A 139,286-nucleotide genomic window follows, 5' to 3' on the forward strand; every position below is an offset into this window, starting at 1 on the left:
TGGGGGCAGCTCTTAACCCAACGTCAACCTTCCTCTCCTTCCTGAAGCTGGCATGTGTTCACTCGAGTTCTGGATCTTATTTTCAATTTAATGGCTTAAGAAAAGAAAAGAAAAAAAAAAAAAAAAAAAAAAAAAAAAAAAAAAAGAATGAAAATAAACTCAACCCTACAAGCGAGGGTCACCTACTGGCTGTTCTTTGATATTCGAGGACTAAGCAACAGGGCTGATTGCAGAGGGGAGATTTGAAACCAGAATAATTAGGAGGAGAAAATGCAGCCAGCTGGTGACAGCACACACCTTTAATCCCAACACTTGGGAGGTAGAGGCAGGTGGCTCTCTCTGTGTGAGTTTGGGGCTAGCCTGATCTACAGAGTGAGTTTCAGGATAGCCAGGACGACATAGAGACCCTGTTTCAAACAAAACAAAACAAAACACGAAGGGGGAAAAATGCCCATTGTGGGCTGTTCTGAAAGTACAGCTGAGTCTACATTTGGAGGGGAAGGGGGAGGGAGAGGAAAGGGGTGGGGGACAGGGTCTAGGAAGCGGGGAGGGGTGGCACAGGGACTTGGGACAGCAGTTATGTGAGGCATCTGTCTGAAGCCCTGAAGCCTGCACTCCTGTGAGTACCCTCTCTCAGCAGACCCAAGGAGAAGAGAGTAGGGAAATGGCCAGTTCTCTGTGGCTGGAGGAACACCCTGTCGGGTTTGGAGTTGCAAAACGAGACACCAAGGACACCAAGCAAAAAGTTTATTTTTCCAGGCAAAAAGAACAACTGGCAGCCAGGGTCGTGGCTCCAATGACGGAATAGGGAACCGTGACAAAGGGCAAGCTCATTATAGTGTTTTTAAAGCAAAAATCCTTAGCAGAAAGGCATGTGCAGGAAGGGGGAGCGCAGTCTTACCTGGCCTCATTATTTTTAACAAGGCAGGAGTCGGCAGGCAGGTTGTGATAAGGACCGGGGAGTTAACAATGTGTGGAGTCAGCAAATATCTATGTTGCGACTGGGAACATTGTTTGTCCTTGACTAATGGGTGGTCTTTCTGCTTTCCCAGAACTGAAGGCTTGTGGGTATTAAGATGGGGGGCAGGGGGTGGCCCAAGACGGAGTCTGGGTTGTTAGTCTCTTCAATGCCATGTGGGACAGAGGCAGGTTAGAAAGACAGCTTAAGTAAAAGTAGAGAGTTGAGAGTGGCCATAAGAGACAATATGTTTTTTTGTTTTTTTTTTTTTTTTTTTTTTTTTTTTTTTTTTTGAGACAGGATTTCTTTCTGTGTAGCCGTGGAAGTCCTGGAATTAACTCAGGAGACCAGGCTGGCCTTGAACTTACAGAGATCTGCCTGCCTCTGCCTCCTGATCAAAGGCATGTTGCCACCACCACCTGGCTCATCTTGGGTTACCTTTAACCCATCTCTGTGTCTGATCTAACAGCTGTCCTAGGCTATTAGATAACAGCCCCGGGTCACAAAGAATCAGGTCAGGCTGTAGCCAGCAACAGGCCCTAGCCATAACAAATGGCTTAGCCTCAGCCTGCTGGATCTGCTCCACTTGTGGAAACAATAAGCCCAGGCATGGAAAACAACCCACCCTGCTTCCAGCCAACCCCCCCACTCCCCTCTCCCCACCAAAGAAAACAACCAAAAACCAACTGTAACTGCCAGGTCCCTATAGAACCTGCCCTCCAGCCTCTAGAGGTGTGCTTGGCCCTCATCCTGCAGAGAGACTGAGGCCCCTCAATGCTCCAGTCTGGCTGCCTCATTTCCAAGACTGTAAGCTGGCCAGAGAGCTGCCTGGAAAGCAGGGGGTGGGGGGATAGGGGGCGGGGAGGGAGGGAACACGAGTAATTTCCAAACACCTGAATGCTCCTACAGAGAAAGACATGTGCTTGGGAAGCCAAATATCCCAGTCTTTTCTCCAGGGCTCAGGGGCTTTAAAACCTATGAAGAGTGTCCCTCCCCGACTTAGGGTTGGTCAGTTTGCAGGAAGCCAGGATGGTTGATGATCCAGCCTTGAACTTGTTGAGCCAGCCCGTCTGCAGGGGCCCTGCTGGTGGGAGACAAAAGCCTATAGGGCCTTTGTTTTAAGCTGCCAGGCTTTCAGTCTCAAGTCGGAGGGTGAGGAAGATGGCGGCCATCATGGAATTATGTTTTCTGTGTGCCCTCTAGGGAGTCTGCCTAACTCCTAGTCTCTCATTTCTCTGTGTGTGCAGCATGTGTGCATTTCCTCACCTCTAATAGACACCTTTGTTCAACTGCTGATTCTGTCTGACCAAGACCCAAAGACTGCCTCATCAGGACCACATGCCCAGAGGTCTATATAAAGGCATTTTCTCCACTGAGATCCTGTCTTCCCAGATATGTCTCTAGCTTGTGTTAACATAAAATAGCCTTGGCATAGGCTATTCCTCCTCCTGCCCATCCTACCCAGAGGCCCAGACATTCCTGGAAAGTCTGGATCCAGTAACCAGGCCCAGAGGGACCAGGCCAGCCCTAAGGTCTAGGCCTTATGCAGCCTGCTCGGACTGTATGGGACCTTTTCATTCTGGTCTTGAGCGCAGCTGTTGTGCAGTTTCAGAATTCGGTGCTAAAAATACTCCATGGCCCAGAAGGTCGGGGCCAGCAAGAGAGCTAGCCATTTGTGGGTGGGGCTACTTAAAGCTGTGATGGAGGCTCACTTACCATGATGAAAGAAGGGGTGGGTCCTGCACACTCAAACCCCGAGAAAAGAAGGCCCTCTGATGAAGTGGGGACACTCCCACCACCTCCCTGTCTCTTCACAGGACCCCCAGGATAAGGGGCCCTGTGGTACCCATCTACCATCTCAGCTACTTGGAAGGCAGGTGAGGCCAGGGGCTGGTTTGAATCCAGGAGTTTGAGGGCAAACAGTGCTTGTGTCTCTAGGCCCCTAGAACTTGGGGTTTCTGGAGCATCTCCCCACCAATAGCTCTCCGGATAGAGAGTTATTGAATGGGCCAAAGGTGACTGCTTCGACCAGTCCAAAGAACAGGACAGGACAGGACAGGACAGGGATTTCTGTCCCCGGCCCTGCTATGCTTCCCACCTGACTTCAGTTTCCCTATCTGCAGACATCCCGAGTCTCTGAGCTAAGTCTCTAAGAAAGACAGACTTCCATGCCTCCCCAGTGACAACAACAGTCCCTCCCGTTGGCCCCAGCCTGACCCTGAGGATTGGGATGGCCAGTGCCTGCAGAGGGAATTCCTCACCCCCCTCCCTCCACAGGCTCTTTTACCGAATGCCCTGGTGGAGGCGGGGGAGGTTGGATACCCCACTACTGCACATCACTGCCATTGCCTGGGTGGGCTCCATTCTGCCTGGCCTGTGTAACTTAAGTAGATGCTGTGGGATGGGGTTCAGCAGCCTGCCCCCACCCACCTCTCAGAGCACTTTGGTCCAACCTCTGCTGTTTAGAGTATATGAGGAGCACCTTACACGCCACGCCCCATAGGAAGTCATGTTTACTTCAGTGCTTCCTGTTTTCCTTAATCAGGCACTAGTCCCTGTAGATGCTCTCGTCCCTATAGGACCCTCTTGGCATCCACCTGAGATGACCTGAACCAGTTGCTCTCTGGGCCAGATCATACCCTCGGGAGACCTCAGGGCTTAGTTCAGAACATGACTTATCGTCCACACTGGTGTCTAAAGCTAGGTCCCTCATGCTAGACAAAGGCATATCTGTTTGAGTATCTTCCTTTCCCTACTGCCTTGTCACCAAGGGCTTTGCCTAGAAGCATCCCACTGTCCCTTCCCAGGCCACCTCTCCCTGGGCTGCTTACTGCCTTTCTTTGTCTTAAAATCCTTTTCCGGCTTAGCTCCAGGACCTCTCTCCTCTTGGCCTCCAGTCTCTGACTGCTGCTACCCCAGGCCTCAGGCTGAAAACATCTGGAAGGAGGAAGCTGCAGTTGCTGGTCTTTACACACATTGATCACTCACACTCTTGGTCTCCTTGGGTGTTGGGGACAATAGGCCATATGGCCAATGTTCAGCCATCTTGTCAAGTCTGCACTTTTAAGTCTCTGTCTTTCACAAAGCTTGCCTTTCACCAGAAACTAGCTGACCCTGTTGTGAGTCAGCAGCTAAGGACAGATAGGGATGGAGCAACCCTGTTGTGAGTCAGCAGTTAGACTAAAGCTAGATGAAGACAAAGCAAGATGCCCTGTGTGGCAGGACATTACGACCCTGCCTGGAATTCCCTGTGTTTTGAGAAAAGCCTGCAGCTGGGTTGCTATAGCAATATGCTTCCTGACTTATAAAAGTTGCTGCCTAATAAAGTTTGAGAGTTTGATCAATCAGACTTGCTCTCCTTCTTTGTGTCTTGCATTCTCAATAGGTGACCTCCCTCCCAAGTTTTAGTCGAACCCCGCAGGCCAGGGCACTGGGGAAAGCTTTGTCAAATTGTCCCCTGGGTTAGAGGCCTTGGAATCCTCAATATGGCTGTGTCCATGTCAGCAATAGACACTAACTCAGGATTTCACTCACCCAGGGCTTCCTCCACTCCCAATAACCTCTCACAGGCCCAGGCTACAAATGCCACTGACCAGTTACTGATGCCTGCTATCCACAGGGGTACGTTTGGCCCATTCCCCTCTCCCAGTACCACACTCCAGATTTGTCCAAGCAGATGTCATACAGATGCCTCAGATTCAGTTAAGGCCAGAATGAGACTCTGTTTCCTGCCTGTTCTCTGCCATGCTCCATCTCTGCCACAGGTTACACCATCTACTCTCCACACCTGGCCTCTGCCTCACAGCTGTGTTCAGCTTATGGATAAACACTGCTCCACTTCCTGGACCTCCAGGCTCCACCTGCCCAGGCCACCACAGTCCCCTGGAGTTTCACTTTGCTCACTGACTACTCTGCCAATTTTTGCCCTTAGAGACATTTTAATTTTCTTTTTGAGAATGTCATACCTGATTATATGTTTTTATCAACTCTACCCTGCTATTTCCATCCCCTCCAAGTCCCTTCACCACTTTTCCTCCCAACTTCATGTATGCTCTCTCCCCCTGCCCCTCCTCTTCCCCCCCTCCCTCTCTCCCTCTCTCTCTCATCCTAAGCCCACAGAGTCCACTTTGTGTTGCCTGAATATGCATGGATGTAGGACCATCTACTATGGTGTGCTAGGTTTCTCAGGAGCTGCATCACTGAAGGAAACAATCTTTTTCCTCAGCAGTCACCAGCTGTTAATTAACTTCTCAGAGTCCAGGTGGGGCTTCACAAGCCCTTCCCCCCAGCTACATTTCTGTGAGTTCATGTGAGCAACGCATGGTCATGGGGTCCAGCAGATGCTGCTTCACCACAGTAGATGGCCATGACTCTCAGAAATTTCTTTTGAAGAAACACCATGGATAAGGGTGCAGCTCAGTGACAGGCTGTCTCCTTAGTGTGTGCCAGACTCTGGGTTCCGGCACCAGGATAATACAATAAGAAATGTATAGCCGGAATGCACACCTTTAATCCCAGTGCCCGGGAGGCAGAGGCAGGCAGATTGCTGTGAGTTCGAGGCCAGCCTGGTCTACAAAGTGAGTCCAAGACAGCCTAGGCTATACAGAGAAACCCTGCCTCGAAAAACCAAGACAAGAGAGACAGAGAGAGAGAGAAAGAGAGAGAGAGAGAGAGAGAGAGAGAGAGAGAGAGAGAGAGAGAGAGAGAGAGAGAGAGAGAAAGGTATAAAAGTAAAATTACCTCTGTTAGCTAGGCTTTGTAGCATATGCCTTCATCCCAGCACTTGAGAGTCTGAGGAAGGTTTATGACTTCAAGGCCATTCTCACTGAAATGAGTCCTTATATCAACAAACAAATAAAATAAAAACCAGTAATAAAATACATACATCACAAAATTGTCCCAACCATTTAAAAGCATACAGTTTATGCACTGTTCATATTTTGTGCAAGTATCACCATCCATCCATCCACAGAACTTTTCTATTTTCCAAACTAAAGCTCTGCAAGCCAGGTGTGGTGGCACACGCCTTTAATCCCAGGACTCGGGAGGCAGAGGCAGGCGGATCTCTGTGAGTTCGAGGCCAGCCTGGTCTACAAAGTGAGTCCAGGCCAGCCAAGGCTACACAGGGAAACTCTGTCTCAAAAAACCAAACCAACAACCAACCAATCAAAAAACTCTAAAGCTCTGCACCTATTGAACCCTAGTTCCCTGCTTCCCTTCTCAAGTAAGTGTATCGCTTACAGTCCTTGTCTTTTCACTTAACGGGATGCCATTAAGGGGCATCTGTGTTGGAGGCTGTGTCGGGCTGAATAAAATTCCACTGCATTTTGTATATCCATTAATCTATCAAAGGGCATTCATTGCTTCACCCTCTTGGCCGTTGTAAATAAAACTATGAATACAAGCACATAAATGAGAAAAAAAGCATAAGGACATATATACACGAAATCTCACAATGAAATTCATTACTTTGTTAATTAACTTAATCAATACAAATTTTTTTTTTCTAAGAAAGGGTTCCTCTTTGTAGTCCTGGATGTCCTGGAACTTGTTCCATAGACCAGGCTGGTCCTGAACTCAGAGACTGCCTGCCTTGGCCTCATGAGTGCTGAGATTAAAGGTCTGTAACACCATGCCTAGCAAAAGTATCTTTTTAAGTTCTTCTGGGTAGAATTTATAAGGGGTATGTAGTAAGTCTGTTTTAAGTTTTTTGTTTGTTTGGTTGGTTGGTTTTTTGGGATTTTTTTTTTTTTTTTGGACTCACTTTGTAGACCTGGCTGGCCTAGAACTCACAGAGATCTTCCTGTCTCTGCCTCCCTGAGTGCTGGGATGACAGACATGCACCACTGTGCCTGGCTTTAACTTTTATTTAAATAAAATGAAATCATTATTTTAGTTTTCTTTTTTAATTAATTTATTCAGATTACACCTAAATTGTTATCCCTTCACTTGCATCCTCCTGTTCCTCCCTCCCTCCCTCTTTCACCCTATTACCCTCCCCTAGGTCTGTGACAGAAGGGGACATCCCCCCCCCTATGGTCACAGCCTGTCAGGTCTCATCTTGGTAGCCTGCTTATCCTTTCTGAGTGCCACCAGGCCTCCCTACCAAGGAGAAGTGGTCAGATATGGAGCACCAGAGTTCATGTCAGAGTCAGTCCCTGCTCTCCACAGAACTGTGGAGCATGTCCTGTCTGTTGGCTAGATCAACGCTTACTGCATGTTTAGTTTTCTAAGGTAGAGTTTTATTATGTAGCTCGGGTGTCATGACCCAGAACTCATTAAGTCATTTCTTCATACTGGGATTTTAGGTCCATCTGATAATTTTATATTTGCTTATTCAGAAATAGGAGCCACTATATAACCTTGGCTGGCCTGGAACTCTCAATATTGATGAGACTGGCCTCAGAATCATAGAGATCTGCCTGCCTCTGCCATTGGAGTGGTTGGAATGAAGACGGGCACCACCACACCCAGTGGTAGTCTTACTTTAAATATTTGAGTACTACCTTTACTGTTCCCCTTAGTGGCTGAACAATTTCAATCCTCAGAAAAATGGCATGTAGATCTGTTCTTCCATATTCTGAACAGCATATGTTACTGTTTCGTTTGTATAACCTTCTAGTGAGTACAGGGATCTTTTAGAAGTGACAATTAAATGTCGCCTCCTCATATAGGCTGCCCAGGTCACCTTACTTACCGTGGAGGTCCATCCCGGGCATTATGTTCCAACAAAGCGCCGTTCTAGACAGAACTAGGTCACCGTAGCATTGAACTGGCTGAGCCACCACTGCTGTATCTTTTGTTGAGTACAGGATCCCCAACATTTATTAGAGTGTCCAACACACAGTACGTCCTCAATAAATGGTTGACTAACGGCGCTTTCCTCTTCTACCAAAATTTCAAGCCCCTCTCCAGTCTGCCAACCCACTTGCTCTAACATGGCTCTGAACCTTTAGCAGGGTCCTCCCCACAGTGCATGCCTAGGAAGATCGCAACAGGAGCTCGCACCTGTTAGCTGGACTCTGGACCTTTTAGGGGCTGTGGGTGAAATGGGGGCCTGGCTCTGAGTTCTCAGAAGCTAAAGGCATCACCAGCAAGCCAAGATCAGTCAGAGGCTAGTCCAGCATCTCAGCCCACCCCTTGGCCGTGTCTTTGCGCCTCTTTTCATAGCCCCGCCTCCGTGGCGACTTCGTGGGTCCTTGCTATTGGCCCTTTTCTAGATGCTGTCAAACGATAAATTCTGATTGGCCACAAGACCCCCCACGCCTCCACAGCAGCCACAACAACCGCCACGTGCTCTACCGTGGGGCTTTCTCATTGGCTAGCCGCCTGGATACACCTGGACTTCCCGCTTCCTCTTCCCATTGGCTTTCCAGGCCCAGGCTCGGCTCTTCCGACGCTGATTGGCCACCAGAGAGCGAGGCGGGGCTTGGGGGCGGGTTAATTGCGCGGCGCACCAAGCGCGCGCGCCCAGGATTTTCGATGGCGGGGCAGGGGCTGGCGGCGGGCTTCTTGCAGGTGCCCGCGGTGACACGGGCTTACACCACGGCCTGCGTCCTCACCACCGCCGCAGTGGTGAGCGGGCCGGGCGGGCGTGGCGGCGCCATGGTTACAGAACCTGGCTAGCAAGAGGGGGTTAGGGAGGTCGCAGGTTGCCGGCGTCTTATACGATCCCCGTCCCACAGCAGCTGGAGCTCCTCACCCCCTTCCAGCTCTACTTCAACCCGCACCTGGTGTTCCGGAAGTTCCAGGTGAGGCGGCCCCGACTCTGGCACCTGTCAGCCAGGCCGGTACCCTTGCCCCACGCCTCACCGCCGACCCCCACCCCACCTCTTCGCAGGTCTGGAGGCTCATCACTACCTTCCTCTTCTTCGGGCCCCTGGGATTCGGCTTCTTTTTCAACATGCTCTTCGTGTATCCTGAGCCACCTTGGGGGTTGGGGTGAGCCCGGGTTGGGGTTGTGTAGGGCTAGCAACGGGGAAACTGAGGCCCAGTCGCCGTGGCACTTCCTATACCAGTGTTACAGGTTCCGCTACTGCCGCATGCTGGAGGAGGGCTCCTTCCGCGGTCGCAAGGCTGACTTCGTTTTCATGTTTCTTTTCGGTGGTGTTCTTATGACTGTATCCTTCCTGTAGGCTCAGTATTATTAGGTCAAGAGACACATCCTTCTAGCCTGCCGTGACCCTGGGGTCAGACATGAAATGCCCAGACATGGAGGGGCAGGCGTTCAGAGCCCAGCAGCTGTCTAGCCTACCAAGTGCCCTAGCTAGAGCCCAGCTGGGAAGTCTGCGATAGGCTGATAGACCACTGAGGCTTTGAAACATGCATACAAGTGCTAGAAGGAACGAGGAGGCATGGGAATTGACGGGCCCACGAGACGGGTTCTTCTTGCTATGGAACAGACAGGGGAAGAAGGAACCCGGGGAAAGAGTCAGAGAGGAACTGTAGGCACCAGACCGCTCCAGTGAGCCTTGACTCTGGCCCAGCTGCTGGGATTTCTGGGCAGCCTTTTTTTCCTGGGACAGGCCCTCATGGCCATGCTGGTCTATGTATGGAGCCGGCGCAGCCCTCATGTGAGGGTCAACTTCTTTGGTTTACTCAACTTCCAAGCACCATTTCTGCCCTGGGCACTCATGGGCTTCTCTCTGCTGCTGGGGAACTCAGTCATCACAGACCTGCTAGGTGAGCATGCAACTGCCCCCCCCCCCTGCACCCGACCTCTTATGCACCTCCCAAACCTTTCTTCCTGTCTCAGCTCCTGTTCTGTGTTTAGTGCCCCCACCCCCACCCCCACTCCAAGCATTCCAGCTGGCCCATAGGATTTGCATCTGCAAAATTGACCTGCTCAAACCAGATTTGGTCCTGGGGGTGGTTACAGTGTCTGCTTCTTGGCTCCTACTCCCCCAGTGTTCCCAGGCCCCGAGTCCCTCCCTCTCCCCAGGTGCCATGCACTTTTGGGCCCCTTTAAGCTTGTCTTTCAAGGCCAGCTCTGATCTTCCCCTGATTGGTAGACAGCAGGGCACTTGTGCTCTGGACCCTGGGGTTACACTGAGCTTTGACAGACGGCCTCTGCCAGCCTTTGGCTCTCTCGCAGGGATTGTTGTGGGCCACATCTACTACTTCCTAGAAGATGTCTTTCCCAACCAGCCTGGAGGCAAGAGACTGCTGCTGACCCCCAGCTTCCTGTGAGTCTCAGACAACTGTTTTCCCTCCCTCAGGGAGTCTGCCTCCTCCATGGGGGAACTTGTGTTTACCACAGCTCAGGGTAGTTGTTCGTCTCCACAGGAAGCTGCTACTAGATGACCCTCAGGAGGACCCCAATTACCTGCCCCTTCCTGAAGAGCAACCAGAACCCTAAGGGCTGCTCCGGGAACAGTAAGCCCCCTTGGGTCAGCCTCTCCTTCCCCTACACCCCAGTTCCACCCCAGCCACCCATCCAGAAGGCTGGACCCACGCAGCCTTGACGCCTCAGCCAGCAGCACCCTACACCTCTCTGTGCCATCTCTCTTCTCAGCTGTAGGTGCTAGGACACGGGGCGGGCCCAGAGAGGGCGAAGACTGCCTAGTAGAGCTCTGCGCTCACTAGTTAGACCCACAGTTCTGGTCCTCATGCTGCCAGGGCCTCGGTGGAGCAGCAGCAACAGGCCCTACACACGCAGAGCCCAGCGGCTGGCTCAGGGCCATGGCCAGTCCCCAGGACTCCCATCCACCCGGCCTCTCTGCTTCATTTGAACCAACAAGTCTTCACCTTTGTCTCTGGCTGGTGACTCAAAAGGTCCCATGGGCCCAGGTGCAGAGGACAAGTTTGGTCCTTGTCACGCTAGTGAGCCCAGGACCTCAAGCTCTATTTTAGCAGCACCCTGTGTACAGCAGTAGTTCTGGGACTGTCTGTTTGTCTTCCAGCTGAGGCCTGTGTGGGTCTTTGCTACCTGCATCTCCTCTGAACCAAGGTGTTCAATGTGGCCAGTTTTCTTTGCTGCTTTACGACTGCTCCACTGGGGCTTACTCCTGGATGCCTAACAGCATGGGAATTCCCCAGACCACTGCCTGTTATTTCTATGGTAACAAAAATGTTTTCTACTGAGTCTGACTTGATTTTTATAGTGAAACCTGGTAAGGCCACAGCTATGCTGCTGTGTGGACCTGAGGGTTGTGTGTGGCCCCACCGAGAGTGAGGGTACCAGCAGTCTAGAGCTGGGGTGCTACCATCACTGGCTTCAGTCACAACCTGTATGCCCAATTTGCCTCAGTGTAGAGCCATATGTTACCTTTATGGGTCCTATGTCCATTCTATACCACAGGGCAAGGACAAAAGGAACGAGAAGCTTGGGGGTGGGCTAGACAGCTGTACCTTCCTTTCCACACAGTGCCAACTCAGAAGGACAGCGCACGGCTGGTGTCCTGTCCCCTATTGCTCACAACAGGCTGGGAGAGAAGCTGGCCCAGGGCAAATGGAGATCTTTTCGGAGGTGTTGCTAGAACCTTGACACAGAATACTTCCTGTTTGCTTACTAGTGGTATCATAGCCAGTGCTCTAAAAGGGACTCAAGAGCAAGGTTCCCCCAGCTGGCAGTAGCCTGTCTGAATGCAGCAGGCCCAAGCCCAGCAACGGAGCCTCTGACACACTCTTGTTACCCTCTGCAAGGACATGCTGAGCACAGAGAGCCACTGGGAAGCTGGAGGGCACAAGAACAATGCCTGGGCTCTGCTCTGGGGCCTTGTGGCTGCTGTGTAGGCCCAGTCATCACCTGAGAATTAGGTGGGAAGAGCAGGAAGGACCCACCTTGGCCATACGCCCCTCTTAGTCCACGCAGGATATATCTCAGCCCCCACTCCTGGCTCACTCTCTTTAAAATTTTATTTACTGGCTCTCATTTTTATGCTTTTACACCAGAGAAACCGAATATTACTTTTTATTTAAAAAGAGTTACTAGCCCTGCCTGGGGGCTCCTATACAAAAACAAAACATAACCCAAGTTAGGCTGCTTCCTGACTCTAGACTCTGGAGGACAGTGTTGGGGTTTAGCAAATGGAATGTGTGCTGAAGGAAGGCACCCAGGAGCTCCTACCCCATTCCTCAGGATGGCACCAGCTGTCCCTTTGCCTTTCTCTTCACCACAGAGGAAGGAAAAGCAGTCTTTTGAGATGCTCTGTGCAAGTTGAGCATGGATGGTGGCTTCATCACCAGGCTGGGGCAGTGTTGGCGAGACGCCTCATTCGCCTGAGGTAGGGGAACAGATAGTCAGCAGGGGCAGTCATAGCTCTGGGTGGCCACCCTCCTTCTGGGTATGCTGTTTTTCTAGAGTAGCTAGGTGTGACGCCCATGTAGCAGAAATACTCTCCGGCCTTTTCTTGACCTTGCTAGTCTGCTGCGCAGGCCCTACTACTTATCTATATAGAAACCCAGAAATCTGCTAGGGGATACTGTTCTCTCCAAGGAAATGTACCCTGGGGCCTGATTCCCCACAGAAACTGCCTCTTGAAACTAGGTTCCTAGGGAGAAGACACCCCTGCCTCTGCCAGGGAAGATGGGGGCTGGTGGTGTACCTTGTGTTCCTGTCTTGATCCCGGATCTTCTTCTCCATCTCAGCATCGGTCAGCGTCTCCAGCAGGGGGCACCACTGGTCAGCATCTCCAGTATTTCGGATGGCAATCTCCACCGTGGGAAGTGGGTTCTCACTGAGGGAAGGGGGAACAGGGAGAAGAGCAAGGGCTAGTTAACAGAATAGCAGCTAGGAAGCCCCCTAGAAACCACTGCCTTCCACACTGCCACCCTTTAGATGGCCAGGACACGAAAGGAGGACTCACATCCTTGTCCCAGCTCCTCCAGCAGTGATGCTGACTGGCAGCTGGGGGATGGCTCCTGTCAACGTCTCAAGTATGATGCCAGGACTGCTCTAGCAGGAAAAAGGACTACCTCTGGCCTAGAGCCTCCCTTCCAGGCCAATTCTTGCTAAGGATTGAGGGAGCTTCTGATAATGAAGTAGTTTCTTTGGGCACAATAGTGTTGTGGGTACGACTGTCCAGGGCCAGTGCCCACCAAGCCTCACTGATAGGGGAAACAGCATAAACAGCAGAGGGATGGGGCAGGGGTGTAAGACTTCCCCAGGAGGCTCCCCCTCCTCACAGAGGGCCACAGGGCTGGCCTGCTCTCAAGTGTCCTATATATCTATTCCTTGGCTCACCTCATGAGGTCCACACTGAGCCCTGGAGAAGCCAGACTGTGCTTTGAGACAGACAGCTGGTTGGCAGAGAACACCCTAGAAACACTACCTCAGACCTAGAGCCCTTCAGAGACCACCTGACTCCACCCTAAGGTAGGGGTGTCCATCTGTTCAAACCTTTGACACAATGGTGTGAACAAAGGGGGACAAAGGCTATGAGGGTACAAGTACTGGGGATGGGATGGCTGTGTCTCCCTGGACCTTGGTTTCCAAGTTGGTAAGAGGAAGCTAAGGAGGTACCCAAACCCCAGCCTGGCAGGAAGCCTCACAGCAAGGCTCCAACCAGGTCCTCTCCTCCCGTCCACTGCCAAACTTCCATAGTTTACGGTCAGGAGGGTAACATTAAAGCAGCCAATATTCACCAATATTCATCACTGCAGAAGACTCTTCACAGCCAGACAGGTCCTTACATGGCCTCCTTCAGGCTTGAGGAACAGTGGGCCCCACAAAAGCAAACTCCTACATTAGGTTTGACCGCAGAGTCGTGATTCCTCATCCCTCTATCGAAGGCCAAACCTTGCAGCTGAGAGCCAACCCAGCCCAACCCAGAAAGGCTGGGCTAGGGCCAATTCTTCGCATAAAAATTTCACGGACCTTGAGCCCAGATCAAGGTCAGAGTACGGCTGAAGGGCTGGAGAGATGGCTCTGAGGTTAAGAGCACTGTCTGCTCTTCCAGAGGTCCTGAGTTCCATTCCCAGCAACCACATGGTGGCTCACAACCATCTATAATGGGATCTGGTGCCCTCTTCTGGCACACAGACATACATGTAGACAAAAACACTGTACATAATAAATTTTAAAATCTTTTAAAAAAACAGTGCGGCTGAAGCTGGTCCCACAGACCAGGAGAGCCCTGGCTCCTTGGCAGACACAGGCCTCACTTGTTATTGAAGCTCAGCTTACAACACCCATACCCACAAGCCTCACAGAACCTGGAAGCCCAAACTCCTGCTAGTGACTCAAAGCCCAGGCACCAGTCAGCCCCGACCCCTGTGGTCTGTCCCTGGGGCCAGCCTCTTCTCGGCAGCTCGATTTAGAAATCCAGGAACAACCCAGCCAGACTCCTCTCAGTCTCCAGGTCATCTCCCTCGGGAGGGCAGCCTTGAAAGGCGCCAAGCCCAGGCTGAAAGAGGCAAAACATGTTTTCCTCTGAATTTAAATAAGAGCTGGCAAACACAGGCCCGGAGACCCCTTTGTTTACCTTCCTTTGATTCTGGGAAGATTTCACACCAGTGCGTTTGCTCAAAATTAGAATTGCTAGAGCTGACCATGGAAGAAGGATGGGCTTAGAGCCAAGACTAGCTCCCTCAGGTCTGTGGGGACATGCAAGCCGAGACACTGCTCCGTCCCATTCTGTGGGCCATTGGAGTCAGCCAGCATCTATTACTTCAAGGGAGTTCCTACCCATGCACTCCGAGAGCAGGGAGGAAGGCCCCTGGACGTTCTGCGACCACACAAATACCATGTAAGGACTGTTAGAAGACAACAGTGAGGGAGGACTGATGCCCATGGAGTGCACTGGAGTTTATTTTTGATGTAGGGGCTTTTATTGTCTTTTAAGACAGGGTCTCTGTGTAGTCCTGGCACTCAGTATGTACATCAGGCAGACCTGGAACTCACATGTTTGCAAGTCTCAGCTGCCATGCCCCTCAGGGGCAAGATGCAAGCTTCACCACACTCACTGGGAAAAGGTGACCCTGTGGGCAAGCTGCTGATACAATATGCCTGTGCATTAGGCAGTGCTTTTCAGATGCGACACGCACACAATATATATTTGATCTTATACATATATGTGTGTCTAAGACAGATGGAACTATCATCTGGACTTAAGGACTTCATCAAACTATCACTTTCTGTGCTGGAAAGGACACTATCAAAAAAGTGAAGAGGCAGCCCAGAGGATGGAAAATATATTTACAAATCCCATCTACTAGGGGATGTATATCCAGACTATATGGATATCTATCTATCTATCATCCATCTATCTATCTATCATCTATCATCCATCTATCTATCTATCTATCTATCTGTCTGTCTATCTATCTATCATCTATCATCCATCTATCTATCTATCCGTCTGTCTGTCTGTCTGTCTGTCTATCTATCTATCTATCGATGCTCACTAGGGATGCAACTCCAGCCTGTATCACTTCACATTCTCCTGCATAGTTACAGTCAGAAAGGTAAGAGCGAGCACCAAGCACTGACAAGGATGTAGAAGCCAAACCCCACAGCACAGTTGCAATGATACAGCCACTGTAACGAACGAAAACAGCCCAGCAGCCCCTCAAATGCCAAGTGTGACAGCTCAGATAGCCCAGGCTCTTAGGAGGTTGAGTCAGGAGGACTGCCATGAATTATTAGAAGCTAGCCTGGGCTACAACGTGAGATCTTGTCTCAATAAAACAAAGCAAAACAAAAGTTAACCAGAGTTAGCATATGATCCAGAAATACTACTACTGAGTAGACAGCCAAGAGAACTGACAAGAGTGTTTAAATACAAAAACAAATGCTTTAGCATTACTCATTATAGCCAAAAAGTAGGAACAACTCAATTGAATGGGTAAGTCAAATGTATTTATTTACCCATTGGAATATTATTCAGCTGTAAGAGTGGAGCTCTGATGTTACAACGTAAATGACCCCTGGAAACATTACACTAGGAAGCTAGTCTTCAGTGCCAGCCTAGGCTGTGTGGTATGATTTTCTCAACAGAATGAAAACCAACCAGGACAAACCAAGCGTGCATATAAAAGGCCAGGCATGGCGACTCACACCTGTGATTCCACCATCTGGAAGGAAAAGCATTATCAGAAGTTCAAGACCTGCCTGGACTACAGAATGAGTTAGTGAGACCCTACCTTAAAAAAGTAAAAGAAGGCCAGGCCTTTATCTCAGGTCTTGGAAGAAGCAGATCTCTGAATTTAAGGTCAGTCTAGTCTACAATCAAGTTCTAGGCCAGCCTTTGGTTCAATCTCTAGTAATGCAAAAATCAAATACATTTAAAAATAAAACCAATGGCTAAGTAATTAGGTATGTGAATTGTCTCTCATGTGTTGTTATAAAACCCTCACTGAGCAGTGGTGGCACACACCTATAATCCCACCACCTGGGAGGCAGAGGCAGGCGGAGCTCTGTGGTTCAAAGCCAACCTGGTTTACAGAGTGAATTTCAGGACAGCCAGGACTACACAGAGAAACCCCATCTTGAATAAACAAAGAAAGCAAAACACCACCACCACCTCTACCACAATGGCTGGCAAGTGGAGTTCTAGGATACCTATCCTTTATGGTGCTGGCCTAACCAGTCCGAAGGTGATCTAGCAGTTCCCCTAACTGCTGATGCTGCACCAGCTGAGGACCAGGCTTCTCCGAGCCTCCTTCAGGCCCTCTGACTGAGTACACCCTCACCTCTCTGCCCAGCACACCATCCTAGCAGGGCTGTGGTGTAAGCTGTCCCTGAGGACAGACACTAGTGACTGAGCTCCACAAGGTGCTTGGGTGGGCAGCATTACCTTCTCTCGCCCGTCGCTCTGCCCTGCCTGCCCTAGCCATCCCTGACCAGACAGCTTCCCCTTAGGCTCTGGGCCTACCCCAGCCACCTCTCCTCTGGTACACTAGGAGTCACAGCACACTGGTGGCCACATACAACACACCTGTCTTTCTCCTGTGCCAGACAGGATGCTGGTCCCTGGTCCCTGGTATGGAGCACAGGACTAGCTCAGAAGTTAATAATTTTTCTGTAGACAACTCTAAGAGCAACAAGCTTCCTGTTGCCTAACCTAGCTCCATTCCGCATCAGACCCATTCCATTTCCCCATATTTGTCATAGCCCTTCTTTTAAAAAATCTGCTTTATTATTTTACGTGCATAAATGCTTTGCCTCCATATATATATGTGTGCCATGTGCATACATATGAAGTGCACATGGAGGGTAGAAACGGGTGCCAGGTCCCCTGAAACGAGTTACAAATGGTTGTGAGCCACTAAGTGGGAACTGGGAGTCAACCTGGGTCCTCTTCAAGAGCAGCCAGTGCTCCTAACCACTGAACCACCCTCACAGTCCTTGTCATCGCCCTTTTGTCCTCATCTGGTTCTGGGATGCCTGACTGCTCTAATTCAGGTCTGCGCTAGCAGCCTGGGGCCTGTTACACGTCTGCCACACACCTACTTTCCCCTCCTCATGCTTCTTGTTCCTGCCCTGCCTTTGTCAGGCTGCCTGTCCTACCACTCAGACCCAGCCTTCTGACACATGGCATCATGGTCTTGCTCACGTATGTCCGTGACCAGCTGCTCTCTCCACTGCTCTGTGGACACAACCAAGGACCAGGGGCCGGCGAGTAGGTACGGAAGGGGATGGGACCTGGACACAGAGCCTGGCAGGCTGGCTGGACGGGCTTTAGTGTGTTTCCAATACAAAGTGACAGAGGCTTAGCACTTAAAACCCGTGTAGGTCATGGGACGCAGTGCTTGTCATATTCTGTGCATGGTGGAGACCAGGCTAGGCCTGCTCCTACCAGGGAGGAGCTATAAGGATGGCAGCGACAACAACAACTGTTTTCCTGAGGTAAGTAGTTAAGAAATCCCTAGGCCCACTTGTGTGTGGGGTGAAGTGCTGAGAACACAGGGAGAATCAGGAGTTCTGGCTGCTTCTGGCCTCCGGATTCTGATGTGTAGGAAGAGCTGGCTCTGATTCTCATTTGCCCTGACTGTCACTGATAGGTCCCACCTGGGTAGCATCCCAGATGCCCAAATGGTCCAACACACAGGACAGGTGCTGGGAGCTCACCAGGCTCGGTTGGCTGAGAAGATAAAATAGCCCTTTCTTATCCCGAGAACAACTGCTTGGGACATATTCCAGGAATCCAGGCAGGCCACAGTGGAAGGACGTTTATTGCTCAAATTTCTGCCAGGGTGTGCCTACACTTACTTCCGAGGATTGCTATCTGAATCCAGAACTAAGGGGCACAGCAGAGCCAGGCCTTTCCTGTCTACACCTAGGACTCATGCATGGGAAAACTGCAGGTGGACAGGAACTTATCAAGGACCTATAGCCTTCTGGGGTCTGATAATGTAAACACTGCCAAGTGTTGGCAACAGAAAATATACCAACAGGACCTGTCTAGAAGCTGTACCTCTCAAGCCTTGTGACAACAGCCCTTGAGGCTGCCAAACAGCAAGTGGCACCTGCATGTGCACATTCTGAAAGTGGGTTCCACCCAACTACTGGCTTGTGGATGGACCCTCTATTACCAGGACACCTTGGCTGCACCCACAAGTAGGCTTCCTTCAGGAATGGTGAGGCATGGGACAGACATCGAGGCTGGAAAACAGAGCTACTTGGCCAGTGGGCTGCTGGAGGAGTCACGGCAACTAATGCCTGCTCAGCCCTTTTGGATGTGCTCCCCCCCCCCCCCCCCCGTTATTTTGAGTGTTTAGGTATACTGCTGGCAAGCTTGTCTGCATACCCCTGCTCTCCTGCTCCTGAGTGCTGGATGCCCTGGGACTGAAGCTCCCTGTCCCCAGCCCTCTCCTCTTGCTCATGAGAAGTCCCTAAGAAAGCTGACTCTTGCGATGTCTTGTGAGCCTAGCTGAGCTCTGAATTGCTGTGTCTTTGCTTTTCCTAATCATTCCAGTTCCCAATGAAGTCTTTTCCCAATGCAGCAAGGAAGCGGAGAAAAGGATAAGGGGGGGGGGAGGGGCAGGGAGGGATGACCGCACTGGTTAGCCTACCTGAAGGCGTAGGTCTTCTGGTGCCAGCTCAGCTGTCCCCGGATGCTGTATGCAATGGTGGTGACAAACTCCCCGCCCAGACCCAGCTCCGAGCACAGCTTCAGGGCAAACTTCTCAGGGGAGTTCTCCTTCTCTGACATGTCCCATTCAAACTGATCCACCAGGGAAATGTTTCCCACATGGATGTTCAGCTGTGGCGGGACCCAAGAAGCACAAGTGAGAGGTGGAAGGGGTTATTCTCAGCCCAATGCTGAGGAGTGCTGAGGAATGCTGTGAGGAGGTAAGGACGAGCCGCTCTGAACTGCCAGGTCTGAGGAAGTTCTGCCTGTGATTCAGGAGCTAAGTACCCAGTTTGGCCCTTCCATGTCAAATTCCTTGTTGACAAAATAGGACCGAACTCACAAACCTCCCCATTGTCACTAGGTTCCAGGCACCTGATTCCACCTTAACCCTCTTCTCACCGCCCTGTCTCCCATGCTGACCAGTGTCGTGTTTGTCCTTTACACCTGTGGCAGCCAATCTTTATGTAGCTGTGCTGGCCCTGTACAGCTTACATGCCACTCTTCAGAGATTGTCCTTGAGCCTGTTTTACGCCACTGTCCAATCCCTAATGTCACTGCTGTACAACCATCCTGCTACCAGCTCACAGGAACACTTGCCCTGTCTACTCCTCACCCTTTAGAAAGATAAGCCTACTCCCTGGGGAAGGAAAACACTAACTCCTCGGCAAAACTATCCTCTTAACTCCCCACATCCATCACGGCACGTGTGCTACCATAGTTTAAAACATTTCAACCCAGTAAGACACATGCATCCTAGCACACACACTAATAATGATAAAGATTCAACACAGTAAGATAGTTTATACCCATCAGGATGGCTATTATCAAACAAGAAAAGAAGGAAAGGGGGGGGGAGGAAAGGGGGGGAAGGGAGGGAGGCGGGCAGACAAGAACAACTTTTGGTGACTATAGGGAGAAACTGGAACCCTAGTGAACTATTAGTGGGAACGTAAAATGGTATAACTGCTGTGCAACTTTGGTAGGTCCTCAAAATAGTACAGGATGGCCATGTGACCTGGCAAATTTTAACTTGTGAGTAGAAACCTCAAAGAACTGAAAACAGGGATACAAAGAGGTACTTCTGGTCTACCCACAAAGTATTTCATCCATGCCGCACATCTCATGGTATCTCACTTTGGGCTTTTACATTCTGCCTACCAGCTGCTTTCACCTTCTAAGGCTGGGAGTGGCTCAGCGCCTGCTGGAGATATAGCAGCACTGGCTGTCCTACCCACAGTGACACTTTTCTCGGAAATGCTAGCCCACCCATCTCTGAAAACAGTCAGGGTGTCACTCAAAGATGTCTTCCCAGAAACTGCATTCCCCCAGCAAGGAACCCTGGCAGACTTCCACCAAGGGCCAGTGTTCTCTTAGCACCTACCTTGATGATGACGCGCTGGTCAGACTGGTCCTCCAGGATGCTGTCTGTGGGATAGGACTCAATCTGCTGTCTTATGGCAGAGGCAATGGCAGGCACAAAAGTCAGTGGATTCAAATCCAGGTCATCACAAAGGATCTCTGAAAACATCTCAGGGGTCATTAGCTTCTCTGAAATCAGAAAACACAAACACCCCAACCTATTGTAGTGCCCTACTTCATGGTGCTCACACCTGTCTAGGCTTCTCCTATCCTATCCTCCTTTGTCAACCTTCTGCTCATGCAGATGTGGATGACTGGGCAACTGCACCTGGCCTTCCCAGACACTCACAGCAGCACAGGATGAAGCATCCTTTCCCTTGTAGCCCACAGCCTGCAAATATGGGCTCCTGCCCAAGGGAATCTTCTCATGGTTTGCCTCCTGTGACACTAGTGTGCTCTCAGAACCAAATGTGGGTAGTCAAGATGCCCACTAGTGTGACCTAGGCTTCTGCAGCCACACCTACTTGCCTGCTATCATTCATCTGTGGTACCCATTTCTGTTATTTGAGCATTTGAAGAACTGGAATCATACCTTATGCAACCTTGAGGGTAACTTTTTTCTAGTCTGGAAAATTCTTCAGAGAAGCTAGCCATGGTGGTGCACGCCTTTAATCCCAGCACTTGGGAGGCAAAGTCAGGTAATCTCTATGATTTTAAGGCTAGCTTAGTCTACACAGTGAGTTCCAAGCCAGCCAGGGCTACAAAGTGAGATTCTGTCTCAAATAACCAAACAACAAAAATTCCTCAGAGATTCATGGAGGTTGTTACTTCCTTTTTATTGCTAATTAGCATTCTGCAGAGGATTCACACTTTGTCTAACTGTTCAGCCACTGACAGGCATCTGGGCTTATTCTAATTTCTGGCTATTATGCACAAAGCTGCTATCAATAGCCACATGTAGGTTTCAGTGTAAACAGATGTCTTTAGAAGGTCTCTGGGGCGCATGCCCTCCACTGCTCACAGTAGTCACATTTAGTGGTTTTGGGTTTTTTTTTTTTTTTGGCTTCAAAGCAGCTTAGACATCTGTATTTCCACCAGTGTGAAGGCTCAGTTCTTCCACATCCTCATCAACATTAATTGGTGCTGTCACCAGTTTAATTTGCATTACCCAAAGAGCTAACAAAGCAGAGGACCTTTCCAATGTTTATTTCCAGCTACGGACCCTCAGTGAAATGAAACTTCATGTGTCCTGTCCTTATTCTGAGACATCTTACATCTATTTATGTGAGTGAGTGTTTTGTTTGCATACATGTCTGTGTAGCCCTCGCATGGCTGGTGCCTGTAGAGGCCAGAAGGCGTCAGATGCCCTTGACATGAAGTGACAGATCATTGCGAGCTCCTATGTGGCTGCTGGGAAGTGAACCTGAGTCCTCAGGAAGAACAGCCAGTGTTCTTAACCTCTGAGCCATTTCTGTAGCCTGTGTTTTTATTCTAATTAAACTCTTTGGGTTTTTTTGGGTTTTGTTGTTGTTGTTTGGTTTTGCGACACAGGGTTTCTCTGTGTAGCCTTGGCTGTCCGGGGCTCACTTTGTAGACCAGGCTGGTCTCGGACTCACATCGATCCACCTGCCTCTGCCTCCCCAGCATTGGGATAAAAGAGATGGGCCACCACACTCAGCTGAATTTTTTTGAGTTTTTACAATTTGTTCTTTCACAATTTCATACAAATATGTAAACTATCTTGATCCTATTCCATTTCCTGTTATCTTTTTCTTTTTTGAGACGGGGTCTCACTATGCAGCCTGCCTTTGGCTGACCTGTAACCTGCTATGTAGACCTTAGGCTCAGAGAGCAGCCTGCTTGTGCCCTCGGGGTGCTGGGATCTGAGGCAAGCACCTCCAAATCTGGCATCTTTTTACCCTTCTAGGGTCCTTTTCCAGAACAAAGCTGTGATGGCATCCAGGTTTCAGGATTTTCTACTCTGGACTCTGCTGCTGGTGTCTAGGGATTCTTTGTCTAGCCCTAAATACCCAAGATTTACTCCTATACTTTCTCTCAACAAGTTTCATGGTTTTGTGGAGTGTTTTGTTTTGTTTTGCTTATTCTGAGACAGGGTTTTTTTCTGTGTAGCCTTGGTTGTCCTGGACTTGCTTTGTAGACCAGGCTGGCCTTGAACTCATAGAGATCCACCTGCCTCTGCCTCCCGAGTGCTGGGATTACAGGCATGCGCCTCCCGATTTATTTTATTTATTTATTTATTTGTTTTTTGTTTTTCGAGACAGGGTTTCTCTATGTAGCCTTTGCTGTCCTGGACTAACTTTGTAGACCAGCCTGGCTTTGAACTCACAGAGATCCGCCTGCCTCTGCCTCCCAAATACTGGGATTAAAGGCGTGCGCCACCACTGCCTGGCATCCGATTTCTTTTTAAATAAACAAAATACTGTTTCCCCACAGCCTTTTCATATATTCTAAGTGTTTCGGGCCCCTCTGCCTGCCCGCTGTTTCTTCCATGCTGATATTGTTTTCATTTACATTGTTGATATTCACAAATTATTTTACTTTATCTTCTCTGTTGCTGACTGGATCAAGCTGGGCATTAGAGCCACAGACCACCACATGTTTCTTTCTTTATTGAGAGCTGGAAGCTTAAGGTAGTGCAGGCAGGGATAGCCTTCTCTGATGAGTGATTTCTCACTCTTGTTAGGTGGATTTCATTGCTGCAAGGGCAGCCTGTCATTAAATGTGCCCTTATTTTGCCTTTCAATCACTTCTACTTTCTGTCATGAGTTGAGGAGTGTGAGGCCTCAACAGAAGAAAGCTTTACTTTGCAGTTGAACCTTGAACTTCCCAGCCTTCATCGACTCCTTATTTATTTATGAATCACTCAGGTGCTGGTATCCTGTTTTAGCAAAAGAAAACTAAGTAGGAAACATAAGTCCACAAGAAACAGGGCACATGGCAGAACCAGGATGAACCTAGAGTTTACAACCTTAAGGATCATGCTACAAGGCTGCAAATGTCAAGTCTAGAATCTGCCTGACAGGCAGTGGGTGGGAAAGTGGGCATTCTCACATAAGGCCCAGGCAAAACTGACCATCACATACCATTCATGTTCCAGGTAAAAGCATCCCGCAGCTTCTGCCCATCTATCTCCATGTCTAGCCGGATGGGTACCAGCACCTCAGGCTGTGATGCATTCTCATGGATCACAGCTGGATCATGGTCATCAAAGCTGGAATTGAAACAGCAGCAGCAGTCAGTCAGGGCTACAGGGTTCCCTACGTCTAGGTCTCCAGAGACAGGAGTTTCCAGCTTCCCTCTGCTGCACCGTGGGTCACTGTAAACATGGCTAGAAGGGAAAGGCCATTTCTTACAGGCATTTGTCACCTAACAGTGAGGCACCTCAGAAGAGGTTGTCATGGGTCCCAGTCTAATGGGAGTGCAGAAGGGCAATAAACAAGCTCAAACACATCTTATGGTTAAGTCCTGCAATGGCGCGGAGCAGTACTCTTCACACATGCATCAGAAAGAAGCAGGAAACAGGTACCCTGGAAAGAAGAAAACCTATACATGCTAGCAGGGCCTGGAAGCTATAATCCCAACAGTGGGGAGGCTGAGGCAGGAGAGCTGCCAGGAGTCTGAGGTCACTGTGGGATACAAAGCAAGACCTTGTCTCAAAAAAACCAAAACCTACCCCTTCCCATTAAAGTTCAGTGACTATCTCAGAAGATGGGTGGAAAAATACTAAGAGCCATAGGTTGAAGTGTAAGTGGGGGAGGAGGGAAAGCTCAGATAGTAGACGAGGATGGGGGAGGGGACCTTGAAAGGGAAAGCGTCTTCTAGACTTGAAAGATCTGCTGCACTCAGGAACTCGCCGCAGTTGACTGCTTCCAAGCTGCACAAAATCAAGTCAGTATTCTAGCATGGACTAGGGGGCGCCCTAAGTGTTAGGTGTCCTAAGAAATCCAGAGGGAGCTTTCACACACAGAGGCCCATACAACCACAGGGGTGAACACCAGAGTGATATGGATAAGGGACACACAGCCACCAGAGCAGGAAGGGGTGAGTACCAGACCCCCCATCTGCACCCCCAGAGCCTCTGAAGGGAGTAACGGCCCACCCACACCTTGATTTTGCCTATGCACCTATGTCAGACTCCTGAATCCTAGGAGAGGATCTATCTGTTCTGATGTAAGTCACTACAGTAGTTTGTTTCAGCAGCCATAGAGAACTTACACAGTGGCAGTCATGAAACCCTCCAGACAGGCTGTGGGCATCAGGTGAAGCATACAGCAGGGAAAGCCTAGGGCCTGCACCTCAAGAATTACACTGAGGTGCTAGGAAAGTGGAAAAACGTGAGAAAACGCAGCAGGGGCGGGAGGACAGGGATGCCAAGGATATGTCCTGAAGTACGAGAAGAGCATCTGAGGCAGTGGCCAGGCGGCGTCTGCGGAGCACAGGGCACTGAGCGCTGCCTCTCTGGGAATGAGGCTAAAGAGCATTGGAGAAATGGGGCTCTGTGCCGAGGCCAAGCAAAGTGTGCTCACTCACCACAAGGGGAAGGTCCTCTTCTTGTCCCGGCCCATGCGGTTCCTGTTGATGGTGGTGGAACAGGGCACAGCGTCCAGATGGTGGGAGCTGTTGGGCAAGGTGGGGACCCACTGGCTGTTCCTCTTGGCCTTCTGTTCCCTGGAGAGACAGAGGAAGAAAGTAACCTCATCAGACCAGGGTCAGATTCTGCTCCCTGGGACTCTACCCATGCTCAGTGGGCACCACTATGTCCCTGGCAGGGGCCCAGCTCCTGTGGAGAACATCTGGGCTGTTTTACACTGGGGGACTCTTCCTGGCACCTAGAGGTACCTGTGTGAGAAGAGCACAGAAGTATTAGCTACAGGGAGGGGCATGGTGCAGCCTCCAATCCCGGTGCTCAGGAGGTAGAGGCAGGTGGATCTCTGAGTTCCAAACAAGTCAGGGTTGAGGCAGAGTGAACTCCTGCCTAAAAAAAAAAAAAAAAAGAAAGAACAAAAAAAGAAAGGAAAAAATAAAAACCAAATTAGCTAGTGCAAGCAGACAGGATGAGTACATGTTTCTGTTTGTCCCTGACTACTGATGTAGAGTGACTAGCCGTGTCCTGCCTTGACTGCCCCCCAATGGTGAACTATATAACCTAGAGCTGTAAACCAAATAAACTTGGTCTCCTTCTCCTAAGTTGCTTTTCTGTCAGGCTATTTTACCACAGCAGCAAAAATGAAACTAAAGTACTCTCCTTTCTATGCTGGCACGGCAGCCTCTGCTCCTGCAGTAACTGTCCATGGGAGGCCAAAGCGATGCCAACCACACCGTCTAAGAACAGCTGGGATCTCGTCTTTCTTAGCAGAGCCTTTAACTATAACTTTTATTTCTGAAGAAAAAGAAAATCTAGGCTACTTAACACCTTTAATGGAAAGGTCTGGGGCCACGCTCCGGGCAAGGGAAGGGGCAGGGGCACAGTGCCAAGCATGGTCTGAGGCACTGCAGGTCTGCCTCGGCTCTTATTATCTGAGCCCACCTTCGAGACCTGGGACATGACCCCAGAACGGGGACTAATTTCCACAGGGCTGAACAGCTGGGACACCAGTTTCCATCTCAGCCCAAGTGGACAAATGGTTCCTGAAGAGTCAAAGTTTAAGTAGCAAATTCCTAAGTCCCACCCACATCACAGGAGTGTCCATCTCTGGAGAGGCTGGCCTTCTCTGTACCTTCCAGACAGTTCCAATGCAGCTGGGCTTGTATTTGGAAACTGGGTATCTTTACTCACGTCTTCTGTGCTGACCCCCACCCCGTGGCCCTCAAGTCCTACCCTATCTCCGATCTTTCCCAAGAATCCCAAGGGGGACAAACTATCCAGTGACAGCACAGGTAGGCTTCCAGGCCCTTTGCTGAGCTGACTGAGCAGTTTGTAGCTGCTCGCTTCAAGCCACGACACCCGTCCCTGTTGTTTTGGCTTCCAAGGCAACAGGAATCTACTCCCTCAGCTGGGCCTCATATGACACAATCAAGAAATTGTTTACCACTGTAGAAAAGGTTTCCAGCTGACACGTGCAAACATGAAAGTGTCATCCATATGTACATAATAGCCTTCCCGGGTAGGTCCAGCTATCCCGTGTTCTTACCACATCCCTTGGAGAAAATGAGAATCTGCTGAGCGCATGTCTACAAAGCTCATCAGACTGGATGTGTGCCACCTTCTCTAGCGGCAGAGGGGGACCAGAAAAGCAATCCAACAATGAAAGGGAAGGAAAGTCGGAGTGAAAAGGATCCTTACAACCACCTCACCCTCAATAGTTTTCTCCCTCAGCACCCTCACGCTTTGTACATTAAAACTCCTTTCATGGCGGGCATGGTGGCGCATGCCTTTAATCCCAGCACTCGGGAGGCAGAGGCAGGCAGATCACTGTGAGTTCGAGGCCAGCCTGGTCACAGAGCGAGTCCAGGACAGCCAAGGCTACACGAGAAACTCTGTCTCAAAAAAAAACAAAAACCAAACCAAACCAAACCAAACCAAACCAACCAAACAACAAAAAACTCCTTTCTTTTCTCTCTGCTTCCCCTTCACCCCAGACAGGGTTTCTCTATGTAGCCCTGGCTGCCCTGGAACTCTCTTTGTAGACCAGGCTGGCCTCGATCCACCTGCCTCTGCCTCCCAAATGCTGGGATTAAAGGCGTGCGCCACCACGCCCGGCTTCTCTCTGCTTCATGCTAAGGCCTCACTATTAGCCCTCGCTGGCCTTTACATCTACACGCTCCTGCCTTCACTTCAAAGGTCTGTGATTATAGGTGTGGGCCACACTGACTAGCTTTTATTTTTTCAAGCTTTGAATTTTTAGAATGACATGGGTGGCTGAGGATGTAGCTCAACAGGAGAATGTGTACAGTAGCAAAGGGGCCTGGGCTCCCTTCGCAGCCCCAGCCCAGTAGAGCGAGATTACAGAAGAAGACAAGCATGTCTCCTATGTTTGCTCGCCTCTCCTAATGCCGGATATGGACTGTGTTCTTTATTTGTACTCTATGGTCGGGTGCAGCACAGCAGTGGAATACAAGCTGTGGAGTCCTTGGTTCATATGCTAGCATCACCACCCTCTCTCCAAATCTACCGGAGTTTCCAGTTTACTTTTAAAGCTAGATGTGTAGACGCTAGATACAACATAGTACATTTTTAATTATTTGCCATCTTGTTGCCACAAATATTTTCATAAAAATTATGTTCTAGGCTGGGAAGATGGCTCAGTGGGTAAATGCACTTGGTCTGCAAGTATGGTGATCTGAACATATGTAATTACGGGGGAACTGACTCTACAATGCTGTCCCCTGACCTCTCTACATGCTTGCTACGGCATATACGTACGATCTCTCCAAGCCTCAAAACACCTCTTTTTAAAAGTTATTTAAAAAAAATAAAAAAGATAGAAAAACTTGGGAGGCAAAGGCAGACGGATCTCTGAGTTCGAGGCCAGCTCTACAGAGTGAGTCCAGGACAGCCAGGGCTACACAGAGAAACCATGTCTCAAAAAACCAAAGCCAAATTCAAAACAAAACTTTCTGTTTGGACCTGCAGAGATAGATAATTGGTAGAGTGCTTGCCCAGCAGGCACAGTCCTGGGCACCTTCCCCAGCACTGTTATAGCAGCACACACCTGTATTCTGCGCACCCAGAGGGTGGAGGCAGGAGGATTGCAGTTTAACATCATACGTAACTACATAGCAAGTTTCAAGCCAGGGTGGGCTACATGAGACCCTGTCTCAAAAAGAAGGAAGAAACGAAGGAAGGAAAGAAAAAAAAAGAAGTTCTCTCAAAGTTCTACTGTATATATTCAAATCTATTGTTTCTTTTGGGAGTTGATATGAGCCACTAATTTTTTTTTGTAAATGAGTCCCGGTTTCCTAACATTCCAGAATTCAAGACTTGGTCTATGTTTCTTTTTTCTTTTTATTTGGTTTCAAGACAGGGTTTCTCTGTCGCCCTGGCTGTCCTGGACTTGCTTTGTAGACCAGGCTGGTCTCGAACTCACAGAGATCCACCTTTGGCCTATGTTTTAAGAATTCCAAAGATGCAGAAGAACTTAGAAACTTAGAGCAGGCAATTGTAACCACAGTGAGTAAAGTGTTGAAAGGCACTTCAGTCCAATTTCATGTTAACTGTCCTTCCACACGAGAAACTCCCCACCCACCACACGTCCTCAAGCACACACAGGTGAGGGAGGGGTACCTGAGGTAGGTGGGGGGCTCCGTGCTGATGGACACAGCCTTGTATTTCTCATCATTGCCATCCAAAATCTCTTCTACCTCTGAGGCTTTCAGCAGCGTCACACTGGTGGCAAGGGTGGTGTATCCGTGGTCTGTAAGCAGAGAGACCCCACTGTAGGCATCCTGCACAGTGTAAACATGCTGCTAACCAACTTGATAAGGCACACAAGGTCCTCACATGCAGGAGGTGGGAAAGCGAGGTGGCGATCACTACCGCTGAGTGCTAGCCTCTTCCAAAAGGGCCACGGACTGAGGCTTTCCTAGACATCTTGGTGGAGGAAGCCTCTGGGGATGGATTTGGACCAACTCGCCTCTTATGAGCACAAGCTCAGGGGCAGAGATGTTTGGGGTAGCAGCAGCCAGGGGCTACCGGAAGGCTCCCGAGTAACACCCCAGTGGGAAGAGGTCTGACACCACCACAATCTAAACACAGTAACACCCCAGTGGGAAGAGGTCTGACACCACCACAATCTAAACACAAAGCGAGGTAGGTGATAGGATGAAAGATGACTACTTTTCTTTTAAAACAAGAGCCCAGAGAGTTCGAAAGGACTGTTTCACACCCAGCAAAAGTTACCATCCCCGATCCAGTCCAGATGTGCTGTCTGGAAAACAAGACAGGCTCCGTACGACGTGACCCCCAGCTCTTCCAGGGAACCTTTGTCAAGAGCTGCTACTTATCTGCAGGACCTGCTTATTTTCACTGGAGGAATCTCTTGGTTACAGGGAAGGAAGGCACATGGCAGAAAGACCGCTAAGACTTCAGGGGTACTCAAGGAAGGGCAGGCAAAGCTGGGCAGCCACCATGCTAGTGACTGAACTCCACTTGTGGCAGAGGGGACACAAAGGAAACTGTTTTAGGCAACAGTGAAAATGTTTTAGTAGTGACTGAAAAGCAGCTCTGGCTCCTGCATTAAAAGAACCCCCGATTTACCATAATAGGCAAAACTACATTAGCACCTACGGACAAGACAGACTACAAAGTGCTAGCGAGCATGCATGCATGGACGCACGCATGCACGCATGCACACACGCACCCAGGCCCAGGGCAGCTCTCTACAGGGTGCCTCAGCTAAGTGCAAAGTAGTTTGCCACCTGCCAAATGGCATGTTGCACTCATACCCAAACGTTCCCGCTGCAGGTCCCAAAGAGAATGAAGAGCATCGTCACTCTGCACAGAGCTGCCACAGCCCAGAGCTTGCACTCGTGGCGCCAGCATCAAAGGGCTCACAGAGTAAGCCCCAGGCACAGGGCAGGCCACACAGAATGGGAGCATGCACGTGAGCGTAGCACACTGGGTGCTGAGATGAAGCAGTACAGGGGAAATGTGCTCTGGGAGGGAAGCGGTGAAGGCCCCAGAGCAAAGTGAGGGCTGGGGCCACTGTCTGCTACTAGGGCCGCAAGGATGACGACTACAGCAACGCACTCACAGCAAATGGCAGCGAATCACGGCATTCCTAAAACGTTTTGAGCCCAACATGTCTTCACAGCACCTGCTACCGCCCTGGCCCCAAGCCCCTACACCCCACCGGCCCAGCCAGGAACACACAACAGTGGAGCACCAAAGTCTCCCTGAGCCACTCTCACCTGAGTCTTGTGTGCACTGGCAGGGTGGCCCACCCCTGGGGTGTTCCCTACCGAACTAAGGTCAGGATGCAATGAAGACACTGGAGTGAAAACGTTTTATCTTCATGACATAAGCGAGTGGTTTTGAAACAGGTTTACAAACCCTCGTGAAGACGCACCCTTAGTGTTAGGTTTTGTTTTTTTACCATGTGACGATGCAACTATTTTCTTCCTCTCTTCCACAGTGGCTAGTCGCCTCCAGAGCGAGGGGTATCTCTTGTACAGAGAACCTCGGAACATACGGAGGTAGTTTCCCACCTATGAGTAAAGCAAGAAGGCTCATTATGAGGGTCAGGCTATCTACCACTACGCCAAAGGGTTCTGGCACAGAGGATTTGCTGGATCAAGGGTATGCGATACAAGGCCTCCAGACGCCAGCCTTTCAGTAGTCATAAAACACATTCTGCTGACAGCAAGGGTTCAACAGCAGTGCACATCTGGCTGGCATCTGTGTATCCTGACATCAGAACCAAGTTCCAAAGGCCTGACCAGATGTCTACAAGGGAGGATCCTGGAGCTTAGTAAGAAGCTTGTGATTCGGATCTGACTAGGGTTTGTTGGCACTTTTCTGAAATCTAAGACTCTTGTGACCTTCTTTTATCTTAAGAAGCAGACTTTGATATTTTTACAAGGCAATAAACAGCAAAGTCTTTAATTTTAGACAGATGCAAGTTAATCTGTCCCATTGCCTGTGTGGCTTTGTTTAGCAACAAAACTCAAACCAGAGATACTAAAGAATTTTCTAGAGTCTAAAAAAAGCACTATATTAGTAATCCCTGGACTATCATATAAATCACTACTTCCCCTAAGCAGTAGCTTCGGTTTGTTTGCAGCAATACTGGATGAACAGCCTTCAGGAGAAGCTGTCCTGCCACTGACTTTTCAGAGATGAAGTCTTCAGAGCCACACTGCTGGGACAACAGTGGAGGCAGTGCAAGGTGCTGGCTCTGGCAGTAAAGCTGGGCATCTTTACTTACCAGTCGAATGCTTTACAGCCCTGATTTTTTTTTCCCCTTTCCTAAAATAGATTCTCACTACATAGCTCTAGCTGACCTGGAACTCGCAGAGATGGGCCTGTCTCTGCTTACTGAGTGCCGGGGACTAAAGGCGCGCACCGCCAAGCCTGACCCTCAAGTCTGAATTCTGCTCTATTAAGGATCACTTCTATTACCTTTTCTTCTTATCTACCTATCATAGCATACAGTTATTAAGTGGAAGCCGTTTCTGCCCTTTGCTGCTGGAAGAGATTTACATGACCAATAGCCATCCATGGCTGCTGAGCACAAGAGCAGAACATCTACACACAGCAAAGCCTCCTGGGTGCTGTAGTTTGTGGGTCATTATCACCCAAAGGTAAAAGTAGGATTTCATTTAGTTTTAGAAAGAAGTTGGCAGTGTTGTCCCCCACAGCTACTGTGAGGGGCCTGCAGAGCGTCTGTACCGCATTCCCTAGGACACTAAGGCTGGATTGCTTGGCTCTTCCTAAGTCAGTCTTTGCCCTCTCTGGAAATAAAGATTCTGGAATTGGGCATTCCTTTCTTCAAAGCTCTGTTACTTGTGTGGCAAATGGTAGGATGTCAGTGACACAGTCACATCCACTGCAGATGCCAGAGACACGGTTAGTGCTGTGGTATCTGGCCCATCTATCTGAATACTGTATTCATCTTCTAAGATGAAGGGGCCCAGGTTCACCATCTGCACAACTCTGCCACAGGAACTGCAGATACAAACTACTGCACGAATGGTACTAAGCTCTTCCCAAAACCAAAGCTAGGCTCTGAAGAGCAAAAATACCCTGTCCTTTTTGGTTTCAAGATAATGATTCTCATTCAATGGAGAGGGAGGGCCAAGAAAGAAGGTTGTGGTTAGCTTTCTAAAACCTAAAACATGCTATGACGATGTCCTCAAAAAGCCATTTCCAGTTTAAGCATCTCTTAAGTATGAGCAAACTGGAGTCAGCCAAGAAGACAGCTCAGGAGAGGAGTATGTATTCAGCCTGCACAAGGCTCTAGGTTCAATTCCCAGCAGAGAGAAAGGAGAGCCAGGGAAGGCAGAGTGAGAAGAGAGAGAGGGTAAGGAGGCAGAGCAAGCTGTCACTCAGCCTCTGAGGCTCTTCCTACCTGAGCAGGGCTCCTGAGCAGGGCTATCTTTTAATTGTTGCACCAGATGAGAATTTTCTTTTCAAAACCACCAGCAAGCACTTAAAGAGTTGAGCTCAGATTTACCTTTCACACACTAGATCAGTTAAATGGTTCTTTCAACAAGTTCCTCTGCATAGTGTTTAAAGTCCTCAACTGCTTTACATACCTGGCATTTGAGAAAATGCTTATTGGCCAACAAGGACCGTTCTCAGCTGAGGGAGATGGACAGGAGCTGACTGCAGGTCCCCAGAACACCCACCATGGCACAGTAGCACTGAGGCGACGGTGTGAACCTACCATGACACCTCACACTTTTTGTTTAATGGAAAATGGTGAAAATGGATGTTTCTGACAACACTGGTCCCGTTACCTGATACAACCAACATACTAATGAAATGGAGTATATTACACAGCAAATGGCTGCCAGGGGGTAATTGTTAGCATTTTCAGATGGCTTTAGCTCTCCAGGGTGGGTACTTACCTCTTTTCATGTCTTACATGTCTACTGATTGATGTTCATACATCTGAGGTGTGTGGGGTTTTTTTTTGAGACAGGCTCTTACTATGTAGGCCAGGCTAGACTCAAACTCACCCTCTACCTCTACCTCCTGAGTGTGGTGCAGATTAAAAGTGTAGCCCACTGCCTTGCTGCCCTTATCTTTAAGAGAGAGAACCAAAAATGGGGCGTGGTAGCACTTGGAAAGCAGAGGTAGTTGGATTTCTGTGAGTTCAAGGCCAGCCAGGTCTGCAAAGTGGAGTTACAGGCCAACCAAGGCTACACAATGAGACGTTGTCGGAAAAGGGGGACACAAAGTGGCTGGTGGTTGCCCTTAGATGTAAGGAGGCTAGTGTGAGAAAGTCTGTAAAATACCTTCATACTCTTGGCTGGTCCACAGGGCTAATTATAGGGTTTTCCTAAGGCAGTGTTTCTCACCCTTCCTAATGCTGCGTCCCTCCTGTTGTGGTGACCGCCCCCCCAACCATAAAATCACTTCGTTGCTACTTCGTAACTATAGTTTTGATAGTTATGAGTCGTAATGTAAATATCTGATCAGCAACCCCTGTGAAACGGTCTTTCGGCACGCGCCCTCCTCCCTCCTCCCCCCTCCTCCGCCTCCAAGTCATCATCCATAGGTTGAGAATGATTGTCCTAAGGACACTTGTCCACCGGACTGAACAAAAGCTGTCTCTTCTAATTATGGATCGGCGATCCTTCAGACTTATCCCGTATGAAAACTCAAAATATGGTCATAGATGTCCAAAACGTCAGTGCTTCTGGCCTCAGGGCCTCATCCACCGAAAAGCAAACATCCTCGTCCAACCGCTTTCTACAGATAATAAAGCTCATAACGTTTCTGCAGCCCACCTCAGAAGCAAGAACGCAAGGGGGTGGAGGCCGTCCTAAACCCCAGGCTTACAGCTAGCCATTTCAAGACCATGGCAGTGGGGTGCAACCGAGAGCTGCCAAAGGGGTCAAGAGTAATACTGCATCTCCACCTCCAAGCGCCCAGGGGCTTCCCAAAGATCCTTTCCCCATATGCATAGAGTGTGCCGGCTCGACGCTCTAAGCTAGAGCAGATGCTTAGGGTTTGAAAAACGTGAAGTGGGTAAGAAAACCCAGAGGGTCCAGGAGGACAAGGGCCCGGTCACGCCCACCAGGCCACGCCCCAGCTGCGAGCAGGCGCCCCCCTGCCTCCGCGATGAATGGAGGCGCGCACTCGGGGTGCACAGGCCCGCCCCGGGACTCGAGCCGGCCAGCCTCTGCTGGGGAAGCCGAGAACGCGCCGCGGGCTACCTCGGAGCCGATCATATAGAACTCGCCGTCGTCCTCCAGCTGGAACTTGACGGGCTTCTGCCCGAAGGTCTTGCTCAATGCCATCATCATCATGGCGGCGGGGGAAACCGGCAGCCGGGATCGAGCTGGAAAGAATACGGTGGGCTCGGGCGGGGCCGAGGAGCGTTAGACCGAAAGGGACGGAGGCCGGGACGTGAAGGACGCGCCGAGGGAGCCGGCCGGGCGCTCGCGCCGTTACTGGGTTCCTTGGTCGCCGCTCCAAAGACGAGCAGGCCGCCCTCCGTGCGCATGCGCGAGGGGCGCGCGCGCTCTGACGCTAACGTGCGCGCCGCCGCTTGCGCAACACAAGGCCGCGCACGTTCCCGCGGGCCCTTAAAGGAACCCGATGTCTTTTCGCTTCCCGGGCTGCCTCCCAAGTCCGGTATGGAGGAAAACTTCCCACCGACAGAAATAGCCACTGAGGCCCTGACTCAGGCAGTGCCCTCCCTAGTCACACAGCCAGACCTGGCACTTCGCCCGGGAGTGAAGAAGCGAAATGAGATGTTAAGCGGGGAGAAGGACCGCACCATCTGGAAGCCCAAGGAAGTCTGGGTGGGCATGGTGACCCCAGGCTGTCGCCTCAGGCTGTCCACCTCAAAGTGCCTCTAGGGACAGCTATATCCGCTGCAGACCAGCAGCTGTTCCCGGGGCAGTAGGGACGGGAAGAATGACGAGAGTGGATGGAGGTTGGTACTGTTCAAAGATTTGGGTGGTGTGCCAGGGTCACTTGCATTCCTCCCTTAACCTCTGCAAGCTTGGTGCCCACAAGCCCAGCCCTGTTCTGTGCTTCTCTGCCCCTTGGGCCTTAACAGCCTTGAGAGAAGACAATGCTTCTGCAAAGTGTCCAAGCAGTCCATCACTCGTTGAACAAAGCAGTGCCTCAAAACTATTTGACTAATCTTCATTATGGCACTATTACAAGAGCAAAGTTACAACCCAGCCTTGGTAGCTATTCTACAATAGAGGAATAGATAAAGAAAATATAGCACAGGCTGGGTTTGGTGGTGCAGGCCTTTAGCCCCAGCACTTAAGAGGCAGAAGCAGGATTTCTGTGAATTAAGTGGCAAGCCTGGTCTATATATAGTGAGTTCCAGGACAGGCTAAGTAGAGAAACTCTGTCTCAGAAAACAAAACAAGGTGTGAAGTGTGTGTACAGGATGGATTTTTTTTTTCAGCCACAAAAGTGAAATTATATTGTTTGGAGGGAAAGGGATACAAATGGAGTCAAGTATGTTTCTCTCATTTGTAGTTTCTGGAGTTTATGTAGATGTAAAAATTATGTATCATACAGACCATGAGAGGAAAAGTCACATTGTCTAGGGGAGCAAAGAGATGGAACGGGAGTGAGAGGGGAGACAGTGAAGGTGGAGGGATGGGGGAAGTAATGTGCAAAAATATAAATACATTTATGAAAGTTGAAAGGCAAACAGTGGCCAGTTAGTGACACCAATGACTATTTCCTAAGGGTCAGTCTGATGAGACTGCTGCTGTGACAGGAGGTCATTATGAAGGAGATGCTGAAGAACCTGGAAGGGCTGTGGTATCCTCGAGCTCTGTCTGCTGTTCTTACAGCCGTGGGAACCAGAATGTCAAGGGCCAGACATGGTGGCTCATGCCTTTAGTGCCAGCACTCCAGAATTCCGGTCAGAAGGCAGGCTGACCTCTGGGAATTCTAGGACAGCCAGGGATATATAGTGAGGCCTTGCCTTCCCCAGAGGGGAATGACACATGATCAGATAGAATGACCACTGCTTTGGAGGATGACTTAAAGGGACAAAGGAGGAAATAGGCAGCCAGTTAAAAAGTCATTGCAGGTACCCATCTCTGCTTGTGCAGGAATGGGAGAAGAGAAAGCCTAAACATTGGGCCTAGCTCCAAGAAGCAGACTTGGGGGGGATGAAGGCTTTGACCCTAGGTCCCAAATCCTGACTGCAAATTGCAAAGAGAGACTAGAGAGGCACTTAGAAAACACTCATGTTTAATGACAGTCTTGGTTTTGTTTTTTGTTTTTTAAGAAAAGGCTTTATACACTGTACACACATTTACATGGCCTTAGAGGGTACCTGTGCTAGGAAGAGGGCCCCAGGAAGAAACGGCCTGGGGCAAGGCACTGAGGTATGTGGGGCCTCTGAGGCAGTGTCTCCAGGAGGAAACAGCTGCCTCCCTGGCTGGCTGTGTACCTTTTGGCCTGGGTCCCAGGAAACACACCTCTGAATCACCTGCTGGAACGTAATCAGTCCAGCATCTCCCCAGTAACTGACTTATCAGGAAAGATCCTGCCGGAGGCCCAGGTGCTCGGCTGGGGCAGAATGGTACCCTGGACATCTCATCACCAACACTACTACCCATAGGAAACTCATTACAGGAATAGAAGGAAGACAACGTGATTCCTGAATTACTGTGGGGGGCTCTGCTTTGAGGGACAGATGGAGGCCTTGAGCAGCCAGGTTGACTGTGGAATATTGGTAGGTAGAATATTGTTGGCCCACGACCTCCCTTACTTGTAAGTAATATCAAAGCCTTTGCCCAGTCTGAGGCAGTTGTTGGCAGATGACCATGACCAGCATGGCCCTTCCTGCAAATAGTGGCTGTACCCCAACCCACTCACTCCCCTGAGGAGACCTATAGTCTCTGTCTGTCCCATGCCTGAAGCCCAGAGCCCCAAACAGGGCTATGGGTCTCTTTAATGATATAAGTGGCGTGGCAGGGGTCAGTATCCCTGAGCGCATCCATGGTGTTGTCAACGGAAAGTATTGGCAGGCTCTGCACAGTCAAAGAAGTCAGGACCTATGGGGCGAGGAAAGCCTTCCAGAACCTTCACCTTCACAGGGTCAAACTTCCAGTAGAGAGGGCCACGAAGGAAGTAGGCATAGCCTGAGAAGAGAAGGAAATCAGGCTGAGTAAGCAGACACTAGGCTCTGCGCCCACCTGTCAGGCTAGGCCTAGGGACAGGCACTGTGCTGAGTGAACAGGCCCCAGCCACTACTGAATTCACTGGACTCTGGCGAGCTTGGCATGGTGGTTTCATGTCTGTGCTCCCCCAACATTCAGGAGGTAGAGGCAAGAGGATCAGGAGGAGTTCAAAGACATCCTTGGCCACATACTAAGTGTGGAGCTAGCCTGGGCTACAAGAGACCCTGCCTTCAAAATAATGAAATAAATACATCTGCAGACTCTGGAGCTGGCTTACCAGAACCCTCTTCCCCTCCAGGGAGCCTTTCTGTCTGCTCCCCAGGGTGTGGTCCAGTAGGTACCAGGAACCTCAGTTCAAGTCCTACCTTTCAGGGCAGCAAGTCCTGTTTTTGTTACCAAGCTCCCTGTTACTTCACACCATGGAAGACAGTACCCGAGATACAGAGCTTAGGGCTACTCAAAGTAGTTCTCCCAGTGAGTCCCAGTGTTGGTGGGCACAGAAGCAAAGGGGAGGAGCAAGCAGGAGAGCACTGGGCTCGGCCCTAGTCCTCTGCCCTTAGCAGTAAGTCTGGTGGTCCAGTGGTCAGGAGCAGTGACCATTGTCCATCTGGTATGTTAAGTGACCTTACTGCCCATTCCTCTGTTTGCCCCTTTGAAACTATGCTAGTAAGAGCTGTTATGGCCAGGCACGGTGGTGTGCTCCTTTGATCCGACTTGCTTGGTCTACAAAGCAATTCCCGGGTTAGCCAGAGGGATACATAGACCATGCCACAAACAAACAACCACAACAAAAGGAGGTGCTGTGATATCAGAAGGCTGTTCTGACACCTGTCTGAGACATGTAAGAAGACTGGCAGGGCTGGAGAGATGGCTCAGAGGTTAAGAGCACTGGCTGCTCTTCCAAAGGTCATGAGTTCAACTCCCAGCAACCACATGGTGGCTCCCAAACATCTATAATGAGATCTGGTGCCCTCTTCTGGCATGCAGTCATTACATGCAGATAGAGCACTGTATACATAATAAATAAATAAATCTTTTTTTAAAAAAGACTGGCAATATGCCTGAAGCATTGTCTACCCTCGGTAAGCGCTGGCAGTAGCCAAGGGACCTGGGCAAGTCCTTGTAACCCTCTGGCCTTCAGTCTCATTTTTAATGGGGCATGATCCTGGTTGGCCACCAAGAGGGGAGATAGCAGCACTGGACAAAGGATCCGTGATGATCTGAGCTTCATGAAGTCTGTGCATAGGGGTGGGGAACAGGATGACAGCCACTCACTTTCCTCCAGCTACCTTACCCCCAACTCACCCTCAGCATCCTGGAAGGCAGCGTCAATCTCAGAAGGCACCCCTCGCCAGTCAGTGGCACGTCGGGGCACAGGACTGTCCACGCGTTGGGTTCTGGGGTGGAAACGCCAATAGTCTCCACCTTGGAAGAAGTAGATCTTGTTCTTCTCAGGACCCCAGACCAAGGCAGCGTGGATGGGGGACCCCTGCAGGCCCAGCTTGGAGACTGGTGCAGGGCCTAGGACTGGCTTCTCTCCATCATATACCCAGTACTGAGCACCTGCCAGAGAGGGGATGCTGCTAGGAGCTGTCGAGCCACCACTGCCATACCTAGTCACCGTGGATCTGCTCGGCCACCATCAGGGACTCTCCCAGCCTGTTTCTTTTGTCTGCAAAATATTGCTGGACAATAGTGCTTTCTCAGCAACCCTACCCCAGGAGGGATGTTAGACCCATCTCAGCTGCGATGAGCCAGGTGAGAAGAAAACAAAGCTTGGGTTCTGTAAGCCCAAATTAAGTTTTTTCTGGTTAACAGAGGGCTGCCAATCACAGATGTTTGCTGACCACCCCAGGGTCCCAGCCTCTGTAATAGGCCCCTCAGGTGCCTTAGAATATACATACTGGGTTCCCATACCTCACCTGTTGTTTATGAAGTCCTCCCACCTGGAATGTTCTAGGTTGTCATCTCTGTCAGATGAGAGTTGAAATCACAGGCTCCAGGGGTCACTACGCCTGCCTACATCATTTTCCTGCTCTGCTTTTTCCAAGCTTCATGCCGTGAGTCATTCTGCCTCTGAGTTTAAGCCCTCCTTTCAAAAGCCCCATCCCACACGGTGGCTTTGGTGGTTGAATATATCAGCATGCAACTGCGGCGTGCAAGACCTCCAATGCTATTCTGATCACAAGAGCTGCCACCTCGGGGAGACTCTCAGTTGTGCTCAAGGAGTAAGCCCCATTCTCCCTCTCGGCACTGAGTGCTCAGGGCACTCTCTCCATGCCCACTGTGTCCCTGAGTCATCCGTCACGACTCCTGACTGACTTCCAATTCCCACTTACCTTGGAAGAACCAAATCTGGCCCTGGGCATCCTCAAAAGCTGCATCCACAGGGCTGGGCAGTCCTTGCCAGTGCCGAGAGGCCAGAGCAGGATACCCAGGCTGCAGCCGCCCACTGCGTAGCCTCCACACAAAGCCTGCCTTGAAGAAGAAGAGCTCGCCTCGGATGGTGGAAACTGCATCAAAGGAAGTCTCACAGACATCTGGTGGGGTTTCCGGCTGGGGTGGGAGAGAGGACCCAGAAAAGAGCACATATTGGAGCCACAAGACCAGCAGGGCTGCCGAGGGGACAGGGATGGGGGTCTCACCTGTGTCTTTCCACCCATCTCATTCTTACCTCCAGCAGTGCGATCTCATTGGTATCTATCCCAGCCTGCGAGCCCAAGGCTGGGGCATGGGAGGTGGGGACCGGCTTGGGCTGGCCGTAGAGGTGCTGGATGCCCCTTCGGTCATCCGGGCTGAGGCTTAGAGGGTAGCGGAAGGTATAGAAAGGGGACATAAGGGCCTTAGCTGCTGTGGTATGTTGCAGGCCCAGAACATGGCCAAATTCATGAGCCGCCACTTGCAGCAGGTCTGTGCCTGGAAAAAGGGGAGGCGAGTTAGGCCACCTCCACTTCCCGCCACCAGTTGCCTAATCAATCTCTAGACCCCAGTAGTTACACCCTAGTTGCCTCATCTGGAAGATTGGGGTCCAGCACATACCCTGGTTGTCCCCGATAGTCCAAGTTTCATCATAGTCAAAATGTACGTCCCCTTCTCGGTGGGTCTTGGGAAAGAAGGCATGGGCCAGGATACCCCCAGGCCCATCAAATGGCAAGTTGTCCCCATGCCAGTACCTGGGGGGGGGGGGGCGGGGAGAAGAACAGTTAGAGGCTGCTGACAATGGGATGTGCCCCCAGAAAAGTCCCAAGCCACAGGTTTCACCTGGTGAAGTCAATCATGATGTCAGCTCGTCCCTCATGCACCTCGGTGAAAGTTAGCGGCGTCACCTCACTCCATACCTGGAGGGCCTCTGCCACCGTCTGCCGTACCTGCTCCCTTACAAGCTGCCATGGGAACCGGAGGATCCTGGGGGGAGGTGGAGGGGCCTGGGCATGGGGTAAGGAAGCCCCTGAGGATGGAGGAGGCAAGCTTCCCCTGGAGTTGAGTGGGGTGACTCATGCCTTTCTTCCCAGCACTGGGGAAGCGAAGGCAGGAGGATGTCTGTGAGTTTGAGGCCACCCTAACTTATTACGTGAGAGCCTGTCTTCACCTTGGCCCCTGGGTGATCAGCGGGTGTGTGTGCACTCAGGGCTGGGGCCACAAGTGTCCTGGGTCTCAGGTTTAGGGGGCTGTCCCTAGACACATGGGCTCACCTTTGTGTGGGGTTGCGCATGTTTAGACATACACACTAAGTGGAAAGGATACAAGACCAGGAGGTCCCAAGACCTGACAATACAACTCACCGTGGGAAGTCTTGTATAGGAACTCGATCAAAAATTCTGCACCCCTATCTCAACTTCAATGCCATGTGACCCTAGACCATTCATTGTCCCTCAGGCTTCCTGGCCACCTGCTGAGGGACCTCCTATATCACCAGCAAGTAGTCCACCTTGACTTATGTCCACCTATAAAAGGCCCATTGTAGATTATGATAGATTTAACAATCTACCAGGGCTGTGGTTCTGTCTCATTAGTATGGGTCCCATGCCTGGGCCCTAAAGTCTCCTAAGTCCCAGAAGTCTGCCCATAGGCTTGAACTTAGGCTTTTCTAGGCTGGAAGAGTGTGTGTTTAGACCAAGGCTCCATGTTACTGGTCCATGAATGGCTCGGGGAGGCGGGTCAGTGGGCACGCAGCGCTGTGTGCTGTGTGAATGTGGCCCTGGGCATCTCAGGAATGAAGACGCTCCCCTGCATCCTGGTCCCTACCTGTAGGTGAGGTCTGTCTTCTCCCAGCGCCCTCCTGACAGTACGAAGCGCTTCTGTCGGTTCCGGGCGGAGTTGAGCACATCAGGTAGGTCAGGCACGCCACATCGAAGAGGTCTGGAGCTACTACTGGCAGGACTAGGGGCCCAGTGGGAGGCAGGGACAGATGTCAAGCTATTAGGCAGAGCCGCATGCAGGAGCTGCGGTGGCCCTCTCTTCAGAGGGTGGTGACGGTGGCTAGCCTGGGCAAGAAAAACGATGCAAGACCCAAGTCAGACTTCAGAACTTCGGGGCCTAAGGTTTGAGATGTAGTTCTTTAGCAGCGTGGAGGAGCTGAAAGGTACGCCGGCACAAAGGCGGGTCCATCAGCCTTTGGTTGAGCTCCTGATGTTCTGACTCTTGTTCCTGCCCTGCTGGAGAGCCCTGGGCTGTCTATCACCAGCTCCTGCTGATGCATCTAAGGTCTAGACGGGAGCGCGTGGAGACTAAGGGAACAGGAGCTTAGGAAGCCCTAACTACATTCTCCCCACGTACCCAGGAGGCATCTGAGCATGCTCCCCAAGCGTGGAGGGGCTGCATACAGCCTGCAGTGTGGCCCCTGGCTACCTTACCTAACACGGGGATGAGACTCCCGGTAAGCATTGCTTCAAGAGCCCAGGGGATGCATTTAGCACAGGCCTTGGGTACCAGGTAACTGGGGTTTCCTTTTCTTTTGGTTTCGGTTTTTCCAGGCAGGGTTTCTCTGTGTCCTCTGTGTCTCTGCGTCTCTGTGTCCTGTCCTGGACTCGCTTTGTAGACCAGGCTGGCCTTGAACTCACAGAGATCTGCCTGCCTCTGCTTCCTGGAGTGCTGGGATTACAGGTGTGCGCCACCACGCCCGGCCCGAGGTTTCCTTTTTTGGTTGTATGTGGGGCGCTGGTAGTTGAATCCAGGGCTCAGTGCACTTGTGTTCTACAACCAAGAAATATCCCATCCGCCTGAGTGTCCAGTTCTAGTAGAGACACTTTTGCTCACACCCCCTGCCAGATCTGTCCCTTCGGGACAGGGAAGAAAGGGACAACCAGTTCCCACTCTGTCAATGTCTCAGGACCACAGACTGCAACCATGACCAGAGCTGCATTTGTCCCATATTATTCCCCAAAGGAAGAGGTTACAATTCTTTTTTTGGGGGGGGGGGGGTTGCAAAGTACCTGTTGCCTCCCAAGTAATTTGCATAGGTAATCCTTGAAACTACACCAGGGGACCCCCCCCTAAAGTATCACAATGAAGCTGTGGACCCGGTTCTTTATGACCAGCCACACAGGCCTGTCCAACCTGGCCAGCAAGAGAAATTCCTCTGTTCAATTCTATCAGGAGTCTAGCAGCCCTCTCAGAGAACGTCAGGGCACTGTCACCGCCCCCCCCCCCCCCCACTGAGCCTCTCCTAGCTCAAAGCCCAGCTCATCGCTAGGTCTCTCCTCTCTGCCACCCCGAGAGAGGCTGGTAGAGCAGCCACTAAAGAGGAGATGAACGACCTTTCCCATCTCCACCACGGCCCCTTCAACACGGCCAGAAGCTCTGAGCTCCTGAAGGCTGAATTCTATGCATTGGTGACCCAGACAAGTGCCTGTCTCCACTGATCTCTGGCTTTGCCATCTGTCAAATGTCAGTCGTTGAACCATGCAGCAGCACCTGACGCAGGGCAGGTCCTTTCCCAGATACTACGCCCCCTCCCCTTAGGCCCCAGTACTCCCTCCCACACTTGGGATTCTCCTCTCCCCAAATTCTCCATTCCTCCAGGGACCACTGGGATCCAATGAGCTACGACTGGTGAGCTCAGAGAAGCCCTGGCATCACCTATCGCTGGTGAGAGTTTGTGGATAAGTCATTATTCTCATTTGATCCTAAATACCCAACATCCCAGGCCATGAAACAGAGTCCAGAGAAGTTAAAGACTTTAGGCTCGGCATGGTGGCACACGCCTTTAATCCCAGCACTCGGGAGGCAGAGGCAGGAGGATCACTGTGAGTTTAAGGCCAGCCTGGTCTACAAAGCGAATCCAGGATGGCCAAGGCTACACAGAGAACCCATCTGGGGTTGGGGTGGGGGGCGGCAGACTTTGCCCAGGATCACACCCCAAGTCAGACAAGAGCTGGGCTCAGCCTTGGGGCTTATTGCTTCTCCCCCTGAGAAGTCGCTGGCTCCCCCACCAGCTTGGCTCATCTCCAAGACCCACATTCCTAAGAAGCATTTCTGTTTCTAGTGCATTCCCTCTTTCTCAGCTAGCAGCCTTCCTTTGGCCTGCCCAGTGGAGGGGCCTGATTCACTCTGCCCCACCCTCCTCTTGCCTGGCAGCTGCCAATCCACAGCCTCAGACACATTCAAGGGACTCTGGGCTGACCCAGACTCCTGGCATAGCTTAGACACTCAAGGTCAGTCCTAGGAGTAACTTCTGATCCAGACCATGGGAGGAACCTTGTGGAAAGTAAATAAAAAAAGGGCCCCAGACTAGAAAGCCACTAGGGAAGAGCAGGCAGCTGGTGACCCTTAGTTTGCTTTTTTTTTTTTTTTTTTTTTTTTTGGTATTTTGAAACAGGGTTTCTCTTTGTAACAGCCCTGGCTGTCCTGGACTCACTTTGTAGACCAGGCTGGCCTCCAATTCAAAGAGATCGGCCTTCCTCTTCCTCCCGAGTGCTGGCATGTGCCACCACACGTGGCTCCACAGTTTGCTTTTTGTCTAATGAAGATGATAGTGGTTAGTTAGTAGGCAACCCTGAGAAAAAGTCACTTGGTTAAGCTGTGATGAGAGGGGGGAAGCAGCAGAGACATCAAGGAAACAGCCGGAGGACACAGCTCCATCCTCACACTCCTGCCTAACCCCCTTCCCACCCCTCTCTGCTGCCTCCAGAAGAGAGGGCAGCTTCCCTGGCCACTAGGTTGTGGAACTTTCACCAACTCTAAAGGCTGGGGGATGGGATGAATAAATATTTACTGAACTCTTTTGGCCATGCCGATGGCAGTCTAGGGATAAAAAAACATTAGAGGTGACCCTCCTCCCTGCGCATCTATAGACTGACAGATCCTCAGATTCCTCCGCCCCAGGCTTGTCCCCCAAGCCCTGTACAAACAAGCATCAGAGTGGCTAAAACTACAGGTGACAACTGTGTCTCTCCAGTGTGCCCGGCCTTGCCTCATTCTATCCTAAATGCCCAACAGCAGGTACTGATGTCCCCTCCTGCTCTGTCCCCTTATCAAGGAGTCAGAGGGGGTTGGTTCACCCAAGGTTTCATAGTTCAAGCTCAGACCTGTCCAATCCCCAAATCCATGAGTTCAATCCATGGCTGGGGAGGGATTAGCAACTGTGCTCCAAGTTCGAGGGCAGGAAACTCCACACCCTGCCGGAGGAGCTCTTGACCCACCATAGTGTCTCCTCTTTCCAAACCCTTTTGCTCCCAAGGCCAGTGTGGGCCAGAACTGGCAGGTGGACCAATGTGGCTGCTGCACGGAGGGACCAGTCCCAGGACACCTGCCTCTCACATCCTCCTCCCATCATTCTCTGAGCTGCCTGGCTGCCTCAGCTGGCCACTGAGCGCCTGGTATCTAGTGGGTACTGTAGGTCTGTAGCGGTCCAGGCTCCAGCCCCACGCCAGCTTAGTCGCTACTCTGACAGGTGCCTCAAAGACCAGCCTGGAAAAAGGACGCAGCCATTGGGGCACACAGGCTGTGAGCCCCTCAATCCCTGTCTCCCCCTTTGCCTCTTTGCACCCCCTTTCCTTTCTCTCTCTCTGTGCTTTTGTTCCCTGAGAGTCTACAGCACCCCGTTTCAGTGCCCCCTTTTATTCTGACTGCCTCTTGATGCTCATACATACTTCTCGCTCAGGTGCATTTTCTGTCGGCTCAGTGTTTCCCAAACTTGCCTCCTGCAGGTTGAGGCACCTCTCTCAGCTTGGGCCCCATTTTCTCTGTCCTGGCTCAGTCCTTTATTCTCCATCCACCGTACACACCTTACGGGGTGGGGGATGCTCACTGGAACCACACACCCGGGAGGCTGTTCCCCCTCACCCCCACCCCAGACTCGCTTTGCTTCCTTCCTGTGATGAACAAGGGACCCTGGTATCCACTCCCTCCGCTCTACCTCAACCAACACACACTCCAAGCATCCCTAGCTGGGGCTGGAGGAGCCGGTTCCCAAGCTGAGTCTGGGCACAGAATCACACCTCGCCAGCCGCAGACGCTCCACTTGCAAACCGCCAAGGACGAGAAGTTCCTTATCATGACCAGAGAGACCCAAAAGACAATTCGGGGACCGACCGCGCTAGGGTTGCCAGGGCGTTCGGTGGGTCAAGCTCAGCTAGTGGGCCCAGCCCGTGTGCCCAACCCTCCCTCGGGGAGGAGCGACGGGCACTCACCGGTGGCCTGGCCCGGGCCATGAGCGGCGGAGGCAGGAGAAGCAGCAACAGCAGCAGCAGCAGAGGCAGCGGGAGCAGGAGGGCGCGCGAGATCGCGCGGAGGAGACGGGCGGCCCGTGCCATCCGCCCCGGGGCTGCTGGGCCTGCTGGGCCGCGCCGGGCCACCACCCCTTATAGCGTTCGCCCCGCCCCCCGCCGGCGCCCGGACCGCACCCCCCAACGCCCCGCCTTCCTCTGCCTTTTGTTCTAAACCCAGCCGGCCAGCAACCGCGGCCTGGGTTGGGGAGGAGTGGACCCCTTAGACCTGGTGAGAGCCTTGGAGAGGCTCAGTCAAGCCCTCCTGCTCTCCAACCCCACTTTCAGAAGTCTCATCCTCTGCCAGGTCTCCATGGTGGTTTGACCTCCCTCTGACTTCTTTTCGCCTGTGACAGGTGCTCAAATCCCCCATCCTCCCAGTCTAGCCAGTCCATTGGGAAGCTGGCACAACAGCTCCTGTAAGGAACCTGCTATTGTAATATGACCCCGGGGAAACTAAGGCATATAGCAGAAGTCGGCCAGCCACTCACCTTAAAACAAGCCAGAGACAGGTCTGGAAAGATGGATCAGAGGTTAGCAGCACTGGCTCTTGCAGAGAACCCGGGTCCCATTCCTAGCACCCACATGGTGGCTATCCTAGGATCGGGATGCCCTCTTCTGATCTCTAAGGACACTTGGCACACTCCGATGTTCATAATACATCAGACCGGAGACAATTTCCGAGAATCTTGGAGGGAGGGACCAGACAAACAGGGGCAGATAGCTGGGAGGAGAGAGACATAGGGAGATGTCTGAGTTGGGCCCTGAAGGTTCAGGCTGTTCCCTGGCATAGGCCCTGGCCAACAGGCTTTGACCAGTCGGGCCCAGCTATCTGAGACATGGAGAGGGTCAAAGGTGACGACAACGAGATTCACATGCTGAAAAAAGGGTTCATCCGCTCTCATCTTTGCAGGGGGTGTCGAACTACGCAATGCACCCTCTTTGACGACCTTTTCTACAAAACTCCAAAGCTAAGAATGAGGCAGAGAGGCAGGCAGGGCGCCCCCCCCCCCCCCCCCCGCGCTCCTCCAACCCCGCCCCCTCCCCAGCTGCTGCAAGGTGGAGCCAGAGAGCATGGAGTTTTGCTTGGCCATCTGCAATCTTTTAAAAAGCCTCACCTCTTAAAAGGCTGGCATCTCTTTCATCCTTCTTTTCTCGCTTCCTGCCGGACTCCTTTTTCTCTCTTCTTTTTTCCTTTCATCATAGAGTCTCCTATGCATACATGTTGTCCAGGCAGGACTCCAGTTTAAGATTTCTGGTTTAGCCTATCAGAGTGATAGGATTACAAGCACATATCATCATATGTAGAATTGCAAGGTCTGTTCAGCCTTATTGTAGCAATGTTGGTAAAGGAATCATAAAAAGGCCCGGGCATTTATATATGTGTATATAAAAAATATATGTGTATAAAATGTGTATATATGTGTATTATATATATTATATATATTATATGCTTTTTTGTTTGTTTGGTTTTTTTTTTTTTTTTTTTTTTTTTTTTTTTTTTTGGTTTTTCGAGACAGGGTTTCTCTGTGTAGCCTTGGCCATCCTGGACTCACTTTGTAGACCAGGCTGGCCTCGAACTCACAGCGATCTGCCTGCCTCTGCCTCCTGAGTGCCGGGATTAAATGTATGTGCCACCACCACCCGGCTGCTGCTGCTTCTTCTTCTTCTTCTTCTTCTTCTTCTTCTTCTTCTTCTTCTTCTTCTTCTTTTTGAGACAGGGTTTCTCTGTGTAGCTCTGGCCACCATTGCCAGCTCTCATACATTATTTTCGGATGCATATGAAAGTATAACATTTTAAAAACAAACTACTGGATGCAGTGGTGCACGCCTTTAATCCCAATACTTGGGAGACAGAGGCAGGTGGATTTCTGTGAGTTTGAGACCAGACTAGTGCATTTCAGGACAACTGGGCTATATAGGGATCCTATTTCAACAAATTGTTGGGTTACTTGGGAACAAGCAGCTGGGGTGCCTATTTAACAAATCAAAGAGGGCCTGGCCTCCAGGTTCTCCCAGCATCCCTCAGTCCCTATCTGCTACAGGGCAAGGCTGGCATACCCACCCCCTACTCTATACTTTCCAGCCCAGGGGCTGGGCTTCCTCTCCCCCAGAGGCTCTTCACTATATAATCTAGACATTGTGGTTCCCTCCCTCCCCTGCTCTGCATTTCTTTTTCTCTCTGCCTGCTGCATGCTTCTCCCCCACCTCCCATATCTGTCTCCCTGAGTGCCCCAAACCTGCTTCCAATACACCTGCCTTTATACTTTAATTTGGTTTGAATTGGCTTATTTTGTTGGCAGAGAATACCTATCAAAAATAAAAATAAAAAATAAAAAATAAAGGAAAAGAAAAAAATCCAAACGCTAAAACATTCACTTGTGTAATGTAAACAGCCTTCAGTTGTTGCTAGGGTTGCATGGCCACGTTTTGAGGAAACCAAAGGTCACTACCCAGAACCTAAGGGCATTACCACCCCTAGTAACGGTTCTGGGATTACAGGTGTGCCCCCCATCCTGGCCCTTTTAACTTTTTTTCCGCCTAGAGATAGGGTTTCTCTGTGTAGCCTTGGCAGCCCTAGACTTACTTTGTAGATCAGGCTGGCCTCAAACTCACAGGCCTACCTTTGCCTCCCCAATGCTGGGATTAAAGGTGTGCACCACCACGCCCGGCTTAACTTTTTTTTTTTTTTTTTAAACATGATCTCAACCAAAGGTCTCTAAGGAAAGACTGTAAAAACCAAGTTCCCAAGGCGTTAAAGATGATAAGAACTGGGTTTGGCTTGACCTTGTCTGGCAAACACCTCTAGGCATTCAGGTATGGCTTGAATGTTTCATAAACCTTATCAGTTTCTGGTCTGCATCTCGGGATGGATGCCAGGAGCCCAGGGGACTGTCGTAGGGTGGTCTCGGGGTTAAGGGGCCTGTGTGTACCTGGGACAGGCATAGCACAAAGATGCCAGAAACGCTCTAAGAGTCGAAGAAGGAATGAGACGCCTCCTAGCTCGGATTCTGAAGACACACCACTGAAGGTCTTTGGGCTCTAGTCTTTTGGTGATCTTGGGATAGTTATTGTCAAATCCTACCTTATGACAGGAGTCAGGGAGCAAAGCCTGGCCTGGAGTCTCTGTTCCTCCGCTGTTGGCCTATGTATCTCTTTTTTTCCTCTCGTCTCGTGACAAACCCCTATTCCACTGCGCTTGGGTTCTGTAATGGTCCCAACAGAAAGGCCTGACCTCACTGGCCCTGCTTTAAGCCTTCTGGTTTACAAAGCTGACCCAAGTCCCCGGGACCCTCATAGCTCCGCCTTGCACGGGGATAGCTCAGGAGCGGTGAATCCTGGAAGGGGGAGTTTTACCACCTCCCTTTTGTGGGGCGTGTCCCCGAGGCTCCGCCTCAGATCCCGCCCCTTTCACCTGACTCGCCGGACGCTGCCGCGTTAGTTCCCCTGCACCGGGCTATTGCGACCATCTACGCGTCTCGCTCTGCTTCTTCTTGGTCCCACCGCTGTCATGCCTCGGGGAAGCCGCAGCGCGGCTGCCAGGCCGACCAGGTGTGAGGGGGACAGGGACCTCCAGGGGAGGGTTGAGGGAAGTGTGGGTACTCTTCCAAGGGCGTCCGCAGAATGACCTTGGAGGTTGCTGCGCCATGTTGGCTGGGAGAAGATGAGTGTCACCCTAGTTCCTGGAGTAGAGGCGTTTGTTCCCGGAGCATTAACCCTACCTCTTCTTGCTTCCTGCAGCCGTCCAGCCCACCCTCCTGCCCACCCACCACCCTCAGCGGCCGCCCCTACACCTGCCGCTTCGGGCCAGCCGGGTCTCATGGCTCAGATGGCATCCACCGCTGCAGGCGTAGCCGTGGGCTCAGCTGTAGGACATGTCATGGGTAGCGCCCTGACCGGCGCCTTCAGTGGGGGCAGCTCGGAGCCTGCCCAGCCTGCGGCCCAGCAGGTGAGCGGGAGGGCTCAAGAGAAACGGAGGCAGGATACGCTCAAGGTTGCCAAAGGAACCGCTTAAGTGTCCATCAAGGAGCGACCCAGTGTGTTCAGAGTTGCCTCAGGCATTTGGTCTAATGAGGAACCTAATCCTCGTGGTTGTCGCACGCTGGAAAGCTCGCTCCAGCCCTCACTTGAGGGCAAAATGTCTGTCTGACTGCCAGAGACTGACACCCACTAGATCTTTCAAGATGGAGAAAACCCAAGCTCAGATGTGCACAAAGACTTGTCCAAGGACACCTAATGCTAGTGGAGTAGGGAGAAATAAATGCAGTGGTTGTCACCAAAGCCCAGCCTGCCATCGTGGCATCTGTTCCCCTGGTGACCTATGCCCCACTAGGGTTCTGCCAGTCTTGAGCCAAATCCAAATGCTAGTTTGCATTGTGAGTCCTGGGTCATGAGAAATCAGTGTGGCTGAGCCAGGACGGTGCTGTAACTTGGGGTTAGGGCGTACACTCTGTAAACAGATGTAGTGGACAGCCTTTTCTAGAGCCTTCCTTTCTCCCTCCTGCATTTTGCCCAGCATGTCCATTTTGAGGCAGAAAGACAACCCTGTGTATAGATGTTGAGTGGCCTTTAGAGGGCTGCCGGCTTGCCCTGTGCAAGGGACGCAGCTGAGGGTACATCAAGGCAATCTAGTCCTGGGTCACCCAGCCTGCCTTGAACCATCCTTGGGGTACCAGGGCTAGGGAAGTGGAGGGAGGCAGGAAGCCTCCAGCTTTGGTACTTTGAGTCACCAACTTTGAGCCTACCGTTGCCTCTCATACTCTTCCCCAGGCCCCTGCGCGTCCTGCCTCTCAGCCCCTGCAGATGGGGCCCTGCTCCTATGAGATCAAGCAGTTCCTGGACTGCTCAACCACTCAGAGTGACCTAACCCTCTGCGAGGGCTTCAGTGAGGCCTTGAAGCAGTGCAAATACAATCACGGTGAGCAGTTGGCCTGCTGCAGGTGGGTGGCCTTGGGAGGGGCGGGCCCTCTAGTACCCCAGGGCTGATTAGCGGTCTCTGCTGGGGTTCTTTCTACAGGTCTGAGCTCCCTGCCCTGAAGAGGCCGTGGGCTTGCCCTGCACCCTAACCCCTCACCGACAGCCTGATGGAGATAAGATGGTACCTGGGACTGGGAGTAAGGAGGGGAATTCTCACCCCACAGATTAACAGAAGACATCACTGTTCAATTAAAAGAGTTTACTTTTGACCGCAGCCTGCTGTGTGCCTACTTGCTGCCCTGTCAGCTGGGAGGTGGGATCAGGGGAGATAGGTGAATGGATGATATCTCATTAGTGTGCTGTGCCTCATCTTTGCGGAGGTGTTGCGGGGGGTTGTTATATAACCCTGGGCTGTCCTTGAATTTCTGAGGTGGGTCAGGAGGAATCCTGTTATCTACATTGTGACAAGCCAAGGGCAGATTCTTCTGAGTGGGGAGAGGGGTGAGGCATTTGCAAGTGGCCCAAGGACATTAGCTCCTGGGACCTGAAACTCTTCAAGAGGAGCCTATTGTCTCTGCCCACAGGAACATCTGCCCCCTCATCCTTTGTCCTTGGATCCTCTTCTCTGTATTCAAATGGGGTGTGTGTGGTGGGGGTAGGGGTGGAGGGGGGTGCCCACACATCCTGTCTGGGACTTTTCTCTTCTTGCTGATGCAACTTCTTAGTAATGGCAGATTCTGGAACAGGAGTCCTGCAGGATCGCTGTCTGTTTGCAGTTGCTCAGAATGCAGAGGTCAAGGCCAGTCAGTCCCCTTGGAGCCAAGTCCAGCTGCACCACTTGGCTGTGCTGTGCCAGGTCATAGGACCCGCCAGAATGGAAGCAGGCCCTTCAAAACCCAGCAGACTGCTTCATCATGCTGCTTTCACTGGGCTCAGTCAGCAACTAGGCGTTGAGCACCTACTGTGTGCTGGGCTGGAGAAATGTGTATGTGCTTCCTAACGCAGCGTGTTTCTGCCTTTAGGGTGTTTATACTTCAGCAGCGTAGTAGGACTTACTTCGAGGTACGCTGTGTGTATATGTGTGGAGGCTGTGCCTCTCGGCATGCATGCGTGTCTGTCTCTCAATAAGGGAACTCCCTTTTAGATCTTTTCCATACCTTTTCTGTACCAGGCTCCGGCTCCAGCTAGCGGTTTCTAGATGGCAGGGAAGTCGCCCTTCGAGACCTTGAAGCGAGACCTTGTTCTTGGTGGCCACGCTGAATGCCTGTCCGTCTTCTCTGACTATTGCTCGTGGCTGGAATGCCAGAGAGCCAGCACAGCTCCTCTGGAAGGCCCAGGAAATCTGGTTCTTGGGGGAAGGCCGTGATATCCACCTGCTCATCTATGTTGTCGGGCAGATGGGTCCCAACCTCACTCACTCTGGTACTCACCTGCTAACTCAGGACACTGATCACCCAGGTTGTCCAATAGCGACTCATAGTGAGTGGGGGTCCCATCTTCCCCTCCTGCAGAGTACAGAGAGAACAAAGGACCCCAAGCTGTTCTGGTTGTCCCTATGCTACCCTTTGTTCTGTTATCTGTATCCTGGCCCAGGCTGGGAGGGTTGGGGATAGGACCCAGCCAAGGTTGAGGCTGAACAGGTTGGTCTGTGGCCTGCTGTCTCTTCGCTGTAGTCCAACATAATTGCAAAGAAGAGTGTTGGGCGCACTTACTGGTGATCTGTACCAGGATATAAGTCCCTTGCTCCTGTAGCAGGGAACAGGCCATGGAAGGGGGCGGGGCAGCCTCCTCTTCTAGCCTCACCAGGTGCCCATCCTCAGCCAGGAGGGCGATGGTTGCTGGGGAGACATGGAAAGAAGCTGGGCATGCTGTATTCTTACATGGAACCCTAACCCTTTCCTCTCCGGGACCCTCTAGGTCTTCTCACCTTCTTGGGGGACTTGAACCTTCTGTTTCAGATACATAGTGAAGGTCGCCAGGCTGCACCAGGGGTTCACCAGCTCCCGGCATCCAGCTAAGGCGGGGGGGGGGGGGGCACAGATGAGTGGGTGGATGTCACGGCCTTCCCCAACTAAAAGAACTTCTTCCACTCCCATGCCCAGAGTTGCCACTAGGATTTCGGGGCCAGGAGTCTGCTTCAGGCCTGGTACCCTAGGCAAATGATGCTCAAACAGCATTGGAGACCCCTCCGTGTAGAGGACTGGGGACCACACTGAAGTCCTCCCGGACTCTGGCCCTGCCCCCTCATCCTGGCATTGCTCTAGCTCCTCATGGGAGCAGATTTCTCCAATTCCCACCTCCCTACCCCCCACCCTCCCACCCCCTGTCCCAGTCTGTACCTCTCCTTCCTGGGTCTCTAGGGTAGAGGGAGGCACAACCATGTCCCGATGCTCCGGGCCGGGGGACCCTGCTTACCTCCAAACATCACAGTGATAAACATAGCTGCAGAGAGGCAGGAGACAGATCTTTGACCCTCTTCCTCCCGTTCCCTCCACACAGCTTCTACCCCAGAAACTGCTCCTGTGAGGATTCCTGGGTTAGGTGGGCCTGGCTCCTGGCTCTGGCCTGGCCCCTGCTCACCCGCTTGCCCAGCTAGTCCAAGACCACTGGCCTCTTCTCTCTCCTGCTGCTTTCTCGGTTGCCAGCAGCTCCTTCAGCTCCCAGTGGTCGCCATGGCACTGGGAGCTGCTGAGACATCTAGGCAGGAAGTGCTTTATCCCCAGTATCCTGGTAACTGGACCTACTGGGGCGGGCCTTCAGGTGGAGCTCTGGTCAGGCCCATAGCCTAGGCTCCAGACTGAAGTCCTTCGGGTGCCCCCATACTGTCTTAGAGGTCACATCTCTTACCAGGGAGAGACCATGTGCAAGACGCAGGGGTGTGAATGCCCTCAGCAGTCTCTGAAGTCTCCACTAACTATAACCTCTTCCCATGTGGCTCTTTGTCTTCCTCCCAGCCTTCCAATTCTTTTCTTCCGTCTCTGGTTTCCCATTAGTCACATTTATGCAGGTATAACTTATATTCCCCTTTGGAATGTTTTTAAGGTAGAAAAAATTATTTAGACTTAACCTATTTTATATATGTATTTTTGTATGCATGCATGCATGCATGTACCACACAGTACACGTGTGTGGAGGTCAGAGGACAGCTTGTGGGGGCCAGTTCTCTCCTTTTACTGTGTAGTCCCGTGGACTGAACTCAGGTTGTCAGGCTAGGTGACAAGGCACTGTTTTCAAGTTTTGACAAATCCTTAATTACCACAACCAGGATACAGACCATTTCCAACACCCCTTTGAAATTGTGAGACTAAAGATAGTCAATAGCCACTGGGTAGTGGTGCCTCACACGTTTAACTCCCTACACTTAGGAGGCAGAGGCAGGTAGATCTCTGTGAGGCCAGCTTGGTCTACAAAGTGAGTTCCAGGACAGCCAGGGCTACACAGAGAAACCTTAGCCTCCACCCTCCTACTCTCTAAATAGCTAGGCTGGATGGGTTATGGGTGGGGATTTTATGCATGTATGTCCAATGGCAAGAACTAACCACAAAACACTTCCACGGCCACATCTTTGCGCAAAGGCTACCACAACCTTACACAGTAACCCTCCCACAAGGCCAGCCACCCCGCGACTGTGTGTTTAGTCTTGGACTCAGGCCACCCGTGTTATTGATCCTTGTAGCCGAGGATTACTGTTTCGATTCATGCAATCCATTTCACGTCTAGAAACTTCCTCTGGCTTCAGGCGTCCTTGAACAGCTCCTAGTTTGCTGCTGCATGCATACATGCATAGCCCCCCCTTGCAGTGTTACTCAGTAGCTCCCCAAATCCCCTTCATCTCTGTCACTCAGGTTCATATGATCGTCTCCAGTTGTCCCCATCCACGGCTGTTTCCTACCCATCTTTTCCACTGTGTCCCGTTAAGGGGCTCAGTCAGACTCAGTGTGATCCAGGGTGTGTGTATGCACAGTTGTTTCCCTTAGTGCTGAGGTGGGTGCCGCCGTTTGGGAGTTTGGGGTTTCGGCAGTTGGTTGACTCACTCACTCACCTGCTGTTGTTGTGGCAATCTGGGGAGACCCTGAGTAAAGCTAGCATCCTCATGTGAGCCAAAGTTCTCATTTCTCTAGTCAACTCCTTGGGAAGAACTGCAGGGCTAGCTGGTGAATGCGTGCTCAACTCTATAAGAAAGTGCGCGGATCTTTTCATGTTTTCCAATGTATACTTGCTTTGCGCTGTCTTTTTTTGGGGTGGGGTGGGGGGAGGGCTGAGCCTTCTGGATCTATAACAGGCTAGAAGTACCAGCTTGTCGTTTCTCACTAATGAGTGTCCCTGCTACTCCCCCCCTCATGTATCCAGGGACTCGCAAATGCTAAGTGCTCACCACTGAGCTGTAATCTCAGCTTTGTCAGCAACAATGGCTGCCATTCGCTGACCTATATTTGGCTCACTCATTCTCTTCCCTGTGTCTTCTGTGTTTTATGTTCTCACGGTTAACTTTTTTTTTTTTCTTCCACCTCTCTGGTTATCCTTTACTTGTTTTTTTTTTTTTTTTAAACTCTATTCCTCATTCTTTTTCATTCTCTCATGTTGCCTCTCTTGTCTTCTCTCCAGGAGCCTCCACTAGAACCCTCCAAGCGTAGTGTCAGAAAGATGCTTAAGCTGCTTGTCCTGCCTTCGGCAGGCCTATTTCTGGATGGGCCCTCCGTACAGCTCGCCGCTGACCCATTTTGCCCCAAGATAAACACTTTTCTTTTGTTAGCCCCACTGTTTCCATTTGTAAACGGGAAATGGCACGTCCCGAGAGACTCAGCAGGGTCCTTGTGACTTCGTGATTATTGTGGCTTTCACAACACTTGGTTGTTGTTGAGGCAGGGCTTCGTATGCGGCCCAGATGGTCTTGATTCCTGATGATACAGAATTAATATGCCTTCCCTGTGAGAAGCTACTCCACCGCTTAGCAATCAGCGATGGAAAAATCCTTTAATAACAGCGCACGGCTGGGTTCCGGCTAAGGCACAAAAGGGAACCAGCCTTGAACAGAAATCCCTTTCAGTTTACACAGCTTCATTGCTCTTTGAGCAATTAGACATGTTTTACAGAGACTGAGCTTCTAAGGTTTGGCTGTTGACCAAATGGGAAGACAGTTTCCAATATAAAAGTATTGCCAGAGTTACCACGAGACAGACCACAGCTGTTCTTCCTGGACAGCTGTTTCCCAGGGTCCTGCTTGGCTGGCAGAATTATGCCTTTCCTGATGGGAGGCAAAGGTTTTAATCAGTCAGGGTCATCTCTACACTGCCTGGCAGAGGCACACTGCTTTAGCTACAATGTACCTTTGTATACCTTTTTTTTTTTGAGACAGAATTTTTCTGTGTAGCCTTGGTTGTTCTGGACTCACTTTGTAGACCAGGCTGGCCTCAAACTCACAGCAATCTGCCTGCCTCTGCCTCCTGGGTGCTGGGACTAAAGGCATGTGACACCATGCCCAGCTAACTTACTATTTTTTTTTAAAGCAAGTTTGTTTCTTTCATTTCCTCCTTCAGTGTTCTTGATTCAGCTTGAGAGGTGCTTGGGTTAGAGGTAGCAGCTGCCACTGTGCCCATCTTAAATGCCATAACACTTTAAAAGCCATTTCAGTACCCAGCATAAGCAAGCGGTATTCACAGAGCATATTCAAGCTTGGGCTATTTTTTGAGGACTTACGTCCTACAGAACACATTGTAGATGGTGGCACTTACAGCCAGACTTGAAGGAAAGACATGTAGGGCTGGAGCTCGAAGCTCTGAGAGTTGCCCTTTCCTGTGCTCTGTTTTGCTGTCCTTCTTCCTGACTTGGAGTCAGGTGGCCCATCCCGTCTACCTGAGATTGAGGCTCAAAAAACAAAAACCAAGCAAGCAAGCAAGTCCATAACAGTATTTTGCTACTGTTATGAGTCATAATGTAATTATCTGTGTTTTCCTGATAGTGTTAGGTGACCCTTGTGAAAGGGTCATTAGACCCCACAGAGGTCCAGACTAATGGGAGCAAGCAAAAGAAACTTCTAGGGCTGGAGAGATGACTTAGTAGTTAAGAGCACTGTTTGCTCTTCCAAAGGTCCTGGGTTCAGTTCTTAGACCCTACATGGCAGCTCACACCTGTCTATAATTCTAGTTCTAAGGGATCTGACACCTTCGCACTAATGTACATAAAATAAAAGTAAATAAAAAGAAACTTATTCTAAGTACTACCATTTCGTGTTCAGACTTCATTTAATCATAAGGAGAAACTAAGTTCAAGGGCCCAGGCCCTAGGGAAGCTGGGGACTTCCCAAGAGCTGAACAGCTTCTGTTGTAAGGAGACAGTTGTCTGAGTCCAGACATCTCTAGGACAACTTTTAAGGAGACAGTTGTCTGAGTTCAGACATCTCAAGGACAAGTCTTCTGTCTTGCTGGCAGGGTCAAACTACGTTCATGTTCCCAGGCCCGAGAACCTATTCACATGCTGATTAACGGAAACTCCCCTGCTCAATCCCTTAGGTCAGATATGATTGGACAATGCTACAGCCCACCCGCCCTTGTTCCCCATCCTTTAACTATGCTGCACAACTCCCTTCAAGGTCAAGGTCGTAGCTCAGCTCCCATCTGTTCTGGGGGCCCCATTTGGCCAGTAGCAGCCGGATTACAATACATTTTTGTCATCTGCATTGGCCTGGTGTTTGAGTTATGTTGGATGTAAGGGGAACCCCACAACACAGAGCAGCAGGTTGAGAACCAAACTATAGCAGGGGTAGATATCATTAATGACTAGAAGAGGGCATAAGGAGGATCTCTGGAAACTTCCAACTTCTTGTAACTGGATGCGAAGGGTTCTGATCTCCCACTGGCTGAGTTGTCAGGACATTTGGAAGGCTGAGCCTACTGTTGGCCCCAGGACACACCCTAGCCCTCTTCAGTCAGTTGATTTGCATGCTCTGTTGTGGTCCAGAGGTTTCCCCATCCCTGTACCACAAGCGCCCAGAGCCCAGCCCAGCAGAAGAACTCAAAGCCAACCTTCTTGCTTCTGGCCATGGCCTGTTTGGTTTGCCTGTTTCTCCTTATGATGGGAGCCTTCTCGGCAGGTAAGACACATCTGGGAGTTGGGGGGTGTGGGGATGGGGCTCGGCACTAGCTCAAGAAAACCAAGGCAAAGGAGCAAATCAATAGGTTAAGTGGAGTGGATCCTAGGAGAGGCATGGAGGTAGAGTGGAGACCTGCCTCCAGGCAGCTCTATCCGGGACTAGGGGCAAGCCACTTTCTGTGTTAGACCTTGGTTCCTCAATTTGAGGGTCTCCTTAGACTGTGATCTCTTGGAGTCTCTGAAGAAAGGACAACTGTTCACCGTTGTCTCTTACAGAGGAAACTATTATGGGCAGTCTCCTACCCCATACATCCTTTAAAACGAGCCTCTCAAGTAGCCAGCACCCTGAAACTCAAGACAGTGGTTATGCATCCTAGGAGGTTTGGGGTGCGGGGAGGGCAGCTAGCCTGTAGCCAACCGTTTGAATGAGCTATTAGATTTGAGGGGTGAGGGTCCACAGAGAAGTAGGGAGTAGGTACTAGGGGGACCTAGAGGGTTCCAGCTGCATGCTTGAATACTAGACAGGACAGGAATGCTAATTTGGGGGTCACTTACTCCAAAGCCTTCACTCACAGATGCTAATGGAGTCGTAGAGAGTGGTATGAAGTCTTAGAACCACGTTCTCCATGCTCCATCCAGGGCCAACCCCATCCCACTGCACTATGCAAAGTTTGGGAGTGAGAGTCTCCTTGGGGGTCTGACAAAATATCCACAGCAAAGTAGAGCAGAAAAGTGGTCCAGGCTAGCCCTCAGTGGGTCTGTATCTCTCAGTCTTTCAGCCAACCCTGACGGATCCTGATGCACTGCTGGTCTTCCCAGGCCAAGTAGCTCAACTTAGCTGTGCAGTCAATTCCCAGCATGCCTCCGTCAGAGACACTGGTGTATCCTGGTATCGGCAGCAGCCAGGCAACGCTCCGCATCTTCTCTACTATTACTCAGAAGAGGGGCACTATCGGCCAGAGGACATTCCCGACAGATTCTCAGCTAGCACGGACACGGCCCACAATGCCTGTGTGCTGACCATCAGCCCCGTGCAGCCGGAGGATGACGCCGATTACTTTTGCTCCATCAGCTTATAACTTGGAACCCTAGGGCTGGGGTCTGTTCATCTCTGATTTCTGCCCTCTTGTCCTTGGCCTTCCTCTTTTTCTTGTAAGTCCTTCCTCAGCAAAAGGAGTTAATAACATTTCACATGTTAACTACCACGGTCATGATGACCCATGAGATACTGGGTGAAAAAGTGACAAATCAGAGGGCATGGGGTTGAGATTCTGGCGGCTGCTGTCTAAAGAGGAAACACCTGAGACCCTTAGGGAACGTGACCCAGCCTTGTCGCTGTCCCCTAGAGATTTAGCTTTGTGCTTGACCTTCCAGTGACTCGAAGCACTAATGGCAGAGAGAGAGAGAGAGAGAAAAAAGGAACTAACATTTGCCACCCCCTCATCTCTGCATGGCCGATTGTGGTCCAACGTTTATGGTTCTCTGGCAGCTGGTCCCTACAGAGTATATGCTCATGGCTTGGGGAGGGGCAGCATCTGCTTGTCTCTGGACAAGTTCCCATGCTCCTTGATGGTAAGAGGCCGGTGTTCTAGGAAGTGCCCTGAAGGCCAGGCATGAGGGTGTTGAAAGCAGGTAGCAGATTATGTAGCACCCCTCCCCCTTAGAGACAGTAACCACATGCAAGGCAGTCATGGGCCAAGGGATGGCACGATTGTAGGGCAAATCTTGCTGTTAGAAGCTGAACTGAGTGGGATTGGAACCTTCAGAAACATCCCTGATAGCTGGGTGTGGCGGCGTACGCCTTTTCATCCCAACACTCAGAAGGCAGTGGCAGGCGAACCCGCTGTAAGTTTAAGGCCAGCCTGGTGTGCTTAGGGAGTTCCAGCCAGCCAAAGATAGATACACAGTGGGGGTTCCAGATCAGCAATAGAGTATTTGCCTAGTATAAACGGTGGTGGTCCTAGGCTCAACCCCCAGGACAACAAAAGCAAAGACACACATACCCCCCCCCAAACCCACACCTAGCTCCTTCCCTTGTGTCTCGGTTCTGTAGTTGAGCACCCAGATGACGTGTTTCGGGGATCCAGAGACCCAAGAGGGTCTAGCTTACACGCTTGACTTATCTTCTGGTCCAGTTCATCTGGCTGTGGTCTTATGTGAGCAGTGGTGAAGGGCAGCTGGGGACAGGCGTGGCCAGGGTTACCTTTCTTTAGTGACAGCCTGACACCAGCAGCCTGACTCAGGATTAAGAATATAGAGATGAGGCCCTGGAGAGATGGCTCAGTGGTTAAGAGCACTGTCTGCTCTTCCAGAGGTCCTGAGTTCAACTCCCAGCAACCACATGGTGGCTCACAACCATCTATAATGTGATCTGATGCCCTCTTCTGGCCTGCAGGTGTACATGCAGGCAGAGCGCTGTATACACAAACTACATAAACAAATAAATATTAAAAAAAAAAAAAAAAAAAGAATAGAGATGCGACTCCATGAGGCCTAGAGTGGTCCCAAAAGTACCCGTGTGTGTGTGTGTGTGTGTGTGTGTGTGTGTGTGTGTGTGTATGTGTGTGTGTGTTGGGGATGGAGCTGGGGTGAGGGGTGCTGGGGCGGGGGATGGGGGGAGGGACACCTGAGGAGGAGCTCTCCAGGCCCTTGGGGAGCCTGATGCAGCGGTGGCCCCGCCCCAGCCCAGATGGTTCATCTTGATCCTCCCAGACCAACCTGTAGCTCAGTTGGCCTATTGTGTGGGTGCAACAATTGGCGCACAAAGACTGTGGGGAGCCGTGTTGCCGCCTGGTTTGCGGATCTGTGGCTACTCACGGGCCTCCAGCTAGGAAACCCTTACTTCTCTGAGCGTCTGTCCTTTGCCCGGGCTTTAGTAGGGGCATAGATTCCGGAGAGAGGTGGGAAGTTGGGGTTCTAGATTTTTTTGGATTTTCAGTCTAGAAACATTTACCACACTGTTGGGGGACATATAAATGACTCCTTGATCTTCTCGCTCTCCTTATTCTCCAAACCCCCTCATTAAATGTGGTAGCTGTTACTAAACAGGTCGTTATGACCAGTGGTGCACTGATGGGTTTAACAACCAGCTCAGAGCAGTCGCAGGATGTGGGTAGCCCTAAGCACATGAGAGGCTGAGTCAGGAGGATTGCCAACTGGCTTCAAAAGGCAATCGCCACTGGCAGGGGATGTGTTACTGTTTTTAATCCCAGCAATAGGTAGGCAGATGCAGAAAGATTTTTGTGATTTTTGAAGCCATCCTGGTCTAAATAATAAGCTCTATGTCTGGCCTGCAAGCACACATGAAGGCAGAATACTGTATAAATAATAAATAAATATTTAAAAATAAAAAAGCAGTTGGGCGGTGGTGGTGCAGGGCTTTAATCCCAGCACTCGGGAGGTAGAGGCAAGCGGATCTCTGAATTCGAGGCCAGCTTGGTCTACAAAGTGAGTTCCTGGACAAGCAAGGCTACCTAGAGAAACCCTGTCTCACCACAAAACAAACACATAAAATAAAAAGGCAAGCTTAGGCTTTCTGTGGTTATTTACGCGTAGACAGCGACACCTAGTGGCGAAGCTAAGTACATTTCAGACCGGGTCTTAGAATGTGGCAGAAGAAACAGGAACTGCACACCTCGAGGGTGTTTCTCTCTTTAAGCCTGCCGGTCCTTTCTAGGCAAGGCTCAATGCTTGCGGAGAGCTTGCGGATCTCCCTCAGTGTTAGTTCGGAGTGATTCGGCTTCAGGGGATAGAGTAAGAAGTTATCTCCTGGAGCAATACTGCCACCCGGCGGCTCCCATGCTTATTACACATTTTGATCAAATCTATTGCTTTCCCTTGGTGCTGTGGTAGACAGGGTGGCAAACAAATCATCCAGATACTGCAGAACGCTAGCATGATGAAGATCAGGAATTTCTCCTCATCGAAGGTGTTGGGTGGTTTCCTACCGAAGAAAGCCACGTTGAAGCTCCTAGGGCCTGAGAGACCAGGTATCCAGAACATGCGAGAAGGCAGTGACGTGAGATGCACAGAAAGGTAATGTAGCCACATTGAGGATGTACATCAGTGTCAACAAAAGAAGATATTCCAGACTGGAGCGATGGCTCAGAGGTTAAGAACACCGTCTGTTCTTCCAAAGGTCCTGAGTTCAATTCCCAGCAACCACATGGTGGCTCACAACCATCTACAATGAGATCTGGTGCCCTCTTCTGGCCTGCAGGCACACATGTGGGGCAGAATACTGTATAAATAATAAATAAAATAAAAATCTTTAAATAGGGTTTCTCTGTGTAACAGCTCTGGCTGTCCTGGAACTGGATCTGTAGACCAGGCTGGCCTCGAACTCACAGAGATCCGCCTGCCTCTGCCTCGCAAGTGCTGGGATTAAGGCCTGGCGAAGAAGATATTCTTAACAGATTCCAGGGAGGGTAAGTCGGACCACCACACAGGTGGGAATGGTGAGTGTAGGCTCTCCAGACATCTGCATGCACCTCAGTTCTCTTCTGGAACCAATAAGCTTGAAAGCCAGAGTCACGGGGAGGGTTTGGCCAACACGTTGCAAATAACCAAAGAAAGCAGAATTCCCCAAGACGTGTCCTGAAGGACACAGGTGATGGTGTCAGGATGTCCAATGTAACCGAGGAGGGGAGAAAACAAAATGTGAGGGCGAAGGGCAGAGTGTGGCTGGGAGTCCTGTTACTGCCTTAATAACTGGAGTGCCTTCATGTGCCACAAATACGGCAAGACCGGACCCTGTCACTGGAGAGCAGGACAAGGTGATGCAGTTTAGACCCATCCCCAAGGGACTGCCAGAAACCAGGAACGCCACAGCACTTTTGGGCAGCGTTTTTGCTCTAAGTTGACGTATAATAATCTGGATATTTGCACAATCATTGATGTCTGAAGTACAGAACAAGCTGATCATGGGGACTTGCCAGGCGGCCATTTTTTAAAAAAGATTTACTCATTTCCCATTATGTATACAGTGTTCTGCCTGCATGTACACCTGCACGCCAGAAGAGGGCATCAGATCACATTATAGATGGCTGTGAGCCACCATGCGGTTGGCTGGAAGTTGAACTCAGGACCTCTGGAAGAACAATTTGTTCTGATCATATTCACCCGCTCCCCCACAATTCCTCCCAGCTCCACCCTTCTTGCCTACCCATTCCATGTGTATCCTCTTTCCCCCTTCACCCATCAATGCTAAAACAAAACTCAACAAAGAAATGCACCAAGAAAAATAGCGCTGGGCATATCAATTTGGGATGTAGTCTGGGGGAGAGTCCTTGCTTAGCATATACCAGGTCCTGAGTTCCACCCACACACAGAAAGAAAAAGGAAAAGAAATGCATATCACTATTAAAAGTTGATCTTCAAGCCAGGCGAAGCGAGTCCAGGATAGCCAAGGCTACACAGAGAAATCCTGTCTCAGGGGAAGGGGAAGAAAAAAAAAAAAAAGCATTAGCTGCTCTTCCAGAGAATCCAGGTTCGATTCCCAGCACCCACAGGGTGGTTCACAACCATCTCTAATTCCAGTTCCAGGGGATAGACACTATCACCTGGCCTCTGAGGACTCCAGGTATGCATGTGGTATAGAGGACATAAATGTAGGCAAAATACCCATACAGAGAGCCAGGCAGTGCTGGCGCACACCTTCAATCGCAGCATTTGGGAGACAGAGGCAGGAGGATCGCTGTGAGTTCAAGGCCTGCCTGGTCTACAAATCGAGTCCAGGATAGTGAAGGCTACACAGAAAAACCCTGTCTCAAAAAACAAAGAAACAAAACAAAACAAATACGAACAAACCAAAAAACAAAACAAAACAAAACAAAAACCATACAGAGAAAACAATTCATTTAAAAAGTTGGCCCTCTGTCTCTCTTACCCTCCCTCCTCTCTACCCCCTCTACCTGCTCTACCCTCTTACTTTCCTTCTCTCCCTCTTCTCTCTCTCTGGGGTACCCCTCCCTCTCTTCCTTCTCCCCCCGTGCTCATTTAATAAACTCTGTCTTGTTTGTTTTTGTTTTTTTGAGACAGGGTTTCTCTGTGTAGTTTTGGCTGTCCTGGACTCACTTTGTGGACCAGGCTGGCCTTGAACTCCCAGTGATCCACCTGCCTCTGCCTCCCGAGTGCTGGGATTACAGGTGTGCGCCACCATGCCCGGCCTAAGAAACTCTGTATAACATAATATCTGAGTCTTGTATTCTATCATTATCTTATTCTTAATATATATAATAAAGTGAGCTGAAGAACTGCCTTGGCACATAGTTTAAAGAAGTGACAAAAAAAAAAAAAAGCTGGGTGTAGTGGTGGACATGTGTAATCCCAGCACTTGGGGAGGTAGAGGCAGGCAGATCTCTGTGAGTTCAAGGCCAGCCTGGTCTACAAAGTGAGTCTAGGACAGCCAAGGCTAACACGGAGAAACCCCATTTTGGGGTAGAGGGGGAAGAGCTAAAAAAAAAATCCCCCAAATTAAGGTAGATGACCTATGGTACATTTAATTAAAATGAATGCAAAATTTTGCTTTGATGAAAATATAAGCATTGTGAATGAAGGTAGGAGTGGTACTTTCTTCAGACTTTTCTCCAGCATCCAATGTAGCCAGTGAAGACTCCGCTTTAGCACCTAAACTTAGAGGAGGACCCCTTGTGGCGCTCTCTCTCTCTCTCTCTCTCTCTCTCTCTCTCTCTCTCTCTCTCTCTCTCTCTCTCTCTCTCTCTCTCTCTCTCTCTCTCTCTCTCTCTCTCTCTCTCTCTCTCTCGTAATCAGACCATGAATGAAAGAAGGGAAGTCTCTAGCACTCGGGAAGGGAATTAGGCGGTAGAGCCTACCGGGAACCGACAAGCAAGCTGTATCGTGGCTTTTCCCAGGATGCCTTGCGAACCAGAGCTAGAACTGGGTCCAGAACCGTTGCAGGGTTCTGGCTGTAAGTCCTTACCTGGCTAGAAGCGCTACCATGGACCCCCAGGAGAACTACCATGACTTCACCAGGAATCAGACCTTCGTGACCTTAAGTATCCACAGCGTCGTAGACACACTGGTGATGACTTCCTACCTCTTATTGGTTCTGTGCACCGGGCTGTGGGTATGACGTGACCTCTGGGCTGGGGTATAGCATTCCGGACCATTACCCCTTCCTTCGCCTTATAACTGCGCCCCCACCCCCGCCCCGCTCAAAATAGCAACTCAACCGTGTCTGCCCCTGCTGCCTAGAACCTCAAACCTGAATGGTATTTGAAAGTCCTTGTGAGGAGCGTGGTGATGGCAGCAACTGACACAGCGTGCTGCTGCTGTAATAGTGTCCCCTCGATCCAGGAGTTACCCATCTGCACATCCAGCCAATCGTGTGGAAAGCACTGGACTCTCTCTCTCTCTCTCTCTCTCTCTCTCTCTCTCTCTCTCTCTCTCTCTCTCTCTCTCTCTCCTCCCTCCCTCCCTCCCTCCCTCCCTCTCTCTCTCTCTCTCTCTCTCTCTCTCGTTTTTCAAGGCAGGGTTTCTTGTGTAGGCGTGGCTGTCCCGGACTCACTTTGTAGACCAGGTTGACGTCGAACTCACAACGATCCCTCCTGTTTCTGCCTCCCGAGTGCTGGGATTAAAGGCGAGCGCCACCACCGCCCAGCCAAGCACTGGACTCTTAGGATTATCTATAGGGTTTAAGCATTATAACAGCTAACTTATAATCGAGATGCAATGGAGAGCATACAGAAGGATGTGCTGAAGGTTATATCCGACTGTTATATGACCTTTATAAAAGAGATGAGCTAAAAGAGTCTAGGAAGCAATTTTCCAAGCCCACTCAGGCTGGGACTCTATTGTGACTTGAACTGAGACCCTGAAGGGTTATGAAGCAGAGGATGATGGACGGAGCTCAGGTGCAAACCTAGAGTTGTCTGACATGTGACAGGTGTGAGCATCCTCAGATTTTAATACTCACAAAGGCTCCTGGAACCAAGCCCCCATCAACACTAAGGGATGGCTGCTCAGGGTCTATTGCAAACCGGAAGGGAAACTCCTGAATGTACATCCATAGCACCCAATATCTTTCCTCACCGGCTTCGGTCTTGGGAACTATATTTCCAGGTGGTCTTGGAGAGCACTCCCAGCATTTGAGCTTCAGCTCTGGGGTTCTTCCTCCAGTGTCACTATTAGAAATCCCCTGTGCATCCCAGATGACTCTTGACCCAACCTGGGGTCCATGTCTGGCTAAGATTTGAGAAACAGTAAACTCACTGCCCCGCTTTTCTTCTGGGAGACATAAAAAATGTATGGTGTCCAGCATATATATATTTTTTCCAGAGCTGAGGACCGAACCCAGGGCCTTGCGCTTGCTAGACAAGCACTCTACCACTGAGCTAAATCCCCAACCCCAGAGTCCAGCATTTTTCGATCCCCTTCTTTCATTATATTATTTTTATTTTTCTGAAAAAGGGCTATCTCTCGCTGGCCTGGAACTCACTATGTAGGCCAGGTTGGCCTTGAGCTCACAGAGATCAGCCCGCCTCTGCCTCCAGTGCTGGGATTACGGGCGTACACCACCACGCCTGGCTTGTTTGTTTGTTTTAAATGAAAAACAATCATATGCTGCTGTTAATTACCAGATGCTTTTGCATTCAGAGTAACAAGCAAAATGGACATAAAAGTTACAGAATGAGTTACTTTTCTTCCTTCATGCATCTCACCTTTCGGGGGTAACCAGAGACTGTATGTTTTTTTCTCCATTTTCTCAGAGCTTATACAAACGTACAGACACATAATACATAATGTACACATGCTGTATGCTCTTTTCCCTCCTAGTGTATCTGGAGAGTCCCTCACACTGACACTTAGAGGCCTCACTATATTTAGTTATCTGTAGAATAATAGTAACACCTACATGCGGTGTCCAGTTATTCTCCACGAGTTGTATCCCATCACAGGATTTTTGTTTCAGGTTTTACTGTCACATAGTCGCGGCACAATAAAAGACTTCTTCCTGGCTGGCCAAAATCTAGCATGGTGGTCGGTGAGTACACTTGTATGTCTGCTTAGGGGCTTTCTGTGTTGGCTTGTTTAGAACTTCAATTGTCTGAAATCCAAAATAAATTGAAGTTGCTAAATCAGGTCTCCTCTCTCTCTTCCTCTCTTGCCCCCCCCCCCTTTTTTTTTCCTGAGACAGGGTTTCTCTGTGTAGCCCTGGACTTGCTTTGTAGACCAGGCTGGCCTCAAACTCAGAGATCTGCCTGCCTCTGTCTCCCTGAGTTCTGGGATTACACGCACGGGCCACCTGGTTTAGTAGGATGCATCTTTTTGTTGTTGTTGTTGTTGTTTGTTTGTTTGTTTTTTCGAGACAGGGTTTCTCTGTGTAGCCCTGGCTGTCCTGGACTCACTTTGTAGACCAGACTGGCCTCCAGCTCACAGTGATCCACCTGCCTCTGCCTCCCAAGTTCTGGGATTAAAGGTGTGTGCCACCACTGCCCAGCCAGTAGGATGCATCTTAAAAATTCAAATTGTATGTGCATGTGTGTGAAGGTATGTAAGTACCTGTCTATGTACACAGGCCAGGGAAATACCCTGAGTGTTCTACTCCACTTCCCTTGACTTCCTTGACACAGGGTCTCTCATTGAACCTGGAGTTAGGCTGGCAGCTAATTGAGCTCTCAGCAAGTCTCCTGTCTCTGCTCCCCACAGTGCCAGGGGAAGAGACACACAGCAGCCACACCTGTTTTCCTATGCAAGTGTTGAGGTTTGAACTCGGGACCCCGTGCTTTACCATCAAGCACCCTTACCCACTGAACCACACCAGTTCAATCCTCATATTTAAACTAGTTACAGTGCATTACAGTTGAGGAAATAAACCTAGTGGGAAGTAACCAGGGCAAAGAGACAAGAGCCAAAGTTGGGCTTGTTGGGCATAGCAACATAGAAAAGATCTTTCTTTCTTTCTTTTTTTTTTTTTTTCTTTTCTTTTTTCTCTTTTCTTTTCTTTTCTTTTTTTTCCGAGACAAGGTTTTCCTGTGTAGCCTTGGCTGTCCTGGACTCACTTTGTAGGCCAGGCTGGCCTCGAACTCACAGCGATCCCACTGCCTCCGCCTCCCGATTGCTGGGATTAAAGGCGTGTGCCACCACACCCGGCAGAAAAGATCTTTCAAAGGCAGAGTTATGCAAGTGAGATTTGAAGTGGACCATGCCTTGACCAGGTAGATGGAGTGTGCGGTATTCTGAGCAGAGGGAACAGTGTGTACCAAAGCTGGTGGTGCCAAATAGCTTGGTGCTGGAGGGAGGGAGGTGAGGCAGGAAGGCAGAATCCTTATTTCTATGCTAAATAATGCTTTGATTGTTGTATCTGTTAAGGTGTAGATGTACAACGTACAGGCTTACCTGATGTGGTCCAGGAAGTTCAGTATTGGCTGTCTCATTCTCGAGAGGCTGAGAAGCCAGCAGCATCTTAGGCTGCGAATCTGGCTAGCTCAGTAGTTCTGGTCTGGTGCTGAAGGCCTGGAGGAGTACTATAGTGGAGCCCCTGGTTTTCAGACTACATTGGAATCCTGAATAAGCTGGTTCTGACGTCAGAGAAGGAAAATGCTTTAGCAACAGGATAGATGTGCTTGTGGGGGCGATGGGGGTGTGGGGGATGGGCGGGGGGGGTTGGGGAGGTGGGAGGCTGAGGGCAAGCAGGCAGCAAAGACTTCCTTCTTCCATGTCCTTTTACCTGACCTGCCACCAGAAGATGCCTTACACGCTCAGGGGGTTCCTGCTTTAATAATTTGATCAAGAAGCTGGCTGTGGTGGTGCACGCCTTTAATCCCAGCACTCGGGAGGCAGAGGCAGGGGGATCGCTGTGAGTTCGAGGCCAGCCTGGTCTACAAAGTGAGTTCAGGATAGCCAGAGCTGTGAAGAGAAACCCTGTCTCAAAAAACCAAAGATCAAGAAAATCCCCCTCAGGAATAACCAGCTGCTTTCACTTTAGTTGACCCCAGGTTGTCTTAGGGTTTCCATTACTGTGCTGAAACACAACGACCAAAAGCAACTTGGGTTATGTGGCTTAGACTTCCACTTCTACTTCAAAGTTCACTAGGGAAGGAAGCCAGGACAGGAACTCAGGCAGGGCAGGAACCTGGAGGCAGGAGCTAAGGCAGAGGCCACGGAGGGTGCTGCTTACTGCCTTGCTCCTATGGCTTGCTCAGCCTGCTTTCTTATAGAACCTGGGACCACCAGCCCATTCATGGCCCCACCCACAGTAGGTTGGGCTCTCCCTCATCAAATTAGTAATTAAGAAAATGCTCCACAGGCTTGCCTAAAGCTCGATTTTATGGAGGCGTTTTCTCCACTGAGGCTACCTCCTCTCTGAAGACTCTAGCTTGTGTCAAGTTGACATAAAACCAAGCAGCACACAGATCTGACAACCAGCATTAGCCGTCACAATTGTAAAAGGTGATTCTGTCCAGGAGTACTGACTCAGACCCCACAGGAGGATGCTGACCATCCACGACCCTGCATCTGTGCTGGCAGTGCCCTGGGAAAGAAGAATTTAGGTTGGGTTTATTTCTCATCTTCTGATGCATTACCAACAAGTCCAAAGTGGTTGCTACCTCCTGCTTACTTGGACTAGTCAGCATAATGTCATCAGTATAGGTGGATCAGAAAAATATCATGTAGAGGAAGTAGCCAATCAAGATCCCTTCAGGGGCTGGAGAGATGGCTCAGTGGTTAAAAGCACTGGCTGCTCTTCCAGAGGACCCGGGTTCAACTCCCAGCACCCACACGGCAGCTTACAACTGTCTGTAATTTCACTTCTAGGGGACCTGACACTCTCGCACAGACATACATGCAGTCAAAACACCAATGTACATAAAACAAAAATAAATAATAAAAAAATCCCTTTGGACTACTTTATGACATGAGGTGGGAGAGATAATTATACCCCTGAGATAACACTGTAAGGCCTTGTCAATGGAAAGCAAATTGCTCCTGGTGGTGTTTATGAATAGATATCTAGCTAAAGCATCTGCTACCTCAGTAGCTGCATAACAGTTCCTGGGAGATGTGTTAATCTCCTCAAGTTAGGAGACCACGTTGGGTACAACTGCGACTGGACTCACCACTTGGTTATGGTTTTTTTTTTCAAAGATTTATTTATTTTATTTATTGCATATGAGTGCTTTATCTGCAGAAGAGGGCATCAGATCACATTCTAGATGGCTGTGAGCCACCATGTGGTTGCTGGGAATTGAACTCAGGACCCCTGGAAGAGCAGGCAGCGCTCTTAACCACGGAGCCATCTCTCCAGCCCTAGTTATGTTTTCATGGTCATTCTCCACGACTGACCTGCCTTCTTCAGAGGTCAGATAGGAGAATTACAGGGAGATGTGGTGGAAACCACCACTCCTGCATCTTACAAAGTGAGTCCAGGACAGCCAGGGCTATTACACAGAGAAGCTCTGTCTCAAAAAGCCAGCCAGCCAGCCAAGCAAACAACCAGCCAATCAACCAACCAGCCAACCAGCCAACCAACCAGCCAACCAATCAGCCAGCCAAGCAAACAACCAGCCAATCAACCAACCAGCCAGCCAATCAACCAACCAGCCAGCCAACCAGCCAACCAATCAGCCAACCAGCCAACCAACCAGCCAGCCAAGCAAACAACCAGCCAATCAACCAACCAGCCAGCCAACCAGCCAACCAACCAGCCAACCAGCCAACCAACCAGCCAGCCAAGCAAACAACCAGCCAATCAACCAACCAGCCAACCAATCAACCAACCAGCCAACCAACCAGCCAGCCAAGCAAACAACCAGCCAATCAACCAACCAGCCAACCAATCAACCAACCAGCCAACCAACCAGCCAGCCAACCAAACAACCAGCCAATCAATAAGCCAACCAGCCAACCAACCTACCAGCCAGCCAGGCAGTCAACCAACCAGCCAACCAAGCAAACAACCAGCCAATCAACCAACCAGCCAACCAATCAGCCAACCAGCCAACCAACCAGCCAGCCAAGCAAACAACCAGCCAATCAACCAACCAGCCAACCAATCAACCAACCAGCCAACCAACCAGCCAACCAGCCAACCAACCAGCCAACCAACCAGCCAGCCAAGCAAACAACCAGCCAATCAACCAACCAGCCAACCAATCAGCCAACCAACCAGCCAACCAACCAGCCAACCAAGCAAACAACCAGCCAATCAACCAACCAGCCAACCAATCAGCCAACCAGCCAATCAACCAACCAGCCAACCAGCCAACCAACCAGCCAACCAACCAGCCAGCCAACCAGCCAACCAACCAGCCAACCAGCCAACCAACCAGCCAGCCAAGCAAACAACCAGCCAATCAACCAACCAGCCAACCAACCTACCAGCCAGCCAGGCAGTCAACCTACCAGCCAGCCAGGCAGTCAACCAACCAGCCAATCAAACACACTAGACCAGCTATACTGGGTAGAACCGTTGCATCACTGGGATGGTCCATCCTCCCGAGCTGAGGCTGGAAAATCACCTGTGTTAAATGAGGCCAGCATCATAGTGTGTCTGGAGACATCCTGAGATACACAAGGACTTGTCTCAAAATAAATAAATGAGTAATGGCTCAGAAAATGCAACTCCATACAGGGGGAGGTAATCCCCCTCAGGAACAGTCAGAGGGGAGGGGAATAATGGGAAAATGGGAGGGAGGGAAGAATGGGAGGATACAAGGGATGGGATAACCATTGAGATGTAACAAGAATAAATTATAAAAAAAAAAATGCAACTCCATCGCTTTCATGTTTTCTCCATGGGAGTCATCTCTTGGGCAGAACTTCTATGCTCAAACTCACTATGTAGCTGGGGATGACCTTGAACTTCTGATCCTTTTGCTCCCACCATCCTCCCCCGCCCCCAAGTGCTGGAATCACGGGTTTTATGGGATGGAACTTGGGTTTTGCACAGGTTAGGTGAGTGCTCGGTGATGGAACCACTCTCTCAGCCCATAAACAGAAAGATTTAGAGTGCCAGAAGGGCTCTGACGCACAGTTGTCTTCTGATTTTCAGATGGGCATTTCCATTTATTCCTCAAATATTGGCAGTAGCCACTATATGGGCGTGGCTGGGATAGGCGCAGCTTCGGGGATTGCTGTTGGAGCCCTTGAGTGGAACGTAAGTCATGTCTAGCAATATCTTTGGCAGTAACTTAACTCGATCATTGTCCAAGTAAGACCCAAACACAAAATCTTGCTTTTTAACCCCAAGTGACTATTAAAGATGTCTCAGAGAATATTGATTTTTCAAAAGGATTGTGCTACTTTTTATTCTCTTTAGTAAGTCAAGAGGCAGGGTACATGTATGCCATGGGTCATAGGAGTACAGTGAACAAAGATTCATTATATCAGTCAGGTGGGGAGAAGGTCATGGCACCTAAGGGCATGCATCTCTCTCTATGGAGAAACAAGCATATCCCATGCACACCCACACCCAGAAATTGTATTTTGAATACATATTGAGAAATGGTTCAACTAAGCTCTCTGAGACTGTCAACTAGTTACTACAAAGTTTCTACTTTTAAACACCAGTTTAAATTATAAGCCATATAAAATACCGGATTACTTATTTCGTTCATGGAATAGACTTGTCAGAGGAAATAGAATTTATTCTCCAAAGGTATAAATGAATTTATTAACCCTGCACTATTTACCTATTTATATATGAATAATTTGTCTTGCTTGATCCCTGAGAAAGTTACTATGCTTCGTGTTCATCTTCCTTCTTATAAACTATAAAAATAAGGACTACTTCTACAGAGTCCAAACTTAATAAAATAATGTCTTTTCTTTATCACTTGTTTCTCTCTCTCCTTCTCCCCCAACTTTTTCATTTTCCTTTCCTCCCCTCTCCTCCCCTTCCCTCTTTTTCCCTCTTCCTTTTTGGTTCCCCTTCTTCCTTCTCCCTTTTCTGCTTTCCTCCCCTTTCCTTCCCCTCCTCTTTCTTCCCCTGCCCTGCCCTGCCCTCCCTTCCCCCACTTCCTCTTCCCCTCCCCCACCTCCTTCTGTCCCTTTCCTTTCTTCTGATACTTAGAGAGATCCTCAAACCTATAGCTATCTTCCTCCTCTGACTAGTGAGTGCTGGAATTACATATGTGGTCCACCGTGTTTAGCTTCTTTTGTTTTTGTCCCCCCCCCCCCCAGACAGGGTTTCTCTGTGTATCCTTGGCTGTCCTGGACTCACTTTGTAGACCAGGCTGGCCTCGAACTCATAGCGATCCACCTGCCCCTGCCTCCCGAGTGCTGGGATTAAAGGTGTGAGCCACCACGCTTGGCTCTTCTCTTTGTTTTAAGCTATTTTTTAAATTGATTTATAGGACATCTCAATTATTATCTAGTAGACAAACAACATAGTAAAAACAATAACTTGGAAACAAACCTCTAAGTTAGTGAACTTTCAATGACAGTGTGCCTGGAAGCTAAGTTTTTGGTGTGGAAAGGCCTGTGATTGGGTCTTTGCTTGTAAGTGCCCAGCAGTGATGCGTCATCAGGTTTGGGATGGACAGGTACAGAACCCGTATTTCTTTTAAGAGCTTGACTCACACGAGCCCCTGACTTGATTCTTCCCTTTGTTCTTGATTTCAGACTATATTTGCGCTTTTTGTTCTTGGTTGGATATTTGTTCCTGTCTATAGCAAGGCTGAGGTAAGGCCATTAGCAGTTACTCTATTCTTTATGATACTTAAAACAAAAACATTGTACTGGTTGTGGTGGCGTACACCAGCACTAGGGGAGGCAGAGGCAGGTGGATCTCTGTGAGTTGGAGGCCAGCCTGGTCTACAAAGTGAGTCCAGGACAGCCAAAGCTACACAGAGAAACCCTGTCCAAACACACACACACACACACACACACACACACACACACACACACACACACAATATTGCTTGTATAGGAAAACATCAAGAAGGATAAATTATACTTATTGTGCTTCTCAGTCTTTGATTCTGGCACTGGCTTCCTTAATTCTGCAGATAACCTAAAATGTGCCTTTCTGTCCTGGGTAGACAGACGCAATTAATTATCTGTTTACACAGGAATTTAGCTTTTAAGGCTTTTACAGAAAAATATTTCAAAACATTATAAAGAATAAGATGTAGGGAAACGGAGGTGAACAAACATGTTAATAACTAGAAGACAGACTTGGTACCCTAAGATGCTATTTCGTCTTCAATGGCCTATTCATAGGATGAAATTCCACACAAGAGCCAAGCAGGGTGAGAAACATGACATGCTTATCTTAAAGCCAGAGGTCTAAGATAGAGAAGGCATTGCCAAAAAATGCAGAACTGCCTGACTAAATACTGACATTTGTTAGAAAGCATGAACAAAGCCATATTATATTAATTCAGAGATAAGCACATTACTGTGATTCAGATAAGTCCCCCAGTGGCCCATCAAAGGGTTGGTCTCTGTGGTGCTACTTGGAAGCTGCAGAAGCAGAAGCCTTAAGTTGGCGTAAACTTAGGCTTATTAGCCATGGAAGGCTGATGGCCCTGAGTCTGCTAACTTATTTGCAAATCTACAGAGAAGTAAGAAGTAAGAGAGAGAGAGAAAATAACCCACTCACACACATACATTCAAGAGAAAAGGTAGATGGAATTAGGCATCTTGACTTCAACTGAAGTCAGGTTTCTCAATTTTCAGCACATACATTCAAGAGAAAAGGATCAAGAGAAGAGGTGGGAGCTGGGTGTGGTGGCGCACGTCTTTAATCTCAGCACTTGGGAGGCAGAGGCAGGTGGATTGCTGTGAGTTCAAGGCCAGCCTGGTCTACATAGTGAGTCTAGGACAGCCAAGGCTACACAGAGAAACCCTGTCTCAAAAAAAAAAAAAAAAAAAAAAAAAGACAAGAGAAGAGGTGGGTGAAGTCAGGCATCTTAACTCCACAGAGAAACCTTGTCTCAAAAAACAAAAACAAACAAACAAAAACGAATATAAAACTTGTAATCATCATATGTAACTGAAACTCATGATTAAGAAGTGATTTTTTTTCTTGCATGAAGGATTTCACTTAGATATATAAAGACTAAGAGAAAAAATAAAGCTGTTGGCGCGTGCGCGTGCGCGCGCGCACACACACACACACACACACACACACACACACACACACACACACACACACACACACCCCTTGGTGGATGAAGCAAGGCTCCAACAGCCTTTGGCTGTCCTGGACTTGCTTTGTAGACCAGGCTGCCCTGGAACGCACAGTGATCCACCTGCTATTGCCTTCCAAGTGCAGGGAATTAGAGGTGTGTGCCACTGCACCCAGATAAGTTTCATATTTTTAAAAACAAGTTATTCTAAATCCCACATCTGATCACTCAGTTTCTTGGTTTCTTCTGGTAATACATCTATATCCTAAAGGAACAAACCAGATATTTTTAACAGCCAGTTTCTCTTGTTCTGTCAGGTAGCAGTTTAGAGTTACAGAAAAGGAGATAGACATCATGTTATTCTAACATAACACAATATTTTTTAAAAGATTTATTTATTTATGTGTATGAGTGCTCTGTCTTCATGAACACCAGAAGAAGGAAGGCATCAGATCCCATTATAGATGGTTGTGAGCCACCATGTGGTTGCTGGGAATTGAACTCAGGACCTCTGGAAGAGCAGCCTGTGCTCTTACCCTCTGAGCCACCTCTCCAGCCCCTTAACACAATTCTCATTCATCTAACACAGTGAACTACCTACCTATTCTTATAGTGTTTTCATAGTAAATTAAATATATAGTTAGCTAGAGAGATTTAGGCCAGAGATCTGTTCCTTTTCTAGAGACAGCAGAAAAAAGAAGAATCTGTTCATCCTGCTTGCTGCACAGCACTAAGTCCTCAAGGTGGACACCAAAACTCATCAGCAAAGTTATAGCTATAAACCCAGGAAAATCACATCTTACAATGGACACAGAAGCTCAGTCTTCACAGTGGGCACCGAAACTCAATGACTGTCTTTGATCATTAGCCTGTCTCCTGTAGGTGAAACTCTCAAGTCCTTGGCAACCCGGCTCGCTTTGTTCTTGCTCTCTGACCTTAGCAGACCTTTAATTTAGCAAGTAAGAATGTATTTGTTTTTAATTTTTATGTTGTGCCCTAGGATTTCTGCTACAAAGCAGCTGGCAAAACTCCCTGGCCTGATTTAATTAACTGTAAACACCACCTTAATTTAATCTTTTTAACTGTACATATTTAAAGCTTTTCTTTAAAAAACAAAAACAAACAAACAAACAAAAAACCAAAACAATGCCACCCTCCAAAAAAAATAAAATAAAATAAACTCAGCTAAATCATTACTCCACCTGCGTGGCATTGCTTTGCGAGAAATCATCACTAGTGTTATGCATTGTCATTGCATTGCCCAGTGGGGCAATTAGAAACCCCTCAAGGATGTTCAAATAGGACACAAAACAGACTTAAAACCTCTACTGAAATAAAAGCTATAATTAAAAGTGTCCCAATGGAGTGGGAAGATTTTAATGGGCACAAGAAGGGCAGTGGTAACGGCCTCCCCCAGCCCAGCTTCAGACCGACCACATGGGTTCTAGGTAGCAAGTGATTCTAGGTATTGGCAGCTGATGGAGAAATGGGAATAGGCTAGAGGGGACTGTGTAAGAGCGTCCACGGGAAGTGAAAATATGCTTTTGAAAGACTCTTAAAAACTCTGTAATAGGGCTGGAAAAGTGGCTCAGTGGTTAAGAGCACTTGACTGCTCTTCCAGAGGTCCTGAGTTCAATTTCCAGCAACCACTTGGTGACTCACAACCATCTATAATGTGATCTGATGCCCTCTTCTGGCCTGCAAGTGTGCATGCAGGCCATGGAGGGGTGCTGCTTACTGGCTTGCTTCCCGGCACCCCCCCTCCCCGCTTGTTCAGTCGGCTTTCTTATAGAACCTAAAACCACTAGCACAGGAATGGCACCACCCACAATGGGCTGAACCCTCCCCCATCAATTACTAATTGAGAAAGTGCCTTACAGCTGGATCTTACGGAGGCATTTCCTCAACTGAGGCTCTGTCTTCTCTGAAGACGCTAGTCAAACTGACACAAAACCAGCCGGTACAACAGCTGTGCCAGCTCTCCTTCCTGGTTGTTTCCAGTTTGACTGGCACCAAAGGCAGTAAGCCCACACCTGTGTTCCTGGGCCATTCCCACCATCTGGAAGCATCTCTGTTACACTGCGCGAACAAGCCACCCCGTGTCCTTCCTCTGACCTCTCACGACCTGATGGTGACTTGCTCTGTTGCTTACACAGGTGGTGACACTGCCAGAATACTTGAGGAAGCGGTTCGGCAGCCTCCGGATCCAGCTCGTCTTCTCTTTCTTCTTCTTAATCGTCTATATCTTCAGCAGGCTCTCGGTGAGTACTTGTACGAAGTGTAGAGACCCGCAAGGCGAGTCCTTGGACCACCTCTCCAAAGAGGCAACCTTCCTCCTGCAAGGAGTGATGTGGAGGGAGTGTGGTCTGAGCAAAACTGGCGAGGGCATCCCAAGGATGTGCCTGGTTGTCTCTACCCTGTGTCTCTTGATTATTTTCTTCGACACCTGTACAAACTGTGTGACAGTAATTTATTGATGTGCTTGCTTACTATGTGTTTTCTCCAATTCCATTCAAGTGACCTGAGTCCATGGTCCTTTTTTTGGTGTGTTTACTGCACCCCACTCTGAGCCTAGAATGTATTTAGCACATATGGCACCAAATAGATGCTTTTTCACAAACCAAACGAATGGCATTTACCACGGAGTCATTGTGGAGTCTCAGGAATCACTTGGGGGAATGAATGGTGGGAGGGATCTCTGCCCATTTCATACCTGACTTTGGAGGGTGGAATAATAAAGAAAGGTCAGCCAGGTAAATTATGAGCAGGTGCTTTAAAGTGGGAGTCAGCTCAGCCAGTGGTTGACGAAGCTGGTTGGCAGGCCAATGCAACAAGTGACAGCTTTGTACAGCCCTTGGGCCAAGGCTGATTCTTATACCTAATTTAAAGGGTGGTAAAAACTAGAGGCAGTGTGTACTGATGTACAGCCCTCAAAACCTACAATAGTTATCATGTGGTCTTGTACAAAAGTTTGTCAACCCTTGTTAAGTATATGGTGGGTTCAAGCGAATTTGGTAGCAATCTAAAAGCAGAGAGCTGGGTGGTGGCGCACGCCTTTAATCCCAGCACTTGGGAGGCAGAGGCAGGTGGATCGCTGTGAGTTCAAGGCCAGCCTGGACTACAAAGTGAGTCCAGGACAGTCAAGGCTACACAGAGAGACCCTGTCTCGAAAAACCAAACCAAACCAAACCAAACAACAACAACAACAACAAAAAACCACACACACACACAGAACTAAAACTCTCCAGGAATTGGAAAGATGCAAAAGCTATTTTCTGCAACAAATGCTCACAGGGAAAAAATAGCCCACGTAAACTGGGCATGGTGGCTCACGCCTATAATCCTAGCACTCGGGAGGCAGAGGCAGGTGGATCACTGTGAGTTCGAGGCCAGCCTCGTCTACAAAGTGGGTCCAGGACAGCCAAGGCTACACAGAGAGATCCTGTCTCAGGGGAAAAAAAAAAAAAAAAAAAAAAGCCCATGTTTTTTCCTGGTTGCAGAACCACACACAACGACTTCTCAGAGCATTATCACCACTCCGAGGCTAAGTCATATTAACTGGGCAACTTGGCTTAACCCATGCCCCTAAAGGTACTAACTCTGGTGGAGGGTGCACAATTTGGGCAGTCCTCTCTCGGTGCCCACTGGTGGAGGGGTGCTGCCCAGAGGCCACCTCTTCCGGATGGCTTCCAAGGCCATTTCTCTCTGGGGCTGTTGTTGATTCTGCTGGAGATGAAGGTGCAGCGTCTAACCTCGTGCCCATTTCAGATGGAGATCGGCTTTGGCGCCATGTTCTTAAAGATGGTGTGGGACACGGATATCTACCAGACAATGCTGGTTGTCTTGATCATCACTGGCACTTACACCATCACAGGTGAGGTTGCTCCGACCACGCGTGCATTTAGATTGACACAAACACTCAGCAGAGAATTAGGGACTCCTGGATTTTCCCCAAGTCTGTAGATCAGCAAGTATAATGGAAGGTGGAGACACCTCTAGAGATCATACTGGCTTGGGAAGCTCTCGTCAAAGAATGATTGACAGGTCAGCGGAGATCATGTTTACGGCACAAGGGGGCACGACACTGTGGGTTACCAGGTAACAAGGTGGGAGCACACAAAGTGGATGAGGGGAAAGTGAGGCAGGGCCTCAGATGGGATCTTTTAGAAAGGCACGTCTGAGACATGGTCCCTGGAGGCATCACGGCCCATTAACAAGCCTGCAGGCAGCCACGGACCTTGGGCATCTGCATAATAGGGGTGCTGGAGTGTAGCTCTCCACCAGTGATGGCTACCGGCCAGGGTGGGGGTGCGGAGGGGCTCACTTCCTTTTAGAGGTCTAGTCACTGGAAGTTTAACCAGTTCCAGTATGGACAGCATAACTTGGATTTATTTATTTATTTTGTAAGACAGGGTTTTTCTCTGTGTAGCTTTGACTATTCTGGAGTCACTTTGTAGAGCAGGCTGGCCTCGAACTACGGAGCTCTGCCTGCCTCTGCCTCCTTGAGTGCTGGGATTGCAGGCTTGCACTACTGTGCTTGGTAGATTCTTTTTTGAGGGGGCAGAGGGTGGGGGTGTGGGGTGGGGGAGGCCACAAGGGTAGAGGTGGTAGATCTGGGTATGAGGGTGATCAGGATGCATCATGTGAAATTCCTAAATGATCAATAAAAATATTCTGTTATATGTATTCTCACGGATGCAGCCTCTGCCTAGGGTAGCTCTCATGACTCATTTTCTTCTACTCAAGTAGAGGTACTTAGCTGGAGAGTCAACAAGTTGCCTATTGTGCTGAGGAGTCTAAACTGGATTTCTCTTCTGGTGGTATTTGCTGGTGCTTGGAGACAGTTTTGGTTGTGACAACTGGGCAGGGACTGAGCGAAGGTATTATCCAGCTGGGAGAGACCAGGGCGATGCTCATCTCATGGTTGCTTTTCAACTGAGTTTCCACCGGGTGGTGGTGGCGCAGGCCTTTAATCCCAGCACTTGGGAGGCAGAGGCAGGTGGATCTCTGTGAGTTCGAGGCCAGCCTGGTCTACAAAGCGAGTCCAGGACAGCCAGGGATACATAGAGAAACCCTTTCTGGCGGGGGGTGGGGGGTGGGGGTGGGGGGGGGAGGGGATGACACGGACCAGTGCACACGTTTGATTAGTAAAATGGTCTGGAAAAGCATGGACAGTGAAGGAAAACTGAGACACAGAAAGTCAAAATATTGTACTGCTTTGACGCATCTTCTGTTGTTATCTGAGGACGGCCAATACCATTTGAACATACAAAAAAAGGAGCTGTGAGTGACGCAAGACAAACACACCTGAAACAATCGAACGGTGTATGAATGCCGTGACCATCTGCAACTACATTCTTAGGACATCTCAGCAGCCTGTTTATGGGCGCAGAACCGTGTTTTCTGAAACAGCATCACGTATATAACTTCAGAACTTATCTCATCGTTATTAGTAAGAGTTTCACTGGCTCAACAAAACTGGCAAAACCGAAAAACAAAACAAAACAACAACATAAAAGTGCACGAAAAGCAGCACGGAGTGGGAGGAGGAAACTTAGCCCAAGATGAGGCGGTCCGCTGGGGTGGGGGCAGGGCACACAGTGGGCGGCTCATAGTGCTGCGAACACCAGCTCTTGAGGCTTTCCGTTTCCTTTCTTCTTCCTCTTCAGGTGGCCTGGCAGCTGTGGCTTATGTAGAGACTTTACAAGCTGGTGTTATGATTTTGGGCTCAGCTTTGCTAATGGGTTTTGGTGAGTACATGGGCCACAGAGTTGGCATCTTTTTTGTTTTTTGTTTTAGACAGGGTTTTTCTGTGTAGCCTTGGCTGTCCTGGACTTTGTAGACCAGGCTGGCCTTGAACTCACAGATTTGCCTCCCTCTGCCTCCCAGTGTACTGGGATTACAGGCGTGGGCCACTGCGCTGGCCAGAGGCGGAATCTTTGAATCTACATTACACGGGAAGAGAAAGAGAGGAAGAGGGTGGGCACTCAGGGAGAGAGAGAGGAGCAAGCCGAAATGTCTATAACAGAGGAGGGGGAAGCCCAGCCTTGGGGCTAAAAAAGCTCAGAGCAGGGGGCGGGGCATGGCAGGCACACCTTCCAGGTTGGGACTGAGGGATGCTGGGAGAACCTGGAGGTCTGGTCCACTTTGCTATGGTATATAGGCACCTCAGCCGGTTGTCCCCCATGTGAAAGCCAACAAAAGCCCCTTTCGTTTGCGCACTCAGATCCATCTGTCATGGTCAGCCACACAGATCCAATGATCGCTTCACAAATAAATCACGCACGTCCCATTCAAAAGCTCTAGCTATCACACAAAGTGTCCTTTACAGAAAGGACAGCCTGAAGAACCAAGTATTTGCTAAATGAGAATGAAATAACAGCTGATCTGCAGTAGAGTGGAGGCGGCAGGCATACCTGTCATGTATATCCAGTGTTGTGGCTAATTTAGACGTAGGGCTTAATAAATGTTTACTATTAGCCCTATAATTACTATTAAGGCAGTATTTTCTAACCCGCTAGCAATCAATGAAACACAGGCACCAATTATATTTTAAAATAGACTTGGTTCACCTGGGGCAGGGCAAATATTAATCCCCTAAACTACCTTCTATACCTCCCTGCCAAAAACTCCATGTTATCTGCTTCTAATAATTTCTGTCGAGCTACCTCCCATCCATAATCCCAAATACTTGCTAATTATCATCGTCTGGGCCGAATCCTCCATCCACGCTGGCTGTGTACTCCTCCTCCACCTAACCCACGGCGGAGATCTCCTTCTCCTCTTCCTGTCCTGTCCCCTCTCCTCTCCTCTTCCGGTCCCTCACCGCTTCCTTTCCCAAGAACCTCTCTGTCCAACCAGCCCAGAATTTAGCCACGTCTCTCCCCCTTGCCCGGGTGTGTTGGCTTTCTATTGGTCAAACAGTTCTTAGGCAAGGTTACAGACATTTTGGAGTGTGCCAGTCTGCTCACTTGGGCAGCAACCAGACCAAACTCCAATTTGTAAGGTGTTTGTATATAGACAGCCTTTTGGTTTTACTTTGCTCTGGCTCTTTCTCACACGTGATTTTTGAGTTGTAACAAGTGGTTTTGTTTTGTTTTGTTTTGTTTTGTTTCATCCCTAAGGGGAGATTGTATCGATTTTCTCCAATTTTCCTGTTAACCTTGTGAATGGCACAGACTTGATTTGGAATGTTAGGTTAGCCTTGGGTTCTTAGAATGACCCCAGCTTAGATAAGAGATAGCCCAAGTGTCTGTATTAATTTACAATTTCAGTGCTTTCTGGTGACCGAATTTCTGAACCTTCCTCCTGCCAGTAAGGGTTTTGCTCATTTTAACAGGTGGAAAAGGTCTCATTTCTCAGTGTTGTTTTACTTTTTAATTCCCAGGCATGGTTATTTCGGTTAATTTCGTTTCCTTTTTTATCACTTGTTTACGATCCTTACTTTCTTTCTTTCCAGAACTTTCTTTTGGTCACCGATGTATAGGATGGCTGTAGGCATGAAGTGAATGTGTCCTTTCAGGCCGAGAGCAACAGTCTCTGTGTGGTATGTGTGCATGTGCGTGAGTGTCGGGGTGAGGCTGCAGAAGTCTGTTTTTCCGCTCCAGCACTTTCCGCTTTATTCCCTCGCAATAGGATTCCCAACTCCAACTCCCCGACCCTAGGCTATCTAGACAGAAAGGCTCACAAATCCCCTCATCAGCACACCTGACCGTGCTGTGGTCACAGCCACACCCGGCTTTTACAACTTTTATTTATTACTTTGTTTTTTTGAGAATTTCATGTGTGAACATTGTATTTCATCCTTTCCCTCCTTTCTCTCCCTCCGGTTCCCACTGTGTCCCCTGCCATGCAGTCTCAAGTTTATGACCCCTTATTTTATTTTGGTTTTTTTGAGACAAGGTTTCTCTGTGTATCCGTGGCTGTCCTGGACTCACTTTGTAGACCAGGCTGGCCTTGAACTCACAGAGATCTGGCTGCCTCTGCCTCCCGAGTGCTGGGATTAAAGGCGTGTGCCGCTACCGCTCGGCGACCCCTTATTTTTCAATTACTATTTTTACACGTATGCATGTGCAAATTCATAAACACGTGAGAGTTGTTCATATGCATATGTATTTAAGGCTGACTGAACAGACTTGGATAATCTATCAGGGGGACTTGCACTTGGAGAAGACTAATTCCCACTTTATACCAGCATCCATTCATTCATTGTCTGTAGCTCCTCGTCTAGGGGTAGGACTTGGACCTTTGACACTTACAAGCAAAACAAAACCGAGAAATGAGATGCTCTTTTAGTCTATTTGATGAGCACAAGTTTTAAAGTCTTAAAACATCAAGTACTGACTGGAGCAGGGTTAGGAAAGAAATTAGTCTGATTTCCCACGTCCACACAGGCATGCCAACGCCTCGTGTTGTCACCGCGCAGGCGTCATTTAGGTCACCATACTGTTGAGATATCATGGGTGCGGCTTCCTTCAAGTCTTTGGGCTCTTGCGGTCTTTCTGCCCCTTCTTCTGAGATGTTTCCTTTTTTTATTCTTTTTGGGTTGTTTTTTTGTTTTTGTTTTGAGACAGGGTTTCCCTGTATAGCCTTGGCTGTCCCGGACTCACTCTGTAGACCAGGCTGGCCTCGAACTCACGGAGATCCACCTGCCTCTGCCTCCCGAGTGCTGGGATTAAAGGCGTGCGCCACTACCGCCCGGCTCTGAGATGTTTCTTGAGCCTTAGGTTCGGGTAGCTCAGAGATGCATCAGTTGGGACTAGGCACCCTATACACATAGCTTGAAGTGAGGCAAGTTGCCAGTGGGGGGGGGGGGGGAGTAATCAAAAGTCCTACTCAACTGCAATGGCGGCACTTATATCTTGGGCGTAACCAACAGACACCTAGTTGGATGTAAGGCGCGCTCAATAGGAGGGAATTCATGCCAGTACGGTAAATACAGCCCGAGAGAAGAACTTATTACTGCCATTGCCTCAAAGCAGTATAATTTGTAACCACATTCTCCATACTTATCCTTATTCCCACAGACAAGTATAGCTCTCACTCCTCATCAAAGAAGCTTCTTTTTGAGACAGATGAAACCATTACAAAAAGCTACACTTGGCCGAAGTGCCGAGAACCACACATTTTGTCAACACCATGCTATGTCTTTTTATTAATTTTATATTCTTTCATTGACTAATCTTGCTTCCAGGTATTTCTGAATTAATATAAAAACCGAGTCTAAGGGGCTGGAGAGATGGCTCAGAGGTTAAGAGCACTGGCTGCTCTCCCAGAGGTCCTGAGTTCAATTCCCAGCAACCACATGGTGGCTCACAATCATCTATAATGAGATCTGGTGCCTGCATATGCAGGGGGAATACTGTCTAAAATAAGGAAATAAAGAAACTGAGTCTATTTCAAGAGAACACACTTTTACATGCCAAAATAAAATGAAAAATAGTTAAACAGACGTTTTAGTAGATTTTAAATACTACTGTGACGTTAGGATTTTTGTACCACTTAGGACACTGTGGGAGAATCCTGTATGTTCTGAAGGAAACCTTAACCAGGATGTGTAACATTTTGTTGGCATCTAAGGAAAAAGAATGCTAATCTATCTTCAAATCAAGATTGTTTAGATAATTTATGATGGAGTTTTAGTTAGGAACTGATGTGGAGTAAGCACTTTTTGACTTCCATGCATTAAAAAATCCCAGGAGCATACCACTTTCAGGCATGGCTGGATCCAGGGTTGTGAATGGACCACAGAAGGCAAAAGACCTCCCAGATACTGCACTAACTAGAAGCCAGAGGGAGGACGTAACGTGTCCAACACCTTCAGCAGAATCCTAGAGCCAGCGGGGCACATGTGTATTCCTCACTTACTGGCCACTGACCAGGAGACAGGGAAAGTCAGCGAAGCCTCCAGAAGACTGGAAAAGGACACTTTGACTCATTCTCCCTAGAGTGCACACACCTGGGAAAGATGGGTTCTGAAACCAGATAAAGGAGGTGGAGTTCTGAGCACACAACCCAATGCCTGCTGCATTTTTCTCCTCCCAGGAAGAGCTAGTCTTTGTTTGCACAGACGGGGTATTTACGTCACTCTCGCATTTTATAGTGAGAGCCAGAAGGTCACGCTGGGTCTTATCGCCAGCGTTGGGTCTTTACTTGTGTTGTTCACTGTGCTCTTTAAGGAACTGATGACTATTGTGGTTTCTGTTCTCAAAGCCTTCCACGAAGTGGGAGGGTACCAGGAGCTGGTAAGTAAGTACTTTGGAGCCATCCCAAATAAGACCCAGCTGGGAAACTGGACTGCCAAGCCACAGTGCTACATGCCACGACAAGATGCCTTCCACATCTTCCGAAGCCACGCCTCTGGTGACATCCCTTGGCCTGGACTCATCTTAGGTGCCACAACTGTCTCTTTGTTCTATGGGTGTGCTGATCAGGTAATTAAATGCACGGTCACTGAGGTGCCCTCCCTTTAAAGTCCCTGTGGCCTGTCTGCTTGTTCAAAGTTTGCCTCCTAATTGGTATTTGTTGCCTCAAAAACATCATAAGAAATACGTTTTTCCCCCTGTTGATATAAACAGTGAGATTTATTCTTGCTTAAATGTTTATGATCCTTTAGCCCTGATAAAACCCTTTTAAGTTATTCTTTAGCTTTTGTGATTTGGAGACCTTAGCTTTATATGAAATTTCTGTGTATTTCTCTTTTATAGATTACTGATACCTTTTATGCTTTTTAAACCTATTGTGTATGTGTGTGTGAATATCACACAAGTACTGTATTTACACCATTTACAGCTCTCCTTATCTCCCCTTACCACTTCTATGTTCCCTAGCTCCCGCTCAGTTCATGACTTTTTCTTTATTATTGTTACATATATATGAACACACACACATATGTGTGTATATAACCTGATGATTTCGATGTTGCTCACATGTGCGTGTGTTCAGGGTTGACCACTTGGCAGTAGATAACCTATGGGGGCCTGGGACTGAAGCAGAATGATTCTCCCTTTGTCAACAGCCATTGATTGCTTATAACCCTTCGTCTGGGGTGGACGTTGTGAAATTTCCCCCATCTACAGTGGCGTGTCAACTGGTGGTGTCATTTTGCAGACTTTGCATACGCAGCTGTATTGTTGAGATGGTTTTTGTAGGTGCATCTTTGCTGACATATACAGAAGACACTATTTTGAAGCAGATGTGTCAGTCCTCTGGCTCTTACAATATTTCTGCCCTCTCTTCTCCAGTGTTCCTTGAGCCTGGGGTCCAGAGGTTGCACTGCAGATATATCAATTGGGATAAGTACCTGTGGTGGTTTGAATAAGAACAGGCCTCAAGCCGGGTGTGGTGGCGCACGCCTTTAATCCCAGCACTCGGGAGGCAGAGGCAGGCGGATCGCTGTGAGTTCGAGGCCAGCCTGGTCTACAAAATGAGTCCGGGACAGTCAAGGCTACACAGAGAAACCCTGTCTCAAAAAACCATAAAAAAAAAAAAAAAAAGAACAGGCCTCATAGAATCATATATTTCAATGCTTAGACATCTGGGAGCGGGCACTACCTGAGAAGGATTAAGAGGTGTGGCCTTGTTGGAGGAAGTATGTCACTGGGGGAGGGCTTTGAGATTTCACAAGCCCAAAAGCAGGGCCACTCTCTCTCTCTCTCTCTCTCTCTCTCTCCTCTCCTCTCCTCTCCTCTCCTCTCTCTCTCTCTCTCTCTCTCTCTCTCTCTCTCTCTCTCTCTCTCTCTCTCTCTCTCGCCGTTGGATCCAGATGTAGCACTCACAGCTCCGTCTCTACCACCATCCGTGCCCACACGCTGCCATGCCTCTCACCATGATGATAATGGACTAACCCTCTGAAACTGTAAGCCAGCCCCCATTAAATGCTTTCTCGTATGAGCTGCCATAGTCCTAGTGTCTCTTCACAGCGACAGAACACTAAGACAGTATCTGTGGTGATGGTCTCTCTCTGCTGCAAAAAGAAGCTTCTTTGTCAAGGGGCGGGAACTGCATTTATCTGTTAGGGAAGAAGGATTGGATGACCCAGAGGCTCAGGGACACACCAGGAGAGCATGGCCCACAGACTCAACTGACTGGGACTCATGGGGCCTCGCCGAGATCAGGGCTCTGACCTACATCCTCTGCATATCTGCTGTGGCTGAGTGGCTTGGTGTTCTTGTGGAAATCCTAAGAGTAGGAGCAAGGGCTTCGCAAGGAGCAAGAGCAAGGGCTCTTTTGTTTACTTGTGGGGCCCTTTTCCTATGCGGATGTTCCCGGTCTTGTAGCTTGCTCTGCAGTGATTGGTTGATGTCCCTGGGAGGCCTGAGGGTAGGAAGAGGGGGATGGATCTGGGGAAGAGGGGTGGTGGGAAGGGCTAGGGGACGGGGGGGGGGGGCGGAAACTGGGGTCAGGATGTAATACATGAGAAAATGATGATGATGATGATGATGAAGGAGGAGAAGAAGAAAGAATAGCCCTTTCCAGGGATGAACAGGTTTATTGGTTGTCCAATACAGAGACCATATATACACAAACAATAAAAATAGACTCAGTAGACTGTACTTACATATATTTGTGCATGCACATAACACACATATGTATTTAATAATAATAAAGGAAAAGGCTACCAACTTGAGAGTAGGGGAGGACACGGGAGGGACTGGAGTGAGGATAGTTGGGGAGGGACTGGAAAGAGAAAAGGGAAGAGGAAGGTAATAATTCCGTACAAGGCACAGCTTAGAGAAAGCATTAGAGGAGCCAGAACTCTTAAACACCCAGAGCAAACACCAAGTCCTATAACTTTGTTTCTGGTGTTTGTGTCTCACCAGCTTTGCAGCCTGCAGTAGATATCTCTTTTTGGCCCAGAGATAAATCCCTGTATTAAGTTCTCTTTGGAAAAGATTCGACAGCTCTGGCACCTCTACCATCTTGGGGTCTTCACTGAAACCCAGGATTCCCTTTCATAGCATCATGTAATGGACTTTCAGGGCCTCTTACCTACTAAGGATAAAGACCCCATGAATACTTCCATTCTTGTGTTCCTCATGCCTCCAAAGCCAGTGCCATGTAGATGACACTGCCAAGTTTTACTGCCTGCTTGAGATGGATCTTGGCCCCCTTGAGGATCTCCTTGGTAGCAGCTTTTTAAGGTGGCACACGCCTTTGATCCCAGCACTCCGGAGGCAGAGGCAGGTGGATAGCTGTGAGTTCGAGGCCAGCCTGGTCTACAGAGTGAGTTCCAGGACAGCCTGGAACTTGTAAGCCTTACATTGCCATAGCTGGTGTGCAGTGCTAGCAGTGAGGCCAAACTGTACATAATGATCCCGTCATCCGTTAGCTGTGTATAGGCCAAGATGTGCTCATTTGTTACCAATGTCTCTGTAGCCCTGGATGGCCCAACAATGAATGCATGAAGGTTGAGCGTCTTAGCAAACCCCAGCAGAGTGCACATCCTGCTGCTTCAACACATACAAGTATTTTATCTGTGTTGAGGTAGCGCAGCCTTTATATGCCTCTGACTCCATCTACTCGTCTTTCTTTGGCAGGTTTCTGTCCAGAGGTTTCTGGCAGGAAAGAGCAGGCTTCATATGAGAGCTGGCTGCCTCTTGTGTGGGTACCTGAGGCTGCTGCCCATGTTCCTCATGGTGATGCCAGGGATGATCAGCCGCATCCTGTACACAGGTGAATTCTTGATTCTGACATGCCCTCTTAGAGATCTGGGGGGAATAATTGAAATATTGGGTCTCCCATGGTGTGCTAGTCATTGGAACTGCCTTGAGTGCCACTTTAGAATGTATCTGAGTAGAAGGCCTTGAGATGTACAGCAATGCAGAAATTCCAAGATGAGAAGAAGAAGAAGAAGAAGAAGAAGAAGAAGAAGAAGAAGAAGAAGAAGAAGAAGAAGCAGCCAAGCACAGTGGTGCAAGCCTGTAATCTTAGCACTTAGGGAGACAGAGGCAGGCAGATCTCTGTGAGTTCAAGGCCAGCCTAGTCTACAAAGAGAGTCCAGGACAGCCAAGGCTACACAGAGAGACCCTGTCTAGGAAAAAGAAGGAGAAGGAGGAAGAGGAGGAAGAGGAGGAGGAGGAGAAGAAGAGGAAGAGAAGGAAGAGGAGGAGGAAGAGGAGGAGGGGGGAGGGTGGGGAAGATCAGCTGGAAGCATTTCTCCCATAACACAGTCATATTCCTCCCCAACACAAAGAGGCCCAGCCACAATGCTCAGACAGTCTTCAGGAATTTGGGTTGCTCTATCACATCATAGACCTTATGCTGGGTGTCTCAGATGCTGTATCAGGATCGCCTTGATACAGTCAGTGTGCCTCATGGCCGTATACTGAGCATTTACAGCACTCGCTGAACTCAAGAGACAATCTGGAAGAGCCTTCTGTAGAAAGAAAGACTCAAAGAAAGGTCCCAGATTCTTTCTACTAAATGCTATTAACACACCACCTGCTTCTCCTAAGGAGTGACCAGAATTCCACAATGTACTTCTTCCCCATGTTGACTGAGTTTTGCTACCTTGACCTGTCTCCCAGGCAACAAGTCTTGCTCATTCATTAGGTAAGGGAACAGTTACTCTGGTAGGTATAGCCACGAGAGGAATGTTCTAGTTAAGTTTCCTTTGCTGTGATCAAACACCATGACTAAAAGCAACTTGAGGGAGGGAAGGGTTTATTTTATCCTATGCTTCTAGGAAACAGTCCATCATGGAGGGACATCAGGGCAGGGACTCAGACACGAACCTAGAGGCCATGGAGGAAAGCCACTTACTGGCTTGCTCAGCTTGCTTTCTTATACCACCCAGAAGTCCCCAAGCCTAGGGTGGGACTCCTACAATGGGCAGCTCATTAATTAAGAAAATGACTCCTAGATTTTGCCTATGGGTCAATCCGATGAGGACATTTTCTCAGTTGAAGATCTCTCTTCTCAGATATGTTAGGTTAACAAAACAAACAAACACTAGCATCCCAGGTAGAGTGGGTGACTTCTAGGACTGCATCCTGCCCAGTGATTTTGACAAAGTCAAAAAAAACGGGGAGCAGTATTTAGTGCTAAATCTCCCTCTACTTCACCCTTTAATGTGCCCTTGTGCCCCCGGCTTTAATAGAAATGGGTCTGAACATTTCACTATTTGCTCATCAGTAATCAAGCAGTGTCATTAGATATCATGAGTATTTCTTTTTGACAAATTAGAAAATCGGCCTTTTTCTTCTCTCTAAGACGTGGAATCCGATTTATTGTGCTGCATTACATCTATCTTGGGGCAAAGGGTAGTGAGTTTCTGAGTGGTTCCAACGTTAGTTAGTACATGGTGGGTGGTTGCCGGCCTTCCTTAACACGTCATAGGGTCGTAGGGATCTCTGAAAGCCTTGTAGAGGTCCCATGGCTTGCCCTTGGGTCGGTAGAAGGACCAGGTCACTTGTCTGCTAGGCTCCTGAGTCCCAGCTCTTTGTTCCAATGCATAGAAGGATGTGTGTGAACTTGATAAACCTCCACCGGTCCAGGAACCCGACACCTACCTGGACACGTGTGATTCCTAGCTCGCTTCCCTTCTGCTGGGCTCAGGCTTGAGAGCTCTATAACCAGGGCGCTGATCGGACCCGTGCTTCTCTCTGCAGACCAAGTGGCGTGCGTCGTGCCCTCCGAATGTCAGAAGTTCTGTGGCAGACGAACCGGCTGTAGTGCCCTGGCTTATCCAGTGCTGGTGATGGGATTGATGCCATCTGGTAAGAAGTGGGCCTTTCCACCACGGGCTCCATGACTCCTATTGGAGGGACAGGTGGGAGGCAGCATATGGGAATGGCTTCCTTACCAACCTGCCCATCACTCTGCATATAGAGGCTGTGCACTGGGCGTGGTTAACATCCGAACAAGCTTTGCTTGCTCGGGTAGGAGCACTGCCTCGGCCCTCTCCTTCTACACTGGAAGAGCACATCCTCACAGAACCACAACGTGTGCACACGATGACTGTATTATTTATGTCACCTGCTCATTCATTCATTCATTCATTCACTCACTCAGAAAACTGGTTCCGTACAGTGTACAGCATTGTTGAAAGTCCCTAGGACACAGACACCAGCAAGAACAGTGCGATCCCCAAGTTGCTTTTCAGTTAAAAAGCCAGGCAGGAACCATTCTTTACTAGGTGGCAGGGGCCTTTGCCTTCTTCTCCAGATTCCAATGGAATGACCAAAGAAACATTTTTAAAGAAGAAGAAAAGGAAGGAGGAGGAGGCCTGTATCAGCTCTGGAGATCAGCATTTCCATAAGCCCCAGTACAGACTGGGGGAGATACTGGCCATGGTACAGCCTAGGAAGGGAGTCATCTCACTGATCCTGAGCCCCGGGACCTGCCCTGTTCTAGAGCAGGCAGGGCTAACACTGGGGAGCAGTACTCGAAGGAAGGCAACTTCTGGAATCCCAGTCTGTGTCTTCCAGCCCCAAAGGGCCCATTAAAGTCAGTTGGGGGTACCATCACGGGGAGTTTCCAGGTAACGTCCTGGTTATCTTTGGACTCTCCTAATAGCACAAAGAAATTTTCAGATAGAGCAGCCCTTACTCTCTCTCACTCCCAGGCCCCTCACCCCCACCCCCAGGCAGCAGGTAGTGGTGCCATGTTGTCTCTATGGTGTTGGGGGGATGCTTCCTCTATTTGGGCACTGTGTGACGTCTTCTACTTACTTTGTGTACGTCTTAACAGCCTCATGGTAGGCGCTGTCTGTCCACTTCACAGATGAAGCGTCAGATTTTGTGCCTATAGCAAGAACCTCTCCAAGCGAGGGCACAAGCAATGATGTCCACCTCACAGCGCTGTAGTAGGAGTGATGTAGCCTGGCACAGATGAACCCTCCAGGAAAGAGTAGCTCTCATTCTTCTGCAAGCACAAACCAGGAACAAATGTAGCACGGTGTCTTAGATGGAATTCCACTCCACGTAAAAGCTCCGTGTTTTAAAGGAGATGCTGGCCGGGTGTGGTGGTGCACGCCTTTAATCCCTGCACTGGGGAGGCAGAGACAGGCGGATCTCTGTGAGTTCGAGGCTAGCCTGGTCTACAAAGTGAGTCCAGGACAGCAAAGGCTACACAGAGAAACCCTATCTCGGTGCTGGAGAGATGGCCCAGTGGTTAAGACCACCATCTGCTCTCCCAGAGGTCCTGAGTTCAATTCTCAGCAACCACATGGTGGCTCATAGCCATCTATAATGGGATCTGGTTCCTTCTTCTGGCATGTAGGTGTACATGTAGGCAGAATACTGTATATGTAATAAATAAATATTAAAAAAAAAAAAAGAAACCCTGTCTCAAAAACAAAAAACAAACAAAAGGCCAGGCATGGCATAGCACACCTTTAATCCCTGCACTTGGGAGGCAGAGGCAGTCGGATCTCTGTGAGTTCGAGGCCATCCTGGTCTACAAAAAACAAGTCCAGGACAGCCAGGGCTATTACACAGAGAAACCCTGTCTCAAAAAACCAAAAAAATAAAATAAAGGAGATGCTGGTGTTTGGAAATGTTCCTTAGGAGGCCAAGGCCTTCTCTGGCCTGGTCAGAGAGCAGGCAGTCCAGGGAATGCTTTCTCTGTCTTCCAGGCCTGCAAGGCTTTCTGCTATCCACAGTATGTGCCTCCCTCATGTCGTCCCTGACTTCCATTTTCAACAGTTCCAGTGCCCTGTTCACTCTGAACATTTACACCTGGATCCGGCCCACGGCCACCGAAAAGGAGCTCATGGTGGCTGGAAGGTGAGTGCTCCACTCACATCGGTCAGGGATGTCAGTGATTGCCTGAAAAATAGGCGGTAACCCTTGACTAGAATTGTCATTTTTTTTCTCAGTCTGCCTAGGTTGGGGGGCTATTTTTTATACAGCTTTGAAATGATAATATAATGCTTTGATTATCATAAAGAATACTGTTTTCTCCTCCTCCAACTCTTCCTACATTTTCCCTCGCTCCCTACCCACCCGACTCTGAGGCCTTTCTTTTCCTCTTTAAAAACAAGCAAGCAAGCAAACAACTCAACCAGATGAACACATACACACAAACAACAACAACACATAAACACAAAAAGAAAACCAATATATATAATAAATAAGCAAAAGAAAGATAAGACAAAAAAATGCCCAAACAAAGCAAAATGAGACAAAAAGTCTAAAAAACAATCACTGGGTTCCTTTCAAGTTGGCCATCCACTGCTGCTAAATAGGGCTGACTCTAAATATGGTTAATATACCCAGTGAGACTGCAATGGAGAAAACCAGTTTTCCTTTGTGAGCGGGAGTCAAATACACATAGCTTCTGTGTGTAGGCCCTCTGCATATTGCCACAGTTCCTGTGAATTCGTATGTTCATCATTTCCTGTGTCTGGAGGACACTGTTTCCCCAGAGGCCATCTCCTCTGGGTTTTAGACTCTTTTGTCTCCTTTTCCATATAGATCCCTGGGTCCTAGGGGAGAGTTTGATGGAGGCAGCGTATTTAAGACGGAGTGTTCCAAAGCCTCCCACTCTCTCCACAGTGTCCGGTTGGTCTCTGTATGTTAAAGCCTATTTCTCACTTTCAGTCCAGTCAGATGCAGGTATCTGATCTCCCATTTAGGTCCTAGATGCATTTGGAGTTGAGTTTTGTGCTGGGTGATAAATACGGATCTATTCACATTCTTCTGCATGTAGCCGTCTAGTTTGACCAGGGCCATTCATTGAAGATGCTTTCTCTCCTATTCTGTATGTCTCTGGCTTCTCTCTCAAAAATCAGGTGATTTGGTGTGTTTATGTGTTATTTGCTCACGTGCACGTGAGGCCGATGCCCATCTTTGTCCTTGGTTTCTTTAGGAGTTCTCGCTGACCACAGAGCTCACCCTTTTGGATGGTCAGGCTAGCAAGTTTGATCCAGGAATTCCCCATTCCCACCTTCCCCACACTGGGATCACAGGAGGGAGGCTATGTGGACCTAGTTTTTCATGTGGGTTTCTGGGAATCTGGGCTCCAGCCTTCATACGTGTGTGGCAAGTGCTTTATTCATGGACCCATGAATAAAGATTTCAGTTTTACGTCACTAGAGACTATATGAGAGAGTGAGAGGAGGCTAAGTGAAACTTAAGTAGTCTACTGTCCTAGATAGCAATATTAGAGATACGCTAAAAGTAACTCTTGGAGGCTGGGCGTGGTGGCACAAGTCTTTAATCCCAGTACTCGGGAGGCAGAGGCAGGCAGATCTCTGAGTTCGAGGCCAGCTTGGTCTACAAGCAAGTCCAGAACATCCAAGGCTATACAGAGAAACATTGTCTCAAAAAACAAAACAAAAAAAGTAAAACTTGGTCCAGAGTATATCAATAATGCCTTTAGTTCTAAACTAAGCAATGAGAGTAGTTCAAGAATGTTTCCTTCTATTAAGAAGGAAGATAGATGTAATCTGAATAAAGTATAAGAAAAAAAGAGATATAAAACTGCAATATGTGAATGATCTTATTTGAAGGAACTCATATGAATTTACTAATGTATTTCTCTCTTAAATATCAATTTCTTTGACTTTCATAGTTAAAGGTATGCAAATTACACTTAATATTCTATTGTGCCACGTCATGCTACTTTCATAATTTGTTCTTTAAATTGTCTCTAAAATATTGCCGTTGCATTAATGATAAAAAAAAAAAAAGAAAGAAATGAGAGGGAACATATCATGAAAGATTATACTTAAAATACATTATATACTTGTTTGGAAATGTCCTTATGAAATCCAGCACATGTACAATAAATGTATGCCGATATAAGTATTTTTTAAAATGAAAAAAAAAAAGAAAATAGAGACTAAAAAATATTTGAGCAGTTAAAACTAAATCCAAAAAGGGGTGGGGAAAAAATAAGTGGGTTAAGTTAAAAAAAATTAGTGAGATGGCACATATAAGACCAAATGTATGTGTTATTCCATGAATTGTACATAGACTAAAACCTTGAGTTAAGTGGCCAGGATTAGGGTCGAGAGGACCTGGGTTCATTTCCCAGCACCCACATGACAGCTCACAACTGTCTGTAACTTCAGTTCCAGAGGATCTGACACCCTCACACAGACATACATACAGGCAAGACACCAGTGCATATAAAATAAAAACAAATAAATTACTTACAGCCAGACACTGAGCAGGGGAAGGAATAGGGCTGGACTCACTGCCTTCCAGGGGAGGAGGAGTTAGAGGAGGAAGTAGGGGATTCAGCCTTGGGCAGAGGTCTAGGAGAAACAAGGAGAGAGCAGCTGTACAGGTAAAGCTACAAAGTGCAAGTATCTCTGGGGTTTATGCTGGGAGGAAGCCAGACTAGTTTAGAGGATTAAGAACAGATTAACCTACCCAGATCTAGCCAATGGACAGAACATTCTCCACAGTTGAGTGGAGAGTGGGGTATGACTTTCACACGAACTCTGGTGCCTCATATTTGACCATGTCCCCTGGAGGGGGAGACCTGGTGGCACTCAGAGGAAGGATAGCAGGTTACCAAGAAGAGACTTGATACCCTATAAGCATATACAGGGGGAGGAAATCCCCCTCAGGAACAGTCATAGGGGAGGGGAATAAGGGGAAAATGGGAGGGAGGGAAGAATGGGAGGATACAAGGGATGGGATAACCATTGAGATGTTACAAGAATAAATTAATAAAAAAAAAAGAACATATTAAAACTGCTCAGGATTGTGCTGTAAAGATTGATAAAAATTATTTTTAAATGGTCAAGATTATATTATTATATATACTTATTTAAACTAATTGCATGTTCTTTGAAGGACTTCCTTTTCAATTTAAGATAATAATTTGGTAATTAAAAACTTCCTTAGCACTTACCTGGAACAGCAGTGAAATGCTATCTTTGAATTCATTTATTTGTTTGTTGTTTTTTTGAGACAGGGTTTCTCTGTGTAGCCCTGGCTGTCCTAGAACTCACTCTGTAAACAAGGCTGGCCTCAAACTCACAGAGACCTACCTGTCTATGCCTCCTGAATGCTGGGATTAAAGGTGTATGTGACCATGCCTGACTAAGATGATATTTTAAAAAGACCAGTATTAAGGTAGTTTGTCAGCCCTAGACTCTCTGTGAACCATATCCTCAGGAAACTGGAGGCAAGTTTCATAACACTAAATGCTGCAACGTGGCCACCAGAATTATTCTAGACTGTGGGGAAGAAATGCTGAATCAGAACTGTGAAGTAGTCTGTTCAATGAGGTGAAAACTTGGTCAGAACCAGATCTGGGGTTGGGGGCATAGACTCAGGTTCCAAGTGGCACAAACCTCAGAACTGTGACCTATCTATGACCTGACCCACCAATGAGGGATGGTGTGTATAGCATCTGTATGTGGCAGGCATTTCTGAGAGCCCAAAAAGCAGTGTCAAGAGATACGAGACTGGCATCAGCAAGCAGTACTCTACCCTCATTGGAATACTGAGAGTTTAGGCTGGTGGTCAACCAGAAGAAAGAGACGCCTCACTGTGCTATAGTATAGTCCTTCTTAGGCACCGTAAACACTCCCATTGAAAGACTAAGTGTGATTTAACTTTGTGACTTAAACCAAGATGCACAAGGGTTAACATGAAAACAGAAGAAACACGAAAAGCAAGGCAGTATGATCCTTCCAAAAATTACTAAGCCTCTGATGATCATGAGTTAGATGAAACCCCAAACAAAGAATTCAAGAGAATTATAGTTGTTCACAGACTCACTTTTTTTTTTTTTTTGGTTTTTGGTTTTTGGTTTTTCAAGACAGGGTTTCTCTGTGTAGCCTTGGCTGTCCTGGACTCACTTTGTAGACCAGGCTGGCCTCGAACTCACAGGGACTCACCTGCCTCTGCCTCCCGAGTGCTGGCGCCCAGCATGACTCAAACTCTTGAATGACTTTCAGGACAAATAGCTGAATGAAATAAGAAAGCCAATTCTCCGTGTGTTATATCATAGTTAAAACACTAAATATATGCTGGGTGTGGTGGTACATACCTTTCATCCCAGCACAGAGGCAGGTGGATTGATGTAAGTTCGAGGCCAGCCTGGTCTACAAAGTGAGGACAGGACAGCCAAGGCTACACAGAGAAACCCTGTCTTGAACCTCCCTCTCCAAAAGAGATGGCTTTTATTGGCTGAGAAACAGTGCTCAAGAGTGACCCAGCTTGCCAGGGTTCGACTAACGCTCGATTAACGCTATCTTTATCTAGTCTAACTGCTAAACTACAACAGGGTGGCTCCGTCTAAATCTTATCTTTACTCTAACTGCCGAACCACAACAGGGTCAGCTGGTTTCTGGTGAAACAGGAACCTAGGCTCTGACAAGATGGCTGAACATTGGCCATATGGCCTGTCCCCAACACAAGAGAAGGGTCTAGGGAGGATGACTGAGAGAAATGTAAGAGTCTCGGGGAGCCAGAGGTGGCCTGGCCCTACAGATAGCATGGATAGCTAGGCTATCAACCATTTGCAGTTCCAGCTTTCTGGGCAGAAAATGGGCTACATATCTCTTTCTTTGAAGAGACAGCTCTGCATGTTTTACGTTCCTGGCTTCCCTAGTGCTTCTCTGTGAGCCCAAGGACCTCATGCGCTCTACAGATGGGGTTAGAAATCTCAACAGGATTCATTTCTTTGTTGCTTCAAAACATGTATTTTTTTTTTTTTTTAAACCACCAAAATAGATACTATGCTAAACGAAAGGATGGGGGAAAAGCATTCCAAGCAATTGGAACTAGAAACTAAGACGGTATTACTGTTGGAACAAAATAGACCTTAAACCAAAATGAATCTGAAAGGATAAAAAAGGTCATTTTACAATGAGCAAGAGTAGAGCCCTGGTGAGCTCCACTTTGTAAAACAAACACCATTGGATGTAAAGAAACTGAGGAGTTTACACTGTGGGTGACCTCAGTCATCCAGTCTTTCCAACAGACAGGTTATTCTAACAAAAAATAAACATCTGACTTAAATGCCATTAGAGATCAAATGCTAAAACAGATGTAGGAGACATCTAATAGTACGTGTCCTTCAAACACTGAATAAATATTCTTAGCAGCCAACTAGACTTTCTCTAAAGTAGATCATAATTACAGCAAGAGTAGTTATAATAAGAAACATAAGTAACTAAGGAAAAGCTACTAGTTAGAATCTGAAGGGTGTTTTTTTTTTGTTTGTTTTTGTTTTTGTTTTCAGGAGAAAAATCTTCAAATTATCACTGACTGTTGGTTTAATTCACAGGTTTTTTGTTATAATCTTACTTGCCATCACCATTGTCTGGATCCCCATCGTAGAAATGGCTCCCAGCGAAACACTGTTTGAGTACATGCAGGTCCTTAAGAGCTGCCTGACGCCCAGCGTGACTGCTGTCTTTCTGCTGGCTGTATTCTGCAAGAGAGTGACCGAGCAAGTGAGTGTTCACCTGGAATGGTGTGAGGGGCTCTTTTCATCCTGTGGATGTCTTTGAAGGGCTGCCCTGTGGGGCTCTGTTATGTATCAGGGGTTCACCTGAGAACACCATCTGCTCTCTGAGAGACGATGTCTTCCCCAGTGGAGCTGGTTCAAACTCACTGTGGAGCACCGGGTGGGAAAGGAATGTATTTCCCTTGTTTTCTTTCCTCTCTCTGGAAAGCTGACCCAGCCTGCGGGGTCTTCAATGGGTACCTGTGGAGGGGGCAGACAAGTGGGGGGACAGGAGACACAAAGAAATGAGGGCAAGTCTGGATTCTGATCAAGCCCCGTTTATTGAAAAATTTCACAGAGTTTTTATAAGGCAGGGGGCAGGGAAGCATATTGCTATGGCAACCCAGCTGCAGGCTATCTCAAGATGTGAGGAATTCCAAGCAGGTCACAACGTTCTCTGACTGCTAAACTACAACAGGTGGCTCCATCTAAATCTTATCTTTAGTCTAACTGCCGAACCACAACAGGGTCAGCTGGTTTCTGGTAAATGACAGACTGCTGGAGAAAATAGGAACCTAGGCTCTGACAAGATGGCTGAACATTGGCCATATGGCCTACTGTCCCCAACATACAGCAGCCCACTTTCATCGCTGCCAGACAAAGCTGCCCACTTTAAGCTTGTGGAAGCGATGAAAAACCAGGTGAGCCCTCTCCTGTGCAGTTGCTTCTAAGAAACTAAACCATTGTCGCCTCTGTTCATGGAGAGAGCCCACATTCTGTATTGAATTACCATGGCAGATCCCTCACCTTCTCTGCACTGAGATGATTATTCGAACTGTCTCCTCAGTTACACTTCAGACCAAAAAGAAAGAAAGACACCCCTCCCCCCCCCAAAAAAAACCAAAAGGTCCAAATTAATGGCTTATTTTATCAATAATACTTCATGTATAAATTGATGACATGACCACTCCATGGCATGGTTAAAAAATAGGATTTTATTGTAGATGTGAGAGAGAAAACTAGAGGCATCTGGAAGAGTCCAGAAAGAAGTAGACTAAACATGGCCAGTAGACTGGACATGACCATGAGAGAAGCTGGAGCAGAGCAGATTGGGGTGGGAGGGAGATTCTGTGATATTTTGTGGTAGGATGGGAACGAACATCCTGGCCTTCCCACCTGGGCTGTCCGTCTTCCAGGTGGGCACTGTGTGCGAGAGAGAAATGAGGTTCTGAGGTGTTGCTGTCTGGAGGTGAAGCGAGGCCAGCAGCACAGCCTGAAGATCCAAGCACCTCTTTTAGGGACCACAGGGTGTGGTACTCAGGGGAGTGTGGTACCAAGGCTACACAGAGAAACTCTGTCTTGAAAAATCAAACAAAACAAAACAAAAGAAAAAAACTAGAAGCTGCCCAGCCTGGCTGCTGGAGCTCCTCAGCAGGGGTGGGGACACTTTCCTGCAAGGTATACAAAGTTTACAAAGTACGCAAAGTAAACAAAAGGAGTCTGGCAGGAAAGGCTTTCTCTGCAGTGAACAGCCAGCACAACCCACAGATCCAGGCTGCGCCAAACTGATGATTGCTGAACTGATTTCTACCCCCTTGACTCTTCCTTCATGGACCGCTTGCTTTGCCAGGGATCTATTTTGGCTGCTCCACCCGGCTGCGGTTTCTCCAAGGCTCACCTCAGCTGCTCAGTCCCTTAGACATCCTGAGGTCTAGTCCACCCAGCTCACCAAGACTTAATTTAGCAGCAACAATGTCAGGGGAGTAACCTAGGCCCCAGAGTTGCTTTGCTTCGCTGTCCTTGGAAAGGGATGTGCCGGAAGGGGAGGCAGTCATGGAAATCTGCTTCTCTTTGACGACAACAAATTTGGGATATGGGGCCACCCCCAAAGCTCTCCTGCTGTCCCTGGCTCAAGGTTGCAGGTTTATTACATGCACTTCCGTAGCCTCTATTAACCTAAAGCACTATTATTCCTGGCTCTTCCCTTCCACCCAGTTTTGGATGGTATAATCAGTAGCATTCTGCATATCTCCTTCAGGAAGTGATTGCTGTGGGTCCTCTGCTGTTGTAGAAAATAAAAAGGCCATTAATGTTTACTTTTTATACATATAATTATTTTGGTGGTGATTATCCAACTCACTACCATATCAGTAAAATACACAGACACTTGTTAGATTTTTAATGTGCCTAAATACTAGACTGGGCAGATACTAAGCACCCTAAGCTATCTTTTTACCTCCCAGCCCCACAACCCATATCACGCTCTAATCATTCCTATCTGGGCTACTTCACACCCATAATCTCATAAATATTTGCATATGCTCCTCATCTGGGCTGTTTTTCTCCATCCCCCATCCTCAGAGCAGGTTCCTCCCCCATCCCCATCCTCAGAGCAGGCTCCTCCCCCATCCCCCATCCTCAGAGCGGGCTCCTCCCCCATCCCCGTCCTCAGAGCAGGTTCCTCCCCATCCCCATCCTCAGAGCGGGTTCCTCCCCCATCCCGCATCCTCAGAGCAGGTTCCTCCCCCATCCCCATCCTCAGAGCAGGTTCCTCCCCCATCCCCCATCCTCAGAGCGGGCTCCTCCCCCATCCCCGTCCTCAGACCAGGTTCCTCCCCATCCCCATCCTCAGAGCGGGTTCCTCCCCCATCCCGCATCCTCAGAGCGGGTTCCTCCCCCATCCCCATCCTCAGAGCAGGTTCCTCCCCCATCCCCATCCTCAGAGCGGGTTCCTCCCCCATCCCCCATCCTCAGAGCGGGCTCCTCCCCCATCCCCATCCTCAGAGCAGGCTCCTCCCCCATCCCCATCCTCAGAGCGGGTTCCTCCCCCATCCCCATCCTCAGAGCGGGTTCCTCCCCCATCCCCCATCCTCAGAGCAGGTTCCTCCCCCATCCCCATCCTCAGAGCGGGTTCCTCCCCCATCCCCATCCTCAGAGTGGGCTCCTCCCCCATCCCCATCCTCAGAGCGGGTTCCTCCCCCATCCCCATCCTCAGAGCAGGTTCCTCCCCCATCCCCATCCTCAGAGCAGGCTCCTCCCCATCCCCCATTCTCAGAGCAGGCTCCTCCCCCATTCCCATCCTCAGAGCAGGTTCCTCCCCCATCCCCATGCTCAGAGCAGGCTCCTCCCCATCCCCTATCCTCAGAGCGGGCTCCTCCCCCATCCCCCATCCCTCATCCTCAGACCATGCTCTCCCCCATCCCCCATCCTCAGAGCAGGCTCCTCCTGGACACATACTTCTTCTCGTGCTAACACAAGGTGACTGACTCTGCTTCTCCTCTCCTCTCCTGTCTCTCCTCTCTCTACCCTTTTCCTCCCCCATCCTCTGCCCTCCAAGACCAAGAACCTCAACTCCACCCAGCTCTCTTTTGCCATGCCCAGGTGTAGGCATTTTATTGGTCAAACAGGGATTATTGAGAGGCAAGCTTACACAGCATCGCTTTGGTATATGTGAGGGACTGGTCATAGAACATTAAGAATCTTGGGGTGTGGGTGGGGAGGGAGGGGTCTTGGGGTTAAGGATGGGGACAATGACAAGCAATTAACATCTGGATACATCTGTAACACTCTGCCTGGCTGAATGTTGAGCTTCCCCTGCCCCTCTGTGGGGGCTTGCCTGTATTCATAGTCACTAATGGGGGTGGGCCTATTTACAGGCATTGTCACGGCTAGTATTACATCAACCTGACAGCAGCTAGAGTCACCCGAGAGGAGGAAGCCTCAACTAAGAAAATACCTTCATAAGATCTGGCTGTAGGCAAGCTATAGGACATGTTCTTTTCTTTTATTAATTTATTCTTGTTACATCTCAATGTTTATCCCATCCCTTGTATCCTCCCATTCCTCCCCCCCCCCCCGCCATTTTCCCATTATTCCCCTCCCCTATGACTGTTCCTGAGGGGGATTACCTCCCCCTATATATTCTCATAGGGTATCAAGTCTCTTCTTGGCAACCTGCTGTCCTTCCTCTGAGTGCCACCAGGTCTCCCCCTCCAGGGGACATGGTCAAATGTGAGGCACCAGAGTACGTGAGAAAGTCATATCACACTCTCCACTCAACTGTGGAGAATATTCTGACCATTGGCTAGATCTGGGAAGGGGTTTAAAGTTTACCTCCTGTATTGTCCTTGGCTGGTGCCTTAGTTTGAGCGGGACCCCTGGGCCCAAATCTGCCTATCATATTGTTCTACTTGTAGATTTCTAGGACCATCTGTATCCTTTTATTTTGCTATTCTTCCATGCGTCTCTCATTTAGAGTCCCAATAGGATGCCTTCCCCTCTGTCCCAGTTTCCTGGTAAGTGAAGGCTTTCGTGGGACATGCCCCTTGGGCTAGTATGCTGATATAAGTGAGTATATACCATTTGATTCTTTCTGCTTCTGGGTTAACTCACTCATTATGATCATTTCTAGCTCAATCCATTTATCCACAAATTTCAGGAATTCCTTGTTTTTAATAGCTGAGTAGTATTCCATAGTGTATATGTACCACAGTTTCTTTATCCTCTCTTCTACTGAGGGACACTTAGGCTGTTTCCATGTTCTGGCTATTATGAATAAGGCTGCTATGAACATGGTTGAGCAAATTTTCTTGTTGTGTGCTGGAGCATCTTCTGGGTATATAGGACATGTTCTTAATTAGTGATTGATGGGGGAGGGTCCAGGCTATTGTGGGTGGGGCCATCCCTGGGCTGGTGGTCCTGGATTCTGTAAGAAAGCAGGCTGAGTAAGTCATGAGAGCAAGCCAGTAAGCAGCACTCCTCTATGGTCTCTGCATCAGCTCCAGCCTTCAGATTCCTGCCCTACTTGAGTTCCTGTCCTGACTTTCTTTGATGATGGACTATGATATGGAAGCATAAACCAAATAAACCCTTTCCTCCCCAGCTTGTTTTTGGTCATGGTGTTTCGTTGTAGCAATGCTAACCCTAAGAAAGGCACACATACATAATTAAAAGCAATGAAAAATAAATATTTTAAAAAGACTACAAAGGATCATAGAGGTTGCTGGGTAGGCTGTAAAGGTGGGAGGGAAGACTTTTGCTATAGTGTTGTGCCCGTTTCAAGAGACCCGTCCGAAAGACCAACAGGAACCGAAACCGATGCAAGCACAAGAGGATCTTTATTCTCAGCTCTAGCCAGGCTCCAACAGTCACCAACGCACTGGTTTCTGGAGAAGAGCCCTGAACTCTGATCTGAGGGTAATTTATAGGTTCCTTCCCTCCCAGTGGGCCCAAAGCAGGGGAGTTCCAGCTTGGCAAGCGCTTATTGGTTGGGATACAAAAAGGGATACTGTGCCTTAAAATGGTTGTGAGAGGGCGCCAAAATCAGGGTTCTGGCTTGGTTTCCTAGCAACCCTATCTCCTGTGGGCTGGAAAGGAATGCAGCCAGACCAGTTCCTCCCTGCAGCTGGCCAGATATGCCTTATCATGCCTGGTCTCTCCTGTCGGCCCATTTCTTAACCTTTGCCCCGGTGACCCTGAAATACAATTTTAGTTCTTCTGGTCTCTCAATGCAACGGACAACGGCTTGCGGATGCAGAAGCAGGCCAAGATGGCAGGGGCTGTGTGACCATGCGGGGAGTAGTGGAGCTAGGTGAGGTCAGCCACGGTGCAGGGGTGAAGCTTGGTCATGATGGCATGTGCTGACAAGTCATTGGGGAGGGGTGGGGTGGGGGGGGGGGTGGGGGGATTGGGGGGGATGGGGGGTCCAGGAAGAGGCTTGGCATTCTCTAGTGTGTTACTGCCAGGGCACAGTAACAAGCTGCTTCCCCCCCAAAATGAGAAAAGATGGGGGTGAGGGTCATGGGAAAGGACTGGGTTCTAGACACATTTTGGAAGCAGAGGCCAACAGGAATTGCTTGGGGATGATGGTAAAACAGCGCGGAGAAGGAAAAGAACAGCTGGGGTTGGCTCCTGGGTTTGACCTGGGCTCCCACTTAGGGAAACAGGGAAGGTGACGCTCTTTTTGGACACAGTTTGAGATGCCTAGTCATAGTCTCAGTTAAAAGTGTTTCCCGTTCTTCCTTATGTGTCCTGCTTGATGCAAGAGACAGTGCCAGGGTCTGGTTTTCATCTCTTCCCTTGCGCAGGCTCTCTTCTGCACCCGTTACAACGAACTTAACTTTACAACAAAGTGAGATAGATGCCACTTTGTTTTGTCCGCCCCCATCTTGTGCCTATGTAACTTTTGTCTGGTTTCTTTGGCAGGGTGCCTTCTGGGGGCTGATTTTGGGAACTGCAATTGGTACTTTTCGACTGTCAGTGGAGTTTTTCTATGGACCCTCCTCGACCTGTGAGGGAGACCGCAAGTGTCCCATGTTCATCTGTGGCCTTCATTACCTCTATTTTGGCTTTGTCCTCTTCCTGGTCACTCTTATCATCATCCTGGCCATCTCCTTAGCCACAAAACCGATTCCGGACGAATGTGTAAGTCCCACTGTTAGGATGCTCCAGGAAGAGCCCCAGGGAGTGGTAAATCACAACTGATGGACGGTGGGGGGGGGGTGGCGATGGACCACTGGGTATGGTCAGAAATGGGCAAATTACCACAGAAAGAATCCGCCCTTAAAAACAGGAGAGGTGGGGCTGGGTGTTCAACAGTCCCCAGCCCTACAAAAATACTAATAAGAGACAAAGGCCCATCAACTACAAACTTATTTAGCTTGAGTTAGACTTACTTATTTTCCTTGAAGCACCAAGTTCACTAATCTCAGTATAGATCAATGCCATCAGGGCAGTCCACACCAAAGAGCCAGGGAACAGGATTACAGGACCCAGAAGTAGCTCTCAACCTTCTCTTCACAAGCCGTTTCCTACCCCCAGGAGGCAAGAGTCAGTAATCGATTTCATATATTTATTAGAAAGCCTTGGGCTCAGAGAAGCTACGTAACTTATCTAAGGCAATGAACGAATTAAGTGTACTTATTATGCTCCAAAGCCTGAACTGGCTCCGCTTTGTCACCCACTTTGTTTGGCACCCTAGCACAACAAGGAATTGGTGTTGGCAGGATGAAGGTCCCAGGAATACACCTGAAGATAAAGAGGGTGTATCCCAGGCAGGGATGAGGATGCGAGACCAAGTATCTTGCTTTGCCTAGTCTGGAAAAAAGGGTGAATTCTATCATCAAGAAGTTAAGAGTTAGAGACGACAGAGGCATAGCTGTTGCAAGTTGAGGTTAGCTGGCTAAGTAGCAAATTCCATGGCAGCCCAGGTTACTTGGGGGAAATCTCTTGGGGATTGATCAGGGTGCTGCCCAAATGAGCAGGCTCACGTACCCCAAAATGTTTGTTACCTTGCCTAAGAACTTAGTCCAGTTTAACCAATAAAAAGCCAACACACCTGGGTAGTGCAAATGGGATAGGTTTGGCTAAGGTTCACAGGCTTTTGTGGCAGAGAGGATCTAGGGAAAGGAAGCCATCATAGCCTGGAAGAGCATCTTGGGAGGAAGAGGCGGAGGAAGGAGGCCACTCTGGGTGAGGCGGAGTAAGAAGCACGTGGCTGGCATGGATGGAGGATTTGGTCCAGATGAAGAGCATTAACAAGTATTTTAGGGTTTTAGATGGGAAGTAGTCCAGATGAAAATTATTAGAAACAAACAAACAACAACAACAACAACAACAAATTATTAGAAACAAACAGCATGAGATTTGGGCAGGAAAATATAGAAGGTAGTTTAGGGGGTTAATATCTATCCAACCTCAAATAAACCAAAGCTATTTTAAAATATAACAGATGTCTATATTTTTATTAATTAATAGCAGGCTAGAAAATACCACCACCACCACCACCACCATAATAATAATAATAATAATAATAATAATAATGATAATAATAATAATAAATAATTCATCTAATAAGAAAGATTTATTAGGCCATACTTCTAAATTAACCACAACAAAAACCTATTAAAAATAAGCCGAGCCAATCTGGGCACCTGCAAGCCTCAAGCATCCCTAGCCTATCCTGCCACTCTTTCTGCTCAGTGTTTTCTTTTACTCACTTTTCTGTCCTACACACAGCCCAGGTGGGAATGTCAGGATGCTTGCTCCCATCCTTCTGCAAAATGTCCCCGAATCATCAATGACTCAGCGTGGGAGACCCTGCTCCTAATGCCTGTTTCCTGCGGCTCAGGCTCTCCATCTTTCATCCTGTTTGCGTTCTTTTCTGTCCTCTTTCTCTCAACTTGTGTCTGTCCATTCCTCAGTTTGTCAGCTCAGCCTGTTCCATGTCTCCTCTCTGCCTCAGAGGCTTGCTGAACTCGGTTAGAGGCAAAGGAACTGGCCAGTGGGGAGGGAGTGGGGAGGGTCAGTGGTAATGGGCTCTGCATTGGCCTGAGCCCTCCCAACACCTGTGACCACACCACCTGGAGATAACACTAAGCCCCTAACTCAGACAAGCTCAGGAACCCAAAGATACTGCACAGTATTGAGATCAAGCCCCTCCACTTATCCAGAACCACATTCGTGAGAGAGTACTCTGACAGAGGTAAAATATGCGTCAGGTGCCATCAGGTCACTATGCCCAAATTTATGTGGTGTTGGGCATCAAAGCCAGGGCTTTGTGCCTGCTAAGCAAGCAGTCTTAACACCTGAGATGCACGCCCCCAGCCCACCAAAACTGTTCTTCGAAGGAAAAAAAAATGGTTTGAAGTGGGAAGGGAGTACCCCTTGGGCCTGTGAAGATGCTCTATTGAACTTGAGCAGGTAAGGTCTTTCCTGGGACCAGGTAGGGGACCCACCTATTCTAGTTTGTGCAACTCTTCTCTCGTACTCCACAGAGGGCCTTGGAGTGAGGGCAGCGCTGATCTTTCACGACGCTGCGTTCAGCAAGGTGGCAGCGCTTCTCCCACTCTGTCAGAAGAAGTAGACCAGAAGTAACGATTCCTGTCATGTCTCCTGTGACCTGACCCCCACCTAACCTTAATGCCCGATAAGCTGTCTTCCTCTCCAGTCTACTGGGACATGGCTCCTACCTGCAGGCTATGGTGAAATATGGCTGCAGACCAAAGTCCCATGGTGACATGCTCCTATCCTGCTCTCTCCACACCCAGCTTCATGGCCTCTGCTGGAGTTTACGTAACAGCAAACAGAGGAGGGTGGCCTTATACAGAGAGATAAGGTGGACGGCCTTGTCCAACTTCACATACCAGCCAGGTAATGAAGACCAGCCACAGCCTTGGAAAGCAGTCCCGTGTGGACCCTGAAGCTGGGGCAGCTGGCCCAAACACCTCTCACCCTACCCCACCATTCTGACCCCTAGAAACATCTTTCCCTGTAGAAACACTCCCTTCCTTTCCCCCTAAAATGCTTCTTGGGGTTGTTGGCACAGGCAGAGGCTATGAGGCCAGGTGGATCTTAGAGGAGAGGGAAGAGACCAAAGAGAAAGCCAGGTGATCAGGAGGCGCCAGCTAAGGAGATGGAACGCAGAGAACGTTTCACACCAAGGGGTGATGGGTGAAGTTAAGTGTCAAGAGCCAGCCCTTGGGTTTAGCCCCACAGACACATACTGCACCTCCAATGGAGCAAACTGGGAGTGCAGTGCACCAAAGAGGGGTGATGGTGCAGAATTCCAAACCAGAGGCTCCTCAGCTGGGGGCCCAGGCAAGGAGGGAGGGAGCCCTTCTCCCTCTGGAAAGTAGACCTGAGAGAGAAGTGAATTCCAAGTCCAAAGAAGAAAGGAGAGAGTGAGTGACACCGGGAGGGATCAAAGTCTGGGAGAGTTTCAGCAAATAGCATCAGGGCCATGGAATCCAGGGAGAGAGTATGAGGACTTGAACTTCCCCCTCCTCCCTCCCTCCCCCTTCCCCTATTCCCCCTCATCTCCCCCCTTCTGCCCCTGTTACCCACCTGAGACATGGTTTCTCTGTATAACAGCTCTGGCTGTCCTGGACTTGCTCTGTAGTCCAGGCTGGCCTCGAACTTATGGAGATCCTTCTGCCTTTGGCTCCCAAATGCTGGGATTAAAGGTGTGTGCCACCACCACCCGGACTTTAACTTTTTTTGTTTTTTTGAGACAGGGCTTCTCTGTGTAGCCTTGTCTGTCCTGGACTTGCTTTGTAGACCAGGCTGGCCTCAAACTCACAGAGATCCACCTGCCTCTGCCTCCCAAGTGCTGGGATTAAAGGCGTACACCACCACCATGGGGCTGATTTGAACTTTTTTTCTTTTTTAAAGATTTATTTACTTACTTTTGAGTGCTCTATCTGCATGTACACCAGGTGCAGAGGGCACCAGATCACATTATAGATGGTTGTGAGCCACCATGTGGTTGCTGGGAATTGAACTCAGGACCTCTGGAAGAGCAGACAGTGCTCTTAACCTCTGAGCCATCTCCCTAGCCCCTGGCTTGAACATCTTAAAGCCCCTGTCACAAATAGGGATGAGGATGTGGTGAGGTGAGTCTTGAGTTTCGGGCAGAGAGTGCTTACAGGGCATGAGCCTAGGGGAGTAAAGAAGTAGAGAATAGACCGGGCTGGGAGAAAGTGGAGTTCTGTGGTCCCCTGGTGCATCCCTAGGGGGCACATTCAGTGTCCTCTCAATACTGAAAGATGTGCACTTGGTAGGAATGGCCTGTGGACTTCTGTGGTGGGAGTCAGTTGTCCGGGCCACAGGACCCCCCCCCCCCATGTGTTCCAAGATCCTCCACTTCTTTTTTTTTTTTTTTTTGGTTTTTCGAGACAAGGTTTCTCTGTGTAGCCTTGGCCATCCTGGACTCACTTTGTAGACCAGGCTGGCCTCGAACTCACAGCGATCCACCTGCCTCTGCCTCCCGAGTGCTGGGATTAAAGGCGTGCGCCACCACGCCCGGCTCATCGATCCTCCACTTCTTGCTGATGACTTTTCCCTTCTAAGGGGCTGACACTAGGGTCTGTCAGGTTTTGTCAAAGTACCCTTATCTAGGGGCAGGTATACTTCTAAGCCCTACTGTAATCAGCTCTCGGTTATTAACCTTATAACTCAGAGCCACCTGGGAGGAAGAGAAGCTCAACTGAAGGATTCTCTAGATCAGATTGGCCCGTGTGCACGTCTCTGGGGGCAGGTTTGTTTGTTTGCTTGTTTTTTGATATAGGAGGGTCCAGGTCACGGTTGGGCATCGTCAACCCAAGTAGGTGGTCCTGGGGTGTATTAAAGTAGCCAAATGTGAGCCCGGGAGCAAACAAGTAAGCAGCATTCTTCCGCGATTCCCGATTGATGCTCCTGCCTCGATTGGCTGCCTTGACTTCCCTCAACAATGGGCTGTAATCTGTACACTGGAGTAAACCTTTTCCTCCCCCCCCAACCCCCAAGTTTCTTTTGGTCAGTACTTTATCAAAGCAGCAGAGGGAGCAAATTAGGATAAACCCTGTTTTAGAGTTGGGGAGAGTAGGCACTTAGCAGCCAGGTAACGAGCCAGTGAAAGCACCTCAAAATGTGCATTCTCGGCCCCAGAGACAGCCAGAAGCTGTCTGTAGGTGCCTTTGAGGCAAGGCTGAATCATTAGTTGACTTTTTCACATAATCTCCAGTGCCTCTCCCTGCAGCCTGTGTGCTCCTGGACACCGTGCAATAGAGAAATACTGTGGGTGTTTACAGCAGATGTTATAGTGCAAGAATAACCGCACAAACCACTCACACTCTGTCTCAGGTACGGATGGTTTATTGAATGCACACCTCAAGACTGATCATGATCAGGGACACAGAGTGGACGTGGGAGCCAAACTGGGATGCGAGTCTGCCCTTATAGCAGGCGTCTTAATAGAAAAACCAAGTACAAAAGGCAAGGGGAGGGCAGTGTTACATTTTGGTCAACTAGACAAAGTATTGTCAGCTAACCTTTAGACCAATACGTCCAAAGTGAGGTAAGTGAGGTGGTGGTTAGGGCCTTCCAGAGTGCAAGCAGAGTGCAGCCAAGTGTGGAGATAATGGAATGTGAGTACTGACAGCACCGAGTCATGGTGAGATATGAGCTTATCTTGACCTTCTGCAAGGGTTTCTTAGTGTTAGCCATGAATAACTATTTATAGGAAGCAGAGTTTTAAAAAAAAATTTAAACTTAATTTCACCTTATAAACAAAGATGGAGTCTGAATACAAAATGGCTTCAGCTTTGTTACAAAGATCAGGCCTTAACACAGAAGCCACAGCATGACTGGGGAGCAGGACTCTCAGACACAATATGAGAGACTATGCCACTGACTTCGGTGCTTCCTGGTTATAGATATCCTCCACCTTGTAATGGAGGCCACTCTATCTCTGGCTGATAGTTCCACTGTCCCCAAGGCCTCTCCATCCGGAGAGGCAGGGACAGGAGGCAGGAGACGTGGGCTCAGAGGCTGTTCAGTGGGTGAGACATCAGATGTCATGACACAATGGCTGGGATCCGGCTTTGACTGAAATGGAGTTGTCTTGTCGCCCAGGAGCGCCCTAGTCCCAGGAGTGGCTGCGAGGACACATTCTAGGCAGTGGTTGGGCCTGGCGTAAGTGGGATAGAGCTCAACACAGTGTTGATCGGGGCCATTACAGGCTCTGAGGGGCCGGCCAGCGCCATCAGTACAGACAGACACTGGGGTGGTGTGCAGATCCAGTTAGGAGTCCTGGGGAAAGCAATGGCAACCTTGTGAAGTTACTAAGCTCCCATTGGATGGCCATAGGATGTTCCTCCAGGGCCCAGGTCTCTGCAGCTGTCCCTGCTGGCCAAGCAGAGGACTAGAGCTTCCTGGAGAAGACATGCTCCCAGAAGTCACTAAAGAGAACAATGCCTGTTGCCAAGATTCACGGGGCTTTCCCTCCTCCAAAGCACAGTGACCTCAGGGGAGGGTGCACACAGAAGAGGGGCTACCACTTGCCCTAGACCTCCAACCACAGAGACTGGCATTGCAACAGCATATTGACATAGGCAACATAGTTACATTTCTAGAACACTCATGTGGGCTGCCTAGTCAAGAGGATCAGGGCCAGACTCTGAGCTTTCAGCCCCCTCAACACTTCCCAAGTCCCTTCTCACCCTCTGTTCCAGCTGTTTTAAGAACTTCCCTTGGGTAGAGGATGGGCTTTCGTAAAAGGAGTCTGAGGAACTTCACGCTGCTAAGGTGGGCCTCTCTTTCAGGCCTTCCTTCTGAGTTAGAGCCTGCTTGTCCCCTGACTTCCGTTCCCTCTCTTCCAGGTATGTTTGGGGAGGCCAATACCTGTCTCTGGAAGCTCTGGGAGTTATTCTGTGGCCTTGACTCACAGTCAAACTCCAAGACAAGTCCTGAGAACAGAGCCAAGGAGGAGATGGAGGTAACCTTGGAGCAGATGGCGTTCAGTACCGGGTCACGAGACTTAGAGGTTCTGGCCAGGAGAATGGCAGCCAGGAAGTCAGTGGAACGCCAAGATAAGATGAAAGACTGGAGTGACATTCCGGAGAGCCTCTTCTGGAACAGAGTCGTGCAGGCTAGCGGGCTCGTTTTGTTGGTGCTGCTGATTACTGCACACGTCTATTACGCCTGAGGGCTCAGGCATTGGTTGCCGCCTTTCCCAGTCCACCTCATCATGAAGAGGTGACGGGGTTTCTTTAGAGAGGCCCAGCAATATGGGGCAAAGACCACGCCAACAGAAACACTCCCTCAGGGTATGAATCATTCACAGCTGCGCTCAGCTCGCCTGCAGGAGAGACCAAGGCCATCCCTTTGTTTATAAAGCATGCCAGTGAGGACACCCGCGCCCCCCCCCCCCCCCAAATCATTTTCCCTAAATTCCTGTACCACCCAAGCACACGGGCTTTCACTTTCAATTCCTGACTGTCAGCCTCTCTTTCCTCTTTTTCCGCCATCTGCTCGTCTCGAGGGCGTGGCCCTGCTGAAATGACGCCAGCAGTGTAAGCCCAGCCCCCCCCCTCCCCGTCTGCACTGATCCCTGGCCAACAGGTCCAGGGCTGTCTCTTTATGGGAATTCCCTAAACCTCTCTTTTCTTCTTCCTTCTCCTTGGACCATAATAAATGATCTGTGCCTTTTGCAAAACTTTCATGTGTCTTGAAGTGACCTAGGGGTGGCCCACTCAGACCTGTGAAAACTACACTCTCAAGATATTCTGACTGTTGGCTGATGCTGGCTGTAGGGGCTGCAGTACAGAGCTCACCAAGATGCTTAAACCTTCATTTTCAGACCCTGAACTAGCTCATTCCAGTTACTTTTATTCCATAATTATACAAGAATTAATCGAGGTCAGAAAGGTTCCAACTACCAAAGTTACCTGGCCCTTGCTGCCTGAGAGAGCAGACGACCCACACGGATATTGGTCTCTTTTGGCCATGGCTGGTTATAATCGAAAGTAAGAACTCCAGGTTCTCCAGGAGTATCTTAGGACCAGTGTATAACAGCTGCAAGCTCTCACGGAGCCCCAAGTGCAAGACTTTCCAGGGAGGCAGCCTTTCTTCAAAGTTCAAAGCGTCTCACAACAGTTTCTCAGCCTCCCCCCGAGTAACCCAAACCCAGCAAAGGCTTTGCTGGAACATTTCACTCAAAGCCAGACGCAGAGGCTTCATTTTACGCATCCCTACCCCCGTCCCTCATTCCTTCCTTAATTCTTCAGCTGATATCTGAGTGCTAGTTGTGTCCCCCAATATGTTGTGCCGTGTTAGAAATGAATATTGGGGAGGGGGGTCCCAAGAAAATGACCACAGCATCTGAATTATTTCCACAAGGCCCATGTCTTGCTTCTGTAGAAGGATGAACAGCTGTGGTTGAGCAGGGTTACGAAGCTCACCAAGCAGGGCTTCTGTGCCTCACTCTGAGTGGTCGGAAGCTGGCCTAACATCCTTCATGTGATTGGCTAACTCAGAACAGCAGAGCTGACCAGAAAAATGCAGCGTTTGAGAACACGACTCACCCTTGAGCACAGACCTTAAGAAAAAACTCGGTGTTAAGTGAATTTGAAACTAGGAACGAAATTACAGAAGAGAGACTATGGTGAGGGATAACTAACACTAAGACCTTTAGGAACACCTGGGCGGTGCTGGCGCACGCCTTTAATCCCAGCACTCAGGAGGCAAGGGCAGACGGATCTCTGTGAGTTCGAGGCCAGCCTGATCTACAAAGCGAGTCCAGGACAGCCAGGGCTACACAGAGAAACCCTGTCTCTTAAAAAAACAAAAAACAAAACAAAAACCCCTATGAACAGTCATATGGAACCTACTACTGTTAAAGTTTCCTAAAATACATATATACATGTGTATAAAAGTGGTTTAAATGGAGTTACCCTACAATGGGGCAACAATGTTCCTTGTAGACACCAGTCCAGCGGTGGCCTGGCTCTTTTGGAGTTGCTGTCTGGTGAGATCCCACTGGCATCATCAAGGTTTTCGCTTATCCTCCAGAGCAGGACAGTAAAGCCCTCTCACTAACGATGCTGTACACTTGAGTCAGAGAATATGGAGAAACCACCCTGTGCTGATCTGGAAACTGCATCCCTACTGGCAGCTCTCACGGTGCTCTAAGGTGCTACGCGAGCTAGAGGAGAGAACTACCCACCAGTCCTGTCCATCTGTGAACCCTGAGAGCTACAATAGTGACTGGTCTGACAAGGTAAGGTCGCTATAGTGCAATATGGCATAAACATCATGAGGGTAACCAGCCACCTTCTGATTGAATTTAACTCCTGCTTTATAAGATGAAGCCCATACCTGGCACCACTATCAGGCTGAGAAACTATGGATAGGCAGAGCATTGGCCCTAGGGGAGAACCTGCCATTATTACGGTGTTCAATGGTCCTTATCAGTAATATATTATGATAAAATGTAGGGATTTTGCCAGTTACAGCGTCAATCAACTTCAACCATGACTCCTAGGATGACTTACAGCAGGGGAGAGCATTTCTCCCTCTTCAAATTTTCTGCCTATCCTTTCATATGATTAGGAAAAAGTCATTAGTTCCTGAGTTTTTATCTAACTCACTGATTAAAGTAACTACTGAAGAGGCTTCGTAGTCGTTCCATCAGAAGCTATTACTGGGAATGTGTAACACCTTCTATTAAACATGATACAAATTTCTCTCTTCTTCTGTTAGCGTCATATAAAGTGCCATTCAGTGACCTGGCCAGCAGGTCATTCAACAGGAGTACCTGGAAGGGAGAGTGGGAATGGATGGGACAAGGGATGACAGAAATGGAGACAATACGATATTCCAATCAAATCTCCATTTATTGGGAGGCAGAGCAACAGTATATATAGTCAGTAGGGGGCGGGGCAGAAGGCCGGGGGGGGGGGAGGGTGGAGCGAGGGAAGCAGATGTTCGGGTTCCGTAAAAACATTGGGTATATCTAAACAGGATATAGGAAAAAACAGCAAATGTCACCAGTGGAAAGGTACGCACAGTACAAACTCTGAGTGCACGGCCTTAAGCAATCTTACAAAAAACAACACGCCCAAGCAGGGCTCCCTACGGGTTCCTCCTTTTTTATTTTTTCAAAAGATGGGCAAATCTCCAAGGAGTGGCGTCTGGTCTGTCTTAGGTTGGAATCGATCCCTTGCCCTCATTACCCATCTTTGGATCTCATGGGAGCAGGCCCGCCATTCCTGTCTTAGGTTGATAGGGCTGTCAATGAGGGGATTTCTGATTCTCTTACCCATCACTGACTGCCTGTTCAGCTTCAAGGAGACGACTCTGGGTAAAGTCATTGTCAGCCACATCTAGTTTGTGGTAGTGAACCTGTAGGGGTTTCATTTGTATAGCTTCGATCTATTGCTTTAAAAAGGTGATAACTCTGTTGAATAATACTGGTCCTAAGGACAACAAAATGAGAAGACCCAGGAGTGGGCCGAGGATAGACAACAGGAGGGTAGAAAGCCAAAGGGGAAGTACTAAACCAGGGTTTAAACCACCCTTGTCCTTGTACTCATTGTTTCTTGCGTCTTTCCAATCCTTCTCGGACCTTCTGCATGGAGTCCTTAACAACTCCCGAGCGGTCCACGCAGAAACAGCATTCTTCCTTAAGGACAGCACAAAGTCCACCCTGCTGTAGGAGCAAGAGGCCAAGTCCTTGCCTGTTCTGTAACATTACCCCAGCAAGGGAAGATAGGGAGGTTGTAAATGAGACGCAGCCGTCTCCAGCCTGTCTATATCTAAGTCAATAGAAGATCTCAACTGGCCACAATTGTGATCCTGGAGAATGAGGGAAGAGACCCCGGTGCTAGCCCCCGACAATCCAAGGCCAAGCAAGACCACCACTGTAATAGTGGAAACTGGTTCTCTTTTAGGCCGGAGGAGTCTTTGATCATCCACAGGGTCCCAAAAACTGGAAAATTGTTCATCAGTATAGTAGGTAAGCCTAGGGATCAATTGTACTAAAATATAAGTTTTTGGATAGGGCATGATTATTAGTGCAAGGGGTAAGACCATCAGAGCAAGCCCACCAGGCATCATCGGGGGGTGGGGAGAATAAGATAAGTGGTTGAGCTACTATTTTCTACTGAAATGGAGACACTACAGAGGTCTTTGTAAGCATCAGGGATATTTCCCACACAAGTTCCTGATCCACTAATGGATTGCTTGTGAGGACCCTGTTTCCATCTACAGCTTGCAAGATCCGTAGGACTGGTAACGTCATGGATGACTGCAATGCCCTCATAGAAGGGGGGCTGAGGGGTGTAACATAGCCAGCACGATTGCGTCAGATCTGGTCTGGAACTATTGAGGGTGATGAAGGAATGCACAAGCAGATCCAACAAGGCTTCCTCTGTGGTCTTTGAGGGGGAACAGCAGCATCCCCCTGACCGGGGAGGGGAGTGCCTGGGGAAGGGGCAACCTCAGCTTCTTGTTTCCTACCTGCTGGGACAAGAATCTTATTTGGTCTGAGTCCGACATTGGTTTGGACAGGACTTGCCCTCAAGACGATACTGAAGATGGATATTGGGTCATATTCAATGGGATGATATAGTCTAACACCCCACAATCTCGGAGTGGTTGTCCAATCCTCACTTTTAGCAATAATTTGTATAACAAATCTGTATTTGCGGGTATCTGGGGTAGCGCCCCTTGCATGTGTACCATGTGTTCCACGGTGCATCTGAGGGATGATTAATGATGTAAACCTTAACCCAATCGGTAGTGATGGGAGGGTTCCACCGGATATGACCAGTGGATTCACATCCCCTTTTAGCACAAAATCCTGCTTCTGTATAACAACAACCTCTCGCTGAGCTGTCATGATTAGGACAGACGTAGAAATTAATAGATTTTGTTCATTGTCCACAATTGAACCAATATTTACCACTGAAAGTTAAATTGGGGGACCAGTTGCCAATGGGGCCAAGTTAGGTTATAGGGCAGATGTTGGTTCACAGGCTTCAGCTGGAGGGCGATCGTCATTTTCAGCATCAGAGTCAGGATCAGGCAGGTTCTCATGATGATCTGTAAGAGAGAGAGGGTTTTTTTTTTCCTCAGGGGGAAATTTCTCCCTGGAGCTTTGGTTATCTGCTTACCCAGTCTCTCTGGCAGCCGTCCAGCAGCGTCTGCTTCTCAAGAGTAGGCGCAAACTGATCCTCTGCCCCATATGAGTACGGGAACTGGTCCATTCCAGGACCCAGTCCATGGATCTTTCCAGAGGACCGTGGCAAAATCTCTATGAGTCTCTGGATGCCAGAAGTGGTCGGCTGATAATTTTCCATCTTTATCCAATTTTAGAAAATTTAAAATAAATAATGAATGATGAACATTCTTGGGAGACCCCTTAGTAGGGTACCATTCCCCCTTTTTTATTTTTTCAAATGTTAGTTTTAGAGTGAGGTGTGCTCTTTCCATCATGCCCTGTCCTTGCGGGTTGTATGGTATGCCAGTTTTATGAAGAATATTCAAAGTCTCACAGAAACGTTGAAAGCTGGTACTTGTATGTCTGGGGCCATTATCTGTCTTAATTTGTTTAGGGACTCCTAGGGTGCAAATGGCTGCAAGCATATGGGCGATAATGAGCCTTGTTGCTTCTCCTGTTTGCAGGGTAGCGAAAATAAGACCACTGAAGGTGTCAATACAGACATGTATATATTTTAAGTTGCCAAATTCACTGTAATGCATCACATCCATTTTCCATATACCATTTGCAGTGAGCCCTTTCGGGTTAAGTCCGAAATGTGGGACAGGCACACGGGATGCACATGCTTGACATTGGTTGACAATCAGGCGTGTTTGCTCTCGAGTGATCTTAAACATTAGCCTTAAGGTGTGAGAATTAAGATGATGCAACCTTTGAGTTTGCATAGCTTGGTTGATACCAGTGGCAGGTTCAGTGGACAAGATCATTGCCTGGTGTGTAGCCAGATCCCTTTTTTCATTTCCTTCAGATAAGGGGCCAGGAAGGCCTGAATGTACCCTCAAACGGCCAACAAAAATTTATTCTGTGCGTTTGCGAATAAACTGCTGGCAAGTAAGAAATAAGTGAACTGTTTCAGAGGCATGTTTAATTATAGCAACTGTCCCCAAAAGAGGAACAGAATGTGCCAAATAAGCACTATCAATAAAAATATTAAAGGTTGCGTAGGAAAAGCTTGAAGAACAGCATTAATAGCACGGAGCTCTACCAATTGGGCCGAAAGAGAGGGGGTCTCAAAGGACTCCGTCTGATCTTGAAAAGTATATGTGGCCCGTCCTGTGGAGGACCCATCCGTGAAGACTAGTAATGCCTCAGGGATAGGTACCATGGAAACTCTAGTGGGGAAAACAAAGGCATGCAATCTGCAAAACTGTATGAGTTTATTAGGAGGATAATGATTATCTATTTGTCCTGAAAGGGAGGCACAGGCGATAAGGCCAGGTTTCTGTGTTCTGTAGTAACCAGTTAACCTGCACCACAGTATAAGGTTGAATCAAGGTATCAGGATCTTTTCCAAAGTAAGCCTGACTTGTATTTTGGCCTAAAATGATCAAGTCAGCTACGGCATCAAAATAAGGCAATAAAACCTTTTTTTGGGTGAGGAGGGCAGATGAACCCACAGCAGAGGTGCTGTTTGCTAGAATACAGCAGTGGGTGTCAGTGTGGTACGAAATACAAGGAAGAGAAGTGGCTTAGCATAATCAATCTGAGTGACAGACTGAGAAGCAATCACATCATAGACCCATTTTAATGCCAATCTTCCTTCATCAGTAAGCGCTAGAGGGGAGTGAGGGCTTGTGTCCCCTTTTGAGATATCAAATAAAGGCTTTAAATCACCAGTGGGAAGTTTTAGATATGGTCTTAGCTAATGAATGTCTCCGAGCAATTTTTGAAAATCATTGTGTCCTGAGCACATCTATCCTAAAGGTAGCCTTGCTATTGGTAATTTCTGGACCATTAATTTGGAATCCTAAATGCGTATAAGGATCTCTTAATTGCACCTTTTCAGGGGCAATAATTAATCCACCCCTTTCCAGGACAATTTTTAGGTGATCAAAGCATTGAAGAACCTCCTGGCCAATCTCTCCTGCAAGGAGGCTATCATCCATATAATATATCATATAAATGTGAGGCCGAGTCTGTCTCACACCTGCTATTGCCTTGGCCACAAATTTCTGGCATAGAGTCGGACTATTAGCCATACCTTGAGGCAAGACCTTCCATTGATAGCACTGCATGGGCTCTTTAAAGTTAACAGCAGGTAAACTAAAGGCAGAGCGCTTCCTATCATCGGGAGTATAAAGGAATAGTGAAAAAGCAATCTTTTGAATCAACTATAATTTTATAATATTTTAAAGGAGCTGCGACAGGAGTGGGGAGGCCCGGTTGCAGGGCTCTCATCAATATCATGGTGGCATTGACAGCTCTTAAATCTTGTGTTTTCCTGATTTTTTCTTAATGACAAATATAGGAGTGTTCCAGGGAGAGGTACTCTCCTCCAAGTGCCCTGATTGTAATTGCTCCTGCACTAGCCTCTGGGCAGCTTGTAACTTTTCTGTTGTTAATGGCCATTGGTTCACCCATACTGGTGTGTTGTCCTTCCGTGTGATCGGATAGGCCCAAGGTAACTGGGGTGCAGCAGAGTCAATGGCCCCTACTGAAAACACCCCAAACCTTCCCTTGTTGTTCGTGGGGTGGCCTTTATGGGTTCAGCAATCCCATTCTCATGTTTTCCCCAGGCCTATGCCAGGGGAAAATCCAGCATTTAACATTTGTGCAACGACAACATCATTTGGACTGCACATGATGAGTCCCATCTGAGATAAAATATCCCTTCCCCAAAGATTAACAGGGAGACCAGGCATGATAAAAGGCTTGACCTGTCCAGTGTTGCCTTCTTTGTCTCTCCAGGTGAGCATCTTTGAACTCTGATTAGGGTTCTGACTTTGCCCTATGCTTCTTAAACTGGTCAAGGTGGGGGCGACAGGCCAATGACTAGGCCAGTCAATGGACCGGATGATCATCACATCAGCCCCTGTGTCCACTAATCCCTGGAAAGGTTTCTCATCCACCCACAGGGTTAGCATGAGCTTTTGTTTGGGCACAGGTTGTACCCAGTTTGCATCAGAGGATGCAAGCCCTTGAGCTGCCCTCTTCTCACTCTTAAAGGGATGATTGGCAGACAGTAATGGAAGAATTATTAATTGGGCAATCCTTTTCCCAGCTGCTATAGTGACTATATTTTTTATTGCCTGAGCTATGATCTTGATTTCTTCTCTATAATCATTGTCAATGACTCCAGGAAATACCTGCAAGCCTTGCACAGTACTGCTACTTCTACCTAGCAGAAGGCCAAAAGTATTGGGGCTTAAAGGGCCAAAAGCCCCTTGAGGTCCCATCTCTGGAGCTAATACTGTGTGGGTGGTGAAACTGAGGTCCAATCCTGCACTTCCTGGCGTTGCTCTACAGAGGTTAGAAAAGATTGCTGCTCCTGGCTGGAACAAAGCTCATTGCCCCGTAGGCTTGTTTGTGAGTCGGGGCCTGGAGCTGGCCTCGTTTTCCATTTCCCTGGGAATGTTCCCTGGGAACAGAGATTTGCCTGCCTCTGCCTCCCAAGTGCTGGGATTACAGGTGTGTGCCACCATGCCCAGCCCCACAACTCCATTCTTGGATGTCCTTTATCATGAGTAGATCAGTCTAGCCTTGGGAACTTTCATTATCAGACATATGTCATCCTTAACTCTCACTGTCCACAAACCTTATATAGCCTAGAGCGTCTAGCACCTGGCTTTAAGTTTTACAGTCTTGTCCTGACCTTTTTATTTTTTATTTTTATTTATTTATTATTATTATTATTATTTTCGAGACAAGGTTTCTCTGTGTAGCCTTGGCCATCCTGGACTCACTTTGTAGACCAGGCTGGCCTCGAACTCACAGTGATCCGCCTGCCTCTGCCTCCTGAGTGCTGGGATTAAAGGCGTGCGCCACCACGCCCGGCTATTTTTTATTTTTTTTATTTTTTTGGTTTTTCAAGACAGGGTTTCTCTGTGTAGCCTTGGTTGTCCTGGACTCGCTTTGTAGACCAGGCTGGCCTTGAACTCACAGAGATCTGCCCGCCTCTGCCTCCTGAGTGCTGGGATCAAAGGCGTGCACCACCATGCCTGGTGACCTTTTATTGTTTATTCTTATCATAAAATCTCATTTATCATACAAAATCCATAACCTTGTACTTAATATCATTTTTTGTATAACCTTGTACTTAATATCATTTTTTGTTTTGGTGTTTTTGGCTTTTCAAGACAGGGTTTCACTGGGCATGGTGGAGCACGCCTTTAACCCCAGCACTCCGGAGGCGGAGGCAGGTGGATCGCTGTGAATTCGAGGCCAGCCTGGTCTACAAAGCGAGTCTGGGACAGCCACGGCTACACAGAGAAACCCTGTCTCAAGAAAAAAAAGGACAGGGTTTCTCTGTGTAGCCTTGGCTGTCCTGGAACTTACTCTATAGAACAGGCTGGCCTTGAACTCACAGAGATCCACCTGCCTCAGTCTCCGGAGTGCTGGAATTAAAGGCGTGCTCCTCCACTGTCTGGCTTTAACATCATTTTTAACAATCTTCTCTCACATCCACTTAGTTGTTGTTTTTTTTTTTTTTTAGTTCACATCCCTAGACAAAGTTGAACCTAAATAACATATATGGCACATTGATGCGAATTAGGATTTCTGTACACATACTTTCAACTACCAAGGTTTTTCATGTTGAAAATCTTGATCAAACTTCCTCCCCACTTTCACATCTCTCTTTGCCCCTGTTATTTCGTAGACCCTGTGAGTGATAACAATAGCTCACATTCTAGCAAGAGTGTTGATACACTGTTAAAGTGACCCGGATGAGAGAATACTCTCTGCAAACAAGAAAAGACACCAAAGGAAGCACATAGAGAGCAAAAAAGCTCCACATGCTAACACTATAATTGCACTTTTAGACAACAAAAGACATTTACTAATGTTCTTCCTTTGCTATGTAGACTTAAAAAATTATTTTTGAGATTATACTTACTTACACTTCTCCTTCTCTTTCCTCCATCCAAACCCTCCCATATACCCCTTCTTGCTCACTTTTACATTCATGATCTGGTACTTACATCTTTTAAAAAATTGTTATTATAGACATGTATGAATATACATATTAATGCCTAAATATACTCAGTATGTATAATGTTGCTTTTATGTATGTTTTCACGGCCAACACGTTGGTGTTAAAGCCGGATGATGCAACTCTTTGCCAAGGACTGGGAGGTGTGGCCTGTTTGTAAGAGGTGTGTCACTGGGGGGGGGACTGGGAGGTGTGGCCTGTCTGTAAGAGGTGTGTCACTGGGGGAGGGGGGGACTGGGAGGTGTGGCCTGTTTGTAAGAGGTGTGTCACTGGGGGGGGGACTGGGAGGTGTGGCCTGTTTGTAAGAGGTGTGTCACTGGGGGGGGTGGGACTGGGAGGTGTGGCCTGTTTGTAAGAGTGTGTCACTGGGGGGGGTGGGACTGGGAGGTGTGGCCTGTTTGTAAGAGGTGTGTCACTGGGGGGGTGGGACTGGGAGGTGTGGCCTGTTTGTAAGAGGTGTGTCACTGGGGGGACTGGGAGGTGTGGCCTGTTTGTAAGAGGTGTGTCACTGGGGGGGGACTGGGAGGTGTGGCCTGTTTGTAAGAGGTGTGTCACTGGGGGCGGGTGGGCTTTGAGGTTTCAAAAGTTCGTGCCATTCTCAGCCAGAGCTTTCTTTGCCTCTTAGGATCAGATGTGAGCTGTCAGCTACTGCTGCAATGCCATACCTACCTGCCTGCTGCCATGGTTCCTGCCATTATGGGCATGGACTTACACTCTGAAACTGTAAGCCCCAATAAACTCTTTCTTCTATAAGTTGCCTTGGTCATGGTGTCTCTTCACAACAAGAGAAAATTCATTAAGACAATGGCCATTCTCAGAGATCCGCCTGTCTCTGCCTCCCAGAGTGCTGGGATTACAGGTGTGTGCCACTACGCCTGCACATCTTTGGTTGTCTTCTATGTACAGAAAGGTGCTTATCATCATGCTAAAAACAGCTCTGTCCAATCTATATATCTAACCTTCTGGACAGAGAAAAGAATGTTTACGCTTTTAAACCCAAAGCCATAGCTTTTCCTCTGACTAGAAGGCATGAGTTTACTCCGGCTAGTTTACAGACACCTATTAGCTGCTTTCTTTACAATGTAGATTTTAGTACGGATTACCAACAGTGGTAATGCTAATGTATCTAAAACGATGATCTCCTTTTGTAAACTGAAAAATTTGAGTAAGCTTCAAAAAATCAAGGGAGTCATAAAACTTGGACCCACCATTCATGGGTCAAATGGACTCCAGAGAACTACTTCTATCAGTCAACAGCCTGCGTTTTCCCACCTGCCTCTTTGTGAGGGTGGGATCTCTCTCTATCCCCTGGTCTTGGGACTCCTTTCCTCCCCTAACTTTCAGGACCAGGGCCTGTAAGATTTCCTTTAAGTTTCTAAACTTTAACCTCTATCTCCAGTCTACATCTGGCCCATCAGATTTCCACTGGGAAAGGCACCATCTAGGAATGAGCTACAAAGTGACCCCAAAGCAATCTACAACATGATAGCCTCAGGTAACTGAGTCCAGAGTCCAGAAAACCTTGAACTTGCTGAAATCTGATTGAACTGGTCCAGCCTATTGATTGCTTTGTCTCTTCAGCTGGGTCATTGAACCAAATGCTTCTGATGAATAAACCATTGCCTGAATTCCCCTCCTGGCCTTTGATTAGCATTCCAGCCTTCCCAGGCCTTGACAATGACATCCTAATTTCAGCAGAAAGCAGTTACAGGACAGAGTATATTACCCCTTATCCTCAAAAGGCTGGAATGTTAGATTCAAAGAAAACTCCCGGGCAAAGGGGACAAAGTGGCTACCTATAGTACCTGGTGGCATACCAGGAAAGGTACCTGTTAAAACCAAATAGAAATTTGTGGACAAATGGATTGAGCTAGAAATGATCATAATGAGTGAGTTAACCCACAAGCAGAAAGAGTCAAATGGTATATACTCACTTATATCTGCATACTAGCCCAAGGGGCATGTCCCACGAAAGCCTTCACTTACCAGGAAACTGGGACAGAGGGGAGGACATCCTATTGGGACTCTAGATGAGAGAAGCATGGGAGAATAGCAAAGTAGAAGGATCCAGAGGGTCCTAGAAACGTACAAGTAGAACATTATGATAGGCAGATTTGGGCCCAGGGGTCCCACTCAAACTAAGGCACCAGCCAAGGACAATACAGGCGGTAAACTTTAAGCCCCTACCCAGATGTAGCCAATGGTCAGAACATTCTCCACAGTTGAGTGGAGAGTGGGATATGACTTTCACACGTACTCTGGTGCCTCGTATTTGACCATGTACCCTGGAGTGGGAGACCTGGTGGCACTCAGAGGAAGGATAGCAGGCTACCAAGAAGAGACTTGATACCCTATGAGCATATACAGGGGGAGGAAGTACCCCTCAGTCACAGTCATAGTGGGGGGAGTAAGGGGAAAATGGGAGGGAGGGAGGAATGGGAGGATACAAGGGATGGGATAACCATTAAGATGTAATAAGAATAAGTTAATAAAATATATTTTTTAAAAAAAAAAAAAAAAAAAAAGAAAATTGAGCTTACACCTGATATTAGTATTTTGTTTGTTTTTGGAACCCTGAAAACATTTTGGTTTTTGTTCTGTCTCAGTTTTTGTTGTCTTTGAAATATTTTGATTTATTATCATTTTGTTTCCTGTTTCCCCCAGTGATCTTGCCAAGCCTTTAGCTTAGGGATTTTATGGATGCCCAGTGATAAAGACTCTGAAAATAAGAGGCCTTGTTCTTGCACACTCACCAGTGTGCAGGAGTCAGGGAACACTCCACGTGTGCACCAGCCTCTCACAGAAACCAACAGACATATCCCGTTCGTAGCTCAGAAGGAACTGGAGTGACTCCCTTGGGAAGACACACACGAGGGACCAGGGACCCAGGATGAACAGCTGAGAAAGTAAATCCCCAAAACAGTGCATAAAACTGACCCAAAACATACATTCCCTAGCTAGCACAGACAGGTGACTTTTCTGGACAAACAGACAAACAACCACAACTGTATGTATACAAAACAAAGTTGCCCAAAGGAGGAAATGTTCAGGGAGAAACCAACCATAGGTTGGGAAAAACAAACAAACAAACAAACAAACAAACAAACAAAGAAACCGGGAGACGTAAGACACCTCCAAACTTGTTTAACTTGCATGCTTAACAAAGCCCCGAGGCAATAAAGTTTGCCTTTTTTTTTTTAATTCACAAACTGACAGTTTGCTTTATTTAAAATATCTGTGAACAACGACAAACACAAACTGATAAAATTGGTAATGCATAATACAGAGCTCTTCAGAAAATTACATGTGAGTTATATTGGATGGTAAACTAAAAAAAAAAAAAGATAATTTTAGAGTTTATCAACTAAAAGTAAGGTCTAACATATCTCCTGACTCTCCTTTGACCTTGCTTTATCTCTGATTTTTAGCTTTCCTTGAGCAGGTTTTTTGTTTTTGTTTTTTTGTTTTTTCTTTTTGTTTGTTTGTTTTTTTCTTTTGATTGTGCTTAAGGTAAAGTTGTTGAAGCCTGCTCTTTGACATAGCTGCTACCATTTCTATATTCAGCTCCATTTTCTTTAGAAGGTGAAATTAAGTTCATAAAATTTAAAACTTTTCAACTCCGCTTCCTAGAAGCAGTTACTCATAGCTGACACTAACATTCCCTGACGGAGGGTCAAGTTAACCTACACTAGATGATTCGATGGTGTCATAATTCACACTTTGTTATTTACACACTTGGCCAGCCTCTGGCTGCACCTTGCTGTCTACACACTTGGTTACACTTTGGATGTACCCTAAAGCACTGCGCCTCGCTTATCTCACCTAGGATCAATCAAACCAAAGGTCAAGTATAACTGCTTGTTCATAGCAAAATAACTGGGGCCAGTGCTGGCCACCCTGGTCCACCGTCTGCCCCTCCACCCCCTCAACCCCCGCACAAGCTAACTTTTGCCTTTATTAAACTGACTCTGGACAACAGATTGATGTCACAGTTAGATCCTGAGTCCTGTCTATGGCCCTGATTGCAAACAGCCTTGTTTTGGGGATGTGAGCTCCCTCAATACAACATCCACATTTGGCTGAGACGTCCATCACTGATTAAGGTCTGGTAGCTCTCAGGGATCCCTCCATGTTTTCAGTGTTGCCTTGGGTCAGCCCACCTCATGGATGGAGAAACCAGCTGATTTTAAACCTCTTAGATGTAAGACAAGTGTTGTTACTATTTCAAAATAATTTAATAAATTGTGTGTGTGTGTGTGTGTGTGTGTGTGTGTGGTGGGGTATTCACTACTCAGACATGAATTTAAGTAAATAAAAAAGTCTATTAGTTAGCTAGCAACTACACTGGGTGCTAGGAATTCCTGGGTAACCCTAAGCCTTTCTCAGGGTGAATATTTATGCATAAGAACCATATTCTAGGTGGACACATTTCAGTTAACAAGAACAGTTAACCAGAGTGGAACTACAGAAGCCAAAACCCAAGGTTAGTACAACACTTTCTTTTCTTTCTTTCTTTTTTTTTTTGGAGGGGGGGGGTTTCGAGACAAGGTCTCTCTGTGTAGCCTTGGCTGTCCTGGACTCACTTTGTAGACCAGGCTGGCCTCGAACTCACAGCGATCCACCTGCCTCTGCCTCCCGAGTCCTGGGATTAAAGGCGTGCGCTGCCTTGACAGAACTATGGACTTTGATGGACTAGATCTTTGTTTTCACCTGGCAGGTGGTGCTGTCTGTGTGCTGAGTTTGACGGCCTGAATGGTACCTCCATCATGGAGTCAGCTGTGTTACTATGGTCTGGGGGCCCTGTTACATACAGTCATTCCATCAGTTCAGTTCTGTTTCCCTCTAAAGAGCAGATTATAATACAGGAATCACCTCCAAACTTCCTTGGCAGATTTTTAATTTTTCTTCTATGAATCAAAGTTCCCAGAAAAACAGCCACACCTCTGTGAAAGATCCTACAAGGCTGACTGACTGATTAGAAAGTCTGTGATTGTGGAAAGCTGGGTTGTTACTGAATGAAAAAAAAAAAAAAAAAAAGGAAAAGAAAGGACCGGACATGAGAACATTTATTATAGACATGTGAGAGAGCATAGCCGTCGTAATATTAATTTATCTTGGAAACCTTGATCTTCAACTTCTAGAAGATGAACCACCCCTTATTTGGACTTCTCTTTCTAAATTAATAGGGATGAGCCTTTTTTTTTTTTGTTTTTTTGTTAGAAAACATAAGCCATAAGTCATAACATGATGTTTTGGGACTTGCCTTTGTTTCCTCCATTTGTGATAACACGATGTTGGGGCAGGATTAGGAAGAAGATTGCAGTCTCAGGGATTTGGTGAGGCCATCTCTCAAATACACACGCAGGACACCTGAGTCCCACTGAAGTTCATCATGTAATTATCTAAGCATTTTTATCTACACAGAAGCAGGGTACCAAGGGCGCTGTGCAGATGTCTTGGCTTAGGCACTGTTGACATGTTTAGGCTGGATGATTTCTCATGGGAAGAAACTGTCGTGTGCTTCATAGAGTCCCTCGCCTTCTGTCCACTAGTTGCTAGCGCAACAAATGACAATATGATCAAAATTGCCTCCAGATACTTCTACTATCTCCCTCCCGGGGTAGGGGGTTGGGTGTGGGTAGAGGGGTGGTGGTGGTGTGTGGGGGTGGGGGTGGACGGAGGGCAAAATTGAGACTGACTGACTACCGAGACAAGCTTCAGCCTCAATCCCATTCATGGTTTCTGTTTCTTCTGAGTGAAAATGTTGAGAAACGTAAAAGTCCATATAGATGGAGCTCTGCTACTGTAATGTGGGATGGAGCTTTGTTACTGTAACATGGTGTGGAGCCCGTAAGCTGTATGACCAGGGGAGCTGGTCCAGAGCAAGAGTGAGGTTGAGATGTGCCCCGGCCCGCTGGGGTTCGCCTAACGCTCAGGAGGAGAATTTTCCTGTATAGGGACAGAACACAAGACACGAAGAAGGGGGCAAGTCTGCATTCTGATCAAACCCCGTTTATTGAAAAATTTCACAGAGTTTATATAGGCACAGAGGCATGGGTATTTGTGTAAGCAAGGGTTGCTATGGATACCTAACTCTGGAATGCTCCAGCAGGTAGGTATCTACCTTTACAGCTGCTAATTGCAGGAGAGAAATTCCAGGAAAGTCGTGAAGGATCTGGTTAGTCAGGAAAAAGCTCCTGGAACTGCTGCTCTCAGGCAGTTGGCCTTTAATCTGATCTTATCAGTAGTCTTACCAGAAAAGGAGTAGCTCGGGGGTCTAGAATGACCAGCCCCCAGAATAAACCACAACAGGTGTTTAACTGCTGACCTACGACAAGGTCAGCTGGTTTCTGGTGAATGGCAGACTGCTGGAGAAATAGGAACCTAGGTTCTGACAAGATGGCTGAACATTGGCCATGCAGCCTTGGCTGGCCTGGAGCTCTCTAAGTAGATCAGACTGTCCTTGAACCCAGAGCTCTGCCTCCTGTAACCTCCCGAGTGATGGGATTAAAGGTACACACCACCACAAACCTGACAGACAACTTTCAAAGATTGGTTTCTGTTTCTGCTCTGAGATCTAGGCATAGAACTTGGGCTGTTAGGTCATGGGGCCTGTACTTTGACCTACTGAGCCATCCCTGGCCCAAACTTTTAAAGGGCCAGAAAATAAAAAGGTCTCTGGTAGTTAATAAAATTTCTTGTTGCAGTAAGAAAACAAGCATAGGCAATAAGTTGTGTTCTAAAACTGAGTATTAAAGTTTGAATTTCATATACTTTTTTTCACGCTATGAAAAAGACATTTATCCAACCAACAGTCCGGTACATCTGTTTTGAGTTTGCTTCCAGTTGGATAAAAACAGTGGCAGCTTGAGCTGGATTGGTCCCAGAGGCGGCTTTAAGGGGATTCATTTCAAACTCAGTAGCTTGGTCATTCGCTAAGTGTCAGAGTCAGCAGTGTGCATACGCAAAAGGTACACAACTGAGGAGGCAAACCACTTCCTAAAGAGATCCACCTTTGGCCCTGGCTAAATTACACTTTTTCTTTTTCTCTTATCCACCCCGACTCCCGCTTGTCTTTTTTTTTTTTTTTTTTTCCGAGACAGGGTTTTTCTGTGTAGCCTTGGCTGTACCTGGACTCGCTTTGTAGACCAGGCTGGCCTCAAACTCACAGAAATCTGCCTACCCCTGAGTGCTGGGATTAAAGGCGTGCACCACCATGCCCAGCTCTCCAAGCTTGCCTTTTTGAGACAGGCTCTCACTATGCAGCCGTGCCTAACGTGCAATCCTCCTGCCTCAGCCCCCTGAGTGCCGTGAATGGATGAGAGGCTTTGGTTTTCAGATCTGGCAGGTCCCAGCTCTCAGGGGTGTCATCACCCATCACCGCCTTGTCCATCTCGGCTTGGCCCCTCCGCCCGCGGTAGCCACTAGGGGTGCCAGAGACCAGAGAACACTCCCAGGGGGCCTTGGGACCAATCAGAACGGCGCTCCGTGCGACTGACCTCGCGTCCACCCTTGGCAGCCAATCACAGGTCGCCGTGGGCCAGTCCGAGGCGGCTGGGGTTTTGCCGTTGGAGCGGCGGGCCCGGGTGGCAGTGGTGCGGGGCTTCCCGCGCAGCGCCTCGCGGGCCGAGGCGTCCCGGGAGGGTCAGGTAAACCGGAGGAGGTAAGGACGAGGGTGTGGCGCTGGTGACCTCGGCCGGGGACCACCGGGAGGGGCGGACGCAGGGTGAGGGCCTTCTGCGTGCCCCGGGGAAGGAAGAGTAGGTAGGCCGGGCGCCGCGGGAGCCCTCCTGGCAGCTTCCCCGGCGCACACGTGCGTTCCCCCCTCCCACAAGCTCCGCATCCTAGGGCTGGGCCTGCTCCCTCCCCGCAATCCCGTGTCCCATCGCGGACCGCCCCTGTGGCGCTTACCGCACCCAAAGTCCTGAAGGCAGGAGACCTGCTCGGGGGCGCCCGTCTGTAATCTCTGCCACTTAGGGAGGCGAATGCAAGGACCTCGTAGACCGATTCAAAAAAGTTGCTAAGTAAGTAAATAGACTGTAAGCCGGTTTTGTAAATCGGGAGGTCCTCAGGCCCTTATTTGCCTTTTTCCCAAATAGCAACATCTTGTTTGTGTATTTTGTAAACTCCGTGCCTCCTTGAACCCCAGTGCAGCTTGGGGGTGGGGGGGAGCAGGAGAGAGGGGGGAGGGTCCCTCTCCTAGCGCTGCTGGGGTGGTTTTGTTACTTTGTTCACTGAGGTGTGGTGTATTGGATGGTAAGCATGTAAGATGGTTGAAAGAATGCTTGCCTAGGAAGGACAAAGCCCCCTGACCTGAATCCCTGCGCTTCACAAACCGGATGTGATGGCCTCACACCCAATAAGTTTAAACCAGGTAAAAAGTAAGTTAGGTGGAGACCTGAGCATCATAACAAGTTTTGTTATCAAAGCAAACGCAACAGAGTAAGAGTGCAAGCTGGTGGGGAGTGAAGTAGAGTAAAATCTTTTTAACATGTGAAATGTAACTAAATCGTTAAGAGTTTTGTTCTTCTGTTTACGAGTTTTGTTCTTCTGTTTACCTCAGGGATGTGACTTCCAACTCCAGGACTCTGAAGTTATCCAAAGTTACAGTGTGAGCCGGGCGTGGTGGCGCACGCCTTTAATCCCAGCACTCGGGAGGCAGAGGCAGGAGGATCGCTGTGTGTTCCGAGGCCAGCCTGGTCTACAGAGTGAGTCCAGGACAGCCAAGGCGACACAGAGAAACCCTGTCTCGGGAAAAAAAAAAGTTACAGTGTGTAAATGAGGTAAGACGAAGGTCTATTTTCCTTCATTTTCTGTCTTCTGTTTGCTTCTATGATAAAATTAAACATTACCAGGGGTGGTTGTGGTGGCTGCGGCAGCGACTTAGATCTTCAGTTCCAGCACTTGGGAGGCAGAGGTGGGAAGATAAATTTCTTTGAATTCAAGGCCAGCCTGGTCTACAGAATGAATTCCGGAACAGGCAGAGAGCTACATAATGAGACCCTTGTCTTGGAAAACAATCAAACAAAATTACTTTTTAGAATTTCTCTCTGAAGGGAATCTGAATGAGTATGATAAATTCAGGACATGTTTTGATATAAGTAATTCTGGAACCTTCTAAGTTGCCTCCTCAAATAGGAAAAAGTGGTGGTTGATAAAGCTTTTTTTTTTTTATCCTTTTTAAATCATAGTTGGAGGCACAAAAGAATTAATATATACATCTTAAGATTCGGCAAATTTTCCAGGTGTGGTGGTGCATGCCTTTAATCCCAGCACTTGGGAAGCAGAGGCAGGCAGATCTCTGTGAGTTTGAGGCCAGCCTGGTCAACAGAGTGAGTCCAGGACAGCCACAGCTCTGTTAAACAGAGAAATCCTAAATCCTATCTTGAAAAACAGACAAACATCCAGCACCCAGGCAGATCGCTGTGAGTTCGAGACCAGCCTGGTCTACAAAAACGAGTCTAGGACAGCCAAGGCTACACAGAGAGACCCTGTCTCGAAAACCAAAAAAAAAAAAAAAAAAACAAAAACAAAACAACAACAACAAAAAAACCCAACAACAAAAAATCAAACAAAGATTCTGCTAATTCAGTAAAGTGTTTAGTTAGATTAGTCCTACTCCATTTTTTGTTTTTGAGAAAGGATCTTGTCTAGTTCTGGGCGGTTTTTGTAGCTGAGAGTTTCCTTGAACCCCAGATTCGACTACATCCCCATCCCAAGTGCTGTGGTACAGGTGTGTACAAGCCTTGTCTCTGGAACATTTATTTTTTTACCCCTGGGATTCTAAGCTGTCTTATTACTTAGTGTCAGCTGGCTGCATCAGGAAGGGATAGCAGGGGGCAAAGTGCTCACTCTCACCATTTTTTTTGTTTTTGCAATTAAAAAAACTTTATTTTTTGAAATTATTTGTGTCATTTCCTCTTTCCTTTTCCTCCCCCAAGTTCTCCGTGTTGCTTGTATCGATGTTTTCAGGCCTGACCATTTGGTATTCTTCCCTGGGGAAGGGTTAAGAACTTAGCGCGGGCTCGGGCGTGTGCGCTCTCTCTCTCTCTTTCTCTCTCTCTCTCTTTCTCTCTCTCTGTCTCTCTCTCTCCCTCCTCTCCCTCCTCTCCCTCTTTCTCCTCCTCTCTCCCCCTCCACTCTCTCTCTTCCCTCTCTCCTCTCTCCCCTCTTTGTCCTCTCTCTCCTCTCTTTTTTCTCTCCTCTCCTCTCTTCTCTCTGTCCTCTCTCTTTCTCACTCCTCTCTCTCCTTTCTCTCACCTCTCTCCCTCCCCCCTTCTTCCCTCCCTCCCTCTCTCCCTCTCTCTCCTACCCCTCTCTCACTCTCCTCCTCCCTCCCTCCTTCATGGGTGTTTGAGTAATATTAGCATTAATTCTTTTACAGTCTGGTAGAACTCTACTATGCTGAATTCATCTGGGCCTGGCCTTTTTTTTTTTTTTTTTTTGTGGTTGGGAGACTTTTAGTTTCTTTTATTTCTCTGGGGTTTCTCTGTGTACGACATCTTGATTATCTCAGTTCTCACTTGAAGGACATTTAGGTTGTTTCCATTTCCTCGACATTGTGAGGTAGGCACACACCTGCTGTGGGCATGCGTCAAGGAGGATGGTACAGTTGGGTCGAATGGTAGAGTTATTCTTAACTTTTTGAGAATTCTCCACATTGATTTTCAGGGTGATTGGGTTAGTTTTGAATCCAAAGGTGAATGAGGACATGAGGGATCCGTTTTTCCCATGTACTCTCCCTTTTTGAGACATTTCTTAGCCATCTTTATTTTATTGAGAATTCTCTGTTCAGGTCCCAAGCCCATTTTTTGAAAAAACAAAACAAAACAAAACAAACAAACAAACAAAAAGCAAAAATTTTTTTGAGTTCTTTATATATTGTAGAAATGAATCCTCTGTCAGATGTATAGCTGGCGAAGATCGTTGTGTGGCTTCCTCTTCGCTTAATTGTTTCTTTAGCTGTGCAAAAAAAGCTTTTTAGTTTTAAGTCTGACTTGTCAATTGTGGCTTTTCTCTTGGGAAAATGATGTTACTCAGAATGTCTTTTCCGACACCTAGATCATGTGGAGACTGCCTGTTTTCTTGTGCAGTTTCAGTGTTTCACAATTATTCTCTTTGCCCATTTGGAGTCTGCTGGAGTTCGTTTGGGTGCAGGGTTTAGATACAGGTCTCATTTCATTCTTTGCATATGGACGTCCAGCTTTGCCAGCACCACTTATTGAAGAACCCCCCCCCCCCCCGTTTATGTTTGGCCCCCCCCCACCCCAGTTTATTTTCAAGTATTAAGTGGCTGAATTTACATGTACTCATGTTTAGATCTTTGATTTTGCTCATTGGCCTGTGTTTTTTTTGTGCCAGTAATCTCTACCACTGTTCATTTTGTTTAGGATTGTTTTGGCTATTTGGTGTCTTTGTGGTTCTATATTAATTTTAGCATAGTTTTTTTTTCTCTATGGGAAGAACGAGTTGGAAATTTTGATACAGCATTGAATCTGTAAATGGCTTTTGGTAGAACAGTCATTTTTCAGGATATTCTGAATAATTAATCCATGAGCAAGGAATGTCTTTCCAATCCATTTTCTTGTGTGTGTGTGTGTGTGTCTGTCTGTCTGTCTGTCTGTCTCTCTCTCTCTCTCTCTCTAGAGGCTTAAAGTTTTTATTGTAGATGTCTTTCATTTCCTTGTTTAGGTTTATTCCTAGATACTTTATTTTCTTTGAGCCTATTAATTGCCCATGATAATGTGGCAGCAAGACAGAAGAGATGTACCTCCATCTTATATTCTTGTTGAGGCCATTTTTAGATTTCACTAGAATTTAATCTTAGTGGAAAGCCCTGTGTAAAATTATCCAGCTTTATTCTCAGCTCAAGGTCAAGATGTCCCAGCTGACTGACTTTGGCTTCTGTTAAACTGTCTGCTTGTGTAAAGCTTCCCCTTTCAGCTGACTGCTTCTTTTAGCTTCTGTTCAACTGCTTGTTTTCACAAAACCTTCCCCTGCAGCTGCTAAGCGATAACAGAATATGATTTTTTGTTTGTTTGTTTTTGTTTGTTTGTTTTTGAGACAGAGTTTCTCTGTGTAATATCCTGGAACTCTCTTTTGTAGACCAGGCTGGCCTCGAACTCAGAGAGATCCTCCTGCCCTTGCTTCCCGCGTGCCACCACACCCCGCTCAGAATATGGTTTTTGCCTTTAATACATGAGTGTACGTAGTTCCATGTGGCTGGAATTAAGACTTTGAATTGTGTATAAACTGTGTCTCAGTGGTCCTCTGTCATGGGCCCTTGTAACAAGCTCCTCGCTCTATATAAAAAAGCTATTGATTTTTGCCAGTTAAGTCTTTGTCTTTTTACACCTCTGAAATTGTTATTGCTTCTAGAAGTTTTCTTGTAGAATTTTTGGGACCTGTTACATATAATATCATGCCGTCTGCTAATAGCAGTTGTTTGACTTCCTCTTTTCCTACTTGTGTCCTTTCTGCTTCTTTCCTTTGCCTTATTGCTCCAGCTAGTGCTTCAAGCACAGCCCTGAGAAGGATGGGAAGTAGTGGTCATCCCGTCTCACTCCTGACTTCAGTGCAATCGCTTCCGCTTTTTCTACATTTAGGATAATGTTGGCTGTTGGTTTTTTATATGTAGCTTTTATTATGTTGCATTATGTTCGCTCTAGTTCTGCTTTGCCTAGGACTGTTATTATGAAGGCATGCTGGATACAGTCTGTCTTGTCAAGGAAGTAATGGTGGCGGGAGGGAGGCATCTGGTTATACCGTATCCACTGACAGGGAGGTGGTTTATTCTGGAGCCATTTTTAAGTGACAAGATCTTCTCAGTAGATGCAGGAAAATTGTGTTACTGTCTCTATAAGACTTCTTCGTTTCTTTTGAATGTATGCCTAGAAGTTAGATTGCTGGTTCATATGATAGTTCTTTTTTTTTTTTTTTTTTTTAAAGACTTATTATTTATGCGGTGCTCTGCCTGCCTGCCTGTATGTACACCTGCAGGCCAGAAGAGGGCACCAGATCTCATTGTAGATGGTTGTGAGCCACCATGTGGTTGCTGGGAATTGAACTCAGGACCTTTGGAAGAGCAGCCAGTGCTCTTAACCTCTGAGCCATCTCTCCAGCCCATATGATAGTTCTTTAAAACATTTCCCCCACCCCAGGAACTTCTATGCCATTTTATTATTATTTATTTATTTACTTCGGTTTTTTTGAGACAAGGGTTCTCTGTGTAGTCTTGGCTGTCCTGGAACTCTCTTTGTAGGCCTCACTGGCCTCAAACTCAGAGATCCGCCTGCCCTGCCGGCTGCCCCTTGTCCCAGTGTTGGGATTAAAGGGGTGCACCACCACGCCCTGGTTACTTCCTGTTTTTAAATTTCTAATAGCTATTCTAGTTGATGTGAGGTGATACCTGATAATTTTAATTTGCATTCCTCTATGTGTATGTGTGTTGTTAAACACAGTTTCATATACTTCTTGACTAATTGGAGAAATTCCTATTAAAATCATTTGCCCAGTTTTTGGTTAGGTTGCTGTATTGGTTTTTGTTGCTGCTATGATAAAATACCTGGCAAAGCAACTTAAGGGTTGTTTAGGCTCACAGTTTGAACACGCCATTAGGAGACTCTGCTTTGACTTATCCACTGCAAAAAGAAGTTTCTTTGACCAGCACTGAATAACATTGATCTACAGGTATAAATACCAGCATTTGGAAGGTAGAGCAACATGCCTATTTAGTAAAACCACAGGAGGTTTCCCTCCTAGGGCCTGTGACTTTCCTAACCATGGTCTTTTGACCAGGTTGACAATTGTGAACAGGCCTCAAATCCAGTGTCCACAGTCATACCATGATAGAAGCAGCAGCCACATCTGCAGGGCAGCGTCAACCAGTACACATCCAGGAATGACTTCTCCTCTGCTGGCCAGGATAGCACCGTCCAGCGCTGAAAGCTAACTGCCAGAGAGGAAGTGCGCAGGTCAGTCAGTTCCAGCATGGTTTTTGTGTATCCTGCTACCAAACTGGAGTGTCTGCAGCAGTAGGTCCTACCATCTATCTATGGCAAACAATCAAGCAGTAGCCTGTGTTGTTTGGGGAGCCCCTGCAGTTTCCCACCTCAGTAACACAGGAGCGCCCCTACTCCTAGGACTGAGCTTTTTCTTTTAATAAACCATGTCTTCTAGAGGACGTATTGGTCACCCATGTAGCAGGATGCCTCTATTTAAATGTAAAAACAACAACAACAACAACAAAACAAAACAAGAAACCTCTATTTCTAAACTTGGTTATAGAGGTTTTCATGTTAATTTTAGAGCTTTTTTTTTTATGTTGTTATATTCTGCTCCTTAAAATGCTTGTCAGTTCTAAACGTTTTCTGATGGAGTCATTAGAACCTCTTATGTGACAGAATCATATCTTCTAAACTAGAATTCAGGAATCATGTTTTTTAGAGTTCTGTGTAAAATTTTGGGGGCTATAAAGTTGCTCTTATAGAAGCCTGCTAGCTGTATTAGGTCTGAAATTAGCGCCTGATGTTTGTTATATTAGGAAGAATGTCAGTCATTTTGGTTTAGTTCTTTGTTGTTTTAGTCAGGGTTTCTATTGCTGTGGTGAGACAGCATGACCATGGCAACTATTGGTTTGTTTGTTATTTATGTGTTGGTATTTGGCCTGCATGTTGGATCCACCGGAACTTGAGTTACAGACATTGTAAGCTGCCATGCAGGTGCTGGGAATTGAGCCTGGGTGACACACTTCCTCCAGCGAGGCTGCACCTCGTAATCGTGCCACGCCCTGTGAGCCTGTGGGGCCGTTTTCATTCAAACCACCACATTTCTTTAGAGATGATGGTTGGGCATAGGTGTAGAATTATCTAAATGTCATTAGAAATGTAGAACAAGGGGAACAAATGAAGATAACTAAGTAAAGTTTATAACATGTCAAATGGTGATAGAGGGCTGAGAGATGGCACAGAGGTTAAGAGCACTGTCTATTCTTCAAGAGGTCCTGAGTTCAGTTCCCAGCAACCACATGGTGGCTCACAACCATCTATAAAATGAGTTCTGGTGCCCTCTTCTGGTGGATATATGTAATAAATAAATAAATCTAAAAAAAATAAAATGGTGGTAGAACTTGGCCATGAACAAGGGACGAGGGAATGTCAGTTAGGTTGGTCAAAGTGTTTGAGGCCCTCACTGAGAAAGTGTAAGGATCCAGAGTGCAGGTGTCTGGATAGAGAGTTCACATGTGAGGGAAGAGCATGTATAAGACGCCCGAGCAAGACAGAGTGTTTATTGTGTTCGGGAAATTGCAAGAAGAGGATTAGTGTGATAGTCCTCCCATAATCTCTGTGCTTGGCAGGAAGAGACCAGATGATTCTAACATTGGGCTAGCCTGAACTGTATAGTGAGCCACATATTAAAAACAAAACCAACCCCTCCAAAATTCCTGTTTTCTCTGTTTATTATTTTTTTAAAGACTTTTAATTTTTAAATTATCTACTTGTGTGTGTGTGTATGTGGGTATGTGTAAGGAAGCTAGTGTCATTTGGGTGATGGAGGTAGGTAGGGGCTGGGGAGAAGAAAAGTATGAGGTAAACTGGAGAGTGATTCATGAAGTTGGAAATACAGTCTTGTCGACATTGGACTCGACCTTTATCTGAGTGAGTCAGGAAGGCAGTGGAGGGTGCTGAGCTGAGAGTGGTAGAAGCTGATTTGGTTTCATGGAGCCACTCTGCTTGCCACGTGAAAAGGAGACTGAGGGGCTGAAGGAAGCAGTTCTAGGGAAGCCAGCCAGTAAGCAGCCCCCTCCACGGTCCCGCTCCAATTCCTGTCAGAAGTCCTTGCCTTGGATTCCCTAAGTGAGAGATAGTGACCTGGGAGTGTAAGATAAAGTGAACCCCGCATGGCGTCTGTCACAGCCACAGAGAGCAGAATAGAATGCCACCGTACCCTTGGAGACAGGACTTGGAGAAACTGAGCCAGAGCTGCCCTGGAGGCCTCCTCCCCGCGCTTCTTCAGTCTGCCCGTGAGTGTTTGCCTGTGGCCTCCTTGGATTCACTGGATTCTTCGATGCTTGCCATTGTTCTTCTAACGTCTGTGTGGAGTTTCTGTGGGACTGTCTCTAGGAGTGCTGGTCGTCAAGGGCATGCCTTCCATACTGCTCCTGGGTTATTTCTTTGATTGTGTGTCTGATGTTGAGTAGAGGTGCGATTCTGTCTTTTGCTCTTGTCCGTGCCTGGATGATTTCCAGCAGGGAGAGGTGAGCAGGTTAGTCCCTGAGATACTCAGTGTTGATTTTTGACTGGAGAGACTGGTGTGATGCCAGGTCACTGGTACCCAGTCTTAGGGTAGTGTGAGATTGTTTGGGGGAAGCCCCAGAAAGTCCTCTAATGTGGCTCCTGGCAGACGCTGGGCCTGGAGGGCAGCCCAGGGTCAGGGACTTGGTCAGACTCAGCTGGAGAGCACACAGTGGGCCTGGGCTGAGATAGCGTGGAGATGCAGCTCCACTTGGACCTGGGCCAGACTCACTAAGAGACAAGGCAGATTTGCCTCTTAGCTGGGCCTGCGTCTGGAGGGGCTGCTTGGCTAAGTGGTGCCGGGTAAGAGTCCCTGGTCAAACTAGGCAAGAGAGCCCATGATGTGCCTTCTGCCCAGGTCTGGCCTGGAAGGTTGGGGTAGGATGGTGGTGGCACTCATTGGATGAGTGTCTTTGATGAGAAAACTAAGTCTTTTTCCTGCGCTTCACTGATGTGTGACGTGTCTGTACTCAGGTGGCACTGTGTATAGAGGAAGTGCTGCGACTCGTGGCCACACCTGCCAGGAGCCACAGGAGAGATGGAGCAGCCGTTCGTGCTATGCGATGAAGACGACGACCCAGAACCACAGCAGAGTCGTCAAGAACCCAGTCAAGTCCACGATGACGATGCCGAGCTCATCTTTGTAGGGGTGGAGCATGTCAATAAAGATGCTGAACTGATCTTTGTTGGAATGACTTCAAGTTCAAAACCAGTCAACTCAAACATTCTGAACAGAGTCACTCCAGGTTCACGGTTAAAAAGAAAGCGTGATGAGCTTAGAAAAACTACCACTCAAAGATCGCAGCCCTCAGGTACTGCCACCCCCACGTCAGAGACAGTGATCGTCCTGCCGGCATCTCCAGCTGAATCAAGAGCCACAGACAGTCCTATTATTATTGAGCCTTTGTCTGGACCTGAAAGTAGTTCACCACAAGTTGTGCCTAATAGCTCTTCAGAATGTTGCTCACCTTCGACTGCACTCTCAAGGTCCAAGCGTAGTCCCAGAAGGGTAGCACTTTCAGGAGGAGAGTTGAGTGAAAGGTTGGATGTATCCAAGTGCCGTTCTGTTCCTGAGGTAAAGGTGGTAAATCCACAGAGGCCTGAGCCTTGTGTAGAAGTTGTAGAAGAGTGTTCTTCGGCTTTGTCCCCTTCAGGTACTTCCCACCGTACCTCGAATCCTCAACAGAGGGGACCCTCCTTTGGTGTTCCTAACTCATTAAACCTATT

At 48.4% G+C, this 139,286-nt stretch overlaps 8 protein-coding genes across 13 annotated transcripts in view; 5 read left to right on the forward strand and 3 right to left on the reverse strand.

The window, feature by feature from the left end:
* The first annotated feature begins 8,392 nt into the window (after positions 1-8,392).
* Derl3 (derlin 3) lies at positions 8,393-10,340 on the forward strand. 4 transcript variants are annotated; one of them, XM_051153238.1, is made up of 7 exons: positions 8,393-8,533; positions 8,644-8,709; positions 8,799-8,872; positions 8,985-9,078; positions 9,445-9,640; positions 10,035-10,143; positions 10,244-10,340. In XM_051153238.1, exons 1-7 carry the CDS (start codon positions 8,441-8,443, stop codon positions 10,314-10,316), a joined length of 705 nt encoding a protein of 234 aa, XP_051009195.1. In that variant the 5' UTR covers positions 8,393-8,440; the 3' UTR covers positions 10,317-10,340. The 4 variants fall into 4 exon arrangements, with proteins under 4 accessions (XP_051009195.1, XP_051009197.1, XP_051009196.1 ...); XM_051153240.1 differs by having other exon boundaries at positions 8,394-8,533; positions 10,053-10,143; XM_051153239.1 differs by having other exon boundaries at positions 8,426-8,533; positions 8,647-8,709.
* A 1,483-nt stretch (positions 10,341-11,823) lies between these two features.
* Smarcb1 (SWI/SNF related, matrix associated, actin dependent regulator of chromatin, subfamily b, member 1) lies at positions 11,824-34,414 on the reverse strand. Of its 2 annotated transcripts, none has more exons than XM_051153243.1 (9): positions 34,180-34,414; positions 30,390-30,501; positions 28,580-28,709; positions 24,886-25,023; positions 23,439-23,566; positions 20,357-20,523; positions 18,914-19,104; positions 12,505-12,636; positions 11,824-12,178 (listed from the first exon to the last, which is right to left on the reverse strand). In XM_051153243.1, exons 1-9 carry the CDS (start codon positions 34,270-34,272, stop codon positions 12,139-12,141), a joined length of 1,131 nt encoding a protein of 376 aa, XP_051009200.1. In that variant the 5' UTR covers positions 34,273-34,414; the 3' UTR covers positions 11,824-12,138. The 2 variants fall into 2 exon arrangements, with proteins under 2 accessions (XP_051009200.1, XP_051009199.1); XM_051153242.1 differs by having other exon boundaries at positions 30,363-30,501.
* A 2,160-nt stretch (positions 34,415-36,574) lies between these two features.
* Mmp11 (matrix metallopeptidase 11) lies at positions 36,575-45,908 on the reverse strand. 2 transcript variants are annotated; one of them, XM_051153245.1, is made up of 8 exons: positions 45,762-45,908; positions 41,377-41,615; positions 40,393-40,536; positions 40,171-40,304; positions 39,806-40,047; positions 39,471-39,687; positions 38,437-38,556; positions 36,575-37,092 (listed from the first exon to the last, which is right to left on the reverse strand). In XM_051153245.1, exons 1-8 carry the CDS (start codon positions 45,882-45,884, stop codon positions 36,959-36,961), a joined length of 1,353 nt encoding a protein of 450 aa, XP_051009202.1. In that variant the 5' UTR covers positions 45,885-45,908; the 3' UTR covers positions 36,575-36,958. The 2 variants fall into 2 exon arrangements, with proteins under 2 accessions (XP_051009202.1, XP_051009201.1); XM_051153244.1 differs by having other exon boundaries at positions 38,437-38,694.
* A 3,672-nt stretch (positions 45,909-49,580) lies between these two features.
* Chchd10 (coiled-coil-helix-coiled-coil-helix domain containing 10) lies at positions 49,581-51,027 on the forward strand. Its single transcript, XM_051153246.1, has 3 exons — positions 49,581-49,785; positions 50,607-50,754; positions 50,854-51,027. Exons 1-3 carry the CDS (start codon positions 49,657-49,659, stop codon positions 50,871-50,873), a joined length of 297 nt encoding a protein of 98 aa, XP_051009203.1. The 5' UTR covers positions 49,581-49,656; the 3' UTR covers positions 50,874-51,027.
* A 406-nt stretch (positions 51,028-51,433) lies between these two features.
* On the reverse strand, positions 51,434-53,193 carry C11H22orf15 (chromosome 11 C22orf15 homolog). The gene is made up of 6 exons (XM_051152605.1): positions 53,169-53,193; positions 52,681-52,767; positions 52,466-52,591; positions 52,184-52,258; positions 51,911-52,077; positions 51,434-51,600 (listed from the first exon to the last, which is right to left on the reverse strand). The coding sequence occupies exons 1-5, from the start codon at positions 53,191-53,193 to the stop codon at positions 51,938-51,940; spliced, it is 453 nt and encodes a 150-aa protein (XP_051008562.1). The 3' UTR covers positions 51,434-51,600; positions 51,911-51,937.
* A 3,641-nt stretch (positions 53,194-56,834) lies between these two features.
* Vpreb3 (V-set pre-B cell surrogate light chain 3) lies at positions 56,835-58,973 on the forward strand. Its single transcript, XM_051152606.1, has 2 exons — positions 56,835-57,843; positions 58,614-58,973. The coding sequence occupies exons 1-2, from the start codon at positions 57,792-57,794 to the stop codon at positions 58,919-58,921; spliced, it is 360 nt and encodes a 119-aa protein (XP_051008563.1). The 5' UTR covers positions 56,835-57,791; the 3' UTR covers positions 58,922-58,973.
* A 5,827-nt stretch (positions 58,974-64,800) lies between these two features.
* Positions 64,801-111,775, forward strand: LOC127195718 (sodium/glucose cotransporter 1-like). The gene is made up of 14 exons (XM_051153247.1): positions 64,801-64,929; positions 71,857-71,961; positions 73,428-73,487; positions 77,095-77,199; positions 78,707-78,812; positions 80,608-80,688; positions 85,151-85,371; positions 88,477-88,612; positions 90,550-90,657; positions 92,517-92,667; positions 98,138-98,306; positions 104,504-104,722; positions 107,347-107,449; positions 111,436-111,775. The coding sequence occupies exons 1-14, from the start codon at positions 64,801-64,803 to the stop codon at positions 111,759-111,761; spliced, it is 2,019 nt and encodes a 672-aa protein (XP_051009204.1). The 3' UTR covers positions 111,762-111,775.
* Positions 111,776-135,650: 23,875 nt separating this feature from the next.
* LOC127195720 (zinc finger protein 280B-like) overlaps positions 135,651-139,286 on the forward strand; it is a 4,698-nt gene continuing 1,062 nt past the window's right edge. The window contains exons 1-2 of the mRNA XM_051153251.1: positions 135,651-135,740; positions 138,534-139,286. The exon at positions 138,534-139,286 is cut by the window's right edge and continues 1,062 nt beyond it. Coding sequence (XP_051009208.1) covers positions 138,598-139,286 — 689 coding nt within the window. The 5' untranslated portion in view covers positions 135,651-135,740; positions 138,534-138,597. The remainder of the gene's footprint in view (positions 135,741-138,533) is intronic.

The sequence above is a fragment of the Acomys russatus genome, chromosome 11 (assembly GCF_903995435.1).
Source record: "Acomys russatus chromosome 11, mAcoRus1.1, whole genome shotgun sequence".
Taxonomy (NCBI): domain Eukaryota; kingdom Metazoa; phylum Chordata; class Mammalia; order Rodentia; family Muridae; genus Acomys; species Acomys russatus.

Excerpts from the sequence above, each read along its gene's own strand:
- Derl3 (XM_051153238.1), top strand. The coding sequence starts at position 8,441 with ATGGCGGGGCAGGGGCTGGCGGCGGGCTTCTTGCAGGTGCCCGCGGTG. Across the intron at positions 8,710-8,798 it reads TGGTGTTCCGGAAGTTCCAG|GTCTGGAGGCTCATCACTAC; the intron begins GTGAGGCGGCCC and ends ACCTCTTCGCAG. Across the intron at positions 9,641-10,034 it reads AGTCATCACAGACCTGCTAG|CCTTTGGCTCTCTCGCAGGG; the intron begins GTGAGCATGCAA and ends GGCCTCTGCCAG.
- Smarcb1 (XM_051153242.1), bottom strand. The coding sequence starts at position 34,272 with ATGATGATGATGGCATTGAGCAAGACCTTCGGGCAGAAGCCCGTCAAG. Across the intron at positions 23,567-24,885 it reads AAGAGGACCTTCCCCTTGTG|CTTTGATGACCATGATCCAG; the intron begins GTGAGTGAGCAC and ends TTTCAATTCCAG. Across the intron at positions 12,179-12,504 it reads GATCAAGACAGGAACACAAG|GCGAATGAGGCGTCTCGCCA; the intron begins GTACACCACCAG and ends CCCCTACCTCAG.
- Mmp11 (XM_051153244.1), bottom strand. The coding sequence starts at position 45,884 with ATGGCACGGGCCGCCCGTCTCCTCCGCGCGATCTCGCGCGCCCTCCTG. Across the intron at positions 41,616-45,761 it reads TGGCCCGGGCCAGGCCACCG|GCTAGCCACCGTCACCACCC; the intron begins GTGAGTGCCCGT and ends TTTCTTGCCCAG. Across the intron at positions 39,688-39,805 it reads ATGAGATCGCACTGCTGGAG|CCGGAAACCCCACCAGATGT; the intron begins GTAAGAATGAGA and ends CTCCCACCCCAG.
- Chchd10 (XM_051153246.1), top strand. The coding sequence starts at position 49,657 with ATGGCTCAGATGGCATCCACCGCTGCAGGCGTAGCCGTGGGCTCAGCT. Across the intron at positions 49,786-50,606 it reads CCCAGCCTGCGGCCCAGCAG|GCCCCTGCGCGTCCTGCCTC; the intron begins GTGAGCGGGAGG and ends ACTCTTCCCCAG. Across the intron at positions 50,755-50,853 it reads GCAGTGCAAATACAATCACG|GTCTGAGCTCCCTGCCCTGA; the intron begins GTGAGCAGTTGG and ends TTCTTTCTACAG.
- C11H22orf15 (XM_051152605.1), bottom strand. The coding sequence starts at position 53,193 with ATGTTTATCACTGTGATGTTTGGAG. Across the intron at positions 52,768-53,168 it reads TATCACTGTGATGTTTGGAG|CTGGATGCCGGGAGCTGGTG; the intron begins GTAAGCAGGGTC and ends CCCCCGCCTTAG. Across the intron at positions 52,259-52,465 it reads TATCCTGGTACAGATCACCA|GAGGGGAAGATGGGACCCCC; the intron begins GTAAGTGCGCCC and ends TGTACTCTGCAG.
- Vpreb3 (XM_051152606.1), top strand. The coding sequence starts at position 57,792 with ATGGCCTGTTTGGTTTGCCTGTTTCTCCTTATGATGGGAGCCTTCTCG. Across the intron at positions 57,844-58,613 it reads GATGGGAGCCTTCTCGGCAG|TCTTTCAGCCAACCCTGACG; the intron begins GTAAGACACATC and ends TGTATCTCTCAG.
- LOC127195718 (XM_051153247.1), top strand. The coding sequence starts at position 64,801 with ATGGACCCCCAGGAGAACTACCATGACTTCACCAGGAATCAGACCTTC. Across the intron at positions 90,658-92,516 it reads GATGGGATTGATGCCATCTG|GCCTGCAAGGCTTTCTGCTA; the intron begins GTAAGAAGTGGG and ends TCTGTCTTCCAG. Across the intron at positions 107,450-111,435 it reads CAACTTCACATACCAGCCAG|GTATGTTTGGGGAGGCCAAT; the intron begins GTAATGAAGACC and ends CCTCTCTTCCAG.